This window comes from Lepidochelys kempii, chromosome 27 (assembly GCF_965140265.1).
Source record: "Lepidochelys kempii isolate rLepKem1 chromosome 27, rLepKem1.hap2, whole genome shotgun sequence".
In the NCBI taxonomy this organism is placed as follows: Eukaryota; Metazoa; Chordata; order Testudines; family Cheloniidae; genus Lepidochelys; species Lepidochelys kempii.
In genome coordinates, this window is record NC_133282.1 from 6,951,117 (window position 1) to 7,094,032 (window position 142,916).

A 142,916-nucleotide genomic window follows, 5' to 3' on the forward strand; every position below is an offset into this window, starting at 1 on the left:
TCTGTCAGCTCCCCTCCCCCACCACTGCAGACACCTACACAGCAGTGATGAGCTGCCAAAATCTTAAGAATGGGTTCCCTCCTCACCCCACGAAGGGGTGGCCCACTCCCGCCCCCCCCCCCCGGGACTCCTGCCCCATCAAATCCCCTGCGTTCCTTGATGCCCCCCTCCACCGGGACCCCTGCCCCATCCACCCCCCTCCCCTGTCCCCTAAATGCCCCCAGAACCGGGCAGGAGGGTCTTGTGGGCCACTGTAGTGGGTGCCCATCCCGCCCCTAAGAGCCAGAGGGACCTGCCAGGGGGCAAGGTGGGGATTCCTGGCGGTTCTTACCTGGAGCAGCTCCCAGGAAGGATCTGGCAGGTCCCTCTGGCTCCTAGGGGCGGGGGAGCGTAGCTGGGGGAGAGCGGCCGCTCCCACCACTGATCACATCAAAAGTGGTGCCTTAGACACCGACTCCCTGGGTGCTCTGGGGCTGGAGCCCCCATGGGGAAAATTTTGTGGGTGCAGAGCACCCACCGCCAGCTCCCTGCCCCGCGCCCGGACCCAGCTCACCTCACCTCCGCCTCCTCCCCTGAACGCGCCGCCCTGCTCTTCTTGTCCACCCCCCGGCCCCGGCTTCCCGCGAATCAGCTGTTCGCACAGGAAGCCTGGGAGGGCTGAGAAGCAGGGGGCGGCTTCCCGCTCAGGCCCAGGGAGGTGGAGGTGAGCAGGGGTGGGGCGCAGTTCCCCTGTGCGCCCCCCCCCGGGTTACCTGCTGCGGCACGGGCGGCCCTCCTCACGCCCCCCCCACCCCAGCTCACCTCCGCTCCACCTCCCTGGGCCTGAGCCCAAAGCCGCCGTCTGCTTCTCAGCCCTCCCCGGCTTCCTGCACGAACAGCTGATTTGCGGGAAGCTGGGGGGGGGGGGGGGGGGCTTCAGGGGAGGAGGCGGAGCAGAGGTGAGCTGGGGCCAGGCACAGGGTGGGGAGCTGCCGGTGGGTGCTCTGCACCCACCAGATTTTCCCCGTGGGTGCCCTAGCCCCGGAGCACCCACGGAGTCGGCGCCTAAGGCGCCACTTTTGGCCAGTTGTTAAATTTAGAAGCCCTTTTAGAACCAGTTGTCCCTCGCAGGACACCCAGTTCTAAAAGGGCTTCTAAATTTAACAACCCGCTCCAGTGAACCGGTGTGAACCGGCTCCAGCTCACCACTGCTACACAGTGAGGCTGCTGCCTGCTTGCGCTGGCTCTCTGCCAGCTCCAGCGATGCAGAGATCTGGCCCCAGGTCACTGCCCCTTGGTTTATCCTCAAATATTTACCTGACCCCTGGGATGGTTGAAAAGTCACCTGGATTTCAGTCCCACCAGGCAAACAGGGCCCTTTGGGGCTGGTGAAGCTGGGGGTGGGGTGGGGTGGGAGGCCACTGTCCAGGGGAGAGTGATTCAGGAAGCAGGTGAGCATCAGGCATCAGGCCTGGGGTCCGTATCCCTTATATTGGCGTCCATGGAATGGCTCAGATCTCGGTCATGGCCAGTCCTGGCATCACAGAGCCCAATTCTGCCCTCGGTCACAGCTGGGCATCCCGAGACAGCCCCTGGGGGGGAGCCACAGTTGGTGCAGAGGGTCCCCATAAAGGGAAAGCAGAGCTGGTGGGACCTAAGCCCACGCGGGCTGCGCAGGGACCCACTTCTCTCTTGCGCTGTCTCCATTTGATCTGCTCTGCGGTTTTCAGCTGCATCTCCAAGGCTCCGGTTGTGCTGAGCCAGCCCTGGGTCTGAGACATTCACAACTGAATTCAGTCTCCAGGCTTCACACCGCAGGGCTTCCCACACTGCTTGGGCATCTAATATTTGCTAAGCATGCACCTCCCTCTGTGTGTTTGAGCCTTCAGCCCGGGCTGCTACTACTTGAGCCACAGCATTCTGTTCACTTGCAGCAGGACCAGGTTGTTGTCCTGGATGGGTGATGGGCTGTTCGGCTCTGTGGGTTGGGTGGGATGGAGGTCCTGCTCCATGTGATCGCCCAGAGGTGCCAGGGGCCACTAGAGCCATGTTCTGTGCCCAGTGAGAGAAGCCCACCCCTCTTGCTAGAGCAGCTCCCACTTGTTCCCAGGACAGGAGCTGGCGCTGCTGCTTTGGTGGGGGCAGCAGGAGGCGGCTCTGTGGAAGGTCGAGATCAGTGATATTCTGGCAGAAGCACAAGTGCTGGAGGGGAAATGGGGATTGTTCTGAACAGTTTATGTCAGTGGTTCTCCAGCTGTGGCCCAAGGACAAACGGGGGTTGGCAAACTATGTTTAAGGAGTTCGCGAAAGGCCGTCATTCCCACAGAACAGTGGTTTTCAGCCTGTGGTCTGCAGCCCCCTGGGAGTCCGCAAACTCTAAGATTTCCAAGGAGGTCAGCACCTCCACTGGAAATGTTTTAGGGGTCCACAAATGAAAAAAAGGTAGAAACCTTGGGGTTCCTATCTAAGCAATATCTGAATGGAATCTGATGGCACAAAGAAAAGCCAATTCTCCAGCCTGAGGGCTGAATATCAAAGACCCACAGCAAACAATGACGGGGTGAGAGCATCTCAAAGAGAAAGACTATTTTATCATGAAAAGAAAAGGAGTACTTGTGGCACCTTAGAGACTAACCAATTTATTTGAGCATGAGCTTTCGTGAGCTACAGCTCACTTCATCGGATGCATACCGTGGAAACTGCAGAAGACATTATATACACACAGAGACCATGAAACAATACCTCCACTGTCCTGGGTGGGAGGAGGTATTGTTTCATGGTCTCTGTGTGTATATAATGTCTTCTGCAGTTTCCACGGTATGCATCCGATGAAGTGAGCTGTAGCTCACGAAAGCTCATGCTCAAATAAATTGGTTAGTCTCTAAGGTGCCACAAGCATTCCTTTTCTTTTTGCGAAGACAGACTAACACGGCTGTTACTCTGAAACCTATTTTATCATGGCAGCCTAAATAGAGGGGCTGCTACGAGCTCCCCCTACAAACGTCACAGGCAGCAGGAATTAAATACCACCAGCTCTGTTAGTGTAACCTTATCCTTACAGAAGCCAGGCCCAGGCAAAGAGAAGGAGAAATGCCTTTTTGTGACTGCCCCCTGCCTGTACACAGGACAATACCGTATTTCAATATGGGAGCACATCCTATTCCCCAAATATTAAAGTCCAGTTCTCTTTCCCCCTTAGACAGGCACATGCAGCCCTCTGGGATATATTTGTGTCATCCTTTCCAATTGAGACTGAGCTCGTGATCGTGACTCTTTGGTGAATCTTTCACACTCTGGCCCTGGGGAAAGCCCCTGCAGCTATAAACTGAATCAGGTGCCTTTAATATCTGCACAAAAGAAAATGAGTTTCCCGCTTTTAAAGGGGACCCACAAAGAGTTCTTGATTCTTTACGATGGCTAGGGAGGGTCTGCGCGGTCTATGTATTTATTTTTCTTGCGTCTTATTTACCCTGTAAGTATCAGGAATGTCAAGTCTGGTCTGCCCTGGGGTCTCTGGAGGACTGGCTGGGTATCTCAGAGCATGTATACTAGGCTCTCACACCTAGCTTGACTGGGGATAGACTTTCACAGAGATCGCCTTTCCCCACAATGTTCCTTAGTCCCTGGAATTAAACAGATGGTAACAAAACAAGCAAGAGTAGTAAGGCATCAGACATGCTATTCCTCCCTCTCTTAGGCCTGGCCTTTTAAAACCAATTTAGTTCAACCCATGCAAGCTGGTAGAGGTGCTTCTGTCAGTCTGAGAGAAGAGTTGATTCTGGTTTAACTTCAATTCCTAATTGATTGAACCTAAACTAAAATAACCCTCCTTCACACCATAATAAATGCATCCACACTGAGGTTTTCACTGGTGTAAGTAAACTGATTTAAAAACTAACTTCAGTTGAATTGGTTCATTTTCATGTAGATGTGTGTAACAAGAGCAGCTCTGCGAGCCAGGGCTGGAACCCGGGGGGGGGCTGTCACTGACGCTGCCCTCCCCAGGGTTAAAGCCAAACCCCACAGCAATGACCGAAGGGCTGGGGAAGGGGACAGAGCCACGGTCCCAGGATCTGGCTGCTCTGAGGATGCACAGGAGCCGTGCGAGGAGCAGCAGCAGCAGGGCAGGCACAAAGCGACAAAACAGCCTCACGAAGAGGTGGGTTTTTGTATTTTGTTTTACACTGAACCTGCTGCTCCAGGTAGGATGGGCAGCAAACCCCAGGGGTCCCCACTGCAGCCACTGGTCCCTGCGTGTGACAGACAGCTGGGATCACACGGGCTGGTTTGGAGGCCGAGAGATGGGATAGCAAGTGGGAAGTTTGCAGAGCGAAGCGGGACGCTAAGAAGGATAGGGCAGCTGGTACGGGGAAGAGCAGCAGATGAGATGAGGCCTGTCCGTGCTGCCCTGATCCTGAGGTGTCTGGTTGCTGGCGCGGCGCTCTCGGGATGGATGGGAGGGGGCTGCCCAGCAGGGGCGGGGACTTCAGCGGGAATTTTCCATCTTGTCGACATCAGGGGCTTTAAACAAACACAAACATTCCCTGAGACAGGATCAAAATCAGCCCCCCCCCACACACACACACCTGGCAGACACCTGTAGACATGGACCTCCCAGAACTCTCCCAACCCCCACAAAGACTCTCCCCTCAGAGTCACCCCCTGCCCTCAAGAGAGATTCCCTTGTGCCCCACATAGACCCTTCTCCCCAGATGTCTCTCCCCCCACACACATGGTCCTGGTGGGTTCCATGCTCCCATCTCCCCATCCTTTGCCATCTACAACACACACAGACCTCTCCCGCCCATTGACTCCCCCCACCCATAAAGCTGTAGGGACTGGAGTTGTGTGTGGGTACATCACACCTACCTGAGCCGCAGGGGGCGCTGTACTCAGCCTCTGTGTGTTCACCTGGAACAGCAAGGGATGTAAGGAATGGAGGAGAGACCCAGTGGGGGGATATGAACCGCTCCCCCTAATCCCACACAGGCAGAGTCTGTTACCCCAGCGCCAGGGGATCCCTCCTGCAGGTCTGACCCCAAGAAGGGAGTGGGAGGTCGCCCCCCACTGTCTGAGTGGGGCTGTGAACTCCAGGCACTCATGGAAACCATCCTGCCACCTCCTGGCCCAGCACAAAGGATTCTGGGGGATTCTGAGGAGCTGCATTGCAGGGTAAATGTGTGGGGCCCTGGAGAGGAGTGACACACCTGCTCCGGCCATTCCTGCTGGGAGAGCTCCAGTTACACCAGCCTCATGCGCCCCACGAGCCCGAAGAGCACACGGCTCCCATGTCCCTCCCGGTGAGCCGACGCCACAGATCGAACCCAGGAACATGCCTCCAGCAGGTGTCTCCAGCTTGACCCCCGCAGGCCCCACGGCTGGTCATCTGCCAGCATCTGCCCAAGTGCTGCGCTCAGGCCCGAGCAGGGGGAGATCAGCTATGGACACGGGTCACAGGGAGCAGGGGGGATTCCAATGGCACCACCCTCTAACCAGGCACTGGTTGTGACACAGAGCCCGCAGGAGTGGCTGTAATTGGGGCGGAGCCAGGACAGGACACCCGCTCTGCAGCCACAGACTGCAGCATGGGGCCCGCGGGAGCAGCCCTACCAGGGCGGGACTCACCCGTCTCGTAGTAATCGTACAGTCTCACTGGGGCTGCTCTGAGATTCTTCACAGGGAAATCCTGCTCCAGGGAGAAGGTGAAACTCGCCGCCTCCTTCGTCAGCTACCGAGAGAGCGACAGAGCGAGCCCCTGAGCTGAATGTCTGCACTGGCAGCTCTAACCCCCTCCTCCCCGAGGCTCGGACTGGCCCAACCCACTTCCCTCTGCCCCTGCGGCCTGGAGCAGTGAGAAAAGGCTCCCCCTGAATCCCTGTTCACCCCCCTGCAAAATGTGACCCCTTTCATCACACTCAGGGCCCAGCTCCAGCCTCCACAACCCTGAGCTCCCCATCGCTCGGTTCACGGCCCTCCCTGGGGTTGGCTGAGTCTGGTCCCGTATCCCCGTCCTTTATGGAAACAGGTCACTTGAAGCAGGGGAGATTTCAGTGACCCCACGCCGTGCGTGTGACACAGAGCCCACGAGAGCAACTGTAATGGGGGTGGAGCCAGGGCAGGACACGCCCTCCCCATTCACACCAGGCCCCCCTGGAGCCCTGAGCCGCCCACACTCACCTGGTCCAGATAGAGCGTCACCTGGTCGTTCTGCACCTCCAGCCTCTTCACCAAACGCTGCTTCTCCAGCTAGGAGCAGAGGGAGGAAACGGCTGAGCCAGGAACAGAGGGGCTGGGGCAGGAGTGTCTGCTCTGATGGGGGCTGGGACATGGGGCACCAAATGCCCCCGTTGCCGAGGGCCCTGGCTGCCACCCTCCACGTCAGTCACAGCTGCGCACTGGGTGTCTGCTGGGGGAGGGGCGAGAGTCTAGACATGGGCGTCCTCTTCTGGGGGAGCTAAGCAGGGTCAGGACCTGCTCAGTGACTGGATGGGAGACCCCAGGGCTGCACAGTGACCAGCTGCAGGGGGCAGGGCTCTGCAGGGAGAGCTCCCCCTGGGGGTCAGAGCTGCAATCTGTGTTCTCCTGGGGGTCTGGGCTCTCCCCCATGGATCAGCCCCTGGTTTCACGCTGTGACTGGCCCGGCGTGTTCTCCTCCCTGGGAAGCTCACCTGCCTCACGGAGCTCTTGACGGGGGTGTAGCCGGACGGCAGCTTGGCCTCGATGATGGCCATGTTGGTGGCTGAGCGCTCTCCGCTGTACCTGCAACAGGAGCCGTGCGCTGAGGTTGGGGTTTGCTCTGGATACAGACCCCAGGGGGATGGACAGGGAGGGGAGGCCTCCTGTCTTCTCAGACCTGCCAGCATCTCTAATGCCCTCTGCCTGCTCTGGGTTGTGAGCCCAGAGCATCTGGGAGCTGTTAACTATCTCATAGCATCCCCCACGTCAAACCTAAAGCCTAAAGTGTATCATGTTAATTCTGTAAAGCCCTTTTATTCCAGAGAATTAAAGGTTTGTCAGTTTGCAGCCCAGGGAGGAGATGATGTTGAGTGGCTTGAAGGTGTCTACTACGAAGGGAAAAGTGACGGTGGCGTGGAAGAGGTGAACCTCTCCATGACCCTTGGGCATATGCAGCGACAGCAGATCAAGGAGCTGTGCACTAGCTTCGCACCAATGTTCTCAGCCACCCCAGAACAGACCGAACGGGCATACCACTCCATTGACACAGGTAATGCTTGCCCAATTAGAGCCCAACCTTACCGGGTGGCTCCTCAAGCCAAAATTGCTATAGAACGGGAGATCCAGGATATGTTACAGGTGGGTGTAATCTGCCCCTCTGGCAGTGCATGGGCATCTCCAGTGGTTCTAGTTCCCAAACCGGATGGGGAAATAAGCTTTTGCTTGGACTACCGTAAGCTAAATGCTGTAACTCGCCCAGACAACTATCCAATGCCACGCACAGATGAGCTATTGGAGAAACTGGGACGGGCCCAGTTCATCTCTACCTTGGACTTAACCAAGGGGTACTGGCAGGTACCACTAGATGAATCCGCCAAGGAAAGGTCAGCCTTCACCACACATCGGGCTGTATGAATTTAATATGCTCCCTTTCGGGCTGCGGAATGCACCTGCCACCTTCCAAAGACTTGTAGATGGTCTCCTAGCGGGATTGGGAGAGTCTGCAGTCGCCTACCTTGACAATGTGGCTATATTTTGTGATTCCTGGGCAGAACACCTGGAGCATTTCCAGAAGGTCTTCGAGCGCATAAGGGAGGCAGGACTAACTGTTAAGGCTAAAAAGTGTCAAATAGGCTTAAACAGAGTGACTTACCTTGGACATCAGGTGGGTCAAGGAACTATCAACCCCCTGCAGGCCAAAGTGGATGTTATCCAAAAGTGGCCTGTCCCAAAGTCAAAGAAACAGGTCCAATCCTTCTTAGGCTTGGCTGGATATTATAGGCGATTTGTACCGCACTACAGCCAAATCGCCACCCCACTGACAGACGTAACCAAAAAGAAACAGCCAAATGCCGTTCAGTTTTGTTCAGTATCTTCATAAATGATCTGGAGGATGGTGTGGATTGCACCTTCAGCAAGTTTGCAGATGACACTAAACTGGGAGGAGAGGTAGATACGCTGGAGGGTAGGGATAGGATACAGAGGGACCTAGACAAATTGAAGGATTGGGCCAAAAGAAATCTGATGAGGTTCAACAAGGACAAGTGCAGAGTCCTGCACTTAGGATGGAAGAATCCAATGCACCGCTACAGTCTAGGGACCGAATGGCTAGGCAGCAGTTCTGCAGAAAAGAACCTAGGGGTTAGAGTGGACGAGAAGCTGGATATGAGTCAACAGTCTGCCCTTGTTGCCAAGAAAGCTAACGGCATTTGGGGCTGTATAAGTAGGGGCATTGCCAGTAGATGGAGGGACGTGATCATTCCCCTCTATTCGACACTGGTGAGGCCTCATCTGGAGTACTGTGTCCAGTTTTGGGCCCCACACTACAAGAAGGATGTGGAAAAATTGGAAAGTGTCCAGTGGAGGGCAACAAAAATGATTAGGGGACTGAAACACATGAGTTATGAGGAGAGGCTGAGGGAACTGGGGATGTTTAGTCTGTGGAAGAGAAGAATGAGGGGGGATTTGATAGCTGCTTTCAAGTACCTGAAAGGGGGTTCCAAAAAGGATGGCTCTAGACTGTTCTCAGTGGTAGCAGATGACAGAACAAGGAGTAATGGTCTCAAGTTGCAGTGGGGGAGATTTAAGTTGCATATTAGGAAAAACTTTTTCACTAGGAAGGTGGTGAAACACTGGAATGCGTTACCTAGGGAGGTGGTGGAATCTCCTTCCTTAGAAGTTTTTAAGGTCAGGCTTGACAAAGCCCCGGCTGGGATGATTTAATTGGGGATCGGACATGCTTCGAGCAGGGGGTTGGACTAGATGACCTCCTGAGGTCCTTTCCAACCCTGATATTCTATGATTCTATGATAGTGGACTAAAGAGTGTCAGAAGGCCTTTAACCAGCTTAAAGTGACAGTTATGTCTGACCCTATGCTCAGGGCCCCAGACTTTGACAAACCTTTCCTAGTAACCACGGATGCATCTGAGCATGGTGTGGGAGCAGTTTTAATGCAGAAATCAAGAATTGCATCCTGTCGTGATTCTCAGCAAAAAAAGTGTCTGAAAGGGAAAGCCACTGGTCAATCACCGAAAAGGAATGTTACGCTATTGTGTATGCTCTGGAAAAGCTACACTGATATGTTTGGGGAAGGTGTTTTGACTTGCAAACCAAGCATGCTGTGTTGAAGTGGCTTCATACCATCAAGGAAAAGAACAAAAAACTTCTTCAGTGGAGTTTAGCTCTCCAAGACTTTGATTTTGAAATATAACACATTCCAGGAACTTCTAACAAAGTGGCTGATGCACTGTCCCGTAAAAGTTTCCCAGAATCAACTGGTTAAAATTGTTCTTGAAATGTGGGACATTTTGTTAGTTTTTATATAATCAGGAAGAAATCACAGCCAGTGTGGAACAGGCTGTCCAGCACCATCTGTGATTTGGGGGGCATGTCATAACCATATAGCTGAGGGTAGCGTAAAATTCCTCTGTTACCTGTAAGGGGTTAAGAAGCTCAAATAACCTGGTTGGCACTTGACCAAAACAAGCAATGGGGAAAGAAGATACTTTAAAATCTTGAGGGTAAGGGGGGAAGGCTTGGTTTGTGCTCTTTGTTTATGTGTTTTCTCAGGAGGCAGAGAGGCACCAGATCAGACAGAAATCCATCTCCTTCTCAGCAAGCTGCCTCTCTCTTTCCTTCTTCTCCAACTCCAAGCACCTAAAGGCCATCTGTCTTTCATGTTCTTTCTGTCTCTCTTCAGCTTCCAATCTGGCTAATTCTAACTTTTTTTGGACCTCACTTTCCGTCATCCTAGCCTTCATGTGCTTAGCTTAGCCTAACCCAAGAGCTAGAAAGAAAAAAAAAACCCACTTAGGAATTCCCTTGCAGGAAGTTAACTACCCTGCCCTTAGGCAGAGAAAGAAAAACTCCAGCTGCTCTCAGCTTAAAAAAAAAAAGGTGTCCTTTAAAAAAAAACCTCCTTGTTTTCCAAGCAGCCAAAAGGAAAAAAGAAATTGTCCTTTTAAAATCCTAAGCTCTGTGCTTTTGGTTCAAAATGATCCCTCCACGCTGCCAACATGTCAGGGTTCCCTCCCCATTCTGAACTCTGGGGTACAGATTTGGGGACCCTCATGAAAGACCCCCTAAGCTTATTTCTACCAGCTTAAGTTAAAAACTTCCCCAAGGCACAAATTCCTTCCTTGCCCTTGGTATCGCTGCCACCACCAAGTGATTTAAACAAACATTCAGGGAGGGCCACTTGAAGCCCTATCTTCCCAAAAATATCCCCCCAAGCCCCTACACCCGCTTTCCTGGGGAGGCTTGAGAATAATATCCTAACCAATTGGTTAGAAAGTGAGCACAGACCCAAACCCCTGGGTCTTAAGGACACTGACAATCATTTCAGGTTCTTAAAAGAAGAATTTTATTAAGAAAAAAAAAGGTAAAAGCATCACCTCTGTAAAATCAGGATGGAAGGTAACTTTACAGGGTAACAAAAGATTTACAACACAGAGGAATTCCCTCTAGGCAACTTCAAAGTTACAAAAACAGGAATACACCTCTCTCTAGCAAAGGGAAAATTCACAAGCTAAAACAAAAGATAACTTAATGCGCCTTACCTTGGTTACTTACACTTTTTGTAAGATTAGAGACTCGTTTCAGGATTGTTTGGAGGAGATGGATTTCTGCCTGACCTGGTGCTTCTCTGCCTCCCAAGAAAACACACAAACAAAGAGCACAAACCAAGCCTCCCTCCCACAAAGTTTTAAATTATCTTCTTTCTCCACTGGTCCTTTTGGTCAGGTGCCAACCATATTATTTGAGCTTCTTAACCCCTTACAGGTAATGGAGGAATTTTAGGCTACCCTTAGCTGTATGGTTATGACAGCCCCACTAGCCCCCAGCCAGCCTTGAGCTCCCCAGACAAGGGGCCCTGGCCCCAGGAGTGTCTTGGGAGCCGACTGTCTGTTCTAGATCAGCCCCGGGACCAGCTCTTTAGTCCCTGGCACATTCCAAGGGGGCCCCTGCCTCTGCCCCGAGCCCTGGGGGTGGATGGCTCCCACAGCGATTCCAGCCATGCCCCGGCCCTGCAGTGGGGCGGCTCTGCCCCGGCCATTTCCCTACTGCCTGGGGCCTGTCCCTGCCCCCGGGAGCTCAGACCCAGATGGGTGGGGGGCTGGGGCTCATACCGGGCGTGCAGGACGAGGCCGAAGTGGGATCTGGCGCTCTCGGTGCACTCCTTCGGCTCTGTCTCCACCCGCAGGTCAAAGGTCACGGCGCTCTTTGGGGGTGGCACGTTGTAGCGCAGAGTCAGCTGGGAGAAAAGCAGGAGGGCTGAGGAAGAGCCTGCTGCGTCCTGCCACAGCAGATCAGAGCCTGGGCCCAGAGCCAGGTGCCGTGGGGCAGTGCCAGGTCACAGCCAGTCACCGCTGGGCCGGCTGGTCCCCAGGGGCCCCTGCACTCACCTGCACAAAGACACAGCCCTCGCCGCTGGCCCGCACCGTGTACTGCCCGGGGATCTCCTGCAGGGCCGCTTGCTGCAGCACCAGCCGGTTGGCGTTCTCCACGTGGAATTGCTGCCGGGCCCCGGCCTGGGAGCTCACTGTCACCGACACAGCCCCGCTCGTGCTGTACGTCAGGGCTGCGTATTTGGCCAGGGCCTGCAGGGCCACCACCGTGTCCTGGGGAAAGAGAGTCACCGAGCTGCTGTCACGCTCTGGGGAGAGGAGCCCGGCTCAGACTCACTGCGGCAGCATCGGGACCTGCTGGGGCGCTGACATCGAGACCCCGGCTCCCGGCCCCTGAGGGCAGGGGGCTCGGCACCCAGGACTCCCTCTCCCAGGAAGGGCCTGGCTCAGCTGTGGAGATGCAGCTCCTGGCCCCTTCCTGCACCAGGGCCCCCGCGCTCATTTGCCCTGAGGGCAGGGGTATTACCTGTGTGGAAGCAAAGCCCCCGTAGGGGTTCTGCTGCTTGCTGAGCCAGCGGACGATCTGGGTGGCGGTCGCCATGTCGGCAGCAGACACATTGGGCAGGGAGAGATAGGCCAGGAGCACGTAAGCCGTCATCTCCACCTCCGCTGACGGGGCCTTGTTCCCGTAGGGGCTGGGCAGGGCCTTCACCTTCCTCTGCCAGTGGAGCTGTCCCCCTTGGAGAGGAGCCGAGGGAAGGGCAGCCCCATGGCTGCAGTTACAATACAGTGGGTCACCTGTTTGCTTTCCAAAGGGGCCCCAGGGGCTTCCCAGGCCAGAGGGACGCCTGCCCCGCACTGAATGCAGTGTCCTCTGGGGCAGGACACGGCAGCTGATTCAGAGCGCACAGCAGGGCTACACAAATGTAACATGATGCCACTGGGTGGGTCATCAGCAGGGATTGAACCCTGGACCTCTGGCTCTAAACCCCTGAGCTTCTGCTGAGCTCGAAACCCCTGAACCTCTGGTGCCTGAGCTAAAAGCTGAGGCCAGGTGGGTCACTGGCTCCAGGCGACCCCTAAACCTCTGGTGCGCAGCCACTAGAGGGGGCAGAGATCCCCTGTGTTAGTTTGGGCCCCTGCCCAGAGCCTGACCCAGCCAAAGGGCATGGGGCAGAGCTGATGCCGGGTTAACACCCCCCTCCTGAGTGATCCCTGGGGCCTTGAAGATGGGACCCTCACCCAAGGGCTGTTTCTGTCCAGTGTCCAATGGGCCCTCAGTGCGCCCCTAGGAGCACAGCTCAGTCTGAGCTCAAATGGAGCCGGTGAGAAACCCTGATGGGGCGTAGGGTGCAGACAGCATCGCACCCAGAGGCCTCCTCCCTGCCCCACCCCTACGCACAGAGCTGGCAGGGCTGTGAACTGCTTGGGCCCTAAGCAATTGCTTTGTCTGCTTATGCCTCGTGCTGCCACTGTTAGAGGGGGGCAGAGAGCCCCTGAGTTAATGTGGGCCCCCTGAGGCTGGAGCGGGAGCTGGACCCAGCTGAAGGGCAGCGGTGGACCAGACACTGGGTTATCACCAGACCCCACGGGGTGTTAGGGACCTCACAGATGTGTCCTGTTACCCAAGGGCTGTTTTACCACAGTGCCTGGTGGCCCCTTGGTGCCCCCAGCAGCAGAGCACCCACCTCTCCCTTCCCTGGGGCAGGAGCCATGTGCTACTCCCAGAAATTCTTATTCACCTCGGGGCAGGGCAGGAGGCGACACACACAACTTGTGGGCACAGACCATCTCCAGCTGCTGTGCCAGGGCTTGCAGAGAAGGGACTTTTCATCTGAGCTATGACACAACCAAGCCGCGTAGACCACGCAGCCGGCTCCTCTCTGTGGGGGGATATCTCTCCAGGGCCCGGCAGGAACCGAGCGCACCAGGCCTCAGCTCCCAGCACGGCTCAGTCTGAGCTCAAATGGAGCCGAGGAGATGCACAGAGATCACGGGGCCTGTTCATGATGAGTGTGAGGGACCCAACCTGGCACTCCCAGCGCCTCCTGGCCTCATGACGAGGGCTCCTTCAGCTCAGCACTGAAGGAGCACCACCTCCTGTGTCCCCAGCCATGCTCCCAGTGGGCTTCATGCTTCTCATGGGACCTCCCACCCTATGGGGAGCTGACCCCAGGCTGCATAGCTCACACTGGGGGCTGGGCTGGGAGTGGCACAAGGCCATTTGTGCAGGGAAAGGCTAGGGGAACTGGAGCTGGGGGACGGGCAACTGCCCAGCAGGAACGTGGGGGGCACATGATGCAGACAGAAACCTCCTCCTCTGCCCAGCTCCCACATACAGAGACAGCAGGGCCTAGCCGGCCCTGGCCCAATGCAGTCTGTTCCCCTCCCAGTATTAGCTGGGCCAAGCAGAGACTCGGGCAGGGACTCCCCAGCTGGGATGTCCCCAACACAGGATGGGTGCTGGGATCCTGCGGCATCTCTCCAGGGCTCGGTTACGGCCCGTTCCCCTTGGGAGCTGCCTACGCAAAGCCCTGTCCCACGGGCTCTGAGCCCACTGGATCCCATCACGCTCCTGGCCCCGGGTGCTTTAGAGGGCTGGGTGGGACATGGGGCTTTGCCCCTGTAGGTTCTCAGCTCCGATACCCCCAGCCTGGAAGCGACCCAGACTTGTCCCCCTTCACTCCATGTGCTGGGCTCTGGGAAATGGCGGGCCGATCTCACTCCAGGTCTGAGGGGACAAGTGTCCCCATGACAGAGCCCAGCGCGTCGGCCCCTCACTGGCAGCCTCAGCAGAGACCACGGACTGACTGGGCCACAGAAACCCAGCTCCCCTGCCAGGCTGAGAAGGCCCCAGGGCAGGGATGACACCTGGGTGGGCAGAGCCGTGGGGGGCAGCTGGCCCTGCCATGTCGAGAGGCCGGCAGCGAGGAGAGCACTAGAGCGAGGGGCTGCCGGTACCCGAGCTGATGCTGTGCTGGGCCAGGCTCTGCAGAAGGGCGCCCCGCAGCTCTGTGCTCCCCGCCAGCCCGAAGGCGTAGGCCAGCAGCGCCTGCGTGTAGAGGTCACTGGTGCTCGATTCCTGGAGGCACCGGAGGGCCCTGGTCATCATGGGGTCCTGGGACGGGGGAGACACCGAACAGACTCCCCGTCAGGCTGAGCCGGCCAGAGGAGACACCCTGCGCCTGGGGCCTGCGCACGTCCCCCGGCAACCACCCCATGGGGCCTTAACAATGCTCCACCAGGCAGGCATCTGTCATCTCCCCTGACCCATCCCTCCCCACCGCCACCTTTGCCATGGGCCCATCTATAAACAGCCCGCCCAAGCCACGCCCAGAGCCAGAGCTGGAGCTGGACCCAGAAACTGACCGAGCTGCTGCATCTTTCTGATGCCCTGACTCCACTGTCCCCATCCCAGTCTCTCCCTCACCCGCTTCCCAGTACCAACCCCTCTCCCCACGGCTCCCAACAGCACCCCAAATCCCTCCCTGGTACCAACCCCCCAGGACTCCCCCGTCTCAACCCAAACCCTTCCCTGGTACCAACCCCCCAGGACTCCCCCGTCTCACCCCAAACCCTTCCCTGGTACCAACCACCCACGGCTCCCATGTCTCACCCCAAACCCTTCCCTGGCACTGACTCCCCCCTCACTGTCACCAACAATCTCCATTCCCCCTGACTGTTGGCCCCTCCCCTGGGACAGCAGGGCTTGGCCTCACCGTGAGCGGCTGCCCCAGCTCCAGCAGCCCTGCCGTGATGTAAGCCGAGAGAGAGAGCTCGTCCACCACGCCGCCCTGAGGGGGATGGAGACACCGGGAGCCGGCTCAGACCGAGTTGTGGGCCACCTTGCCAGGAACAGGTGAGCCGCTGCCCAGCACAAGCCCATTGGGCCAGAACAGAACCGGCGCCAGCGCTCCAAGTGGCTGGGTTTGGGTCCTGCCTCCTGCTGCGACCTGTCAGGCCCTCTGGGTCCCGAGCAGCGGCCCCCAGTCATAGCAGCCAGGGAGGCCACACTGTGGCAGTGAGTTCCACAGCTTTGTTATAGGGAGAGGCAGTGCCCGTAGCTGCTCCATTGTCAGGGCTGTATAAAATTTCAGTATAAAATCATGTCTGAGGCCACCTGGAACCAGAGGCTGTTAAGTTGGTTTGAACTGACATTTGCCAGATTTCCTGTGAAGACCAGGGGCTGTTTCTGCAGAGGCTGAGGGATTTGTCCCTTGCTGGGCAAATTCCTGCTTATTAAATAGTCCCCCCATGCGTTTGATTAAAATTTGTCTCCTTCTAGCTCCCAAACAGCTGGGTACAGCCCCGGCCCCTTCCATACAGTCCCGGATCCCTGCAAACTCCAGGGCAGTGGCAGGAATTAGGTTGTGACTCGAGCTGGGTGGGAATTTCCTGCTGAAATGATTTCTCCACAGACGATGCAGTTTCCACAAAACCAAAACTTTGAGAGAAAATGTTATTTTTGCTGAAACATTTTGATTTCTGTTGGGAAAATGGAAACGCAACATTCTGCTGTGGGTCGGTGGGGCCCAAATCGCAGCCTCTTGGGTTGGCAACCTGAACCGAAACCTTCCACTGCAAACCTGTTCAACATTCAGCTGCACCAGCCTTGTGCCCCCGTTCCCCTATAGACTTGGGCTCCTTTGGACTACATCTCCCATGATGCACTGCAGCTGCCCTTCTGACTGAGCCACATGGGGAGTTGTGGGAGTTGCATGACTTCAGGGCTGGGCTGGGTCCTGCCCATCAGGTTCTCCATGCCATGCAATGAGTGCGGGGTTTGCTCAGTGCCTGCAGGGAGACCGGGCTGTACAGGAGCCAGGGGTGGCTGGACCAGGGCTGCTCCCTTGTTCGGTGCAATAACCTGCTGCCTCGGCCGTTCAACCCATTCAGCCGTTGCTAAAAACCCAGGGAAATCCCCCAGACCAAACCGGGTAACAACAACCAGCTGCCATGAGGGGCCCCCATCCCCTTCCCCAGCTTGTCTCCTCTTCCCCCATCCCATCAGCCCATCCCCCCAGCCTCCCACCTGCAGGGCATTGTTGAACAGCTTCCCCACACTACGGAAGCAGCCGCTCTCCAGCTGGTGGCGCTGCAGCCATTTTAGGGCGTCCTCTAGGTGCTTCTCGTCAATGGAGATGTAGGGTCTGGCCTGGCCAAAGGACTTGAGAACGAAGGCCGTCAGCCTGGGCGGGGAGAGACGCGTTAGAGGGACACTCTGCTGGTGATGCTGCGGGCCAGGAGGGAGGCGTGTGGGGGACGGGGATGGGGGTCAGCATTGTGGGGCTGAGCAGAGCTGTCAGGGGAGCCCAGGACAGGAATGGGGGGGATTTGGAGTGAGTACGTGGGGCAGACCTGTGTGGGGAGCAGGACTGGGATAGCAGAGGGGCTGGGGGTCAGGCTGCAGCCCGATAGGCCCTGCCCACCCAGAGCCCTGACTTGCCCGTGCCATGCGGCCCCTCACCAGGTGTTGCCCACGGCGTCGCTCTCCCCAAAGGCGCTGTAAGAGCCGTCGTTGTGCTTATAGAGCAGCTCGCGCTGGTAGCCTGCGGGGACAGGAGGGAGACAGTGAGTCCTGGATCCGCTCACCCCCAGGGGCTAGAATCCACCCCCAGCCTAAGCCCCGTGGGGCCCGCTAGCCCTCCCCTCCCCCACGACCTTGAGACTCAGAGATTCCGGGGTAGGTTTGAATAGGGGAATGGAGTTAAGGCTGAATAGTGCCCTGATTCCCTGAAACCCACCAGTGCCCGAACTGGGGCTAGATCCCAACCAGCGCCCCCTAGAGGGAAAAGGGCTCCTCTCCCATTCCCTGAATCCTGAGTCAAACAGTCCTTATGACCTAGGGCTTGGAATTGGTGCCCCAGATATGAAAGGCCACGGATCACATTCCCTGGCCCCCAGAGCCAGCCAGGGCGCTGATCTGGGGCTGGATTGGAATCCGGGCCCTGGAGGTGGCATGGACACGGCCCTAACATGGTCCCGCCATGCTCTGGGAGCGCAGGGGCAGGAGGACACTCACCGCTCTGGAGGAATCCCTGGGCCTTGTGTCTGATCTCCGGGCTCAGCTGCCCGCTCTTCTCCAGGTACTGCTGGATGTAGATGTTGGGAGCAAATCGGACCATGTTCTGCTCTCCGCAGCCGTAGGGCATGGCCAGCAGGCGATCTATGTTCTGCAGAGCCGTGCCCATTATGTCTCCTGGCACCAAAGGAGTCGGGGGAGCAGAGAATTACCAGGCTGCACAACAGGTGCCCCGTCCCTAACACCATGTCTGTGAAGCCCTGGCTCACGGGGGCCCAGAGCCCCCAGTTGGATTCAGGCCTGGTGGGGTTACGCAGATACGTGGTGCTGAATAGCCAAGACGCCAATGCCCTGGCACAGCTTCATGGCATCACCGTGGGAGTCTATTGCCCCTTGCTGGGGACGAGGCCCTGGAGCACAGACTGCAGGGACCAGTCCTGCCCTGGCCCCAGGCACCCACTAGACCTCATTGGTCTTTTCCATCCATGATACCCCAGCCTCTCTGATCAGAGCGCTGGGCCACAGACGGGCTGGCTGGCGAAGGGCACCGTGCCCTGACAGGGAGGGGGCACGGGAATTCCTTACCCAGGACAGTCACGTGGGCCCGCTCGGACCCTGCCAGGACGTTCGCAGGCAGCTGCAAGGAGATTTCTTCGGATGCTGCGTAACATGAAGGCGAAGACACACCGTTAAAGGTCTGCTGGGAATCTGCCCCTGCCTCCAGCCAATTGGATCCCTCCATTCCTCACCGTTTGGGTCTCTCGCCCAATCACAGCCCCTCTCTCAATCCCAAGCTCCCCCCACTGAATCATAGAATCATAGAATATCAGGGTTGGAAGGGACCCCTGAAGGTCATCTAGTCCAACCCCCTGCTCGAAGCAGGACCAATTCCCAGTTAAATCATCCCAGCCAGGGCTTTGTCAAGCCTGACCTTAAAAACCTCTAAGGAAGGAGATTCTACCACCTCCCTAGGTAACGCATTCCAGTGTTTCACCACCCTCTTAGTGAAAAAGTTTTTCCTAATATCCAATCTAAACCTCCCACACTGCAAGTTGAGACCATTACTCCTCGTTCTGTCATCTGCTACCATTGAGAACAGTCTAGAGCCATCCTCTTTGGAACCCCCTTTCAGGTAGTTGAAAGCAGCTATCAAATCCCCCCTCATTCTTCTCTTCTGCAGGCTAAACAATCCCAGCTCCCTCAGCCTCTCCTCATAACTCATGTGTTCCAGTCCCCTAATCATTTTTGTTGCCCTTCGCTGGACTCTCTCCAATTTATCCACATCCTTCTTGAAGTGTGGGGCCCAAAACTGGACACAGTACTCCAGATGAGGCCTCACCAATGTCGAATAGAGGGGAACGATCACGTCCCTCGATCTGCTCGCTATGCCCCTACTTATACATCCCAAAATGCCATTGGCCTTCTTGGCAACAAGGGCACACTGCTGACTCATATCCATCTTCTCGTCCACTGTCACCCCTAGGTCCTTTTCCGCAGAACTGCTGCCTAGCCATTCGGTCCCTAGTCTGTAGCGGTGCATTGGATTCTTCCATCCTAAGTGCAGGACCCTGCACTTATCCTTATTGAACCTCATCAGATTTCTTTTGGCCCAATCCTCCAATTTGTCTAGGTCCCTCTGTATCCTATCCCTCCCCTCCAGCGTATCTACCACTCCTCCCAGTTTAGTATCATCCGCAAATTTGCTGAGAGTGCAATCCACACCATCCTCCAGATCATTTATGAAGATATTGAACAAAACCGGCCCCAGGACCGACCCTTGGGGCACTCCACTTGATACCGGCTGCCAACTAGACATGGAGCCATTGATCACTACCCGTTGAGCCTGACAATCTAGCCACTGTGGCACATACGTGCCCTTGAGGGTGAGGGCTGGGGGTTCACAGTGTGGGGTCCTGCCTGTGGGACTCGGTCCCTCTCCTGGCCCCAGAGAGCCAGTGTGACGAGCTCTGCAGGGAGCATCATACACACAGGGGCCAGGCTGAAGGGGAGAGGAGCTGGCGCAACAGGGGTCCAGTGACACTCGGGAGCAGGAGCCAGATGTACTCGAGCCTTCGGCCTGTGGCAGACGGCTCCATAACTGCCCACTAGGGAGTGCATCTTCCCTGGGCAGCTGGGCCTGGACCCTGTCCCAGGCCGGACATTGGTCTGGATGCCCCCTGGTCCAGTCTGGCCGCTCCTGTGCCCCTAGCTGAGCCATCCAGCGGCCCAGCCATCACTGACGTGCTGCAGCCAAGTGACGGCTCGGGCGTCTCCCCGCGTTAGTGACACCCACTGAGCCCCGCACAGGTGCTGGGATCCTACCTTCCTGGCAGAGCAGGGAGCTGTGCGCCTTCTCCTCCAGGATCCCCCCCGGCTGTTGGGAAGGAGCATCAGACAGAAGGTCAGGACGAGGGACTGTGCACGTCACAGCCTGACAGGGCCTGCTAGGTCAGCCAGTGCCCTTAGCCAGGGCAGGATCATTCCCTACAGCCCGTGCTGTGGGGCTCAGGCACATCCAGCTCTCAGTGCTCCAGCGATGGGGCTCCCGTCCCTTCCTCGGGGAGACGGTTCCCAGCCCAGCAGATCTTGCCATTTCTTCCTCTTCAGCACAGAGTTTCCCGCTGCTAATTCCCTCCGCCCCCTCGAGCCCTCCCGTGTGTCACACTCAGCCACCCCCCTTGGGGTTAACCCCCATCTCTGTCTGCCCCAGGACTCTCCTGCCAGCTCCCTGATCTCGCTGTGATGGGGCCGTGTGACGTGGCCAGTGCAGGTCGGGGTCTGGGATGCCGACTGTGCGGAGCTGGGACATTATTTTCTGTGGTAGGACAAAGAACAGTCACAAGTGCAGACTCGGCCCACGGCTACCAGGGGGTGAGACCCAGGCACCAGATCTTGCTCTGCTCTCCCCAGAGGCCCCGACCAGACACTGACCTGGACCAGCAGGGGCTTTATCACAGTGTCCATTCGCCCCTGAGCCGGCACCACGGCCAGTTCATTGCCGCACAGCTCCTCGGTGTGCAGAGCCTCAGTGCTGACGGTGAAGTTCACCTCTCCTGCCGAGCAAGGTGGGAGACGCCCCCGTTAGACCAACGCCCCTGCCCAAGGGAGACAGAACCCCGGGTTGAGGCAGAGAGAACCCCGGGGCTGAGGGCGGGAGGATACTTGAAGGGGTAGGGTGGTGAAGAAGGGAGAGAAAAGTAGAAAAAGAAAGAAAATGGAGAGAGAGAGAATGGAGGAGAGAAGGCCAGAGGGGAAGGAAAGGACACAGGGAAGTGGGGACTGTGGGAAATTGCAAGCAGGCTGTAAAGGGTTTCACTGTTGGGGCGTCCTCTCAGCCCCTTCAACCCAGCAGCTCTTCTCATCCCCTCCCCTTGCACCATGCTCTCAGTGACCCTGTCCTGCGCCCTCCTTCTCACTCCGAGACCAGAGCCTCCAATGCTCCTTACCCATCTGTCCCCCCATGGAGAGCCTCCAAAGACCCCTCCCTGCCTCCCTTGTGTGAAGGCTCCAACACCCCCCTGTGAAGGCTCTCTGCCCCCCCACTGTGCAGAGCCCCTCTCCCCTTCCCTGCCCCTCCCCTCCGGCACAGAGCCCCCAGTGCCCCTTACCCAGGCTGCTCGCTGTCACCTCCCACTGGAAGGTTTTCCCTTCATCTGCACAGAGGCAACTGGTGTAGGCGCCGTCCTCACTTGCCTGCACCTGGAACTGTGCAGACTCCACCAGCGTCAGCCGCACCTGTGGGGCCCAACACGAGAGCCCCCTTAGGGCTGTGGGGGACGCGCCAGCTCCAGCCCAAGAGGTGGCCCCTCTGGGGATCAGGCCAGGCCCCACTCACTGTGATGTGTTTACCTCAGTGGTCACAGGGTTACTGTGGGGCATCCAGGTCACAGCCAGTGACTGCCAGTGCCACTTGTCAGCCTGCGCCACTGCCCAGCTCCCCAGCCCCAGGTCACCAGCCCCAGCAGCTCAGCCCCAGGCGGCGCTCACCTTGATGCACTGCTGCAGGTAGTTGAAGACGGTGGCCTTTAGGGCGAAGGCCTCTCCCCGGATTACGGAGTACGGCAAGGCCAGCTCCACAAAGAAGGGTTTGAAGGCCATGAAGGTGGCTGTGGGGGAGAGCCCAAAGCCCACCTCTGCCGTGCAAAACATCCCAGCCTTCCACTCCGTGATGGTGTCGGGCACCGAGACTGGGATGTCCTTGGAGCCCCCCTCGCTGGGCCGGGACAGACACAAAGCAATTTTAGACAAACGTGCAACTCAGGTTTTCTCTGTCTGTCATCCCACCTCAGCCTCTGGATGGCAGCTGTATGTTGCACAATAATATCGAATCCCAGGGAGTGTCCCTTGTGTACAATGGTGTCTCCAAATTAAAAGAATTTACGCACATGCATCCTCCAAATTCATGTCCCAGTCCCAGAGAATTGTGACCTTGATGTGGTGGAGCGGCATGAGTGTTCCCATGATCCTGAGAGCGATGCTGTCAGGAGTCTCATCCTCCTGGCAGAGTCACCCAAGGCGGCAAGGTTAAAGGTGAGGTTCCAGACGAACAGCCGTCTAATCCCCGCCCCCCAACTCCTTAACAGCAGGGCAGGCGGATGAGGGAGAATAACTGAACACTAGGAGGGGGACTGGGAATCACTTATTGGACCAACTGAGCTGCTGGGACTGATTGGTAACTCCCCGCTAGCAGGGGATAGAGGTTGCAACCAAGCCGAAGAGAAAGCAGGGAGGTCGGAAGCAGATGTAACTGATAGAAGACGGGTCAGGTATGCTAGGAAGAGACAAGTGAGGCACTCCATGCCTCTTTCCCTTGTGCACTGGGCCAGGATCTGGTGAAAAGGGAGGGCCTGGTCCCACGACCTTCCCCTCCGCCCATCCATCTGGGGAACAATGAACCACTGTTGGACGGCTTGGCACCATCAGAGAGGCCCATCCCAGGACTTTCGGGGTAGGAAAAACTGTTGAGCCATGACCTGTCCACTAGGCCTGCTGGCCTCTGAGTGAAAGTCACTACCAATGTCTATTGTCATTAAATAATTGCTGTCTGGCCTGCCCTGTTGTCTGACCTCCCATCATTTTCTGCAAATGTGAAAATTCAAATAGATAAAGATAAAATAAAATCATTGCTTAACGCCCATAATTCTGTGCAACTGTGAATATTTAAATTGATAAAAATTGAAAAAAAAAACCCTTAAAAATAAACAGCAATATTATCTGTCAAAATTATAATTATAAAAATTAAATTTGAATTCTGCCAAGCTTAGACACTGGACTCAGTTCTGCCCTTGATAAGGTTACTACAGAAACACAGAGGGCTTAAAGCAGCCCTAAGCCAGCATGGAAGTGTGTTTGCTGGCTAGCCCAGAGGTATCTCTCTTCTAAGCGGGGGGCTGAATCTACCTTCAGCGTGCCCTAGGAATGTGGAGGCCAGAAATGAGATGCAATGCCATGGCTGCCCACCTTCCTTAGGTGCGCCAGTCTTTGTAGTCCCACTGCTCCTTCCCTGTCCCTGTTGTCTGGAGCCTTTATCTGGGGTTGGCTCAGGATATTTGGATTCAGCACAGAAGCAGCAAGGGAAGTGTTTAGAGCAGAGGTACCAAAACTGTGGGGCCCACCCCCCTAAGGGGGCATGGAGGAATGTTGGGGGAGGGGGAGCGTGGCTGGCCCAGGCCAGCCCCCATGGGGGTGGGGGAGCGCCACCAGCCCTGCCCTACACCCAGCTCTGTTCCAGCCCCACCCCCAGCCTCGGCACGGCTCTGCACCCGGCTGAGGGACCTGGCTGCCAGCCCCCAGCCACGGACCCCAGCCCCATCCTCAGCCTTGGCCCCTGGCCACCACTTCGTTCCCAGCCCGGGGTGGAGGGTGGGTGCAGGGGTGAGGCCAGGAGCAGAGTCGCACCTGGCTGCAGGCCTGGTTGCTGGCCCCCATCGCAGCCTGGCTGCGGCTCTGCGCCTGCCTCCGCCCCCAGCCTCAGCCCCTAGCCATGGCTCTGTCCCTGGCCCTGCTCCTGGCCCCAGCCCCACCCCCAGCTGCAGCCTCAGCCTCAGCTCCCTTACCCCAGTTTGCAGCTCCCACGCCCTGGAGCCGCGGCCCCACTCCTGATCCCAGCTCCAGAGTGGGGGCAAGGGGTGGGGGCAAGGGGAAGAGGGGGCATAACCTTCAAAAGTTTGGGGACCACTGCTTTAGAGGGCCAGGCATGGAGGTTGCTCCATAGGGAAGGTCTGCAGGAGCTCCTCACTCACCCCACGGGGACCAGGTCCCACAGCCACGTCTCTGGGAAGTAGGCACGTGGTGCTGGCTCCGGCTCGGTGCTGGGCTCTGGCTCAGGCAGGGCGTTACCTAATCCACCACGCCCTACGAGTAGGTCCTCCCTCGAAATCCCGGCTTTATATGAAGAGTCTAGAAAAGTGTGACAGGGAAGAGCAAGGCTTGTCACTGCACACAGGCAGCTTCAGGCACATCCAGGCCCTTCCCCCCATGCATCTCTAGGGGCACAGAGGCCTTTCCCCCACACCAACCCTCCTACCTGCAACAATGCCCCTCCCCCTCACAAAAACACCACTAGGTACACTACCCCCTCCACATTCACCCACACCAACACCCCTCTCCCCCACGGCGTTAGACACGGCAACGCCCTCCCCTCACACACACCAACACCCCGCCCCCCCACGGCGTGAGACACGGCAACGCCCTCCCCTCACACACACCAACACCCCGCCCCCCCACGGCGTGAGACACGGCGACGCCCTCCCCTCACACACACCAACACCCCGCCCCCCCACGGCGTGAGACACGGCGACGCCCTCCCCTCACACACACCAACACCCCGCCCCCCCACGGCGTGAGACACGGCGACGCCCTCCCCTCACACACACCAACACCCCGCCCCCCCACGGCGTTAGACACGGCAACGCCCGCCCCTCACACACACCAACACCCCGCCCCCCCCACGGCGCTAGACATGGCGACGCCCGCCCCTCACACACACCAACACCCCGCCCCCCACGGCGTTAGACACGGCGACGCCCTCCCCTCACACACACCAACACCCCGCCCCCCCACGGCGTGAGACACGGCGACGCCCTCCCCTCACACACACCAACACCCCGCCCCCCCACGGCGTGAGACACGGCGACGCCCTCCCCTCACACACACCAACACCCCGCCCCCCCACGGCGTGAGACACGGCGACGCCCTCCCCTCACACACACCAACACCCCGCCCCCCCACGGCGTTAGACACGGCAACGCCCGCCCCTCACACACACCAACACCCCGCCCCCCCCACGGCGCTAGACATGGCGACGCCCGCCCCTCACACACACCAACACCCCGCCCCCCCATGGCGTTAGACACGGCGACGCCCGCCCCTCACACACACCAACACCCCGCCCCCCACGGCGTTAGACACGACGACGCCCTCCCCTCACACACACCAACACCCCGCCCCCCACGGCGTTAGACACGGCAACGCCCGCCCCTCACACACACCAACACCCCGCCCCCCCCACGGCGCTAGACATGGCGACGCCCGCCCCTCACACACCCGAACACCCCGCCCCCCACGGCGTTAGACACGGCAACGCCCGCCCCTCACACACACCAACACCCCGCCCCCCCCCACGGCGCTAGACATGGCGACGCCCGCCCCTCACACACACCAACACCCCGCCCCCCCATGGTGTTAGACACGCCCCTCACACACACCAACACCCCGCCCCCCCATGGTGTTAGACACGCCCCTCACACACACCAACACCCCGTCCCCCATGGTGTTAGACACGCCCCTCACACACCCCAACACCCCGCCCCCCCAGGCGTTAGACACGGCAACGGCCGCCCCTCACACACCCCAACACCCCGCCCCCCTACGGCATGAGACACGGCAACGCCCGCCCCTCACACACATCAATACCGCTCCCCCTCACAGCGTTAGACACAGTAACGCCCCCCCCCACACCAACACCCCTCCCCCTCACAGTGTTAGACACAACAATACTCTCCCCTCCCCCACATAGCGTTAGACATTTTCCTAAGTGGCAATAAAGCAGGTATAATGTAGAAGGACGTCCCCACTGGCTGCTGCCTCTTGGATTAGACATACCCCAGGATTCCCCAGATTGAATCAAAACACTGACCACCTACTCCAGGATCCTGGCTGTGGTTAATGTCAGAGGAAGAAAAAATACTCAGAATGCACTAGCTGTCCAGGACAGAGCAGGCGGGAATCCCTTCGAGAGTGCGGAAGGTGGCTGTCTGCTTGCTTGGGGGTGCTCTGTGGAAGGGGCTCCAGAGACAGCACGGGCCTCCAGTTCATTTCTGGTTGTCATTCGAAGTATTTGTTCGAATCTATAAAATTCTCTGTGGTTTGGGATCTAGGTATCCGAGATCCTGCCCCTCTCTGATGGGCTGGGAGTAGGGATTGTAACTTGGGTTTAGGTGGAGTGGGAATGCCCTGGCAGTGGCTCTGACATTAGGTGGGTCAGATTATTGTGCAGTTTATAAAGTTTACATCTGGTCCCGGCTGTTGGTCCAAGCTGGGAACAGATCAAAATAAACAAACCAGTCATGAGCCCTTCCTGACCCCTGCAGTGATTAGCTGATGTCCTGAAGGAAGAGATTTGATAGCCTTGCACAGCTCCAGCTCTCTGAGTATATTTCCGTGGCTGCCTTGTGTCAGCTGACTCAGGCTTGCAGGGCTCGGGCTCCAGGGCTGTTTAACTGAGGTGTAGACATTCAGGTGCAGGCTGCAGCCTGGACTCTGAGGCCCTGTGTGGGGGAGGGTCCCGGAGCCCAGACTCCAGCCTGAGCCTGAATGTCTACACTGCAATTAAACAACCCCATAGTTTGAGCCCCGTGAGTCAGCTGACATAAGCCAGCCACAGGTGTTTACTAGCAGTGGAGACAGGCCCTCTGTGGCCACAGTATCTGACTCCACAACTCCTGAAGCTTCAGTGAATCCCCCAGAATTAATTTCTATTTGTTCTAAATCTCCCAGCTGTCTGTTCATTCAAGCAAATGTCCCCTGGGTCTCATATTGTGGGGCAGGATCCAAAGCAGGGACTGAGCTCTTTCCTCTAAATCCATCAGAACCTGAAACATCTCAGCAAAGTCCCCTCCTTCTCTTCTTTTTTTCTAGACTAAACAACCTTCGTTCTGCCATGAAATCCCCCAACTGTATTGCCCTTCTCTAGGCCTTCCTCAGCTCAGGAGCAACAACCAAAACTGAGTTCAGGGCTCCGCATGAAGGTGGTCAGTGCTCTCTCTAACGCCATTGAGACACATTCTCTGTAACCCACCACCAACATGGGCTGGCTTTTCTGAGTGCTGCTTCACTCCGGGCAGACGGTTTCATAGAGCTCTCTCCCCAGCGACTCTGAGGGCTTTCCCCAGCCTGACCAATCCCATTTCTGGGTCTTCAGGGAGAATTTCAGAAACAAGAAGGATGGGAGCTCACCCATTGGCCTTCCTGGCGGGCCGTGCTTAAAGTTGGGTTGACTGCTGAATCTGAAGATCGGAATATCAGGGCAGATAAAAGGTTTCTTGGTGTTGGCATTGGTGAGAATTTTCAAAGCCGCATCCTGGGAAAAAGGAAAGAAGGGAAAACAATACAACCAGCAAAAAACTGCACAAGAGGCAGTAAGGGGCTGTATTTTGCTGGCCATTAAAGGGGAAAGTAACTATGAAGCAATAAAGCTGAAATACTAGCAGTCCCAAGAGTGTGGTTCTATATCTGTGAGTTTGCTTGGATGAGAGGAGGCAAGTCTTCTAAAGTCCAGATGCTCTCATAACAGCAACTCATGACACAAACAACCCTCCCCGCCGCACGGCTCAACCTGGACAATGCAATGAACAAAATAGCAATTCAATTCGACAAAATACCCCACTCACTATCATGCCACTCTGCCCTCCCCAAACCCATCCCCAAGTGCCGGAGAAACAGATGGGCCTTGCAGCATCTATTGACCTCGAAGGTCAACATGTTCTGGTGACTCAGGTTTCTGGTGCATTAGTAGGAGCATTGCCAGGAGATCGAGGGAAGTGATTATTCTCCTCTGTTTGGCACTGGTGAGGCCACATCTGGAGTATTGCATCCAGTTTTGGGCCCCCCACTACAGAAAGGATGTGGACAAATTGGAGAGAGTCCAGCGGATGGCAATGAAAATGATTAGGGGGCTGGGGCACATGACTTACGAGGAGAGGTTGAGGGAACTGGGCTTATTTTATCTGCAGAAGAGAAGAGTGAGGGGGGATTTGATAGCAGCCTTCAACTATCTTCCAAAGAGGATGGAGCTCAGCTGTTCTCAGTGGTGGCAGATGACAGAACAAGGAGCAATGGTCTCAAGTTGCAGTGGGGGAGGTCTGTGCTGGATATTAGGAAACACTATTTCACTAGGAGGGTGGTGAAGCACTGGAATGCGTTACCTAGGGAGGTGGTGGAATCTCCATCCTTAGAGGTCTTAAGGCCGGCTTGACAAAGCCCTGGCTGGGATGATTAGTTGGGGTTGGTCCTGCTTTGAGCAGGGGGTTGGACTAGATGACCTCCTGAGGTCTCTTCCAACCTTAATCCTCTATGATTCCCCAACTAGACTGAGGGCCTTCTGCAGAGAACACCCCACAGCCAGTTTCCCCCTCCTTTTTAACACAGGGGGCTTCAACTCCAGCAGCTCTGCTGATCACCACTGTGGCACTCTCCCTGTGTCCCTGCAGCCCAGAGAGGGAGGAAGCACGAGGGTGGCTGGCTGCTGGCTGAACTCCTCTCCCGCCACTTGGGGCTGCTGCACCTTCCCTGCTCCTGGAGTCACATTTTGCCTCTGCCTCCACTCCCTGACTCACCTGGGCAGATGGTCTGCAAGGCAGGCAGCAGCGCTGGGACTCCAGCATCAGAGAAGGTGCAGCAGCCCCATGTGTGGGGGAAGAGCTCAGTCAGCAGCCAGCCACATTGCTACTTCCTCCCTCCCCTTGGCTGCAGGGACATAGGGAGAGTGCTGCTGTCCTCGCTACTGGGCGTCCCCACCAGAGGCGTAGGGTGACCAGGTGTCCAGTTTTTGACTGGAACACCCGGTCAAAAAGGGATTTTGGCGTCTCCGGACAGCACCACTAGCCTCCATGCTGCGTGGCTCCCAGGAAGCAGCCGGCACGTCCCCCTCTGACTCCTACATGCTGGCTCCTCTGCTGTCGCTGCCCCTGCCCTAAGCACTGCCCCCGGGAACCATGGCCAGTGGGAGCTGCAGGGGCAGTGCCGGCAGACGGGGCAGTGTGCAAAGGCACCTGGCCGAGCCTCCGTGTAGGAGCCGGAGGGGCGGAAGGGGGAAATGACACTGCTTCTGGGAGCTGCTTGCGGTGAATGTCTCCCGGACCCTGCACCCCTGACCCTCTCCACAACCCCCTGCCCCAGCCCTGATCCCCCTCCCGCCCTCCAAACCCCTCAATCCCAGCCTGGAGAACCCTCCTGCTCCCCAAACTCCTCATTCCTAGACCCATCCGAGTCCAGACCCCCAGCCAGAGCCCTCACTCCCCCCCATGCCCCAACCCAACCCTGATCCCCCTTCTGCTATCACCAGCAGGAGAGTGAATTTGTGGGGGGGGGGTGGAGGGTGAGAAAACCTGGATTTGTGCTAGAAATGGCCCACCTGATGATCACTTTAGATAAGCTATTACCAACAGGACAGTGGGGTGGGAGGAGGTATTGTTTCATATTCTCTGTGTATATATAAAGTCTGCTGCAGTTTCCACGGTATGCATCCGATGAAGTGAGCTGTAGCTCACGAAAGCTCATGCTCAAATAAATTGGTTAGTCTCTAAGGTGCCACAAGTACTCCTTTTCTTTTTGCGAATACAGACTAACACGGCTGTTACTCTGAAACTTCTGCCCTCTGAACCCCTCAGTCCCAGCTCAGAGACCCCTCCCGCACCCTGAACCCCTAATTTCTGACCCCACTCTGGAACCTGCACCCCCAGCCCAGAGCCTGTACCTCCTCCCACACCCCAACCCCCTGCCTCAGCCCAGAGCCCCCTCCCATACTCCAAACTCCTTGGCTGCACCCTCTAGCCCGGAGCCCTCTCCTGTACTCCAAACCCCTCAACTGAAACCCTCACCTGCTCTCGCATCTCAACCCACTGCCTCAGCCTGGAGCCCTCTCCCGCACTCTAAACTCCTTCTGGCCCCAACACGAGCGACAGAGGGAGGGGGGTATGGAGTGAGTGGGGGCAGAACCTCAGAGGAGGGGCGGGGCATTAAAAACTGCTCACTTAAACTTCAAGTTTACTTGGTTTTGCTTCTCAGATATTGTAGAACATAGATTTTAACTTTTTAGGGGCAAGAGTAACATCTTTGCTATATTATACAGCACTAAGTAACACTCAGGAATAACCTTAAAGCTTATTTCCAGCAAACGCAGAGAGTGATTTAGCAGGTCTGAATGAATTGCTTGTGGCTTCCTCACTCCATGCACTGCACAGACACACCGAGAGTGCTGCTGCGTCCCCACCACAGGCATCCTGAGGAGTCTGGGGGGCAAGTGACCCCCCCAGAATCTTTCATTTGTGCCCCCCCACTAGCCACAGCTACAGAGTTCTGCACCAGCCCAAGTCTCTGAATGGATTGATGGTGCATTCCCTGTGGAGCACAATGCAGTAACCCAAGTCTTGAGGTGACAAAGGCCTGGATAATGGTAGCAAGGTCCACGCCACACTGAAAAGGTTGCAACAGTTTGGTCAGACTTATATGGAGAAATGCCGTCCTGGCTACTGCTGCTATCTGATCAACTCAAAGCAGCTACAGAGTCATTGTGACCTGCACATTGCAAACTTGTGGGTGACCTCCCTGTGGGAGGGGCTGATACAATTTCTGCCATTTCTTCTGGTTGTTTTCCCCAATCTAATCTCAGCCTTACCTGAACAGCCGGATAGCTCTGCTATGCCCCAGCCTCAACTGGACCCTGGGTAAGCACTCAACTGAACCTTTGTGGCTTAGTGTGGTGGACACAAAGAGCTGCAAGTCGGCAGCAGACAGAAGGCATTGCAAGCTATGCCCCTCCCTCACCCTCCTGGCACTGCACAGACACACTGGATAGGAGTGGGAGACAAGGCAGGACCTTGAAACGCACTCAGGAGCGATAGCCCAGCACCAACCTCTGGGATCTCTACCGAAGGGACAAGACTACCTGAGGGCGAGTTTCTCAGCTCTCTCTAGGGTCCACAGGTGAGTCAACAGCTGCTCATGATCAGTGGTATTTCAGGCAAGCTAGCACTACCATGTCCCTCTCGTTATCGGCCAGACCTCAGCATAATCGGTGTCATTTCATTGACTCCAATGGTGCTGTGCCAATTTACACCAGCTGGGGATCTGGCCCCAATACCTACGTATATTTCTCTCTCTGATTCTGAGGCTCCAGTTCAGCAACTGTGGCCTCATCACGCTCTGGCCTATGCATTTACTTTACCTTAAATAAATGGTAGGAGTCACTGTCAGAAAACTGGCCAGGCCAGGGCCTGCTGTGATGCTGCCACCAGGGATGCATGTATCCAGAGTACTCAGGGAAATATGGACAATTGCCTGACTCGTGCTCTCGAGCCCCAGCGGGATAGTCTCCTTGGGGAAAACGGGGGAGCAAGTTATAGACCTAAAAATAAACAGACAACATGAGGTGTGTGAGCTAAGCCAGGGCCCAATTCTAGTACCTTCTCTCACTGACGCATCACCCCACAAACCTCCCCAATTGCCCTGGCCAATCTCCAGCACAGATGCCTCCCTCCATCCAGCCCTAGCACTCAACTCCATCTCCTGCAGGGGCGTCTGTTGCTGCAGCTCCCCCAGATCCATTCCTTACTATCACTTGGGCAGGGGCAACTCCTGCTACCGCAGAGGAAGGTAGAGCCTCCCATAGTGCAGCTGGCCAGTTGTCCCCTGCTGTACATGGGGGGCAGGGAATTCTCCTGCCCCTGCCCCTGGGGACCAGCTCTGCCCTGGAGAGCGAGCTCCGGTTACCCCGGCCATTATCTCAGCTCCGAGCTCCATGTTCCCAGCCAGAGCTGGGGGGTGGGGGTGCCGGGAGCGGGGCACTGCATGGGCTGATGAGAGAACAGGCAAGGCAAGCGGGGACCCCCCAGAGTTAGGGGCTGTCAAATGCCATGGGAGAAGCCCTCAGACGGGGAGAGGTGTCCTCGAGGTCCCCCAGCAGCCGTGCATCGCCCCTCCCTGCATGGGGGGAGGACTCGAGCGGGAGGTGGCCGGGCGAGCGGCTGAGCTGCTCTGGACTCACGGTGTCGACGCTGAGCTCAGCCTGAGGCTTCATGAGCAGCACGCTCTGATCCACGGCGTGGACGGCGCACAGGGACCCGGGGGCAGCCTGCACCTGCAGCTGGAGCTCTGAGCCCGGCAGGGCCCGGTCCTGCGAGAAGGCCAGCTTCACCTGGGGAGGCACAGCGTGTCAGAGGGGAGGGGGAGACAGACCCCCAGGGGCAGGAGGAGACAGGCCAGGGCAGGGGCGAGGGCAGGCACCGAGGGTCACTCTGGCCCCAGACCCCACTGGATGAAGGGCTGGGGCTTTGGGAGTCGGTGCTGGGGGTCGGGGGTTGAGGCAGCCCAAGCTCATTCAGCGCCCCCATGGGACGGCTCATGGAGCAGCAGTTATTCATAGACACCCCGGGGGAGGGGAATGGGGGTGCAACGACCCTGGCGCTGCTGTAAGGCCAGCGAAGGGAGGAGCCGAGGGCACCCAGTGATGCCCCTGCTCAGGGCTCCTGTTATGTGGCAGGGAGCAATTCCCTCACCCCAAAGGCTCCTCCGCCCCGAGCCCCAGGCTCACCTTGTTCGGGAGGCACTTGGCCATGCGCAGCAGGGTGCTGTCGGCAGCCATCTCACCATCGGGCAGCACAGTGTAACCCAGCACCTTGGCAGTGGGTGCCAGCTCAGCACCGATGGGCAGCTCCACAGAGAAGGAGCCCTTCAGCCCTAGGGATGGTGGGAAACACCCAGGGGAAGTCAGGCCCAGCAGGCAGAGCCCCCTCCCCCAGCCTGGCCCCTGCTCAGGGACTCAATCCCCAGTTGCTCCTGGGAGCAGGGGCCTCCCTGCAGTGACCCCTCCCCTGCCACTTACCAGCCCCCTCCCTGAGGTCCAGCCCCTTGTGGAGGATCCTGGTGATGGCTCCCTTGGCCACGACCTGCGGAGGAGGAGACGGGAGTCACTGAGCAGATGCTATATTGGGGGCTGACAAAATCCCTGATGTGGGGATGGCTACACAGGCTGGAGTCAGGGCAGGGTGCGGCCTCTCCACTTCATGGACTGAGCCATGGCAGGGGAGCAAGAAAGCATATTCAGGCAGGTATCCTATTTCCCAGCCCCCCAGGTCAGCCAGCCCCCACTTTGAGGCCAGACTGTAACCAGAGCCCCGAGTGGGAAAAGGAGAAAAGCCCTGCCTTGATCTAGCCCCACCCTTGTAATTGAAAGGAACTGTTCTATTGCCCACTGGCCTGTTGTGGGGTCACAGGACTGATAGCGCATCTCATGCTCACACACACGCATGCACACACACACACCTTGTGCTCACACACACACACACACTTTAGTCTCCCAGGATGGGGCTCACCAGGAAGATGAAATCCAGGCTCCTGGACACGTTCCCCAGGGCCTCCCTAGCAATGATGTAATCCACCTGGAGCTGCTGGGCCTGGTCGCAGGGCAGCACCCCACCCAGCGAGCGGATCTTCAGGAAACTCTGGCTCTTGGAGTAGAAGGGCTCCAGGTGACGATAGGCATCCGGGTAACTGGGAGAGACTCTCCCATACACATAACTGCGATCCACCTGCTTGAACTGCCCCTGGGGGATAGAGAGAGCGATGGGGATCATCAGGGATGCAGAGTGCCCAGCATGGACAGGAATGCTGCCGGGGCAGGGCAGGTTTTGCTAACTGATTTCTTCATCAAGACCCCTTGCCCTGTGTCCATAAGAGTTAGAGTAGAAAGAGAGAGAATCTGGAGCACTGGGCCTGGTGTAAGATCTGAGGCCTGAACCACAGTCAGCATAGCCAGGCCATGCTATGAGCAAAACTCAGGCCCTGTCATAAAGCAGACGCCTGCTTACAAGTCCACTGTCTGGTACAAGAACTTGGCAAAGATATGACTAGCATTGCTAAAACATGGGCTTTCCTAAGAAGTAGTACGTGTTCATGTAAACACATTCCAGAAGGCTAGCACAGGTACACCCTAACCTAGAGTTCTCAAGTAACGGCATAAACACAATCCTTGGAGATGGTACAGAAACATGCCGACCTGAAGTAAGATAAGAATGGGATGACAGAGTAATGAATGGGGATGTTTTGTTTGAACCAGCAGGTACAAGGTGTAGGGTGGGTAACTAACCATGTCAGGAGTTTCATACGTAACTTGTTTGCATCAATGTAAAAAAGGGGAAGTCATAGGAAGGGCACCTTTGTCCAGCCGAGGGAGCAGCAGACAGTCCCGCTGCTGACTGAGCTGGTCCATTATCATGAGCATACATACATTAGTGTACCTGTAACCACGGAGCCAAGGCGCTAGGACTGTGCTTCACTGACAATAAACCTAGCCAAGTGCCTTTGCCACTGAACCATGCCTGTGGTCTCTCGGCACTCTCTGCTAGTGCTGCTAACACCGGAGCTCCAAGAACAGAAGCACTGAGCTGCTGTAACAGTTTAGCAGCCTAGACAGCGTAATCGCAGCAAAAACAACATTTCTCAGCACTTAACACGAGTGACATGGAAAACCCCCGTGGTTCAAATGAAGCAGCCCGACAGAAGCAATGCAGCAACCCCTGAGTTGCTGGGCCCAGTGCTGGGTGCCCTTGTACATCAAGTGCGGGTGTCCAGTCCAGCCCAAAAGAGATGATCAGAGGCTGGAGTGCAGGGTCCCCACAAGTGTTGGGATGCCCATCACTTACCTTCAGAGTGACCCTCCCAGTCCAGCCGGAGGTGTCCAGCTCGAAGGAGGCTCTGCCAGACTCGTCTGTCAGGAAGGTCTGGTCCTGCCTCACGTCTCCGTAGCTAACAAAGAGTTGCAGCTTCTCATTCTTCAGTGCAGAGCCATCTGCTGTCTTCAGGAGCATCTGAGCCGGGAGAGAAAGGGGGAGATTCACAACTCAAGGGAGCAGACTTCTGGGAGAGTGTTGCCCACTAGGGGCTGAAGAGCTGGATGGGAGCAGAAAGGGACAATGCAATCCAACACTGAGAGGCAAAAGGAGAGCTGGGATAGGGTGTTGGGGCTGAGGACTGAGGGGCATTAGCAGATCTGGGAAGAAGTTGGGGCAGGACTGGAATAGCTGGGGGTGCTGGGGTGAGCACTGAGGGGTAACAGGTTGTCTGACCCCTTGACTGAGCCCTCCCTTGGGATGTGAGACTCTGCAGTCCAACTGCTCTCAGACCCTGAAACCAGGGCCTCAGACCTCCTCACCCCACCGAGTTGCTTTGCTTGCACACATTCTCTCAGAGTCTCACCTGAGCTGTGGCCACTCTGGGATTCAAGATTAACCCCTTAGGGACAACGTGGTAGAAAAGCAAAGAACTTGGGGTTAACAAAGGAATTTCTAAACCACAGTCACTTTACTGTTAGATGGCTCAAGAGTTACAGATCTTTGCCAAAGAGCAAACGTCCTGATGAGCACCCTTCTCTATTCTGATCTCATCCTGCCTCTGACTCTGGGGTTTGTCAACAGTTGAGGATGGGCAGAATTCCTCCCGCCTTGTCTGTCCCCAGCCAGTCCTTCTGGCATGTGGCAATGGTCGGCATGGCTGCACAGAGCAGCGCCTCTTCTTAAGTAGAGCCTCTCTGGACCCTTCTGCCATGTGCTCAGCTGGAAAACTCCTTCCCCCTCCCCCAGACGTGCTGACCCCGCCTGCGGGCCCTTTTGTAGAAATAACATTGTTTTGTGGGGGTGGGTCAGTAGTTGAGAGACAATCAATATTGATGGTGCTAGATTGCCATCTTGAGATCTTCTCCATGATAGTCCTTCAACAAAGTGTCACACACTTTTCCTAGGCTAGGCACCTGTCGAGAATGCAATAAAATAATCTGCCTTGGGTAAATTTATGTGTGTGTACAGCACATAATACAAAGGGAAGGTACTTACCTGTTAGTAACTGGAATTCTTTGAGATGTGGTGCCTACATGTGCTCCACTTCTGGTGCGTATCTGCCCCATGTGATGCAGATCTGAATGCTTTAGCCTCCAGTGGCCATTGGTTGTGCCTGCGCCCTGCATACCTCCTTTGGGCACACCCTTACCAAGGGCATAAAGGGGGAGGAGCAACCAAACAACCCTCATAGAATCATAGAATATCAGGGTTGGAAGGGACCTCAGGAGGTCATCTAGTCCAACCCCCTGCTCAAAGCAGGACCAATCCCCAACTAAATCATCCCAGCCAGGGCTTTGTCAAGCCTGACCTTAAAAATATCAAAGGAAGAAGATTCCACCACCTCCCTAGGTAACCCATTCCAGTGCTTCATCACCCTCCTAGTGAAAAAGATTTTCCTAATATCCAACCTAAACCTCCCCCACTAAACCTCCTCCCCTCAGCTCCACCCCAACTGTCAAGACCATAACAATAGACTTGTCAGTAACGGGGGTGGATTGTGCAGCATATTTAAACAACACATCTCAAAAACTCCAGTTATTAGCAGGTACGTAACTTCCTTTTCTCCATCAAGTGCTTGTCTATATTTGCTCCACTTCTGGTGACTCACAGTGTATCATAAAGGTGGAGAGGAGTGAGTCTACTGAAACATTCTATCATGCATCTCTATCGAACCAAGCATCAGAAGGAGATGCTTTCACAAGCGAGTACTGTCTGGTAAATGCATCCGATGAAATGCGCTGTAGCTCACGAAAGCTTATGCTCAAATAAATTTGTTAGTCTCTAAGGTGCCACAGGTACTCTTTTTCTTTTTGGTAAAAGTATGTACGCTACCCCATGTAGCAGCTACATACATCAGTTAAAGAAACACCCTACAAGGAAGCAGTGGAAGCTGCCTGATGGAATGTAATTTAACCTGTCATGATTGTTCTAAATTCTGTCTCATAAGCTAGTTTAATGCAACTGGACACCCACTTGGAAATCCTCTGAATCAAAATTCCTTGACCCTTTGACATCTCAGCTATAGAAATAAATAGCCTAGGAGATACCCTGAAAGGCTTTGTCCTATTCATAAGAATGGCCATATTGGGTCAGACCATTGGTCCATCTAGCCCAGTATCCTGTCTTCCGACAGTGGCCAAATGCCAGGTGCTTCAGAGGGAATGAACAGAACAGGTAATCATCAAGTGACCTGTTGTCCACTCCCAGCTTCTGGTGAACAGAGATTAGGGACACTCGGAGCATGGTTTTGCATCCCAGCCCATCCTGGCTAATACCCATCACTAGACCTATCTTCCATGAAGTTATCTAGTTCTTTTTTGAACACTGTTTTGACCTTCACAACATCCCTTGGCAAAGAGTTCTACAAGTTGACTGTGCATTGTGTGAAGAAGAACTTCCTTTTGTTTGTGTTAAACTGTTGCCTATTCATTTCATTGGTTGACCCCTAGTTCTCGCATTATGTGACAGAGTAAATAACAATTCCTTATTTACTTTCTCCACACCAGTCAAGATTTTATAGACCTCTATCTTATCACCCGCTTAGGCGTCTCTTTTCCAAACTGAAAAGTCACAGTCTTTTTAATTTCTCCTCATACGGAAGCTATTCCGTGCCCCTAATCATTTTAGTTGCCCTTTCTTAACCCTTTCCAATTCCAGTGTATCTTTTTTGAGATGGGGCAACCAGATCTGTACACAGTATTTAAGATGGGGACATACTATGGATTTACATAGATGTATTTGGATACTTTCTGTCTTGTTATCTATCCCTACCCCTTCAAGCTCTGTCTTCCAGATAGAAGGACAGGGCTTGAAGGACATCTAACATGTAAGGCCACTTCACCTCTCAAGGAACGGGGCTTAGGAAAGAATACAGATAAAGGTATGAAATGGTTTAAATGATCGCCTGAAACCGCTTCTGAGAGAAATTTAGGATGTGGTTTAAATGCCACATTATCTTTATGAAAGACAGTCTATGATGACCTTGTAATCTGCCAACCCTATGAGGTGATGTAAATGTTATGAGGAATGAAGTCTTCATAGACCAATGTAGACCAGCTCAAACAGATGGTCCATCAGACAGATAAGCACCATATTAAGGTCCTATGATGGAGGAAGCTGTTGCTCCAGGAGAAAGACTCTGATAAGTCCCCTTAAAATCTTGCTTACTAGACGATGAGAGAAAACTGTATAATGTTTTGCTGGTGGATGATGCACCAAGTTCACCACCAGATGAACCCATATTGAGCTCACAGATGGGCCAGATGTTTTCAAGGACAACAAATATTGAAGTATATCAGGAATTGATGGCCCTGTTGGGGGCAGATTGTGTTGAGATGACCATGCAGAGAGGTGTGTCCACATCGCAGCCTAGGTACACCTACTGGACTGTTTCTACTCTGAACTAGGATATTTTGTACATCTGCAAAACAAGTTTTTTCTACGTCCAGTAACCAGGCAGTTTCCATGCTATCAGATACAGGGATATCAGGTCTGGGTGAAGAACAGAGGTAGTGCAACTGGAGGGGTCAGTGACAGAGATTTGAGTTCTGGATGCCAGTATTGTCTGGCCAAGCTGGGGCTGCCAGTATGACCAAGGCTTTGTCCTGTTTGATTTTCTGAGCTGCTCAAGGTAAGCGGCTCTGAGCTGGAGCCTGCACCCCAACCCCCTGCCCTGAGCCCCCTCGTACACCCCGCACCCCTCCTGCACCCCAACCCCCTGCCCTGAGCCCCCTCGTACATCCCGCACCCCTCCTGCACCCCACCCCCCTACTCTGAGCCTCCTTCTGCACTCCGCATCCCTCCCTGCACCCCAGCCCCCTGCCCTGAGCCCTCTCGTACACCCTGGACCCCTCCTGTGCCCCAACCCTTTGCCCTGAGCCCCTTCCTGCACATGCACCTCCTCCCATACCCTGCTCTCCCTCCCGCACCCCAACCCCCTACCCCAGCCCTACATTCATGGCCCTGCATGCAATTTCCCCACGCAGATGTGGCCCTCGGGCCAAAAAGTTTGCCCCTCCGGTCTAGTGCTATCATACCTATATCTACCCTTATTACTAAAGGCTTTCTCTAATACATAAGGGCCAAAAAAGGGTATCCTAGCAGAACAGAATAGTGAGCCCCCTTCACTACCCTCACAAGAAGAAGAGGAGGCTGAAAACTCTTCTTCTAATGGATGGGCTGATCTTAAGGGTGTCTGAGGAACATCATGGAATCACAGAAATGTAGGGCTGGAAGGAACATTGAGAGGTTCCTAGTCCATCTAGTCCAGCCCCCTGCACTGAGGCAGGATCAAGTAAACCAAGACAAGACCATCCCTGACAGATGTTTGCCCAACCTGTTCTTAAACACCTCCAGTGATGGGGTTTCCACAACCATGCTTGGAAGTGTGTTCCAGAGTTTAAGTGAATTTATAGTTAGAAAGTTTTTCCTCATAACTAACCCTAAATCTCCCTTGCAGCAGATTAAGTCCATTACTCCTTGTCTGACCTTCAGTGGAGATGGAAACAATTGATCTCCATCCTCTTTATAACAGCCCTTAACATATTTGAAGACTGTCATCAGGTCCCCCATCAGCCTTCTTTTCTTCAGATTAAATATGCCCAGTTTTTTAACCTTTCCTCATATGGCAGGACATTTGCCTTTGATCATTTTTGTTGTTCTCCTCTGGACTGTCTCCAATTTATCCATATCTTTCTTAAAGCGTGGCACCCAGAACTGGACACAGTATTGCAGCTGAGGTCTCACCAGTGCCGAGTGGAGTGGGACAGTTACCTCCCGTGCTATACATTCAGCACTCCTGTCAGTACACCTCAGAATTATATTAGCCTTTTTTGTAACTGCATCACACTGTTGACTTGTATTCAGTTTGTGATTGACTGTAACTCACACATCCTTTCCAGCAGTATTATCATCTAGCCAGGTATTCCTCATTTTGTAGTTGTTCATTTGATTTCAGCTCCCTAAGTGTTGTACATTGCACTTGTCTTTAATTAATTACATCTTATTGATTTCAGACCCATTCTCTAATTTGTCAGAGTTGTTTAGAATTTTAATCCTGTCCTCCAAAGTGCTTGCAACCCCTCCCAGCTTGGTGTCATCAGCAAATTTTATAAGCACACTCTCCATTCCATTATCCAAGTCATTAAATTGAGGGACCCCATTAGACACCAAGTCCTGTCTGCAGTGCCAAGGGATCAGTCACCAGAGGAACTAAGGACTCAGGACTCCTTCTCTTTGGGCGCCAGAGGGAACAGGGATTGGCCTCGAGCTGCCCTTCTTAAGTCACAAAGAAAGAGGTGACTTAGCAGGCACCTAAGGAGGAGATCTACTCCCATGCCCTTGGCAGGATGGTGTCTGTCATAAATATAAAGGGAAGGGTAACCACCTTTCTGTATAAAGTGCTATAAAATCCCTCATGGCCAGAGACAACATCCTGTTACCTGTAAAGGGTTAAGAAGCTCAGCTAACCTGGCTGGCACCTGACTCAAAGGACTAATAAGGGGACAAGATACTTTCAACTCGGGGCGGGGGGGGGTGGCTTTTGTTTGTTCTCTTTGCTTACGTGGTTGTTCTCTCTTGCGACTGAGAGAGGCCAGACAGAATCCATCTTCTCCAACCCATCCTAATCCAAGTCTCCAATATTGCAACCAGTATAGGTAAGCCAGGCAAGGCGGATTAGTTTATCTGTTGTTTTATGTGAATTTTCCCTGTGTTAAGAGGGAGGTTTATTCCTGTTTTCTGTAACTGTAAGATTTTGCCCAGAGAGGGATCCTCTGTGTTTTGAATCTGAATACCCTGTAAAGTATTTTCCATTCTGATTTTATAGTGATGCTTTTTACCTTTCTTTTTTTTTTTAAATAAAATCCTTCTTTTAAGAACCTGACTGATTTTTCCATTGTTCCAAGATCCAGGGGTTTGCGTCTTTGACGATTTTGTAACCAATTGGTTAAGATATTATTCTCAAGCCTCCCCAGGAAAGGGGGTATAGGGTTTGGGGGCATATTTTGGGGGAAGACGTCTCCAAGTGGTCTCTTTCCCTGTTCTTTGTTTAAACGCTTGGTGGTGGCAGCATACTGTTCAAGGCCAAGGCAAAGTTTGTACCTTGGGGAAGTTTTTAACCTAAGCTGGTAAGAATAAGTTTAGGGGGTCTTTCATGCGGGTCCCCACATCTGTACCCTAGAGTTCAGAGTGGGGAAGAAACCCTGACAGTGTCCATCACACTCGAGGTTGCTGACTGGGGCAGGCACAGCCCTAGAGGCTGAAGAGATGGCTACCAGGGTACTTTTTACTCAAGGGTGACCAGTCCTGGGAGGATCTTGCATCTCTTTAGGGACGGAGCCTGGACTCCTAGACTTCTCCAGGAGAAATACTTTCAGTCTAGTCTCCCTGGATTTCACAGCCCGTTTTGGGAGGCCTCTGAAGTCCCTGCACAGCTTTCTAATGTGTGTCTGTGTACCCAAACAATACAGACACTTAGAGTGTCTGTTGTTCCCAGCATGGCAGACCCACGTAAGGGACATAATTTAAATCCTGGGGACTAAACCCCCCTGTACCTGGAGAAGACAGCAACTGCTCATCTCAGAGCCCTACCCCCCCATACCAGGATTCATGGATTCCAAGGCCAGAAGGGATCATTGTGATCATCCAGTCTGATCTCCTGCATAGCACAGGCCAGCGAACTGCCCCAAAATAATTCCCAGAGCCCATCTGTTAGAACAACATCCCGTCTTCATTTACAAATTGTCAGGGATGGAGAATCCACCACAAACCTCAGTAAATTGTTAGTTAATTACCCTCACTATAAAAAATGTACACCTGATTTCCAGTTCGAATTTGTCTAGCTTCAACTTCCAGATTGTGTTAGACCTTTCTCTGCTAGATTGAAGAACCCATTATTGAATATTTGTTCCCGATGTTGATACTTACAAATTGTAATCAAGTCACCGCTTAACCTTCTCTTTGTTAAGATAAATAGATGCAGCTCTTTGAGTCTCTCACTATAATGTATGATTTCTAATATTTCAGCCATTCTTGGGGCTCTTCTCTGAACCCTCTTCAATTTATCATTATCCTTGTTGAATTGTGGGAACCAGAACTGGACACAGTATTCCAGCAGTGGACACACAAGTGAAAAATATAAAGGTAACAGAACCTGTCTATTCCTACTCGAGAGTCTCCTGTTTATACATCCCAGGATTGCATTAGCTCTTTTGGCCCCGTTGGCACACTGGGAGTTTGTCTTCGATCCCCAAGTGTTTTTCAGAGTCCCTGCGTCCCAGCTAGAGTCCCCCACCCTGTAAGCATGGCTGACATTCTTTGCTCCGAGGAGAGGGCGTCCAAGACTCAAATCCTTCCTAAAACAGGAGAGTTCAGCTAAACTAACTAAACCACTATCTCCAGTAAAAATTGTTAACTATCAAAAATTACTATTTACAAAACATAAAGAGAAAAATTTCAGCGGAGCAGGAGACCAGACACTGCTGCTGGCTTGGTCTCACAGCCAGAGGCCCTGAGAAGGAACTGAGGGTTGACTGGTTGCTTAACCCCCATTGTGCCCTCGGTAAGAGGGGGCTTGAGGACATGGAGAGCACAGCTAAAGCATTCTGATCTCCAGTGCATGGGGAACATGTGCACCAGAAGTGCAGCACATCTGGCGAACAGTCAGTGTAAATGGAGGTTACAGTTTGGTTCAGACATATTCCACTCTGTCACACTAGTACTCCTGTTACCTTGCCAGTGTAGGGGATTCCAGCCTTGTAGGTAGTGTCAGCGTCGTCAAAGGTCACGGTAGCGATTTCAGATGTGATCTTGCAGCTCTTGGTCGCGTTGAGCTCCACCCCTAGCAGGAGAAGGAGGGACGATAGGAAGAAGGTGCTGGGAGCGACACCAGAGTTCAGGCTACGTCCCAGATTTCTCTCCATAACAATACGTGCAGCCGTTCTACCTCCTCTCGCTATGGGCTGGAGGATGTGATCTTGGTGGAGAATTTGGAAAGTTTGGCTGGGGTCGGAGAAGGATTTTCCTGGGGAATCTGGAAACTAGAAAATTTAGATCCACCTTCCCATGGGGCTTAATCCCAAACCAGCCACTTGACATTTGCCAGCAGGCTCTCCTGCGCTGCGGCCCTTTCCCCAGCAGAGAGCTCTTAACTGAACGGCCCCAGAGCTGACCCCGCACACAGGCCTCTCGGCATAGTGCCTGCCCCCAGAAAGGGCCGTCTTCAGAAGTGCCCAGTGACCCGTTGCCATTCTGGAGCCGCTCTCCTCCAGCCACTTCGCCATCACTGATGTCAGCACCCAAGGGTAACACTGTAGCCACCCCACAGTTACAGTTTTCAGCCAAATGGGTGTCAACCGCTCTGGAAATCAGGATTCTTCTGGGTTAAATATGGAGTTATCTGGGGTCATTAATAAGCAATTAGCACTTGCAGTTTTGAACGCTAAGCGCTGAGGTCACTGAGGCCATGACTCAGGACCCAGCGACACAGGCTGGGCCATCACTCCACTCTGCCAGCTCAGTCCAAAGCCAGAGGCCTCTCGCGGGAGGCTGTTTAGTCTTTGCATGAATGTACCCAGGTCTGAACTCCTCATGAGGGATCAATCCAGAGATGGGCTGACCCAGAACCCCAGATCCAACCCGCAAACACTACCTCCTGGGCTCATCTCTAAAGCAGCTGGGGTACAAACGACATTACCACATGTGCAAGTGAGACCCCTCTGTCTCTGGGTGTTTACTGCTGGGGGCTGCCTGGGGGCGTGCATGTGTGCTTGATTTCAGTCCCACCTGTCCCCTCCTCCATGAGAGAGGCCTTGGCCTGGAGGCTCCTCTTGTAGCCAGAGTGGGTCAGGTTGAAGGGAGCCGTCTCCACCTCTCTGGAAAAGCAGCCGTTGCTCTCAGTCTGGAGGGAGAGAATCACGGCCCATTAGCAGCAGCTCTGCAGCAGGCCCTGCAGGTGTCAGCTCAGCAGGTCTCTAATCGGGCTTGGCCTGGTGAGCGCTTGGGAGACACTCAAAGAAAACCTGGGTACTGAAGTCAGCAGCAGGGGGCGCTCACACCTTGGAGTTGGCCCTGACACCGGTATCCCAGCGCGGCGCTAGGGGGCGCTGTGCAGCTGGAGCTGCTGTGGATGGATGAGACGTAAAACAGAGGCCCTGGTCACTTGTGACCATCCCCTGGTGCTTGTCCCCCATCGTCGTGTTAATGCTGGATAATTCCAATTGGTCCCCCAACCCCGCAGGACTGAGAGCATTTGGGGAGATCTGTGTCTTTACAGTGCCCCCGCCTAACGAGAGCTGCTGATGAGGAAGGGAGGCCCCGTAACCTAGGACACTGGCCTAGGTCTGGAGAGACCTGGGGGCAAGTCCCTGCTCTGCCACAGACTGCCTGCAAGTCCCTCTGAGTACGGCTCCAGCAGAAACACCCTGCGGCACCGAGTCTCAGAGCCCAGCTGCGGGGCTAAAACCAGCAGGTTGATGTTCAGGTCCAGGCTCTAGACCCGGGGAGGGCGGAGGGTCTCAGAGCTCAGGCTGCAGCCGAGCATCTACACTGTTACTTTAGCACTACGGCGCAAGCCCCAGGCAGCAGAGCTGTGCTCGGAGATGCTGCCGCAGGGTTTTTGCTGCGCAGACGGACCCTGAGCATCTCCATGCCTCAGTTCCCCATCTGTACAATGCGGATAGGAGCCTGCCCTGCCTCCCAGGAGTTAGGAGGTCAGTGAGGCCCTGAGATATTATGGTGAAGAGGGGGTGGTGTATAAGGCCCTAAGCCCTGCTCAACAGCTGCCAGTTGTCTGTAGTGTGATTGAAATATACTGTGTGGTCTGGTCTGTTTGTTTGTGCTGACCATGTGTGTGCTGAGCCTAGCGGGCTGCTAGGCAAGGCTGAGAGCTGCTTAAGGAGGCTGTGATCCCTAAGCCATTTAGCCCCCATCAACCTTTAACCAGGGGGCGGGACTATTCAGGAGGACCCGGGCTTTAAAACGCCTGCTCGTAAGCAACCAGAGGAGCTAGCGAATAGGAGCAGCTAACAGGGGAGTTTTAAGAGGGAGTTTAGAGCAGGGAGTGTGAGCTGCGGGGCTAAATACACTTAACATTCTTTAAATTTAAAGCCCAAACCACCTCCTGATAAAACAAAGCAACAACAAAGGAACGAGCTTCAGGAGTAAAAAGAGAATGCAGGCAGAGGTCCAGCAACAGGGTGGGGGCTATCGAGTTTATTGTACCCAATGCAGCATGTATGATTACCTGCCCTACGGCAGATGTCATATGTGTGCATTCAGTGCAAGGAGCTCCTGGCCCTCAGAGACCGTGTACGGGCTTTGGAGACCAGAGTGGCTGAGCTGGAGGAGCTAAGGGAGACAGACAGGTACATAGATGAGACTTTCCGGGACACAGTAGAACAGTTCCACCCCCTGTCTGACAGCCTCTGTGCTGTTGAGGAGGATGAAAGTCTCAGAGAAGGAGAACATCCAACTGGAGCAGAGGGAAAGGATCCCATAGTTGGGACTCTCCTTCCAGATGATGTCGTGGTGTCCTCTCGCCCTGGGGATACCTCTCTGTGGGAGGGAACTCCCGATATTAGGAAGAGACAGGTAATAGTTATGGGGGATTCGATCACTAGAAACATAGAGAGCTGGGTTTGCGATGACTGGGAGAACCGCATGGTGACTTGCCTGCCTGGTGCAAAGGCTGCAGATCTCTCGAGGCATCTAGATAGACTTATGTGTAGTGCTGGGGAGGAGCCGGTGGTTGTGGTACAGGCAGTGATGAGCTGGAGCCGGTTCTCACCGGTTCACACGAACCAGTTGTAAATTTTGAACCAGTTTTAGAGCCGGTTGTTAACCTGCTTCGCTGCAGGGGGGCGCTGTGGCTTTGATGGGCTCTGGCCGGGAAGTGATGTAATTCCTCCTCTGGCCGCCGGGGGCGCTGCGCTGCAGGAGCCAAGTGGGCTGCCAACTGGCCCTGGGCACGAGCCCTGGTGCTGCTGCTGCTCCCCTGGCCCTGGGGCTCCCGCTGCTGCCTGGTGAGTCCCCGGCTGCTCTGCTGGGCCTGGGCGGTGTCCTGCTGCTCTCCCCGTGAGCCCCCCCACCCTGCCCGCAGCCACCCCCGCACCCCCTGCCCTGCCTCCAGCCAGCCCCTGCCTGCAGCCAGCCCCCGTCTCCAGCCACCCCTGCCCTGCCTCCAGCCAGCCCTGCACCCCCTGCCTGCAGCCAGCTCCTGCCGCACCCCCTGCCCTGTATCCAGCCAATGCCTGCCACACACACCTCCTGCCCTGCCCGCAGCCAGCCCTTGTCTCCAGCCAGCCCTGCACCCCCCCTGCCCTGCCTGTAGCCAGCCCCTACCTCTAGTCAGCCTCTGCCGTACCCCCTGCCTGCAGCCAGCCCCTGTCTCCAGCCACCCCCACACCCCCTGCCCTGCCCGCAGCCAGACCCTGCCACATGCACTCCCTGCCCTGCCCGCAGCCAGCCCCTGCCCACAGCCAGCCGCTGCCGCACGATTCCCTGCCCTGTCTGCAGCCGGCCCTGCACCCCCTGCCTTGTATCCAGCCAACCCCTGCTGCATGCACCCCCTGCCCTGCCCTCAGCCTGCCCCTGTCTCCAGCCAGCCCCACACCCCCTTGGCTCCAGCCAATCCTGCATCCTCCTGTCTCCAGCCAGCTCCGCACCCCCTGCCCTGCCCGCAGCCAGCCCTGCACCCCCTGCCTCCAGCTAGCCCTGCCCCACGCCCCTGTCTGCAGCTGGCCCCACGTCCACTGGTGCCCTGCAGTTCCCAGGGCAGTAACCCTGCACACCTGCTTCAATGAGGGGTGAAGGGAGCAGCTGGGACCCACACATGTGCACACCCTAGGGTGACCAGACAGCAAGTGTGAAGAATCAGGACAGGGGGTGGGGGGTAATAGGAGCCTATCTAAGAAAAAGACCCCAAAATCGGGACTGTCCCTATAAAATCGGGACATCTGGTCCCCCAGCACACCCCCAGGGAGTGGCAGGGACCCACACCTGTGAAACGGAGCTCATTTCTAGTTCAGGCCCATCTTTTTAGGCAGGGTTAACACACATCCGTATTTTCCCAGACAGGTCAGGTTTTTTGGTTCTTAAATCGCCATTTGGGAGGAATTTTTAAATTTTAAAATTAAAATTTTAAAAATTCCTCCTGGGAAAATATGGACATATGGTAACCCTGTTGGTGCAAAAAATACATACTGGGGCACATTCCTTAAATCAGAACTTTTTATAGGGAACCGGTTGTTAAGATTTTGGCAGCTCATCACTGGGTACATGTAGATACCAACGACACAGGAAATGATAGGAGAGAGGTCCTGGAGGCCAAATTTAGGCTGCTAGGTAAGAGATTGAAGTCCAGGACCTCCCTGGTGACATTCTCTGAAATGCTCCCAGTTCCACTTACAGGACCAGTTAGACAGGCAGAACTGCAGGGTCTCAATGCGTGGATGAGATGATGGTGTAGGGAGGAGGGGTTTAGATTTATGAGGAACTGGGGAAACTTTTGGGAAAGGGGGAGCCTATACAGGAAGGATGGGCTCCACCTAAACCAAAATGGAACCAGACTGCTGGTACTTAAAAGGTCATAGAGCAGTTTTTAAACTAAAGCCTGGGGGAAAGCCAACAGGTGCGGAGGAGCACATGGTTCAGACAGTGACATCCCTTAGGGGAGGATCTATTAATGGAGATTTTCTATGTCCTAGTAGAACAGAGGAGGAGAGGATGGAAGATGATAAAATGCAGGTAGGATCTGATGAGAAACAGTCAAATGAAAAAGAGTCCCATTCAATTACACCATGTAATGGCAGACAGCTAAAAAGTGACAAGTTTTTAAAGTGCTTATATACCAATGCTAGGAGTCTAAATAATAAGATGGATGAACTAGAGTGCCTGGTATTAAATGAGGATATTGATATAACAGGCATCACAGAAGCTTGGTGGAATGAGGATAATCAATGGGACACAGTAATACCAGGCTACAAAATATATCAGAAGGACAGAACAGGTCGTGCTGGTGAGGGAGTGGCACTATATGTGAAAGAAAGCATAGAATCAAATGAAGTAAAAATTGTAAATGAATCAAACTGTGCCACAGAATCTCTATGGATAGAAATTCCATGCTCTAATAATAGGACTATAGTAGTAGGGAGATATTACTGACCACCTGACCAGGATGGTGATAGTGACTGTGAAATGCTCAGGGAGATTAGAGAGGCTATAAAAATAAAAAACTAATAATAATGGTGGATTTCAACTATCCCAATGCTGACTGGGTATGTGTCACCTCTGGATGGGATGTAGAGATAAAATTTCTGGATACCATTAATGACCACTTCTTGGAGCGGCTAGTCCTGGAACCCACAAGAGGGGAGGCAATTCTTGATTTAGTTCTAAGTAGAGCACAGGATCTGGTCCAAGAGGTGAATATAACTGGACTGCTTGGTAATAGTGACCACAATATAATTAAATTTAACACCACAGCAGCCCTACACGGTGGCATTTAATTTCAGAAAGAGGAACTACACAAAAATGAGGAGGTTTGTTAAACAGAAATTAAAAGGTACAGCGCCAAAAGTGAAAACCCTGCAAGCTGCAAGGAAGCTTTTTAAAAACACCATATTAGAGCCTCAGCTTAAATTATCCCCTATATTAAAAAACATAGTAAGAGAACCAGAAAAGTTCCACCGTGGCTAAACAACAAAGTAAAAGAAGCAGTGAAAGGTAAAAAGGCATCCTTTAAAAAGTTGGAAGTAAAATCCTAGTGAGGAAAATAGAAAGGAGCATAAACTCTGGCAAATGAAGTGTAAAAATATAATTAGAAAGGCCAAAAAAGAATTTGAAGAACAGCTAGCCAAAGACTCAAAAAGTAATAGCAAAAATTTCTTTAAGTACATCAGAAGCAGGAAGCCTGCTAAACAACCAGTGGGGGCCACTGGACAATCGAGATGCTGAAGGAGCACTCAAAGACGATAAGGCCATTGCAGAGAAATTAAATGAATTCTTTGCATTGGTCTTCACAGTTGAGGATCTGAGGGAGATTCCCAAACCTGAGCCTTTCTTTTTAGGTGACAAATCTGAGGAACTGTCCCAGATTGAGGTGTCATTAGAGGAGGTTATAGAACAAATTAATAAACTAAACCATAATAAGTCACCAGGACCAGATGGTATTCACCAAGAGTTCTGAAGGAATTCAAATGTGAAATTGCAGGACTACTAACTGTAGTCTGTAACCTATCATTTAAATCAGCTTCTGTACCAAATGATTGGAGGATAGCTAATGTGATGCCAATTTTTAAAAAATTGGTGATCCGAGCAAATACAGGCTGGTAAGTCTGACTTCAGTACTGGGCAAACTGGTTGAAACTATAGTAAAGAACAAAATTGTCAGACACATAGATGAACATAATTTGTTGGGGAAGAGCCAACATGGTTTTTGTAAAGGGAAATCATGCCTCACCAATCTACCAGAATTCCTTGGGGGGAATTAAAAGCATGTGGACAAGGGGGATCCAGTGGATATAGTGTACCTAGATTTTCGGAAAGCCTTTGACAAGGTTCCTCACCAAAGGCTGTTAAGCAATGTAAGCTGTCATGGGTAAGAGGAAAGGTTCTCTCATGGATTGGTAACTGATTAAAAGTTAAGAAACAAAGGGTAGGAATAAATGGTCAGTTTTCAGAATGAAGAGAGGGTAAATAGTGGTGTCCCACAGGGGTCTGTACGGGGACCAGTCCTATTCAATATATTCTTAAATGATCTGGAAAAAGGGTTAAACAGTGAGGTGGCAAAATTTGCAGATGATACAAAACTACTCAAGATAGTTAAATCCCAGGCAGACTGCAAAGAGCTACAAAAGGATCTCACAAAACTGAGTGACTGGGCAACAAAATTGCAGATGAAATTCAATGTTGATAAATGCAAAGTAAGGCACATTGGAAAACATAATTCCAGCCAATGTTCCCACTAATTTTTTCCATCCATGTGCGGAATACATTTTGTTATGTGTACCGAGGTACGTGCCTATGTGTACCACCAGTAGAAACAAAAAACCTAGATATAATATATTGTGGCAAAATACCTTGTTCGCCTCCGTAGGCTCCATCATTTTTAGCCTTGGAGACTCAGGTTTGGGGCAAGGCACAGGGTGGCACAGGGTCCTGCTACTCCTCTCCTCAGTCAATCCCTTGTGCTTATTTTCCTTCTCTCCTGGGGAGCGAGTGCAGCCTCCCTACTGGGAAGGTTTGGTGTCTTGCTGCAAACAGCCTACTGGCCCCTTCCCTGCTCCTCTCACTCCTTCACTCTCCCCCCCACCCAGTGGAGGGTTTAAAAAGGTCCCAAGTAGTTGGAGTCAGCTGAACCTAATTGGTTCCCTAGCAACCCCTTTTCCCGCTGAACCTTATTGCCCCATGGTTCTCTCTCCTCAGTGGATAGGGAGGGGCCGTTTAAACCCCTGGGACTAATTGCTACCCCCCTTTTGTAGCTGTTTGTCCTGGGTTTACCACATATTCCCCCGTACCTGCTCAACACTACGGGGTTAGGCTACTTGGGTCGGCAAACAGTGCACTCTCGACAGGCCATCCGCATTGCCATGTTGGATTCCAGACCTGTTGTACTCTGAAGTGGAAGGGTTGAAGCGACAGAAACCATCTCGTCACTCTGGCATTTTTGTCTTTATTTTGGTGCATACACTGCAGAGGGGCATGGTCCGTGACAAGGGTAAACCTCCGTCCCAGTAGATAGTAGCAGAGGCTTTCTACGGCCCATTTTACTGCCAGGCATTCTTTTTCAACAACGGCGTATTTCCGTTCCCTAGGTAGGAGCTTCCTACTGAGGAAGAGGACGGGGTGTTTGTCATCCCCGACCATTTGTGAAAGTACCGCCCCCAACCCTACATCAGAGGCATCAGTTTGTAGGATAAACTCCTTCCCCCAGTCTATCCTGAAAAATGATCCCTCACTATCACAGATCTTGGGAGACAGACCAGTCCTCACTTACAGACAGCCTCCCAACCTGAAGCAAATACTCTCCAGCAACCACACACCACACAACAAAAACACTAACCCAGGAACCTATCCTTGCAACAAAGCCCAATGCCAACTCTGTCCGCATATTTATTCAAGTGACACCATCATAGGACCCAATCACATTAGCCACGCCATCAGGGGCTCTTTCACCTGCACATCTACCACTGTGATATATGCCATCATGTGCCAGCAATGCCCCTCTGCCATGTACATTGGCCAAACCGGACATTCTCTACGCAATAGAATAAATGGACACAAATCTGACATCAGGAATCATAACATTCAAAAACCAGTAGGAGAACACTTCAACCTCGCTGGCCACTCAGTAAAAGACTTAAGGGTGGCAATTCTGCAACAGAAAAGCTTCAGAAACTGACTCCAGCGAGAAACTGCTGAGCTTGAATGAATATGCAAACTAGATCCCATTAACTTGGGTTTGAATAGAGACTGGGAGTGGCTGGGTCATTACACATATTGAATCTATTTCCACATGTTAAGTATCCTCACACCTTCTTGTCAACTGTCTAAATGGGCCATCTTGATTATTACTCAAAAGTTTTTTTTCTCCTGCTGCTAATAGCTCATCTTAATTAATTAGCCTCTCACAGTTTGTATGGCAACTTCCACCTTCTCTGTATGCATATATATATCTTCTTCCTATCTGTTCCATTCTATGCATCCGATGAAGTGAGCTGTAGCCCACGAAAGCTTATGCTCTAATAAATTTGTTAGTCTCTAAGGTGCCACAAGTCCTCCTGTTTTTTTAGAGAATATATGTGCATTACAGGAAGTACTAAGAAGTACTAACAACAATAATACAAGTATGTGCTGGGAGGTGAGTGCGACAGAGACAGAGTGTGTGTGTGTGTGTGACACAGAGATTGTGTGTATGACACAGAGACAGTGTGTGTGCGGGCTGCTGGGGAAAGCCGTGTGCTGTCTCTTTAAGACACTCACTAAACGCTCTCCTGCTCTGTCCTAAGCCCTTTTGTCTCCCCTCCCCAGCTCTGAGGAGATGGGGTACCTGGGGAGGGGGAGGGGAAGAGAGACAGAGACTCTGTGAGCTGGCTGCTGGGGAAATCTCAGAAACAGTGCACTCATTGTCTCTTTAAGAAAGGCACTCAGCCACTCACCATTCAGAGGGCAGCAGCTCCCAGTCCTCCTGAGCCAGGCTGTCCCTGCTACCCTGCTCTGTGGAGATGGGGTACATGGGAGGGGGACCTGACCACATGCTTAGGGCTACGTCTGCTCTGCTAATTAGCTGGGTGGCACTTAAATCTCATCTCTCGCAGCTTACAGGGAACACAGATCCCAACTATACATATAAAATGATGGGGTCTAAATTGGCTGTTACCACTCAAGAAAGAGATCTTGGAGTCATTGTGGATAGTTCTCTGAAAACATCCACTCAATGTGCAGCGGCCATCAAAAAAGCGAACAGAATGTTGGGAATCATCAAGAAAGGGATAGATAATAAGACAGAAAATATCATATCGTCTCTATATAAATCCCTGGTAAGCCCACATCTTGAATACTGTGTGTAGATGTGGTCATCTCATCTCAAAAAAGATATGTTGGAATTGGAAAAGGTTCAGAAAAGGGCAACAAAAATGATTAGGGGTATGGAACAGCTGTCATATGAGGAGAAATTAATAAGATTGGGAATTTCACCTTGGAAAAGAGACGACTAAGGGAGGATAGGACAGAGGTCTATAAACACTGGTGCGGAGAAAGTGAATAAAGAGGTGTTATTTACTCCTTCTCATAACACAAGAACCAGGGGTCACCACATGAAATTAATAGGCAGCAAGTTTAAAACAAACAAAAGGAAGTATTTTTTCACACAACGCACAGTCAACCTGTGGAACTCCTTGCCAGAGGATGTTGTGAAGGTCAAGACTCTAACAGGGTTCAAAAAAGAACTAGATAAGTTCATGGAGGATAGGTCCATCAATGGCTATTAGCCAGGATGGGCAGGGATGGTGTCCCAAGCCTCTGTTTGGCAGAGGCTGGGAATGGGCGACAAGGGATGGATCACTCGATGATTACCTGTTCTGTTCATTCTCTCTGGGGCACCTGGCACTGGCCACTGTCAGAAGACAGGACACTGGGCTAGATGGACCTTTGGTCTGACCAGTATGGCCGTTCTTATGTCCCCACCCCCCAGCCTGCCAGATGGGGGACCCTGATGGATCCAGGGCCTGATTCGCCTGCACTTACACCAATGTCACCAACATCATCAAGGCAGATCACAGCGCCCCCTCTGGCCAGTGTAAGAAAAGCATGGAGAGGAGTCTCCCGCAGCAGCATGCCATGTACCTCCCCTCCCCCCGCCCCCAGTCACACTCACCTGGCCAGAAAGCTCCATGCACAGAGCCCTGGTTAGCTCGGCATCAAGACGGTACCAGAGATATGATGGTTGTTTCTCCCGACACAGGCTGGCCTGGATCCTCCCCAGGACGGGCTTCCCGTAGGTGTATCTGTTTAGCAGAGGGGAGGAAGATGGTAAGTGGGAGGGGAGGAGGCCAATGCCCCTGCCCATGGGGGGTCCCTGCTGGGGTGGGGCTGGCCATGTGGATGGGAGTGAGAGCCCCAGGGAGCCCTGGCCATGAGCATGGGGCAGAGCAGGGGGCAGGCAGGGAAGTGGCAGGTCAGATCCTGGCCTGGGGGGGCACGGGTGGGGAGGCAGGTCCAGGGCGGTACCAGCCTTCCTTTTATTGGCCTGGCAGGGCTGCTTTCAGACTCACCGGCCGCACACTCGCAGCAGGATCGTCTCATCCAGCACCGTCACCACGGGGGGCAGCTCAAGGATCACTTCGAACTTGGGCAGCACTGGGGGGAGCAGAGAGAGACGGGGTGAAACTGACCTGCAGCCCCAGCTCGGGGGTTTCATTGTGATCCTCGGCCTTGGAGCTTCTCCCCGGGTCTTGCAGCCCCCTCACCAACCTGCCGGCAGGGCTGGGAAGGGGAAGGGCCTGGAAATGCAGTAGGGCTGGGAAGAGGCTTTAGGCTGTAGCAGTAGGGTTGCCAGCTGTCCAGTTTTCAAGTGGAACACCCTGTCAAAAAGGGATCCTGGCAGCTCCGGTTGGCACCACAGATTGGGCCATTAAAAGTCCGGTTGGCGGGGCAGCAGGGCTAAGGCAGGCTCCCTGTGTGCCATGGCTACGTGCTGCTCCTGGAAGCATCGGCATGTCCTCTCTTCGGCTCCTACCTGTATGGGCAGCCAGGGGGCTCTGCATGCTAATCCCGGCCCAAGCACCGCCCCCCCCCACAGCTCCCATTGGCTGGAAACCGTGGCTGGGAGCCAGAGGGCGGGACATGCCGCTGCTTCCAGGAGCTGCTTGAGACAAGCAATGCCTGCAGCCTGCATCCCTCACCCCCTCCCACGCCCCAACCCCCACCCCAGCCCCAGCCCTGATCCCTCTCCGAACTCCTCGATCCCAGCCCAGAGCACCCTCCTGCACCCCAAACCCCTCATCCCCGGCCCCACACCAGAGCTCACACCTCCAGCCGGAGCCCTCACCCCACCACACCCCAACCCTCTGCCCCAGCCCTGAACCCCATTCCGCACTCCAAACCCCTCGGCCCCAACCCCACATACTAGATGGGGTGATCATATTTCCCAAAGGCTGGGGATGGTGTCACTGTTTGCTCACGCCCTGCCTGCCCCCTGCAAGAGCCCTGCCTCCCCCATGCTTGGGGCTGGCATTGCCGCTCGCCCCCCCCCACATGTTCCTCTACCCCCCACAGATCAAGTTGGCAAGAGAAAATAGGACAAATGCCCACTTTTGCCAAAAATACTTGGGACAGTGGGACAGAGCTTAAAAAAAAGGACTGTCCTGGCCAAACCAGAATGTATCGTCAGCCTAGCTCAAGACCTGGGGTTTGGACCAGGGGCAACGTGGGCCTGAGAGCGGGGCATGCCAGGGACCATGTGGGGCTGAGAGCGGGACCAGGGCCAGGGACCACGTGGGCCCAGTGGACGAGGGCGTTTCTCCTGGCTGCTGAGGTCCCGGCTGTTCCCCTCCAGGAGCTGGTGTTCGGCTGGGACCTCGCCCCCTGCCAGGCCCCACCAGGCAGCCTGGACAGACAAGGCCAAATTCACACCTGGGCTCAGCCCAGAGGAGCCGGGGGGCTGCTCCATGGCACTTTGTCCCTCAGGGTCTGAGCCGTCCTGGGGCACTGACAAGAGCTGGCTGTACGGCTCCGAGGCCCACAAGTCCCAGGAGAGGAGCGTGTATGGGGGCTGGGTGAATGTGCAGCGCTGGGATGGGGCACTGGGTGGGGTGGGAAGTTGTGGGGTGCCTGCTTTTTCCCTCCTGCTTACGGAATGGGGGGTTGGCCAGCAGGGGAAAGGTGGGAGCATTGGGGAAGTGGGGCTCACAGGCAGAGTGTGTGGGGAAGTGAGGGGTGGGAGGCAGTGGGGAGGGAGTCGGGGCAAGTGCCTGGGGTGAGGGTAGGGGTAGGTGCCAGCTGTTTCAAGGGAAACCTCAGAGCTCATCTGTCCCCCTCCCCTGCAGTAGCCAGAGAAGGGTTTTTTGGGGGGGGGAATGGAGAGGGAGCCGCTGACATTTCCTTCCCCCTCCCAGCAACACCCGCTCTGGGAAGGGTGAGTACGTGTGAAGAGCCCCTTGTGCTCCAGGAGGTGCACAGATGGAGTTGGGAGACTCATGCCGGACCCGTGGCCTCGGTCGCTGCCCTGGGCCCCGCTGCCCACCGTATTCCTCCACGCTGAACGAGTGCCTCGTCCCCTGTGCCTCAATGGCGTACGTCCCCAGGGCTGGCTCTGCAGACAGTGGGAGGGACAGATCCACGATGCCCTGCTGCGGAGTCACATCTCGCCACTGGGCGATGCGGTTCCCGCTGGGATCCTGGCACACAGACATGCCCTGCTCAGCAGCTGCCCCCACACATGGCTCGTCCCCGGCAGCCCCCGAGTGCCTCGTGCTGCCGACGGGGCTGGATCGATGGCCGGGGGCTCAAATCCTTCTCCTTAGCCTGGAGCGGGCACCTCCGGGCAGCCGCTGGGCAAGGGGGCCCTGCCAGCGCCCCTCAGCCCTGACCTGAGGGCACCACCTGTGGGTCTCAAGGAACGCCCCATCTCGAGCCTGGATGAAGCCCAGGGAACACGCCGTAGGGACCATTTCCATCTCTGTGCTAGGCCTCTGTGGGTATGTTCCCTGTTCCCCTCCCCCCACACAGCACCTCCAAACCTCCACTCCTCCCCACTGCCCCTGCAGCTCCCAGAAACCCTCACTCTTCCCCCATCCAGGCTCCCACGGGAGCTCCCCGCTGAGTTCCCCACTGGCCTGATCAAGTCGCCGCCTGACCCAGAGTTCGGGGGCTGGGAACATTCGAGGTGAGCGACTCAGGCAGGGATCCCAGCCAGCCCCAAACCCACCTGCCTCCCGGACAGGCAGCCCCAGACGCTGCAATGGGGGGGGGTGAGGAGGACGTAACCCGATGGCACAAATGTCCCCTCCCTGCCCCCCATGTGGTCCAGCCCAGAAACACCCTGTGGTCTCGGACTCTTTGCACCCCCACAGCAGGCTGGATTGCTGGACACTGTGGTCACAGCCCAGACTCCTCTGGGATCCCCACGACTGAACACCCCCGGGTGCCCTCAGATGAGCCAGACAGGAAGAGGAGGAGGCTGGAGACTGACCTGCAGAGTCACCAGGGGCAGCTGCAAAGCAAATAGACAGGAGATGGCTGGTTAGAAGGACAGGAAACACCCCTGTGGAAGTATAACATTGTATAAGTATAACGTTGTATAGGGGACATGCTGGATACATTGTATATGAGAGGGCATGCCAAAACATGTTACAAAGTATCTGAGGGAGCACACGTAGGGACAGTTAGCTTTTGAATGGAGAAGCAATTAAGATAGAGCCAGCACGTCTAAGAAGCAGGGATCAGAATGGAAGGTGTGAAGGGCAATTAGTTAAGTTAACTGGAAGCTGTTAAAGGAGATTGTTAAGGGTGGCAGGTAATTGAAGATATGTGACTGGTCTCAGGGATCTCGAAGGGTGGTGACTAAAATCTTTTTCTTCTTTTGTCTGTAACTTCTCTGTAACTTGTTCTCCAAAAAACTGTATAAATTAAAAGACACAAGCCCCACTCGGGGGGCTCACTTCTAAATGTATTAGCAGAGCAGCTTTGCTAATAAAACAGAGTGGTCTGATAAATTGTGAGTCTGAGTCAAACTTTGACACCCCCTACTGCCCAGGGCTCTGCCTGTGACCTCCCCAGGGCCGGGGTGTCTCTGAGGCCAGGGGGGATCATGCAGACAGCAGCGGGGGTGACCGAGAGAGCAGGGACCGGAAGGGGAGCCCACAGCCCTGCCCACACTGGAACCATGAGGCTGGCGCCTCACACCTCCTCTCCCTGCAGTGGCGGATGCAGGGCAATGGGTGGCTGGTCTGTGCATGGCAGGGCGAGAGGCTGGGGTCTCTGCCAAGGGGCAGTCGAAGGGCTGGGGGTCTGTGTTGCAGCCAGTGGCCGGGCGAGATGGCTGGGAGGGGAGCTGTCAATCTGTATTTCCACACTGGGCCCGATTCTGCCACCTCACTCAGAGCGCCCAGCGCGGTTAGGCTGAAAGGTGCTAATGACTGTCATCCTGGGGGTGGGGGGCTGGCATCCACAGCCAATCACAGACTTCACTAAAGCCAGGGGGTGGCCAGTGCCCTCATTCAGGCTCCATGCCATGTGCAATCACCCCTCTCTGCGTAGTAAAGAGACTGCAAACAACAGAGGCGACTGCCCAAGGCACTAGGCCCCAAGGGGCGGGTCCACACTGCTGTTTTCAGCCGGCCAGCACAAGCCCTGCTATTGCAAGTCTGTTAACCTGCCCTGGGAGACTCGCCCCCAGCAGCAGTGAAGACCGGGGTGGCGGCTGAGGCGTTCCCAGGATACCGGAGATCCCGGTGTTTCCAGAAATGGCGAGGGCCCTCCCCGCTGGTGTGACCTCCCACACGCGGTGTGTGTGAGTTCACGCGAGCAGGGGCGGAGCAGTGTGCTCTTCCAAAGGGCGCCCGCCATCCAATACCAGACATAAGCATGTCCTGGACGGGGCAAACCACCCCGGAAGAGGACTGTCTGATTTCAAACTGGATGAATGGCCTGCCTGGTGTAAACATACCTAAGATGTTCAGTGCACCAGGGCCCTGTTACCCTGCCCCCCGGCCCCTGCCCCCCGCTCTCACCTTCCTGGGACTGGGAATGAAGTCTTTGTCCAAACTGACGATTCGAAACTTCACTGGAAAGGAGCAGAGGCAGAGGTGGGATCAGCCCTGGCTTGGTTTGTCTGAGTGAATTCCCAGCTGGGGAAGGTGCCAGCCGGACGCCCGGGCACTGACGGCCTCTGTGAACCCACAGAATGGGCACAGCCCGGGCAGTGCAGCGCCAGCTTCCCCACGCTGCCCTCTGCCAATGACCACGGCCCTGCTCTGCGCGGCTGGAGGCTGCCGGGGGGCCGATCAGTGCCCCTGCCGCGTCTGTGCCATCACCAAGGACGGGCTGAGACCCCCACTTGGTTCCATACAGGCCCCCAAACAGGCCTCAGGCTTTGGGCCTGTCGCCCCCTGGGACCGGGTGCAGACAGGCCTAGAAGTGAGAGACCCGTGTCCCTCGCGAGGCCCCCAGCCCGACCCCAGGGCCCAGGAGTCCGTCCCAAGGGGCTGGGGCCCCAGGACTCTCCCTCCAGCAGCTCCTGCCCTCTCACCTGTCTGTCCCGGCTTGTAGACGGCCTTGTCCGTCTGCACCAAGGTCCCGGACTCCAGTGCCTGCAGCAGCACTTTCTTCCGCTCAGAGAAGTGCAGGGCGTCTCCCCGGATCGAGACGTGCAGCTCCGCCGCTTCCTGCCGCCCCCCGGATGGGGCTGGCACCTGCACACGGGGAACCCCAGCAAGGCCACAGCGGCTGGTAACGGGCCGGTCGTGGTGCAGACCCGCTATCGCGTGGGCAGGGGGGCCGTGGTGTTTGGGAGTCCCTGTTCCAGCCCCCCAAAACACAGGAACCCCCTCCCCAGCCTGGGGCCCTGAACGGGAGGGAGCATGAACCTGGGGCGCTCGATGGAGTTGGAAGCCAGGGCGCTCTGTACCCCCCACCCCATCCCCGCTCCCTCCTGCCTGTCGCTGCTGAGGGATGGTCTCGAGTCCTGCGGCTACAGCTGCCCAGTGAGTGACCAGCTCCGTGCCCAGGGCCAGTCCCCGAGCCCTGCTGTGCCCGGGCCCTGAGGCTGGGCGGGGGCTGCAGACCCGGGGCTGACGGGCTCCGTGCCCAGGGCCAGTCCCCGAGCCCTGCTGTGCCCGGGCCCTGAGGCTGGGCGGGGGCTGCAGACCCGGGGCTGACGGGCTCCGTGCCCAGGGCCAGTCCCCGAGCCCTGCTGTGCCCGGGCCCTGAGGCTGGGCGGGGGCTGCAGACCCGGGGCTGACGGGCTCCGTGCCCATGGCCAGTGCCCGGGGCCGTGCCCATGGCTGCGGGCGGGGGCTCACCTGGAAGCGCACGTTCTCGTGCAGACGGGGCTCCTGGACCTCTCTCTCCAGCAGGGGGATAGCGCTGGGCCCATCCCCCCTCTCCAGCCGGACGCTCACCCGGACGGTCTCGTTGAGGTCGCTGAGATGAACTGACACCGTCCCCGAGTGCGGGTGGTAGAGCACGGCTGGGCTCACCACCACATAGCGCCTGGGGAGGGGAACGCACCATGGGCAGTGCGGGAGGGGACAGCCCAGAGCCTCCCCCAGGGCCGGGCGTGACTCCCGATTCCTGAGTGTCCCTCCTGCTGGGGACAGGCCTGGGTCGACGGGGCTGGAGCTGGTTCGTTTCTCTAACCACAGGGCAGGGGCAGGGCAAGGCCCCCCGCTGCATCCCCTGCCCCAGCCTGCCTCCCGCGGAGCTGGAGGGGCCTCAGGGGCACAGAGAGGGGCTCAGTTCCCGTCCATCCCCGTCCTCTCGGCTGCTCGGTCTCCCCAGAAGGGGGCGGCTAGTGGTGCTGAGAGTGAGCAGAGACCCCTGTGCATGGCGTGGGCGGTGGGGGGGGCTGATTAGTCTGGGGCTGGACTGAGCACCTGAGCCCTTTGCAGCCAGTAACCGGCTTAGACACAACGCCACCCCAGACCACTCTGCACCCCGGGGCCTCCGCCCGCTCTCACAGGGACCCTTTGGCGTTTGCACTTTCGGGGCACTCCCAGGTTCTGGCTGAGATGTTCGTTTAACACACTGCGTTTGTCGGTAATTAGTTTTCTATTTCACTGGGGCCTAGAGACCCATCCCAGCCTGGCTCCCTGCACTGGGGCTGGACAGACCCGCAGGCAGAGACAGAGACAGGCCGTGGCCCGAGGAGGTGACAGGCTGACAGAGCAGGCAGCCACAGAGGATTATCATCCCATGGTACAGAGCCTAGCTGAGGCTCAGAGGGTTGGGGTCGGGCTGGGGGCGCACAGGGCGTCTGTAGCAGAGCCGGGCACTGAACCCAGCTCTCGTGCGCCCCAAGACTCTGTCTTAACCAGAGCCAACGTCCCCCGGCGCTGGGAGGCGCAGGACCAGGGGTCCCAGGAGGGACCCAGTATCGGGGTCTGAATTCCCAGGGGAGAACGGAACTGTCCTGTCAGTTTCGGATCGAGCAGCCCCCTCATCGGTGCCCTCAGCTGCTTCCAACCCCCCCACACTGCCCACCACGCAGACAGACAGACAGACATGGACAGGGCTTACGGCTCTGCAGATGTCCCAGCTGTGAGGTGCAGGAGAAGCAGCAGGCAGGCAGGGGTTACTGGGGCCCCCATTCCTGGGGTGCAGGCAGATGGGCAGTAGCAAGGGGACACATACACGTTACCCCCCTCTGGGTCTTTCTTCCTCCCTCTCTCCCCTGCTCTGTGCTGGAGACCAGCCTGCTCTGCCCTGGTACAGACTCTGGAGTCAGAGTTTCGCTTTGATCCAGGGTAAACAAGGGTCGTGTCAGGTCTCTGGCTGGAGCTGGGGGATGCAACCAGGACAATATTTACCCACCACCCCCAGCTGCTGGATTCGAGGCTCTGACAGGGTGTTGCAACTTGAGTCAGAGGATGCTGCCTGGCAAAGTCTCAGGTGGGCCAGGAGGCCCCTTGCATTGGTTACACAGCCTGGGGTGGGGCCCCTCTGGGGGTCAGTGGTGGTGCAGGAGCCAGGATGCTGGGAAAGCCCTGGCGGGAGCGGGGGGAAAGGAGGAGCTTGCTGAGAAATGACTTCATTAAAGTGGGGTTCTGGCAGCGACCCCACTACTGCAATGCAAATGAGAGGAACATTGGGGTTGCTGAGCATGTCTCATGAAAACCCCATTCACGATCGCTGCTAACTTTCCCAAACTGGGACAGCCGGGGAGGAACTTTCCATGCTCAGTCTCTGCCTTGGGTTGAATGTTTCTGGTAAACTTTCAGCAAAAACTAATCACACCATTTCTTAGAGCACGGTCAGCATTAACACAGGCAGGTTTTTCCAGGGCGGTCCATTTTTCTGAGTATTTCTTTGAGGAGTTATAGCACCTCCATGCCTCGAAGCCTGGAATTGAAATTTGGCAGGGGGATTGTGCTAGGGGAAGAGAAGGGTTTTTCCTGATGCCATGAAAATCCATGTCGACCTGGCTAGATTATAAAGTACAGAACATTGCCGTGTGCACAAAGTCAGTAGGGAGTCTCAAACTTGTTTCTGAGTCGCTGACAACTTCAGAGAAAATGATCTTGAATGGTTATGGATCACTGTCCTAACCGATACAGCACAAGATGGAGGGTTCGCTGGTGTCTGGGGCAGATCACCAAATCACGCTAAGGAACAGGATGAGAAGCTCCTTATGCAGCTCTTTATAGAGTGTAGGAAAAAAAGCTGCGTAATCATGGGGGATTTCAGTGTGAGTGACGTGTTGGCAGTGTGATGCTGCTAATACCAAAATCATCTTGGAATTTCATCATATTAAAGACGACAATTTCCTAACTCAAAAAGTGTTGCATCCAGCATGGGAGTATTCTACATTAGCCCTCGTCTTGAGAGATAAAGAGGAACTGATCACAGAACTAAAAATGAACGATACTTAGGTACAAGTGATCCTGACAATCACATTTATAATGCACCAACAGAATAAAGTCCAAACCAGAAATATTTGTACTTGGTGCTGTGAAAGGGCCAATTTCACAAAGCTGAAAACAATTATGAGCCAAACCAGCTGGGAGGAAGAATTTAATCAGAAAAGTGGGACTGATAATTGGAAATTGTTTAAGAACACTTTATTAGATGCTCCAAAAGCCACAATCAAGGAAGGAAGCCATACTGGTTAAAAAACTGACCTGGCTTAGAAGGCACATGAAAGCAACGATAACATATTTTTAAAAATGATGTATATCAAAGGGAAGAAGGGAGAAGTTGACAGTAATAAGTATAAATCAGAAGCTAAGAACTGTAGAAAATTGATAAGGAAAGCAAAGGGATACAAGAAGAAATATATGGCCAGCAGAAATTAAGGACAATAATATACTTTAAAAACTGGTTCTTAAGAACAATTTGAATTCTAACAATGGTATTGGTCAATTACTAGATGAAATGGTAAAATTATCAATAAACATGCAGACAAGGGCACTGGAATGGGGGTGCCAAGGGGCCATGGCCCCATCACTTTTAAAAGTGGCAGGGCTATGCCCTCCCACTTTTTACTATCTGTAAGGGCAAGTAATGGGTTCAAGGGGGCGGAGAGGAGGGAATGGGGGGGGTGAGGTCTTGGGGGAAAGAGGTGACATGGGGATGTGGCCTCGGGTGGAGTGGGCAATGCAAAGGTGGGGCCATTGCTTGGTCGCCAGTGGCTCCCCACTTTTCGGGAGCTTCTGCTGCTCCTGAATGCTGAGAAGGCAGAAGCGTTCAATAAATATTTCTGTTCTGCATTTGGGAAAAAACAGATAAAGTTGTCATATCATATTAAAGGGAGAACACTCATTCCCTTCCACTAGTATCTGGGGAGAATGTTAAATAGCAGCTACCAAAAGTGAGACTTTTAAAATCAGCAGCTCCAGATAACTTATATCCAAGAGTTTTAAAAGGGCTGACTGGCTGGCTGGCTGGACCATTAATGATGATTCTCAGTAAGTCTTGAACACTGGGGAAGTTCCAGACAACGGGGAGAAAGCTAATGTTGTGCTAATACTTGAAATAGTAAATGGGATGACCTGGGTAATGAGAGGCCTGTCAGTATGACATGGATCCCTGGCACAATAATAGAGTGGCTGATATAGGACTTGGTTAATAAAGAATTAGAAGAGAGTCATATGATTAATACCAATTAGCATGGGCTTATGGAAAACAGATCCTGTCAAACTAATTTGATATCTTTTTTTGATGAGATTATAAGTTTGGTAGACAAAGGTAATAGTGTTGATGTACTATACTGAGATTTCTGCAAGGTGTTTGACTTGATACGACACAACATTTTGATTAAAAAACTGGAACATTATATAAAATTAACATGGCACGCATTAAATGGATTAAAAACTGGCTAACTGATAGGTCTCAAAATGTAATTGTAAATGGGGAACCATGATTGATCAGGGGAGTTTCCAGGGAGTCGTGTAAGGATCATTTTTTTGTCCTATGATATTTAACATTTTTATCAATGACCTGGAAGAAAACCTAAAATCATCAGTGATGAAGCCTGCAGACAACACAAAAACTGAGGGAGTGGTAAACAACGAAGAGGACAGTTTACTGGTATATTTGGTAAACTGGGCACAAGCAAACAATATGAGTTTCAGTGTGGCTAACTGTAAATTTACGCATGTGGGAACAAAGACTGTAGGCCATACTTACAGGATGTGTGATCCTGAAAAAGATTTCGGGGCAGTGATGGACAATCAGCTGAACATGACCTTCCTGTGTGATGCTGTGTCCGAAAGGGTTAATAAGATCCTTGGATGCATAAACAGGGGAATCTGGAGTAGGAGCAGAGAGGTGATCTTATCTCTGTACAGTACCTGGCACTGGTGCGACCGCAGCTGGAATCCTGTGTCCAGTTCCAGTGTCCGTCATTCAAGAAGGATTTGATAAATTGGAGAGGGTTCAGAGAAGAGCCATGAGAATGACTAACGGATTAGAAACATGCCTTATAGTGGTATCCTCAAGAGCTGAACTTATTTACCTTACCACAGAGATTGCCAAGGGGTGATTTGATTACAGTCTGTAAGAACCTACACAGGGAACAAATATTGGATAACAGACTGTTCAATTTAGCAGAGAAAGGCATAATATGATCCAATGGGTGGAAGTTGAACCTGGAAAAATTTTGAGCCTGGAAATATGGTGTATATTTTTAACATGTTTCAGAGTAACAGCCGAGTTAGTCTGTATTCGCAAAAAGAAAAGGAGGACTTGTGGCACCTTAGAGACTAACCAATTTATTTGAGCATAAGCTTTCGTGAGCTACAGCTCACTTCATCGGATGCATACTATGGAAAGTGTAGAAGATCTTTTTATATACACACAAAGCATGAAAAAATACCTCCTCCCACCCCACTCTCCTGCTGGTAATAGCTTATCTAAAGTGATCACTCTCCTTACAATGTGTATGATAATCAAGTTGGGCCATTTCCAGCACAAATCCAGGTTTTCTCACCCCCCCCCCCACACAAACCCACTCTCCTGCTGGTAATAGCTTATCTAAAGTGACCACTCTCCTTACAATGTGTATGATAATCAAGGTGGGCCATTTCCAGCACAAATCCAGGGTTTAAGAAGAACGTCTGGGGGGGGAGGGGTAGGAAAAAACAAGGGGAAATAGGTTACCTTGCACAATGACTTAGCCACTCCCAGTCTCTATTCAAGCCTAAGTTAATTGTATCAAATTTGCAAATGAATTCCAATTCAACAGTTTCTCGCTGGAGTCTGGATTTGAAGTTTTTTTGTTGTAATATCACAACTTTCATGTTTGTAATCGCGTGACCAGAGAGATTGAAGTGTTCTCCGACTGGTTTATGAATGTTATAATTCTTGACGTCTGATTTGTGTCCATTTATTCTTTTACATAGAGACTGTCCGGTTTGACCAATGTACATGGCAGAGGGGCATTGCTGGCACATGATGGCATATATCACATTGGTGGATGTGCAGGTGAACGAGCCTCTGATAGTGTGGCTGTGGCCTTATTAGGCCCTGTGATGGTGTCCCCTGAATAGATATGTGGGCACAGTTGGCAATGGGGTTTGTTGCAAGGATAGGTTCATGGGTTAGTGGTTCTGTTGTGTGGTGTGTGGTTGCTGGTGAGTATTTGCTTCAGGTTGGGGGGCTGTCTGTAGGCAAGGACTGGCCTGTCTCCCAAGATTTGTGAGAGTGTTGGGTCATCCTTCAGGATAGGTTGTAGATCCTTACTAATGCATTGGAGGGGTTTTTGTTGGGGGCTGAAGGTGACGGCTAGTGGCGTTCTGTTATTTTCTTTGTTAGGCCTGTCCTGTAGTAGGAGACTTCTGGGAACTCTTCTGGCTCTATCAATCTGTTTCTTCACTTCCGCAGGTGGGTACTGTAGTTGTAAGAATGCTTGATAGAGATCTTATAGGTGTTTGTCTCTGTCTGAGGGGTTAGAGCAAAGCGGCTGTATCGCAGAGCTTGGCTGTAGACGATGGATCGTGTGGTGGGATCAGGGTGAAAACTGGAGGCATGTAGTTAGGAATAGCGGTCAGTAGGTTTCCGGTATAGGGTGGTGTTTATGTGACCATTGTTTATTAGCACTGTAGTGTCCAGGAAGTGGATCTCTTGTGTGGACTGGACCAGGCTGAAGTTGATGGTGGGATGGAAATTGTTGAAATCATGGTGGAATTCCTCAAGAGCTTCTTTTCCATGGGTCCAGATGATGAAGATGTCATCAATATAGCGCAAGTAGAGTAGGGGTGTTAGGGGACGAGAGCTGAGGAAGCGTTGTTCTAAGTCAGCCATAAAAATGTTGGCATACTGTGGTGCCATGCAGGTACCCATAGCAGTGCCGCTGATCTGAAGGTATACATTGTCCCCAAATGTAAAATAGTTATGGGTAAGGACAAAGTCACAAAGTTCAGCCACCATGATTTGTGCTGGAAATGGCCCACCTTGATTATCATACACATTGTAAGGAGGGTGGTCACTTTAGATAAGCTATTACCAGCAGGAGAGTGGGTTTGTGTGTGTGTGGGGGGTGTATGTCTGTGAGAAAACCTGGATTTGTGCTGGAAATGGCCCAACTTGATTATCATACACATTGTAAGGAGAGTGATCACTTTAGATAAGCTATTACCAGCAGGAGAGTGGGGTGAGAGGAGGTATTTTTTCATGCTTTGTGTGTATATAAAAAGATCTTCTACACTTTCTATAGTATGCATCCGATGAAGTGAGCTGTAGCTCACTAAAGCTCATGCTCAAATAAATTGGTTAGTCTCTAAGGTGCCACAAGTACTCCTTTTTATTTTTAACATGGAGAGTAATTAACCAGTGGAACAATTTCCGAAGCATGGTGATGAATTCTCCATCACTGGCAATTTTTAAATCAGGGTTGGATGTTTTCCTATAAGCTTCTGCTCCAGGAATTATTTTGGGGGAATTCCCTGGCCTGGGTTATACAGGAGGTGAGACTAGATGAACAATGGTCTGCTCTGGCCTTGGAATCTATAAATGTTTGCTGCTAAAGTCTCTGTATATTGCACCTGCGCTGAGCACACTCCAGCCATAGGCACCGACTCTGACTTCAGCTGTGGTGCACCCATGGAAAAAAATTAGGCCCAGCTGATCAACTCTTCCCCCTCCCTCCCAGCGCTTCCCACCCTCCATAATCAGCTGTTCCACAGTGTGCAGGAGGAGCTGGAGGGAGCGGGAGGAGTGGGGACAGGATGCGCTGGGGGAGGGGTGGAACTGGGTGGGAAGGGGCAGGGTGGGGGCTTGGGGCAGAGCAGCGGGTTGAGCACCCCCAGGGTCCAGAGGAAGCCAGAGCCTGTGGCTCCAGCCCTGGTCTCTTCCTTCCACACTGAACATGTTGTACAGACCCACTGCCGCTGAGCCTGTTCCTAGCCCCACAGAGCCATGTGCACTCACCCTGCTCTTCTACCGCATGGAGCCAGCCCCACGGACCCCCTGGATGGGTCAGGGCACAGACAAAATAGATCATCCTAGGGGTTCCCATCGAAATACACCTTGGCCTAGGGGAAGGAGCATTGTGCTTGGAGCCAACTTTAATTTTTCCACTGGCTCTTATTTATGAGTTTGGATGGAGAGAACAACAAAGGACATCTTCAAATCCAGACTGGATGCCTTTCGGGAGGACGGGCTTCAATCAAACACAAGCAATGGACTCAGTGCAGGGATAGCTTATGAAACTCTCTGGCCTGTGTTATGCAGGAGGTCAGTCTCGATCACTGGTTCCCAAATTGGGGGTTGTGACCCCTCAGGGGGTTGCACAGTTATTATGTTGGGGTCACAAGCTGGCAGCCTCCACCCTCAAACCCCACTTCACCTCCAGCATTTATAATAGTATTAAATATAAAAAAAGGACTTGTAATTTATAAGGGGGGGTCGCACACACAGGCTTGCTGAGCGAAAGGGGTCGCCAATACAAAAGTTTGAGAACCACTGGTCTAGATGATCTAATGGTCCCTCCTGGCTTTACACTCCATGGCCCTGGGCTGTAGTGGTGGGGTCTTTACAGGGGCATTTCAGAAAATGTTTGTTTTTCTATAACCCCTACCCCCAGCACGAGAAATTAAACACAAAAACTCCATCCCAGGAGCATTAAGGTTGCAAAGTCTAGAAGTGAAAAGTTCAGCAATGCCAGAAGGCAGATTGCCCGTGTCATCCTTCATTCGGCCCCCTCGTGCGAGCACATCGCAGTCCAGTGTGTTCTGACACAAGCACGTCCTGTTCGTTCCTTGAGTGGGGCATTTCCTAACGTTCCAGCCCTCAGCTTCGCCACGTGAATCAGGTTCTTTTAAGGTAGGTTTATGGTATGAAATAATTACCTGGGGTGCAAAAATCTACCAGCTGGCTGAGCGCTCTCACTCACACATGGGCACACACGCGCCAGCAGAGCCCCAGCTGGGCTGGGAGGAGAATTCAGTTTCCATGTTTGCCCTCGCTCCAGGGGAGGAAGAGAACTGGGTTTCCTTGTGTAATGGGGAAATCGGCTGGGTAACCGAAATACCCACTGCCCCCAAGCAGGGCCAGATTAACCTTTTGTGGGCCCAGCGCCAAACATATATGTTGGCTTCCATGGGGACAATGAAGTATAGCGTGGGGGGGGGCAGTCCCCAGAGTAAGGGGCTGGCCAGGGGTATGGTATGGCAGGGGTGGCCCCGCTCTTCCCAGCCCAGTGCAAGGGCACTATTTACAAACCGGCAGTTGCCAGACACACAGTAACCTGCCTGGCCCTTTGCTGCCAGCATGCCCCTTTCCCTCGGGGGTGGGCCATCCCGCATCACACATCTCTCCCACCCAACACCAGAACACCCCCTCCCCCCATTCCCTATGGCTAGAGCCCCCTCGGACCTGCTATGCCCAGCGCCCGCCCCAGACCCTGCCACAAATGCACAGTGCCCTGCACACCACCACCCGGTCCAGTGACCCCCTGCCCACAGCCCCACCACAACTTCCCAGCATCCCACACAGAGCCCCCACTCCCTAGTGCCCCATCACACAGATCTTCTCAGCCCCCTCACAGCCCAAGACCCCCCCAGGTCCCCCAGAGACCCACTCCCCCATGTCCTGCCTCCTGGCCGCACTCATCGGCCCTGCTGGGAGGCGACTGTGTCTGCCAGGCTGAGCTGCCAGTGCAGCCAGGGCTGGTCTCAGGGTGGAGAATCATTCTGGCCCCTCAAGAGTGGCACGATCAGCCCGGCCAGGGCCTGCTCCAACCAGTCTCCCTCAGGACCCACTTGCCTGGAGGGGCCCCAGCCAAGCTCCTGTGATGAAGCGGGACTGTTCTTAATGTTTCCTCTGAATATTGTGGGGGTGCCTCAGTTTCCCCTATGCAGTTCTTAAGTATCTAGGTGGGGGGATAAGGGTGTATGATCATTGCAGAGCCCTAGAGGGCAGGTGTGTGCAGGGCTCTGGACACAGAGAATGGCCAACACCCTGTTTCCTGGCAACTGATGGCCTGGGCCCTTCCCCCCTGCAAGGTGAGAGCTAAAGGGTTGGAGAACAAAGGAATCAAGTGACCTCCTGGCCCGGGAAAGGGACAAAGCCCAGAGGAGGAGGGGCTGGAGGGGGAGTCAGTTTGGGGCTGGCTGGGGACATGGAGTGAAGGGCAGACGTGGTTGTCTGGCTCACTGCCACCCCCCAAAATGGACCCAGCTGAGGGGTCCTGTTCTCTCTACCTGCGAGCTCTGTTTTAGGCCATGTTTCTGTCGTCTAATAAACCTTCTGTTTTACTGGCTGGCTGAAAGTCATGTCTGACTGCGGAGTTGTGGTGCAGGACCCTCTGGCTTCCCCAGGACCCCGCCTGGGAGGACTCGCTGTGGGAAGCGCACGGAGGGGCAGAGGATGCTGAATGCTCTGAGGTCAGACCCAGGAAGGTGGAAGCTGTGTGAGCTGTGTGTCCTGAAGACAGTCTGCTCAGAGAGAGAAGACTTCCCCAGAGTCCTGACTGGCTTCATAGGGAGCAGTTCCAGAGCATCGCCCGGGGACTCCGTGACAGCTCCCCACCCTGCCCCCCATCAACTGGCTGAGACTGGCCAGGCTTCTGCACCAGTCCCACGCAGCTCAGCTCCAGGGAGACAGGTGGGGCTACACAGGTGGTGGAAAGCAGAGACGGCCCGGAGCCAGAGGTGCACTGGCAGAGAGGCAGGGGGCAGAGAGAATCATAGAATACCAGGGTTGGGAGAGACCTCAGGAAGTCATCTAGTCCAACCCCTTGCTCAAAGCAGGACCAACCCCAACTAAATCATCCCAGACAGGGCTTTGTCAACAAGGTCTTAAAAACCTGTAAGGATGGAGATCCCACCACCTCCCTAGGTAACCCATTCCAGTGCTTCACCACCCTCCTCGTGAAACAGTGTTTCCTAATATCCAACCTAGACCTCCCTCACTGCAACTTGAGACCGTTGCTGCTTCTTCTGTCATCTGCCACCACTGAGAACAGCTGAGCTCCATCCTCTTTGGACCCCCCTGTGACATTGCACTTTATATGATTTTATGAAAATATGCTAATGAGTGTGAATATAATGTAACTTTAATATGCTTCATGCAAAAGGTCTCTTGTAAGGTATTATCACAAAGCTTATAATCTACTGAGGGTAGTCATCCAATTTGTATGAATGTATCGTTCTTGTATCTGAAGCTAGAAATATGAAATATAACTCTGAGTTCCTATTGTAATTATGCAAAGTGTGGGCCATTAATGGTGGTTTGGAATCTTGATGGCTCCCATTAACCAGGACAATTAACTCTAGATGGCTCTGTTTACTTGTAAGTCTTCCTGTATACCTGTGGGCTGGCAAGTGGGTAATGAAGTCTTACAGTGACATGTGACCATGTCACCTGAACTGGAATCCATCTTTAACCTGATGCTTTTCCATTTAGAAGGAGGGGTGGGGACCCAGAAAGGGACAAAGGATTCTAGCCTTGTGCCAAAAATATATAAGGGGGTGGAACAGAACAAAGGGGGCTGCAGTCATGAGAAATCCCCTAGCTACCACCTGAGCTGGAACAAAGATCGTACCGGGGAAAGGATTGGGCCCTGACTAGGAAGGCATCCAATCTGTGAAAGAAGCTTATTGAAACATCTCTGAGGGTGAGATTTTATCTCTATTCAGTTTTCTACCTTATTAGGCTTAGACTTTCATGTTTTATTTTATTTTGCTCTGTAATTCACTTTGTTCGGCCTGTTATTACTTGGAACCTTAAATCCTGCTTTTTGTATTTAATAAAATCACTTTTTACTTATTAATTAAGCCAGAGTAAGTATTAATACTCGGGGTGGGGGGGTGGGAATAGCTGTGCATATCTCTCTATCAGTGTTATGGAGGACGAACAATCTTTATACAGGGTAAAATGGATTTATTTGGGGTTTGGATCCCATTGGGAGTTGGGATCTGGGTGCTGGAGACAAGAGCACTTCTTAAGCTGTTTTCAGTTAAGCCTGCAGCTTTTGGGGGACGTGGTTCAGACCTGGGTCTGTGGTTGTAGCAGGCTGGCATGTCTGGCACAACAAGGCAGGGCACTGAAGTCCCAAGCTGCCAGGGAAAACAGGCTCAGAGGTAGTCTCAGCACATCAGGTGGCAGCTCCCAAGGGGGTTTCTGTGACCCAACCCGTCACACCCCACTTCCGGTAGTTGAAGGCTGATATTAAATCCCCCCTCACTTTTCTCTTCTGCAGACTAAACAAGCCCAGTTCCCTCAGCATCTCCTCATAAGCCATGTGCTCCAGCCCCCTAATCATTTTTGTTGCTCTCTCTCTTTCCAATTTGTCCACATCCTTTCTGTAGCGGGGGGCCCAAAATTGGACGCAATGCTCCAGATGTAGCCTCACCAATGCCGAGTAGAGGGGAATAATCACTTTCCTTGATCTGCTGGCAATGCTCCTACTAATGCAGCCCAATGTGCCGTTGGCCTTCTTGGCAACAAAGGCACACTGCTGACTCATATCCAGCTTCTCATCCACTGTAATCCCCAGGTCCTTTTCTGCAGAACTGCTGCTTAGCCAGTCAGTCCCGAGCCTGTAGCAGTGCATGGGATTCTTCCATCCTAAGTGCAGGACTCTGCACTTGTCCTTGTTGAACCTCATCAGATTTCTTTTGGCCCAATCCTCCAATTTGTCTAGGTGACTCTGGACCCTATCCCTACCCTCCAGCATATCTACCTCTCGCCCCAGCTTAGTGTCATCCGCGAACTTGCTGAGGGTGCAATCCATCCCATCATCCAGATCATTAATGAAGATGTTGAGCAAAACTGACCCCACAACCTAAATTCCCTGTAAACTGTGTGGCCATGCAGCAGCCTATTTAGCACCACTCAGGTGCTCAGGGAATCTGCCTGGGGACCTGCCATGACCTGGAACCGGCTGAGGGAGATGAGCCCCTCCCCCGGCCCCAACATACCCAGGCCCCCAACCTGCCATGGCCAGGTCTCCCAGCCCTGCTGAGGCAGCCTGGAGCAGCCCAAGCTGCAGCCTGGACCCAGGAGCGGCCTGGACCAGCCTGGATCCAGGTGCATCTCGAGCAGCCGGGCCCGGACCCAGGCACGGCTTGGGGTGGTGCAAACCCAGGAGTGGCCTGGCCCAAACCCAAGCATGGACAGAGAGGCCTGGCCCGGCAGCATGGACCCAGGCCCGGCCGGAGTGGCCCAGCCTGGACCCAGGAGCACCCAGGGTGGTGTGGCCCAGCCCAGCCCGGCCCCAGACGTGGACAGGGCAGCGTGGCCCAGCCCCAGTCACGGCCCGGGAGGCACGGCATGGACCCAGGTGCAGCTGGGGCGCCCCTCCCCTGGCCCAATCCCAGCCCCGGCCTGGACCTGCTGGGGCGGGGGAGGGGCACCTATCCTGCAGCCCCAGCCCCGGAGCTGCCGTGGTGGGGAGAGGTGTCTCTCCCTCACAGCCCAGGTGTTGCTGTGGGGAGAGATAGCTGGGGGGAGTCCTCTCTCCCCACCATAGCCCCGTAGCCCCCTCCCACACCCCAAACCCCTCATCCCCAGCCCCACCCCAGAGCTCGCACCCCCAGCTGGGGCCCTCACACCCCTGCACCCCAACCCTCACATATCACCTTCATATTGGTGCAAATAACAAAATTAATTTTGCACATAGGTGGGAAAAATTAGTGGGAACACTCCCCAGGACCGACCAGTTGGGCACTCCGCTTGATACCGGCTGCCAACTAGACATGGAGCCATTGATCACTACCCGTTGAGCCTGACAATCTAGCCAGCTTTCTATCCACCTTATAGTCCATTCATCCAGCCCATACTTCTTTAACTCACTGACAAGAAGCCGGTGGGTGGGGCCAGAGGGCGGAGAGGAGTCCTCGGCCAGCTGGTGGACAGGCCACGAGAAGCAAGTGGTGTGTGGGGTTGAGTGTGGGGGCTGGCAGGGTTTCAGGGTACAGTGTAAGCAGAGCAGGCCAGGGCCCCTTCTGAGCATGGGCCATGGAGTCACTGGCACCATAGTAAACCCGGCACTGCCCCGGAGTCCCCTATACCCAGTCCATTCTGAATCCCTGCAGTGGGGGTGGGGGTGCATTGTGTCTCATGAATGTCCCGTCCAGTGCAGGGAGGCGGGAGAGGGATGTATGATCCATTGGGACTGGCTGGGTCCTGCGGAGAGAGACTCAGAAGAAAACACAAGGTAGTGAGTTGGGATTGGGAAGAGGGGAAAGGGAGAGGGCTGGTCTGTCACCTCCCCTCCCCCACCACTGCAGACACCTCCACAGTAAGGCAGCAGGCTGCTTGCCCTGGCTCGCTGTCAGCTCCAGGGATGCAGAGATCTGGCCCCAGGTCACTGCCCCTTGCTGGTTTACCCTCAAATATTTACTTGTCCTCAGGGACCGTTCAAACAGGCAGACAGGGCCCTTTGGAGCTGGTGAAGCTGGTGGTGACATGGGAGGCCCTTGCCCTGGGGGCAGCGATTCAGGAAGGGGGTGAGTATCAGGCATGAGGCCTGGGGCCGTATCCCTTAGATTGGCATCCATGGAACGGCTCAGGTCTCAGTCCTGGCATCACAGAGCCCAATTATGCCCTCAGTCAGAGCTGGGCATCCCGAGACAGCCCCAGCCAACGACCCAAACAGGCTACACAGCCCCAGTGTGGTCTGGGCACAGCTGCGGGAGCGTCTCCGAGGGCAGCATTTACCCCCCGGAAATCAGAGCTGGGACCGAGCGACTGGGGACAGCTTGCCCTGCCCCTCCCGACCTGTCCCTGTCCCCGGGCAGTGCAGGGCTTTCCCAGGGCTGGATTGAAATGACTCAGGGGATGGGTCTGCAGCGCCCCCTGCTGACCAGGCTAATGGCTCTCATGCTGAGGAAACGCCTGGCGGTGCCCAGCGTGAGCCCATCCGTGCTTTGCTGGGGGCAGCAGGAGGCGGCTCTGTGGAAGGTTCGAGTTCAGTGCGATTCTGGCAGGAGCACAAGTGCTGGAGGGGAAATGGGGATTGTTCTGAACAGTTTATGTCAGTGGTTCTCCAGCTGTGGCCCGAGGACAAACGGGGGCTGGCAAACTACGTCTAAGGAGTCTGCGAAAGGCCGTCGTTCCCACAGAACAGTGCACAGGCGCCGACTTTGACAGTTCCCTGGGGCTGCTCAACCCCTCCCCCCCAGGTCCCGCCCCCAGTCCACCCCTTCCCCCAAACCCCCACCCGCCTCCCTTCTTCATGCCCCCCACTCTGCCCCCCCCACCTCTTCCTGTCCCCTGCAGAGCCTCCTGCACGCCTCTGAACAGCTGATCCTTGCTGGGCGGGAGGCTCAGGGAGGGAGGGGGAGGAGCTGCTGGGCAGGGTCCTCCGGCAGGTGGGAGGCCCTGGGTGGGGGAGGGAGAGGAGCTGACCCACAGGGCTGCCTGTGGGTTTTGAGCACCCCCTATTTTTTTCTGTGGGTGCTCCAGCCTCAGAGCACCCTGCACTCGGTACCGATGGAACAGTGGTTTACAACCTGTGGTCCACGGCCCCCTGTGACTCCACAGACATGTCTAAAAATTCTGATTCTAATAGCCATTGATGGATCTGTCCTCCATGAATTTATCTAGGTCTTTTTTGAACACAGTTATAGTCTTGGCCTTCACAACATCCTCTGCCAAAGAGTTCCACAGGTTGACTGTGCGTTGTGTGAAGAAAGACTTCCTTTGGTTTGTTTTAAACCTGCTGCCTATTAATGTCATGTGGTGACCCCTAGTTCTTGTGTTATGTGATGGAATAAATAACAATTCCTTATTCGCTTTCTCTGCACCAGTCAAGATTTTATAAACCTCTATTTTATCCCCCCTTAGATTTCTCTTTTCCAAGCTGAAAAGTTCCAGTCTTATTAATCTCTCCTCATACGGAAGCTGTTCCATACCCGTAATCATTTTTGTTGCCCTTTTCTGTCCCTTTTCCAAGTCAAATATATCTTTTTTGAGATGGGGCGACCAGACCTGCACACAGTATTCAAGCTGTGAGCATACTATGGATGTGTATAGAGGCAATAGGTTATTTTCTGTCTTATCCATCCCTTTCTTAATGATGCCCAACATTCTGTTTGCTTTTTGACTGCTGCTGCACATTGAGTGGATATTTTCAGAGAACTATCCAAAGTGACTCCAAGATCTCTTTCTTGAGTGGTAACTGCTAATTTAGACCCCATCATTGTATATGTATAGCTGGGCTATGTTTTCCAATGTGCATTACTTTGCACTTATCAACATTGAATTTCATCTGCCATTTTGTTGCCCAGTCACCCAGTTTTGTGAGATCCTTTAGTAGCTCTTCGCAGTCTGCCTGGGACTTAACTATCTTGAGTAGTTTTGTATCATCTGCAAATTTTGCCACCTCACTGCTTACTACTTTTCCCAGATCGTTTATGAATATGTGAAATAGGACTGGGCCCAGTACAGACCCCTGGGGGACACCACTATTTACCTCTCTCCATTCCATAGGCACCAACTTCTCATGGTGCCGGTGGGTGCTTGCGCCCCACCCCCAGCCCCACCCCCATTCCAACCCCTTCCTCCAAAGTCCCCTACCCAACTCTGCCCCCTCCCTGCCCCTATTGAACCCCCTCCCTCCCAGCTGCTTCGCGGCAGCAAGCGCTGGGAGGGAGGGGGAAAGCGGGCACACGGCGTGCTTGCGGAGGATGCAGAGGCGCAGGTGAGCTGGGGCGGGGAGCTGCCGGTGGGCGCAGAGCACCCACCAATTTTTCCGCGAGGGTGCTCCAGCCCCAGAGCACCCACGGAGTCGGCGCCTGTGCTCCATTCTGAAAACTCCATTTATTCCTACTCTTTATTTCCTATCTTTTAACCAGTTACCAGTCCATGAGAGGACCTTCCCTCTTATCCCATGACAGTTTACTTTGCTTAAGAGCCTTTGGTGAGAGACCTTGTCAAAGGCTTTCTGAAAATCTAACTACACTATATCCACTGGATGCCCCTTGTCCACGTGCTTTTTGACCCCCTCAAAGAATTCTAGTAGATTGGTGAGGCATGATTTCCCTTTACAAAAACCATATTGACTGTTCCCCAACAAATTATGTTCATCTGTGTGTCTGACAATTTTGTTCTTTACTATAGTTTCATCCAGTTTGCCCGGTACTGAAGTCAGGCTTACTGACCTGTAATTGCCAGGATCACCTCTAGAGCCCTTTTTAAAAATTGGTGTCACATTAGCTATTCTCCAGTCAGCTTCCCTCCCCTCGTTACCACATTCTCCATAAATTATTCTCAACTTTCCATCAGGACAGGAATTCACAAACTCCCTCTGTGATCGCTTGTTGGGAAGTAATGCCTTCTGCAGGTGGATCACTGAATCATAGAATATCAGGGTTGGAAGGGACCTCAGGAGGTCATCTAATCCAACCCCCTGCTCAAAGCAGAACCAATTCCCAACTAAATCATCCCAGGCAGAGCTTTATCAAGCCTGACCTTAAAAGCTTCAAAGGAAGGAGATTCCACCACCTCCCTAGGTAACGCATTCCAGTGCTTCACCACCCTCCTAGTGAAAAAGTTTTTCCTAATATCCAACTTAAACCTCCCCCGCTGCAACATGAGGCCATTACTTCTCATACTGTCATCTGCTACCACTGAAAACAGTCTAGATCCATCCTCTTTGGAACCCCCTTTCAGGTACTTGAAAGCAGCTATCAAATCCCCCCTCATTCTTCTCTTCTGCAGACTAAACAATCCCAGTTCCCTCAGCCACTTCTCATAAGCCATGTGCTTCAGCCCCTAATCATTTTTGTTGCCCTCTGCTGGACTCTTTCCAATTTTTCCACATCCTTCTTGTAGTGTGGGGCCCAAAACTGGACACAGGACTCCAGATGAGGCCTCACCAATGCCGAATAGAGGGGAATGGTCACGTCCCTCGATCTGCTGGCAATGCCCCTACTTATACAGCCCCAAATGCCATTAGCTTTCTTGGCAACAAGGGCAGACTGTTGACTCATATCCAGCTTCTCATCCACTGTAACCCCTAGGTCCTTCTCTGCAGAACCTGCCTAGCCACTCGGTCCCTAGTCTATAGCGGTGCATGGGATTCTTCCATCCTAAATGCAGGACTCTGCACTTGTCCTTGTTGAACCTCATCAGATTTCTTTTGGCCCAATCCTCTCATTTGTCTAGGTCTCTCTGTATCCTATCCCTACTTTCCAGCATATTTACCACTCCTCCCAGTTTAGTGTCATCTTCAAACTTGCTGAGGGTGCAATCCATGCCATCCTCTAGATCATTAATGAAGATATTGAACAAAACCAGCCACAGGACCGACCACTTGATACCAGCTGCCAACTATACATGGAGCCATTGATCACTACTTGTTGAGCCCAACGATCTAGCAAGCTTTCTATCCAACTTATAGTCCATTCATCCAGCCCATACTTCTTTAACTTGCTGACTAGAATACTGTAGGAGACCATATCAAAAGCTTTGCTAAAATCAAGGAATAACACGTCCACTGCTTTCCCCTCATCCGCAGAGCCAGTTATCTCGTCATAGAAGGCAATTAGATTAGTCAGGCATGACTTGCCCTTGGTGAATCCATGCTGACTGTTCCTGATCACTTTGCTCTTCTCTAAGTGCTTCAGAATTGATTCCTTGAGGACCTGCTCCATGATTTTTCAAGGGACTGGGGTGAGGCTGACTGGCCCGTAGTTCTCCCTTTTTTAAAGATGGGCACTACATTAGCCTTTTTCTAGTTGCCCGGGACCTCCCCTGATCACCATGAGTTTTTAAAGATAATGGCCAATGGCTCTGCAATCACATCCGCCAACTTCTTTAGGACTCCCGGATGCAGCGCATCCGGACCCATGGACTTGTGCCTGTCCAGCTTTTCTAAATAGTCTTGAACCACTTCTTTCTCCACAGAGGGCTGGTCACCTCCTCCCCATGCTGTTCTGCCCAGTGCAGTAGTCTGGGAGCTGACCTTGTTCGTGAAGACAGAGCCAAAAAAAGCATTGAGTACATTAGCTTTTTCCACATTCTCTGTCACTAGGTTGCCTCCCTCATTTAGGAAGGCGCTCACACTTTCCTTGACTTTCTTCTTGTTGCTAACATACCTGAAGAAACCCTTCTTGTTACTCTTAACATCCCCTGCTAGCTATGACTCCAAGTGTGATTTGGCTTTCCTGATTTCACTCCTGCATGCCTGAGCAATATTTTTATACTCCTCCCTGGTCATTTGTCCAATCTTCCACTTCTTGTAAGCTTTTTTTGTGTGTTTAAGATCAGCAAGGATTTCACTGTTAAGCCAAGCTGGTCGCCTGCCATATTTACTATTCTTTCTACACATCGGGATGGTTTGTCCCTGTAACCTCACTAAGGATTTTTTATAATACAGCCAGCTCTCCTGGACTCCTTTCACCCTCATACTATTCTCCCAGGAGATCCTGCCCATCAGTTCCCTGAGGAAGTCAAAGTCTGTTTTTCTGAAGTCCAGGGTCTGTATTCGGCTGCTCTCCTTTCTTCCTTGTGTCAGGATCCTGAACTTGACCATCGCATGGTCACTGCCTCTCAGGTTCCCATCCACTTTTACTTCCCCTACTAATTCTTCCTTGTTTGTGAGCAGTCATTTCAGTACAGAAGCTGATTTAAATGATAGTTTGTAGATTACAGTTAGTAGTTCTGCAATTTCACATTTGAGTTCCTTCAGATCTCTTGGGGGATACCATCTGGTCCTGGTAACTTATGACTGTTTAGTTTATCAATTTGTTCCAAAACCTCCTCTAACAGCGCAATCTGGGACAGTTTTCCTCAGATTTGTCTCAAAGAAAAGATTGCAAGACTATTTTATCATGGAAACGGTCAAGCAGCCTAAATATACGGGTTGCTATGAGCTCCCCCTATAAACATCACCAGCAACAGGAATTAAATACTACCAGGTGTGTTAGTGTAACATTATTGTTACAGAAGCCAGGCCCAGGCAAAGAGAAAAAGAAAAGTCGTTTTGTAACTGCCCTCTGGCTGTACACAGGACAATACCGTCTTTCAATATGGGAGCACATCCTATTCCCCAAATATTAAAGTCCAGTTCTCTTTCCCTCTTAGATCTCTCTGGGATGTATTTGTGCCATCCTTTCCAAGTGCGACTGAGCTCGTGATCGTGACTCTTTGGTGAATCTTTCACACTCTGGCCCTGGGGAAAGCCCCTGCAGCCACAAACTGCAGCAGGTGCCTTTAACATCTGCACAAAGGAAAATGAGCTTCCCGCTTTTAAAGGGGACCCACAAAGAGTTCTTGATTCTTTACGATGGATAGGGAGGGTCTGCACGGTCTATGAATTTATTTTTCTTGCTTCCTATTTACCCTGTAAGTATCAGGAATGTCAAGTCTGGTCTGCCCTGGGGTCTCTGGAGGACTGGCTGGGTATCTCAGAGCATGTATACTAGGCTCTCACACCTAGCTTGTCTGGGGATAGACCTTTCACAGAGATCGCCTTTCCCCACAATGTTCCTTAGTCCCTGGAATTAAACAGATGGTAACAAAACACAAACAAAACAAGGAAGAGTTGTAAGGCATCTGACAAACTATTCCTCTTTCTCTTGGGCCTTGGCTTTTAAAATCAATTTAGTTCAACCCATGCAAGCTGGTAGAGGTGCTTCTGTCAGTCTGAGAGAAGAGTAGATTCTGGGTTAGCTTCAATTCCTAATTGATTGAACCTAAAGTAAAATAACCCTCCTTCACACTACAATAAGTGCATCCACACTGGGGTTTTCACTGGTGTAAGTAAACTGGTTTTAAAACTAATTTCAGTTCAACTGGTTCCATTTTCATGTAGACGTGTGTAATGAGAGCAGCTCTGCCAAGCGGAGCTGGAACCCGGGGGGTTGTCGCTGACTCTGCCCTCCCCAGGGTTAAAGCCAAACTCTACAGCAATGACCAAAGGGCTGGGGAAGGGGACAGAGCCACGGTCCCAGGATCTGGCTGCTCTCAGGATCCACAGGAGCCGTGCGAGGAGCAGCAGCAGGGCAGGCACAAAGTGACAAAACAGCCTCACAAAGAGGTGGGGTTTTGTATTTTGTTATACACTGAACCTGCCGCCCCAGGCAGGACGGGCAGCAAACCCCAGGGTCTCCACTGCAGCCACTGGTCCCTGCGTGTGACAGACAGCTGGAGTTTACTGTGTCCTTCATATTGCAGACATATATTGATGTTCTGTAAGCTAAAGTCATGGCTCTGAGAAAGCTGCAGTCTCTGGCAAATACAAACCCTTAGCTTTTGTGAGTTTGATCCTTCACAGCATCACACTAGAGCTACACACTGCTGCATGTGTGTGCATCTCCAGTTATTTAGCTAGAGACAGTGAACCAATATTTTGAGCTCCTCTACCGACATCTTTCCCAGGAGTGTCAAAAAAAATAAAATAAAAATCATTAGCTTTGTCAGAAGCCCTCTGATAGTTTTGACATTTTTCATTATCCCACTAGGTGTCAGATCATTAGCATAGGGTCAAAGTACACCAGGTATCTCATTAAAGAGCTTTTTCTGTGGCAGCTAGGAATAAAGATAATTATCATGGTTTCTTTTTCCATCACGTGACATAGGCTGACATCTGATTAGCAACCCCACCTTCTCCCATCTACGGAGATGCCTTGTATGTTTCCAAGGAGCGGATACATTCTCATCTGTTTACACAGACACCAGGGAACTTCCACTAGGGAAATAAAGTTAAAACAGCATCTTTTGCATATTTCTCAATTAAGACTCCCTTTCTCCAGAGTCAAAACAGTCCCATGATAGGGTCTCAATTAACATATAAATTGCAAATCTCTGCTGGTGGCCAATTTGTGCTTCAGGGAGGGGAGTGGGGTGAGAGATCCTGGAATAGCTTTTTGGGTAACCTGGGGAAAGAGACACACAAGGTCAGACAGAAATGAACAGTCACAGATATGCATGAAAGCATCAGCTGAGACTATTATTTCTCAGGTGAGCTAGGTGGTGTCACAGAGATCACAAAGCTCCCAGGGCCCAAGCAACAGCAGAAACACATAGAAAGTATATGAAAGTTCATAAAATGTCACCATAACCTATAATAATAAATCTTGATGGCAAAAGGGATGAAAGGGAGATCAATGGAATTAGTCTAACCAAAAAGGCCTCCTGCTAGAACTCAAGGATCGTGCTGAAACCATGCTTGGTAAAAACAGAAGTTGTGGAACTGGAATTTAATGAACCAAAATCGGTATGGCAGATATTAGGCCCAACTGGTGAACAAAATAATGAGGGGAGGGGCAATTCTACCCACCACTCTCTTCTGGGGTCCTTAAAGAAAGAGACTTTTGGGGGAATAGACAGAAGAACAGATGGAGGCTTCTGGAGCAAGCTTCACCATTTTGGCTATCCCCCACCCCAACTCTCTCCTGGGGTCCCGGACTGTCTTCTTTCTAATCCTGAGTGATGTCCTGACCAGACCAGGGCAGAGAGAGGGACCCAGGTAACATCGCCACCCCTACCAGCTCCAGCTGAACCCCAGATGTAATGGGATCAGACCCTAACAACCACAGCTCTAGCCCATCTCAAGTAACTTCTTCTCTTCCCCTGCATCCCCAAGGACAGTTATTAGCATCTTTGTTACCTTCTAAGAGACTGTCAAACAGGAGGGTTTTCCTTCCAAGAGTTCCCTCCTGTTAGAGGGAAGGGGAACAAGACAGGTTGTTACAACAAAATCCTCACTCAACTCTTTTCCTCTCTTCTCTGCATCTTTAATAACAGGTTCAGAGGACTTTTAATGGGGTGTTCACCATGGTATGAAGCAGGCTGAGGTCTTTGTTTACCAAACCCCTGACCTTGTTTAACACTGTCTAATGTTGGACAGTCACTGGGTTATGTTAACGCCTTTGTCCCATATATTCCATCTAAATTAACACAACACCCCCTGCGCTGTGTCTTTGAGGTAGCTCCCCATCTGGAATCTCCTATTCCCCAGGGCCCAGTTCCCTCCTTGCCAAATCTACCCTCTGACCCCCATCTCTCTCCCTCCACGAGGTGCTCTGTCTGAAATCACCCTCACTCTCCCTCGGCTTCCTCTTTGCCCCTTTCTCTGTGTCCCACTGGGGGAGTCTAGCCCTTAAGTGGGGAAGAGTGGTGGGGTGTTTGAGGCACTCTGCCAGCCCCTTCGATGCAGATCTAGGCATCTGGATAGAGATTTTCTTGAGGGAGATCAGATGTTCCACTGAACAAGGGGCTATTGGAGAGGGAGGAGAAGACGGAGCCAGGAAGGTTGAGGGAGGACCTGATTCCAAGGAGAGGAGCGTGTCTGACAGTGTCAAAGGTGGCTGAGGTGCCGAGGAGGATGAGGCTGGAAAGCTGATTCTGGGATTTGGCCAGGAAGAGGTCATTAGAGACTTTGGGGAGAGGCGTTTGAGTGGAGCACAGGGGGTAGAAGCTCGAGTGGAGATGGGCTAGGATGGAGCTGAAGGAGAGGCAAGCTCCAGTGCTTGCAGACAGCATGGCCAGCAAAGGGCTGGAGGGAGAGAGATTCATAGTTGCACACATCTGGGACCACTGTGGCCATCTAGTCTGGTTTGCATAGCACAGGGCAGAGAACGTCAGCCAGGAATTCTGGAGGGTGCTCACCACTGCTGGCTGAGCTGGAGTGTATCTTTGAGACAGACACCCAGTCCTGCTGTAGGGCGGTAGCCAGAGAAGCAGGTGAGGTCAGGAACACGTTGAAGGAGGGATGAGCTAAAGTGTCTTGGGAGGGAGTGAATGAGGGGAGTGAGAGAGGTGCGGGGGGAGGAGAGTGGGAGCAAGAGAAATCAGGAGGCAGGATGGAAGGGGGCCAAGGGGGGTTTAGAGGTGGAGAGGGGACAAGTGAGCTCAGTTTCAGTGACGGGGGAAGTGGGGATGGAGGAAGAAAAGGAGGGTGCCCAGTCAGATCGGGTGACTCTTTGAAGAAGTCAGCAGGATCCTGCAGGGACAGATGTACGGTGAGCGTCGCAAACAATGTCACTTTCCCAGCAGCATTAGGGGAAAGAAGATTTTTCTCTTGCTGGTGTGTGTCTAAAAATGCTGCTCCAGCCGCTGAACAGGTGCAAGTCCTGCCCTAACTCAGCCAGAGAAGGCAGGTGCACGCAGCCCGTCCCGCTAGAACTCCACAGCTTGGAGACAGTCAAACACCATGGATTTCATCTGCAGTGGAGATGGAAAAGTCTTTGCAGCAACAAATACTTGGCTCCATATACTAGGGGGACAACCTGGCACCAGCAGGCTGCCCAGATTCTGCTGGCCTCAGCTTTGCAGCTGCATTGGTGAAGGAAATTGTCTTAGCCTCCACCACAGTCTAGACAAGGCTGACAAATCATTTGCTTCCGACAATCTTGGAGATGTGCAGCTGGATGGAAGCCACTGTCACTCAAGCCCCCTTCCCAAATTCTCTCTCAGCCACAGGTCAGCTGGACACAAGGTGACCATGTGTGGTTCTAGGAGATACCGTACTGAGGGCCCAGGGCAGAAGAAACTCAGCACTGAGGACTCAGATGGCAGCTCTGCTGGGAAAGCAGCTTTGTGACTCTAGAACAGTGGTTTTCAACCTTTTTTCATTTGCGGACCACTAAAAAATTTCAAATGGAGGTACGGACCCCCTTGGAAATCTTACACTTAGTCTGAGGACCCCCAGGGGCCCACGGGCTATGGGCTGAAAACCACTGCTCTAGAACAGGGGTCCCCAAGAAAGATTGTGCTATTCCCACAAGAAAGTTGGGGACCACTGCTCTAGAAGAAAGGAAGAGCTTCTGCAGTGAGGCTCACAGACTTGATGAGCAAAAACATCTCATGGTTATTGTCTGTCTGTGCACTTAGTGTGTGTAATTAGCTTCACAACCCCCCATAAGACAGGACACAACTATTATCCCCATTGTACAGGTAGATAACAGAGGTGCAGAGAGACTAACTAACTCACCCAGCATCTGTGGTGGAGTGTGACTTGAACACAGGTCTTTCTGAGGCCAAATCAAGCCAGAGCCCTAGACACTCAGCCAGGCCAGGTGAGGCCTGCCCCTCACTTTTCTTACCTTTCAGCTTCCCTCCTCCTTCAGAGGTGGCCTGGAGGTTGGCAGGGGATGGGAGGAGCAGGCAATATCAGTGGCTGGTGGTCAACCCTACGGTGGCTCATTGTAATAAATGAAATGAGTCACTAACATCATAAACTCCCTGTAATCTCCCTGGGTGAATGTACCAGGGAGTCATGTCACAGCAACATCTCGCCTCCCAAAATGCAGAGAACGGAATGGAGCCATGTCCCTCAGAGTTACTCTCCGTGAGAATCACACGAAATGACATCACTGTGGCTGGAAGGATGGCCTAGTGCAGTAGCTCTCAAACTGTGGATTGGGACCCCAAATTGGGTCCTGACCCCATTTTAATGGGGTTTCCAGGGCAGTCTTAGACTTGCTGGGGCTCAGGGCCAAAGCCTGAGCCCCACCATCCTTGGCCAAACCCAAAGCCCGAGGGCATCTGCCCTGTATGCTGGGGCTCATGTTACAGGCCCCCTCATAGAATCATAGAATATCAGGGTTGGAAGGGACCCCAGAAGGTCATCTAGTCCAACCCCCTGCTCAAAGCAGGACCAATTCCCAGTTAAATCATCCCAGCCAGGGCTTTGTCAAGCCTGACCTTAAAAACCTCTAAGGAAGGAGATTCTACCACCTCCCTAGGTAACGCATTCCAGTGTTTCACCACCCTCTTAGTGAAAAAGTTTTTCCTAATATCCAACCTAAACCTCCCCCACTGCAACTTGAGACCATTACTCCTTGTCCTGTCCTCTTCTACCACTGAGAATAGTCTAGAACCATCCTCTCTGGAACCACCTCTCAGGTAGTTGAAAGCAGCTATCAAATCCCCCCTCATTCTTCTCTTCTGCAGACTAAACAATCCCAGTTCCCTCAGCCTCTCCTCATAAGTCATGTGTTCCAGACCCCTAATCATTTTTGTTGCCCTTCGCTGGACTCTCTCCAATTTATCCACATCCTTCTTGTAGTGTGAGGCCCAAAACTGGACACAGTACTCCAGATGAGGCCTCACCAATGTCGAATAGAGGGGAACGATCACGTCCCTCGATCTGCTGGCAATGCCCCTACTTATACATCCCAAAATGCCATTGGCCTTCTTGGCAACAAGGGCACACTGCTGACTCATATCCAGCTTCTCGTCCACTGTCACCCCTAGGTCCTTTTCCGCAGAACTGCTGCCTAGCCATTCGGTCCCTAGTCTGTAGCTGTGCATTGGGTTCTTCCATCCTAAGTGCAGGACCCTGCACTTATCCTTATTGAACCTCATCAGATTTCTTTTGGCCCAATCCTCCAATTTGTCTAGGTCCCTCTGTATCCTATCCCTGCAGCGTATCTACCACTCCTCCCAGTTTAGTATCATCCGCAAATTTGCTGAGAGTGCAATCCACACCATCCTCCAGATCATTTATGAAGATATTGAACAAAACCGGCCCCAGGACCGATCCCTGGGGCACTCCACTTGACACCAGCTGCCAACTAGACATGGAGCCATTGATCACTACCCGTTGAGCCCGACAATCTAGCCAACTTTCTACCCACCTTATAGTGCATTCATCCAGCCCATACTTCTTTAACTTGCTGACAAGAATACTGTGGGAGACCGTGTCAAAAGCTTTGCTAAAGTCAAGAAACAATACATCCACTGCTTTCCCTTCATCCACAGAACCAGTAATCTCATCATAGAAGGTGATTAGATTAGTCAGGCATGACCTTCCCTTGGTGAATCCATGCTGACTGTTCCTGATCACTTTCCTCTCATGTAAGTGCTTCAGGATTGATTGCTTGAGGACCTGCTCCATGATTTTTCCGGGGACTGAAGTGAGGCTGACTGGCCTGTAGTTCCCAGGATCCTCCTTCTTCCCTTTTTTAAAGATTGGCACTACGTTAGCCTTTTTCCAGTCATCTGGGACTTCCCCGTTTGCCACGAGTTTTCAAAGATAATGGCCAATGGCTCTGCAATCACAGCCGCCAATTCCTTTAGCACTCTCGGATGCAACTCGTCCGGCCCCATGGACTTATGCACGTCCAGCTTTTCTAAATAGTCCCTAACCACCTCTTTCTCCACAGAGGGCTGGCCATCTACTCCCCATGTTGTGATGCCCAGCGCAGCAGTCTGGGAGCTGACCTTGTTAGTGAAGACAGAGGCAAAAAAAGCATTGAGCACATTAGCTTTTTCCACATCCTCTGTCACTAGGTTGCCTCCCTCATTCAGGAAGGGGCCCACACTTTGCCAACATACCTGAAGAAACCCTTCTTGTTACTCTTGACATCTCTTGCTAGCTGCAGCTCCAGGTGTGATTTGGCCCTCCTGATTTCATTCCTACATGCCCAAGAAATATTTTTATACTCTTCCCTGGTCATATGTCCAATCTTCCACTTCTTGTAAGCTTCTTTTTTATGTTTAAGATCCGCTAGGATTTCACTGTTAAGCCAAGCTGGTCGCCTGACATATTTACTATTCTTTCGACTCATCGGGATGGTTTGTCCCTGTAACCTCAACAGGGATTCCTTGAAATACAGCCAGCTCTCCTGGACTTCTTTCCCCTTCATGTTTGTCCCCCAGGAGGTCCTACCCATCCGTTCCCTGAGGGAGTCGAAGTCTGCTTTCCTGAAGTCCAGGGTCCGTATCCTGCTGCTTACCTTTCTTCCCTGTGTCAGGATCCTGAACTCAACCAACTCATGGTCACTGCCTCCCAGATTCATGTCCACTTTTGCTTCCCCCACTAATTCTTCCCTGTTTGTGAGCAGCAGGTCAAGAAAAGCTCCCCCCTTAGTTGGCTCGTCTAGCACTTGCACCAGGAAATTGTCCCCTACGCTTTCCAAAAACTTCCTGGATTGTCTATGCACCGCTGTTGATAGGGAAAAAAACCCAGAAAACGACCCTATAATCATGTAAAGCTACGCTGCTGTCTTTTTTCTATGCTTATCTGTCCTTTCTACTTTGTTTATGGATAGAAAGAATGCGAACTGTGTGTAACCTGCACTCCCTGCTTTTGGGGAGAGAATTCCTTATACAGATAAGCCTCCATGCTCGTACCTACCCCAGAACTTCAAACAGACTGGGTTAACCGGTTCGAACTGGAAGAGATATCACAATGTATGTTGAACCAAGCTATAAAAGCTCATCCCTGTTCTTTGTTCGGGGCTTCACCATTTTCCTCTGAAAAGGAATTGGTGAGCCCTTCAGCTGTCGTATTTGCTAGCAATAAAGTGCCTCACTTTATCAAAGAGCCAAGACTCTGTGTTTTGTTTGGCTAATACAGAAGTCCAGGGAAGGCTACCCTCCTAACCCTAGACGGGAGGGGAACCCTTTTTCCCTAACAATTTGGGGGCTCGTCCGGGATCGCCTCTTCTCCGGACCGGTGGACGGTCGGGACTCTGAATCCTTCTTGCCGGCACCCGGGTTGCTTTAACCCTGAAGGCTTCCCGTCTTGCTTCCACCCGCCGCTTCGGCAAAATAAGGCATCCCGAAGGCACTAGGGTCCGGACCTATTGGTGAACACCGGCCGGTGGGAACTTGGTGAGTTCTGAATTTTTCCTTTGTGATTGTCTAGACAACAGCCGGGGGTCCCGTCTTTGGGAAAAGATGGGGGGGGGTCCAGTAGAACTGTTGATCCTTCTACGCCTCTGGGCTATATGTTAAAACATTATGATAGGGATATCAAGGCCTTACAATCGGATGGCAACAAAGCTTTGTATAAGTTTATATTTTTGTGTCAAGGTCCCTGGGTGGGAATGACGCAAGACGACCCGGAACCAGGAAATCGCTGGCCGGGGGAAGGAACATTTGAGTTACATAACATTGTTCAATTACGAAAAGTATTGTATGATTTACAACCGCGGCAACTTAAGTATTCTGATGTATGGATAAGGGAGGCCGAACGGCGCAAAAGTGCCAGTGTAACTACTAGTTTACGTGCTGAGGTAGAAAAACTTAAAGCCATGCGGCCCCCACCATACAATCCAGAATCTAGTCATGCTGACCAGAAGCTAAAAACGTCAAGGTCTATTTATCCCCAACTCCCATTGAAAGAAGCGGGGGATCCTATACCATTGGAAGAATGTAGCTGGCTATGGGGTGGGGTACCGCAGCCTGACCCTGATGCACCCACTCCCCCAACCGGGGAAAGGAGCGGTCCCACTCTCCCACTAGCCACCGATACCCCCACAATTAACGCAGAGCGGGGGGGGGCGATCCGGAGGCTGGCACCTCTACCAGGGGGTTGACACGTCCTGATCCGCGACACCCCAGTGATGCAACCCCTGCAAAGACCCGGTCTCACGGTTCTCTAGGCACCCCTAAGGCAAAAGTTCTTGGAGCTGCAATAGCTAGTGCAGTCCAAATGCCTATGCGACAACTGCCGAGCGGTAGGGGGGGGACACAGATGGTGTATGTCCCTTTTACCAGCACGGATCTAATGAATTGGTCATCTACTTTTCCCTCATTTCGACAGTGTCCGGAAGAATTTATTAAAAAGTTAAAGGGTATTTTCACAATGTATAATTGTAATTATGACGATGTGGAAATGATTTTAAATCAAGTGCTAAGCGAGGGTGAGAAGGAAACGGTGTATAAGAAAGCTAGAGAGACGGTGCAAGGCAGGGCGGCTTATCCGCAAGAGAAACCTGAAATGGACTGGGATGTTCCAGAGACCGTTCAAGAGTGGGATAAAATGAGAAAGCGAATCTTAGAAGCATTAGAGGATATGTCTAAGCCTGTGTATGATTGGGGAAAGGTAGATGCATGTGTTCAAAAGCACGATGAGCACCCAGGGGAATTCTTCCACCGCCTTTGTAAGGTTTTGAAAAACCATGGCGGCTTAGACCCAACCTCCCCTGTAGCGAAAACACAAGTGATCGGCCAGTATGTAAAAAATTTATTACCATTCGCTCGGAAGTATGTGTGTAGTCAACCAGCTTATGAAAACAAAACGCTGGAGGAGGTGGTGGGGTTAGCAGCCCATGCCTGGAGGAATAGGAAGGAATTAGACACTAGGAGGTCCGAAAAGCTCCTTAATCTGCAGTTGCAAGGTTTCCAAGACGGCTCTCGGGGACGGGATGCAAGCCGCAGGAGGGGAGGCTTTCGGGGACGAGGCGGAAGAGGAGGCAGCTCTACCCAGGGATGGGGACCACAAGGTCAGAACTTCCAGCCACGGCCCGGGAGGGCAGGGCCAGATGAGTGCCGGCGGTGCCGACAAAAAGGACACTGGGCTGCCCAGTGCCCAAATTACCCCCTCCAGCCAGCTGACCCTCTTATGCAAGCCTACCAGAGGGTACAGGAAAGGGGGGGAGAAAAAGGAAGTACTGATTGAAAGCTAGCCGCCCACAATGCTTCGTCCCCCTCGCCAGGAACCCCCTCCGCTTCTTGGACAGTGCAGTTGGATGCAAACCACCCGGAGCTTCCAGTTGTGGTGGGAGGAAAAACTTATTCAATGTTAATCGACACCGGGGCAGATAGAAGTACTCTGCAGGACCCCACCCTTCCTACCACTTCTGCAACCGTAAAAGCTATAGGCGTTGGTGGCACCGTGTGCGCCCTTCCTCTAACTGCGGAGCAAGCGGTCCAGCTTGGCCCGTTATCAGAGGATCATAGCTTTTTAATTGCAACTTCCTGTCCTGCAAATTTATTAGGTAGAGATCTGTTATGTAAACTACGAGCAACTATAACTTGCAGCCCGGAGGGTCTATATCTCTCAGTCCCTACTTCGGTCCCTGAAGCTACGGTAATGGCATTGTTAGCCACTACACCCACCGCCCCCTTTGTCCCTGCTGAGTTATCTGATATTCCTGAAGCATTGTGGGCCTCGGCGTCCACTGAAACTGGACTTTTAAAGTCAGCAGAACCGGTGTATATCAATTACCGTACAGATATCCCTCTGCCCCGAAAAATGCAATATCCATTGCCTAAAGAGGCCATAGAGGGCATTCGGCCAGTCCTACAACAGCTTTTAACTCAAGGAATCATTAAGGAGGCTACCAGCCCTTGCAATACACCTATTCTTCCTGTTAAGAAACCCAAGCCTGGCCCCGATGGCAAACCGGTTTACCGTTTCGTGCATGACCTCCGACTGATTAATGCTATTGTGATCCCGAGAGCTCCGGTTGTTCCCAATCCAGCAACTATTTTAACTGCTATTCCCCCAGGGGCTACTTACTTTACTGTGATTGATCTGTCTTCAGCATTTTTCAGCATCCCTGTGCACCCAGACTCACAGTTCCTATTTGCCTTTACCTTTGACGGATGTCAATACGTATGGACCCGCCTCCCTCAGGGCTACAGGGAGAGCCCTACCATCTTCAGCCAGTATTTAAAGCGAGATCTGGACTCTATTTCGTTGACTATGGGTTCTACTTTGATTCAATACGTTGATGATCTGTTATTGTGCTCTACAGCCAAGGCTCCCTGTGTACAGGACACTCGAATCCTTCTTTTTGCATTGGCCGAAAAAGGTCACAAGGTGGCACTCTCCAAGCTACAGTTTGCCCAACCCGAGGTGGAATATTTGGGGCATCGTATTTCATATGCTTCTACTGCACTTACTCAGGACAGGATTGAAAGCGTTCTGAGTATGCCAAGGCCTACCACTAAAAAGCAACTCCGCCCGTTACTGGGAGCAAGTGGCTATTGTAGAGCCTGGATTCCGGCTTATGCGGAGTTAGTGCACCCCCTCACCGATTTGCTGCTGGATTCCGTTCCCGAACCCTTACCATGGACGACTCTACACAACAACGCCCTTACCGCCCTCAAACAAGCATTAACTTCTGCACCAGCCCTGGGCAGACCGGATTACGCAAAGCCTTTCACCTTATTTTGCCATGAACAATCTGGCCTCTGGTGTGCTAACTCAGCCCTTTGGGCCTGGCCAGCGACCGGTGGCTTATTTTTCGGTCCTTCTTGACCCAGTGGCTCAGGGTCTTCCGCCCTGTCTCCGCGCTGTTGCGGCTGCCGCTGTGTTGGTCGAGAAAGCTTCGGGGCTTACCTTGGGCCACCCTCTTCTAGTTCAAGTGCCTCATGCCGTTGCAGCACTTCTTAATCGTGGATCCACTCAGCACCTCACAGCAGCCAGACTGACCAGGTACGAATTGGCCTTGCTCGCCAATCAGGCTGTTACCCTACGCCGCTGCGAAGTCCTGAATCCTGCAACCCTTATGCCTCTGCCTGAGGATGGGGAACCTCATAATTGCCTCCACGTGGTGGATTTGATCTCCACGCCTCGTCCTGACCTCTCTGATATTCCATTGCAGAATCCTGACCTCCAATTATTTTGTGATGGTTCCGCCTGTCGGGACGAGTTTGGGGCCTTACGAGTTGGCTATGCAATTGTTACCCTGATGGCAACGCTTGAAGCGCATGCCTTACCTACACAAAAGTCAGCGCAAGCAGCAGAACTCGTGGCGCTTGTTAGGACCTGTCAATTAGCTGAAAATAAAACTGTGGCCATCTATACTGACTCCAAATATGCCTTTTCGGTATGCCACTCTACTGGACAACTTTGGAAGCATCGTGGGTTCCTTACCTCCAGTGGCTCTCAGATCTCCCATGTTGCCTTGATTTCTGCCTTGTTAGAGGCTATTCAACTTCCTGCAGCTGTTTCGGTTACACACTGTAAGGGCCACTCCCGCGCCTCGGACGAGGTTTCCAAGGAAAATGCTGCAGCCGATTCGGCGGCCCGTCATGCTGCCCTCTGTGGGGCTCCAGCCCCTTTTCCTTTTTTGGCACCCCTGCTACTGCAACCAGTGACGCCAGCCGTTTTGCTCTCTGCCCAGCAGACGATGCCCCCGGCCGAAGTTAGCCGTTGGAAATCCATTGGATGCCACCTAAATGAGGACAACCTCTACGTCAGCCCGGACGGTCGTCCGGTTCTCCCAAGACAACTCCTCCCTCAGGTTTCCCAGGCACTCCACCTGGCCTCGCACCTGGGAAAGGGGGGATTAGTGGCTCAAATGGAGAAGTTGTTTTTTGCTCCGGGGGTCCATGCAGCTGCAAAGACCGTCACTGCACAGTGTGAATTGTGTCAACGGTACAATCACCAAGGAGCAGTCAAACCACAAGCTATGGGACATTGCAAACTGCCTGAGTACCCATTTGCTGTGGTCCAGATGGACTTCATGGACTTACCACCAGTGACAGGACTAAAACACTTGCTTGTCCTGGTTGATCTTTTTTCAGGGTGGGTTGAGGCTTTCCCCACTCGAAGGGCAGATGCAGTATCCGTAGCGAAGTGTCTCCTCAAGGAGATAGTGCCCCGCTTCGGGATAATGACTCGTTTGGAAAGTGACCAAGGCCCCCATTTCACTTCCCAAATTATTCAACACTTAGCAAAGGCCCTCGGCATAAAACAAGCCTTGCATACCCCCTATCATCCACAAAGTTCAGGAAAAGTAGAAAGGGTGAATGGGCTGATAAAAACCCAATTGGCAAAGCTATGCGAGCAGACTGGATTAAAGTGGCCTGAAGTGTTACCCATAGTGTTAACCAATCTTCGTAATACACCCCATAGGAAGCATTTGTTGACACCGTTCGAAATTCTATTTGGCCGACCCTTGCCGATTCCTCTAACCAGTGTAGACGGGTTTGCCCCAGCAAAAACTTCATTAATGGCTGGGCAAGATAAGTTGGCGGGTTATTGTCGCATGTTGCAAGATGCCTTGAGTGATGCATGGGCCAGAGTAAAAGATGCCCAACCTTTACCGCTTGATACTTGTGCGCACTCTCTTTTTCCAGGAGACTTTGTCTGTGTTAAAATCCATCAAAGGAAGCATTGCCTGGAACCAAGGTGGTCGGCCCCGGCCCAAGTCCTTCTGACTACTCCAACTGCAGTGAAGGTCGAGGGCATCGATAGATGGGTGCACTGCAGCCACTGTAAAAAGGTTCCTGCTCCAACATCCCCAACAACTCCCATCACGACCGCCGCTTCTAAATGAACTGGGTACCGGTCAATCAGCGGAATCAGAAGCAGTTACAGAACTCTGGAGTATTAGTATACTGCTACAAATATTGTATTAATATTATTTTTTTAGAGTTGTTAGTAGCTGGTAGTGTTTATAATGTATGTATGGCTATGGGCGTTAACCTGGACCTCTGCCCTGGGGGGTTGGGATAAAAATACGTTTCTACAATTAGCCCAAAATTTAACCAACGCATGGAATGTTAGTGACTGTTGGGTGTGTTCCCACTTCTCTTCCCATTCACTGCAAGGGTTCCCCATTTTGCCGGTTCCAGCGCTCCTCAATTCTTGGCAAAATGGTTTGGCGTGGTACGGCCAAAAGGGAAAAAGGGGAAGGGGACCCATAGATTTTAGGACCTGGATCCCGAACCATCGCCCAGACTTGCTCGTTAAGGCCCCCTTGTGCGTAGAAAAAAGGTCGCTACGCACCCGAGGCAAAACTACTCTGGGAAAATACCCGAAAACCCACTGTGAGAAAATTCTAATTTTGGGAAACAATGCAAGTACTACTCTTTTGCTGTATCCCAATGGTACTGAGGTAGCCAACTATGCCCGTGCTGGAGGCTATGTGGGGTACATTCTCAGAGAAAATGCGACTCAATTTGCCGGCCTTACATTATGGAAATGGGGGGGAATAGGACCCAATCCTGATGATGCTGCATCCCTGGTGGGACGATTGCAGGAAGTATCTCAGAACTCAGGGGGCAATAAAGGCAACTATAGCATAGTATTAGGAGATCATCACTTATGGTGGGTATGTGGCACTTGGGCAGGAAAGACCTTGCCCCCAAGGTGGTTGGGAAGATGCACGGTGGCCTTTGCCTGGCCAGGAGGGATGCATCGTAGAGACTTAATAGAAATCAGAGACACAACCCGACGAACCCGTCGAGATACCAGTTATAATCCTATTGTCGAGGAAGGCAGTACAGGCATGCGCGCCTTCCGTATTCTTTTTCCGTGGGTGGGGGTGGGCCAACTTGAATACGCGCTAAAAAATATGTCAGCCGAAATGGAAATATTTACTAACGCCACTCGAGATGCAATCCAAGCTTTGCAAGAAGAAATAAGCTCACTAGCTCGCTACAGTATGCAAAACAGGTTGGCCCTGGATCAGCTTTTAAGTGCACAGGGAGGGGTGTGCACGTTTCTCAATGCCACATGCTGCCTTTATGTAAATCAAAGCGGACGCATAGTCACAGATACTAACATAATTGCAAACGTGTCAGCCTTCTTTCATAAGCAGGCCTCTATTTCTCCCAGTGTGGGCTTTGACTTGTGGGGCTGGCTCACCAGCTGGTTGCCTAACTTTGGATGGCTAAAAACCTTGTTTGTGTATGGAGTGGGATTCCTTATGATTGTGGGTCTGCTGTTCTGCTGTGCGTCCAGTTGTTGTGCCCTCTTCCACCGGGTATGTACCAAAACCATGAGCCCAGCAAAGATACTATATGTAAAGAAGGGTGGTGTTAACCAAGATGAGAAACATATGAACATGTTAAACAATGAATAATGAGGCATGTAAGATAATTATCTTCAGGCTCAAAGGGGGGAACTGATAGGGAAAAAAAACCAGAAAACGACCCTATAATCATGTAAAGCTACGCTGCTGTCTTTTTTCTATGCTTATCTGTCCTTTCTACTTTGTTTATGGATAGAAAGAATGCGAACTGTGTGTAACCTGCACTCCCTGCTTTTGGGGAGAGAATTCCTTATACAGATAAGCCTCCATGCTCGTACCTACCCCAGAACTTCAAACAGACTGGGTTAACCGGTTCGAACTGGAAGAGATATCACAATGTATGTTGAACCAAGCTATAAAAGCTCATCCCTGTTCTTTGTTCGGGGCTTCACCATTTTCCTCTGAAAAGGAATTGGTGAGCCCTTCAGCTGTCGTATTTGCTAGCAATAAAGTGCCTCACTTTATCAAAGAGCCAAGACTCTGTGTTTTGTTTGGCTAATACAGAAGTCCAGGGAAGGCTACCCTCCTAACCCTAGACGGGAGGGGAACCCTTTTTCCCTAACACTGTATTGCTCTCCCAGCAGATATCAGGAAAATTAAAGTCACCCATGAGAACCAGGGCCTGCGAGCTAGTAACTTCCGTGAGTTGCCAGAAGAAAGCCTCGTCCACCTCATCCCCCTGGTCTGGAGGTCTATAGCAGACTCCCACCATGACATCACCCTTGTTGCTCACACTTCTAAACTTAATCCAGAGACAACCAGGGTTTTTCTGCAGTTTCATACTTGAGCTCTGAGCAGTCATACTGCTCCCTTACATACAGTGCTACTCCCCCACCTTTTCTGCCCTGCCTGTCCTTCCTGAACAGTTTATAACCATCCATGACAGTACTCCAGTCATGTGAGTTATCCCACCAAGTCTCTGTTATTCCAATCATGTCATAATTCCTTGACATCACCAGGACCTCCAGAATCCTATCTGCATTCCATTGTTTTACGTGGATGAGAAGAGTCTCCTCCCAACAAACAGAGGTAGCCTTGTTATCTGCTTTTCATTCCCCCTGCAGGATGAGGTGGGGGGAGGGGAGCCATGCACAGCAGTGGGTTTACGGACACAGGGATGTCCCTTATATCCTCCTGAGAGATCTCGCTGACAACATCCATGGAGGTACTCTGCAAGCCTCCCCAGAAGGTTTCTAGGGATGGCAGCCTTATTTCTTCCTTCCCAGTAGGATACTTTCCCACGCCATGAGTTCGGCTGGCACCATTGCTGCACACAGGCTACCGGTACATGGACCCAGGCAGCTTCGGGACGCCAGCAATAGCTGGGCTCTCTGTGCCTTTGTTACCCTTAGGAGTGAGATCTCAGCTATGGTCACCACTGCCTGTGGAAAAACAGCACCATTATTCAGGGCCACTGCCTTGCACGCATACCTGTGGAAGTAGGGGTCACACTTTTTTTTGTTTTACACAACTGAAAAATTCCCTCCCATTCCTCTCCACCGCCGTTGGGTCCTGGCCGGCCACCCTTATCAGGTTGTGGCTGGAGAGCCGGGCCCTGCAGAGCTGAAGAGTCCATAAGGTGTCTTATTTAAAACTTGTTTGGGAATAAGGGAAGGGAGTTTTGAAACATCTCTTTCCCTTCCGAGTGTGAGTGTGAATCCAGTGATCCCCCTCCACACCCACAGAACACCTGACCCTGATGAAAGAAGTGAGATTTTGCAAGTCAGCACTGCAGTGGGCCTTGAGCAAAGGGCCCGGAGGGTGAATCTCTTCAGCAGCCTGGAGAAGGAAAAAGCAGGCAGGAGAAAGGCCCAGGGGGTCCCAGCCGGACCAGGAGAGGGAGATGCCCCTACAGGTCCAACAATCACAAGCTCGCCTCCCTTTGCAATGGAAAACTGCATTTCATCGGCTCCCCATACCCCATATTCATGGCCCCACCCCTCCATGGCCCCACCCCTCCACCCTGCCCTTCCCTCCCAAGACCCTGCCCTCCACTCACTTTTCTCCACCCCCCCTGCACTCGGCCTTACAACCAGAAAAAAGTGTAGTGAACCCACTTTTAAAAGTGATGGGCCCCACTGGCCCCTGACCCTGCCTGTTCTGATGCCCCTGACAGTAAAGGACAACCACAGCTTCACATACTGACCTGTGAGAGCCACGGTTGGTGTATGTTTGGCAGAACTGGAGAGGAACTTTTACTACCGTCCTGTTTTTAAAGTTCTGTTCCATTAATTTATTTTATAAGTTTGTACAGACTTGGTTTTTAATTGCACATTATTCTAAGTGCTGTTGTTGTTGTTACGCAACACATTTTTATTTTTTGGAAATCAGTTCCTCTTTATTACTTCACAAAAAGTGCACAGCGGAATGCCTCATGCTCCTCAAAGCATGCACTGCTTGTAAAGAAACTCAGAGGTTCAGTGACAAACAGTGTAATAATTATAAATGTATAGTAAGCACCACGTAATTCATAGCTTCATTAAAAGACAGGGTGATAAATATACACCAAGCCACACACAATTCCTAACACCCCCTGAAACTTCAGGGACAGGTAAAGCCCTGCCTGGCATACCCCATTATTGTGGTTGACTGTTGAAGTGCTTTTTCAAGGCCTCCATCAGCTGCATAGATCCGTGCTGAGCTTTTCCAGTAGCCCTTGTGTCTGGCTGTTCAAACTCAGCAGACAGCTGCTCCACTTCCCCCCACGCAGCAACTCTGCCTCGCAGATGTCACCCGGAACACAACAGGCAGCTACCACCATTGGATCTCCGTGAGAAAAGCCCCCCCATGTAGTGAGTACATGCTGCCAGCTTCCTTCCAGCTACCCACAAGCACATTCAACCATCATTCTGCACCAGCTGAGCCAGTAGCTGAATCTTTCCTTGGTGCTGTCAAGGAGGCTGATGTACAGCTTCCTGAGCCAGGCAGCAAGGGGTAGACTGGGTCCCCCAGGATCATTCTTGGCATTTCAGCGTCGCCAATGGGAATCTGCCGGTCGTGAAAAAAATGTCCCTGCTTGCAGCTTCCTGAACAGTCCTGTGCTCTTAAAGAGGCGAGCAGCTTCCCTGACCAGCCAACACTGATGTCGGTGAAGTGTCCCCTGAGATCCACCAACGCCTGCAATGCCACAGGAAAGCAAGCCTCTCGGTTGATGTACTCTGGGGGCTGGTGCCAAAACCAGGATGTGTGTGCTATTGTTCCACAACCGTTCAGGAACCCCATTGCTGCAGATCCATCCAGGATGCCTTGCAAATTGCCAGAGTCACAGTCCTGTGTAACAGATGATTAATGGCTCTGCAGACTTAGCCACGCCCTGCAGCTCCAAAATGATTTCCCTCTGACCAGGAACAATCCGGTGTTGCAAGCTTCCACCGTGTGATTGCCACTTACTTCTCCACTGCCAGTGCAGCTCTCATTTGGGTGTCCCTGCCCTGGAGGGCTGAGGTGAGCTCCGCACACAGATCCAGGAATGTGGCTTTGCACATCTGAAAGTTCTGCAGTCCCTGCTCATTGTCCCAAACTTGCATTACATTGCGATCCCACCAGTCAGTGCTCATTTCTCCGGCCCAGACGCGGTGCTTCATTGTCCCCAGCTGCCCTGTGAATGCCACCAACAACCTTGACTTGTTTTTGGCTCTGTTCCTTGGCAAACTGTCCTCCGAGAAATCATCCAGTTCCCCATTGTAGTGGTGGATCCTGTGATCTGCAACAGGATACTTGCATGCTGTGTTTGCAACATCTATGAGAATAGTGCAGAGCTGTGCGGGCTCCATGCTTCTGTCACAGCCGGTGAATGGCCCTGTCAAGGTTCCTTCCCCACTCTGAACTCTAGGGTTCAGATGTGGGGACCTGCAAGAAAGACCCCCTAAGCTTATTCTTACCAGCTTAGGTTAAAAACTTCCCCAAGGTACAAACTTTGTCTTGGCCTTGAACCCTATGCTGCCACCACCAAGCATTTAAACAAAGAACAGGGAAAGAGCCCACTTGGAGACGTCTTCCCCTCCAAAATATCCCCCCTTTCCTGGGGAGGGCTTGATGAGAATCCTCACCAATTTGTACAGGTGAACACAGACCCAAACCCTTGGATCTTAAGAACAATGAAAAATCAATCAGGTTCTTAAAAGAAGAATTTTAATTAAAGAAAAGGTAAAAGAATCACCTCTGTAAAATCAGGATGGTAAATGCCTTACAGGGTATTCAGATTTAAAAAACAGAGAATCCCTCTAGGCAAAACCTTAAGTTACAAAAAGACACAAAAACAGGAATATACATTCCATCCAGCAGAGCTTATTTTACCAGCCATTAAACAAAAGGAAATCTAACGCATTTCTAGGTAGATTACTTACTAACTTAACAGGAGTTGTGAGGCTGCATTCCTGATCTGTTCCTGTCAAAAACATCACACAGACAGACCAAACCCTTTGTTCCCCCCCTCCAGATTTGAAAGAATTTGTCCCCTTTGGCCATTTGGGGTCAGGTGCCAGCTAGGTTACCTTAGCTTCTTAACCCTTTACAGGTGAAAGGATTTTGCCTCTGGCCAGGAGGGATTTTATAGCACTGTATACAGAAAGGTGGTTACCTTTCCCTTTATATTTATGACAGGCCCCATGTGGGTTTATGGGATTTTCAAAAAGAGGTGGGAAAGATATAGGATATGGGTGGCATTATGGGATGGAGAAAGTTGCATGATGGGAACTTGTCCCCTTGCTCCCAGTCCACCTTGCATGACTCGTTTCTGCACCACGATATGGTGTGACGTTTCCCCAAACTGCATTGTGCCGGGAGGTGTGTGGGGCGTGGGGCACACTGGGTACTTACCCACAGCGTACTGCACTTTGCATTGACACAAGCACTCCTGGTAAATACGTGCAGTGCCTACACAAGCAGCCAAGTACACATGAGCCTGAGTGACATACTGCCCATGGCGATGTACCAACAACGTCTGTAGCATAGACATGGCCCTAGAAGTTCCTTTAGCTCAGCTGGACTCTTCTCCACTCACCCTCCCCAGTAACTTACCCCTTTGCACAAAGGCGGAGGCCAGGTGATGGGGGGTGCTGGGTTTTAGGATCATTGCCCACGTAGACTGCAGCAGGTCGGCTTTTGCTTCACAAATAAAATCCATCCCTTTTCATGCTTCCGAACAGCACCAGTGCACTGCGGCTCTGCCCCCGCCGTGACTCCAGCCAATAGCAGCAGCCGCCGCCGAGGTGCGATTGCGCACTTGGCTATACAAACAACGGCACAGAATCCATTTAGTGTTGGCATGTCTGAGCCATCCGTCACTTCCCCAGCTCAGCCTCCAAGCCCAGCATGTGGCAAGCATTTAAAATAATCAGGGGCTCTCTGCCCACGACGTGGAGAGATGATTGGGCTGTGTAGGGACAGGAAGGCAGGCCAGTAAAACAGCACACTGCTATCTTTTAATTAGGGATTAAATTGGCCTATTTTATTGCATTAACAAAATAGCCACAATTATTCCATCAGTGTCAGGCAGGGTTCTGACAGCCTGCTGAGAGCAGTTCCTGAATAGCTCCCGGGTGATGGGAGAAGGGAATCAAGCCTTAGCAGCCAGTGTTGCTTCACTGTTCTCTCGCCTGGCAGGTACGGGCAAACAGAAAAGCTAGGGATCTGAGTTTTCATAACTATGCAGACATTTGTGGCCACATCGCCTGACTGCCCTGCTTGCACCCCCTCCGTGCATTCATTCCAGCCAGCCCAGGGCACCTGCTTTCTCGCCATCCCTTCTTTGCACTCACACATGCACTATGAAACTTAATCCCCAGACGCAATGTACTCCCCCCCGCTTCCTTTCACTCCATGTTCACCCAACCTGCCCACACCCTGAATACATACAGCTGCTCATTTGGTGCACCCCTACCCACAGGGCGCACCCCACCCATGCTGCATGCTTCCCATACCTGCCCCACACTGCCACGTGTTTTCCACCCAGCCATTCCACACACATCTCCCCACTCATTATGCATCCCCCCTTCCTACCCACCCATTCTGCACAAACATCCCATTCCCCCTGCTGTGGGCAGCAGTCGCCCCCTCCAACCCACCTCAAGCTACCTCAAGAGGCTGGATACAGGTGAGGCCCAGGGGACGGATTGGGGGTTTCCATGTGTTCGGTGGAAGTCCCGTCCCTCCCACTAAGCACTCAGGCCTCCTCACTTTTCCCCCTGCCTCCTCAAGAAACTGCCATAGCTGTCGTCCCCCTGAATCCAGCTCAGCACAATATCTGCGCTCCCAGTTTTAATGCCTGCCTCCCCTTTCACTGGCTAGAAATCTCCCCTCACCCAGAGCCCCAACTTCCCACTTCCAATCCAGGGGTCAGCTGAGTCTTGTTCCCCCCAAAACTCCAGCACTCACATCCTGACCCCACCCCAACTCTTCAGGCAGCAGCTCCCTGCTCCGATCCCACTGGGCAGCCCTGGACATTGCTAATGAGGCAGCCTTGATGTGCCAGGAGCAGTTTTCCCTAGTGCCATGTGGGACGGCTGGTTCAGCAATGACTCCCCAACCCCACTGTCTGCAGCCTCCCAACTTTCCTCAATGGGCTCCCCTCCGGGTCCTGAGCAGCCTCAACCTTGCATTCATCGTGAAATCTCAGGAGCCCATTGCCCCAGGGCACAGCGACAGGCCCCAGGGTGGATGGCATCTGAGCCCAGGGGATGTCACCAGGCACTAGACACAAAGAAAGCACCCATGGAGAGAGACACTCTCATGGTTTCAGAGTAGCAGCCGTGTTAGTCTGTATTCATAAAAAGAAAAGGAGGACTTGTGGCACCTTAGAGACCAACACATTTATTTGAGCATAAGCTTTCATGAGCTACAGCTCACTTCATCGGATGCATGCAGTGGAAAATACAGTGGGGAGATTTATATACATAGAGAACATGAAATAATGGGTGTTACCATACACACTGTAATGAGAGTGATCAGGTAAGGTGAGCTATTACCAGCAGGAGAGCGGGGGGATGGGATGGGGGAATCTTTTGTAGTGATAATCAAGGTGGGCCATTTCCAGCAGTTGACAAGAATGTCTGAGGAACAGTGGGAGGTGGGGAATAAACATGGGGAAATAGTTTTACTTTGTGTAATGACCCATCCACTCCCAGTCTCTATTCAAGCCTAAGTTAATTGTATCCAGTTTGCAAATTAATTCCAATTCAGCAGTCTCTCATTGGAGTGTGTTTTTGAAGTTTTTTTGTTGAAGAATTGCAACTGTTAGGTCTGTAATCGAGTGACCAAAGAGATTGAAGTGTTCTCCATCTGGTTTTTGAATGTTGTAATTCTTGACATCTGATTTATGTCCATTTATTCTTTTACGTAGAGACTGTCCAGTTTGACCAATGTATATGGCAGAGGGGCATTGCTGACACATGATGGCATAGATCACATTGGTAGATGTGCCAGTGAACGAGCCTCTGATAGTGTGGTTGATGTGATTAGGCCCTATGATGGTGTCCCCTGAATAGATGTGTGGACACAGTTCGCAATGGGCTTTGTTGCAAGGATAGGTTCCTGGGTTAGTGGGCGCAGGTGTCAGCTATCCATCAATCCTTAGTGGACCCCAACTTAATCAACCCAGAAGCCCAAGTGATGATTCAACCCTTCAAGTCCAACTCTTTCAATTTGCCTACAGCCAAGTTGCTGGTCCAGTACAAGGGCTGGTCAGGAACATGGACTTTTGCAGCCTATGATGATTATCCCATTCCCATGCTGCTGGGGGAAGACTTGGCCAACCAGGTAAAGCTGGCCAAGAGGGTGGGAATGGTCATCTGCAGCCAGACTAAGCAAGCTTCCACACCTATCCCTGTTCCTGAGCCTTCCACTAGAGCCCCGTCCGTGTTACTAGAGACCCAGATGGAGGTGGTGGAACCGGGTCCCCTGCCAACAACTGCAACGGCTGTAGTGGATCCAGTCCCAGAAACTCAGCCAAAGCCAGTCCCCGAACCGAAACTGGAGAAGCGAACAACACCAGAACCATTGCCAGTACTGAGTCCAGTGCTTGCAACCCCATCTACAGCTCTAACACCAGAGGGCACCACCGAGCCTGCACTGGCAGCAGCAGCAGATGACCCTACATAAGAGGCTCAGCCAGAGCCTGAAATACCCCATAGTGCACCAGTGGAGAGTGGTTCACCATCAATGGAAAAGGCCCCATCACCTGCATCGCTTCCAGAGGGACCAAGCCCAGGTCCACAATCCAGTGAGGAACTGATGTCTCCAGCATCAAGGGAACAGTTCCAGGCCGCACAGGAAGCAGATGAAAGCCTCCAGAGAGCTTGGACAGAAGCATGGAGCAACCCACCACCTCTCAACTCTTCTAATCGATCCTGGTTTGTTGTAGAAAGAGGACTTTTATACAAGGAAACTCTTTCTGATTAGCACCACGAAAACTGGCATCCTCAGAGACAGATGGTAGTTCCAAATAGGTACCAGGAAAAGCTCTTGAGCTTAACCCATGATCATCCTAGTGGCCATGCTGGGGTGAACAGGACCAAAGACCGTTTGGGGAGGTCATTCCACTGGGAGGGAATGGGCAAGGATGTTTCTGGCTATGTCTGACCTTGTGAGGTATGCCAGAGAGTGAGAAAACCCCAAGACCAGGTCAAAGCCCCTCTCCAGCCACTCCCCATCATTGAGGTTCCATTTCAGTGAGTAGCTGTGGATATTCTGGGTCCTTTTCTGAAAAAGACACCTAGAGGAAAGCAGTACATACTGACTTTCATGGATTTTGCCACCCGATGGCTGGAAGCAGTAGCTCTAAGCAACACCAGGGCTAAAAGTGTGTGCCAGGCACTAGCAGACATTTTTGCCAGGGTAGGTTGGCCCTCTGACATCCTTACAGATGCAGGAACTAATTTCCTGGCAGGAATGATGGAAAGCCTTTTGGAAGCTCATGGGGTAAATCACTTGGTTGCCACCCCTTGCCACCATCAAACAAATGGCATGGTGGAGAAGTTTAATGGAACTTTGGGGGCCATGATATGTAAATTCATAAATGAGCACTCCAATGATTGGGACCTAGTGTTGCAGCAGTTGCTTTTTGCCTACAGAGCTGTACCCCATCCCAGTTTAGGGTTTTCACCATTTGAACTTGTATATGGCCACGAAGTTAACGGGCCATTACAGCTGGTGAAGCAGCAATGGGAGGGGTTTACACCTTCTCCAGGAACTAATATTCTTGACTTTGTAACCAACCTACAAAACACTCTCCGAACCTCTTCAGCCCTTGCTATAGAAAACTTACAGGATGCTCAAAAAGAGCAAAAAGCCTGGTATGATGAACATGCCAGAGAGTGTTCCTTCAAAGTTGGGGACCAGGTCATGGTTTTAAAGGCGCTCCAGGCCCATAAAATGGAAGAGTCGTGGGAAGGGCCATTCACGGTCCAAGAGTGCCTGGGAGCTGTTAATTATCTCATAGCATTCCCCACCTCCAACCGAAAGCCTAAGGTATACCATATTAATTCTCTAAAGCCCTTTTATTCCAGAGAATTAAAGGTTTGTCAGTTTACAGCCCAGGGAGGAGATGATGCTGAATGGCCTTAAGGTGTCTACTATGAAGGGAAAAGTGCTGGTGGTGTGGAAGAGGTGAACCTCTCCATGACCCTTGGGCGTATGCAGTGACAGCAGATCCAGGAGCTGTGCACTAGCTATGTGCCGACGTTCTCAGCCACCCCAGGACTGACTGAACAGGCATACCACTCCATTGACACAGATGGAGCCCAACCTTACCGGGTGTCTTCTCAAGCTAAAACTGCTATAGAACGGGAGATCCAGGATATGTTACAGATGGGTGTAATCCATCCCTCCCACAGTGCATGGGCATCTCCAGTGGTTCTAGTTCCCAAACCAGATGGGGAGATACGTTTTTGCATGGACTACCGTAAGCTAAATGCTGTAACTCACCCAGACAACTATCCAATGCCACGCACAGATGAACTATTGTAGAAATTGGGACGGGCCCAGTTCATCTCTACCTTGGACTTAACCAAGGGGTACTGGCAGGTGCCGCTAGATGAATCCGCCAAGGAAAGGTCAGCCTTCATCACATGTGTTGGGCTGCATGAATTTAATGTACTCCCTTTCAGGCTGCGGAATGCACCCGCCACCTTCCAAAAACTTGTAGATGGTCTCCTAGCCGGATTGGGAGAATATGTGGTCGCCTACCTTGAGGTCCAAGTACAGTACTTAAGATGTGGGAAATATTGTTAGTCTTCATAGAATCATAGAATATCAGGGTTGGAAGGGACCTCAGGAGGTCATCTAGTCCAATCCCCTACTCAAAAGTAGGACCCATCCCCAATTAAATCATCCCAGCCAGGGCTTTGTCAAGCCTGACCTTAAAAACTTCTAAGGAAGGAGATTCCACCACCTCCCTAGGCAACGTATTCCAGTGTTTCACCACCCTCCTAGTGAAAAAGTTTTACCTAATATCCAACTTAAACCTCCCCCACTGCAACTTGAGACCATTACTCCTTGTCCTGTCCTCTTCCACCACTGAGAATAGTCTAGAACCATCCTCTCTGGAACTACCTCTCAGGTAGTTGAAAGCAGCTATCAAATCCCCCCTCATTCTTCTCTTCTGCAGACTAAACAATCCCAGTTCCCTCAGCCTCTCCTCATAAGTCATGTGTTCCAGACCCCTAATCATTTTTGTTGCCCTTCGCTGGACTCTCTCCAATTTATCCACATCCTTCTTGTAGTGTGGGGCCCAAAACTGGACACAGTACTCCAGATGAGGCCTCACCAATGTCGAATAGAGGGGGACGATCACGTCCCTCGATCTGCTCGCTATGCCCCTACTTATACATCCCAAAATGCCATTGGCCTTCTTGGCAACAAGGGCACACTGCTGACTCATATCCAGCTTCTCGTCCACTGTCACCCCTAGGTCCTTTTCTGCAGAACTGCTGCCTAGCCATTCGGTCCCTAGTCTGTAGCTGTGCATTGGGTTCTTCCATCCTAAGTGCAGGACCCTGCACTTATCCTTATTGAACCTCATCAGATTTCTTTTGGCCCAATCCTCCAATTTGTCTAGGTCCCTCTGTATCCTATCCCTCCCCTCCAGCGTATCTACCACTCCTCCCAGTTTAGTATCATCCGCAAATTTGCTGAGAGTGCAATCCACACCATCCTCCAGATCACTTATGAAGATATTGAACAAAACCGGCCCCAGGACCGACCCCTGGGGCACTCCACTTGATACTGGCTGCCAACTAGACATGGAGCCATTGATCACTACCCGTTGAGCCCGACAATCTAGCCAACTTTCTACCCACCTTATAGTCTTTATACAGTTAGTAGTATATTTAGAGATACATGTGTCTTATTAACTCTGTTTTCTCCTAGAGCTCCAGGAAGAAATCACAGCCAGTGTTTCACCCTATCTGTGATTTGGGGGGTGTGTCATAAATATAAAGGGAAGGGTAACCACCTTTCTGTATACAGTGCTATAAAATCCCTCATGGCCAGAGGCAACATCCTGTTACCTGTAAAGGGTTAAGAAGCTCAGCTAACCTGGCTGGCACCTGACCCAAAGGACCAATAAGGGGACAAGATACTTTCAAATCTTGGGGCGGGGAAAGGCTTTTGTTTGTGCTTTTTGTTTACGTGGTTGTTCTCTCTTGGGACTGAGAGAGGTCAGACAGAATCCATCTTTTCTAACCCATCCTAATCCAAGTCTCCAATATTGCAACCAGTATAGGTAAGCCAGGCAAGGCGGATTAGTTTATCTGTTCTTTTATGTGAATTTTCCCTGTGTTAAGAGGAGGTTTATTCCTGTTTTCTGTAACTTTAAGGTTTTGCCCAGAGGGGGATCCTCTGTGTTTTGAATCTGAATACCCTGTAAAGTATTTTCCATCCTGATATTACAGAGGTGATTCTTTTCCCTTTTCTTTAATTAAAATTCTTCTTTTAAGAACCTGATTGATTTTTCATTGTTCTTAAGAGCCAAGGGTTTGGGTCTGTGTTCACCTGTACAATTTGGTGAGGATTATTATTAAGCCTTCCCCTGGAAAGGGGGTGTAAGGCTTGGGGGGATATTTTGGGGGAAGACATCTCCAAGTGGTCTCTTTCCCTGTTCTTTGTTTAAAACGCTTGGTGGTGGCAGCATAGGGATCAAGGCCAAGGCAAAGTTTGTACCTTGGGGAAGTTTTTAACCTAAGCTGGTAAGAATAAGTTTAGGGGGTCTTTCATGCAGGTCCCCACAACTGTACCCTAGAGTTAAGAGTGGGGAAGGAACCCTGACACCCAGCAACATAGTTATACCGATATATGTCTGTAATGCAGACATGGCCCATGTGCTATTGAGATTTATCTCATGCCGCAGCTTGGTGCAAAGCACAATCCCTCTCCAGCCGCACAGCCCCCACTGCTCCTCCATTTCCAAGGCAGCTCGAGCTTCTGATGCCATTCTGCCTGGCAGCTTACATAATGCACCACTAGACTTGGAGTTACCGCCAGCCTGAAAACCTGGTTCTAAATTATTCACCTGTTCAGGGGAAGCTGCCCTGTCAGGAGAAATTAATCTTACACTGGGAAGATGGTTCATGTTTGGCCTTCTTCTTCGGGCTGTAAAGAGATTGAGTTTGGTGTTTCCCTGTTCAGTCGTCCTTGGCTGGATGGGAGTTTTGAGGCTGTGTCTGGAGCCTGTCAAATTCCATTCAACCAACCAAGGTTATTGCTGTGGGGCTGGGTTGTGTTGTCTGGGGAAAAGCCGCTCAGTCCCCACCGTGTAAGCTCAGTGAGCTGCAAATTGGTGGCAGATGATTTTTTCTGCTGAATCTTGCACACCGTGGCTGGGCATTTAGCAATGTGTGGCTGGGATCACTAGGTGCATGGGTGATGGCTACCATCTCGGCTGACACAATGCATGCTGGGTAATAACAGGAGAGGATTCCATGTTTTTAAATCTGAACTTATTAATAGAACTATTTACAGAAATGCTGGGACTGTGGTTGACATTCCTGCCATGTGCATGCAGACTGACTTCCAGGTGCCTCCTCCAAACTCTTCCCTCTTGCACCCTGTGCTCCTCCCTCCAAGTCCCGTGCAGGCTGCTATAGATTTTATACCAGAAGAACTTTTACTCAGTTACCTTCAGTGCTTTAACAGGAGAAAATGCCTTCAGTGGGCCGGGCCCTGCTTTCAGTCAGGTACAGGTTACTCCTGATGGGCACTGGAGTAACTTTCCTAGCACCACTGGGGGTGGGCCTGTACCTTCCTAGCACCAAGAGCTCATGGGGCTGTCATCCCCACTTCCCCTTCCCATAGTGCCCTTTCAAGCCAGTGTTCTTCACCTTGTTGTTGTGTCATCCCCAAGCTCCCAACCCCCTTGGGTGGGAGGTGGGGGAGGGAGTAAGAGCTGGAGCTCCTGCTGGGCAGGAAGCAAGGGGGTCAGTCTCTCCCCAGGAGCCTACCCAGCCCCATGCCTGCCATGCTGGCCCCCTGCTCTGTACTCCCAGCCTGGTGTGGGGGATCAGGCAGGGGGCAGCGAAGGCTCCAGACTGAAGCACCACACCTAACCAGCAGGGGGACAGAGTGTGCCCTAGTGGCTTTAGGCTGCAACTGCAGTTGCTGCCTCCCTGGCCAGTCCAACAGCTGATCGCCAGCCAGGGGTTGGGGTGGGGTGCTGAGCAGCGGCAGACTGTCCCGCCTCTGTGGGTGGGGGCTGAAAGTTGTGCCAGGGGCAGAGAAATGCCTTGATGTTCCCTCAAACTGAGGTTATGGCTACAGTGGGGTGCAGACTCTACTACTTGACCGTGCACATGCTCCCACCTGTTCGCCATACCTACGCCGAGAGGCCACGTCCGCCATGCTGGACACGAGTATCATGCGTCGTGCCCACGTCCACCCTGCCTCTGTCATTACCCAACATTAGCACAATCCTCAGCTGAGACCTTTCTAAACCCACCCACATGTGGCCCCTGGACCAATGGCTGGCTGTGTGCTGGGCAAAAAGTACAGGCACAGAGGCATGACGATGGTTCGTTAATAATCTATTGCACAGCTTCTGCCAAATGCATAACAGTGGCTGATTGGAAATCAATAAACTCATTGATTTATGGCTGCGTCATGCTCGGGGTAGAGCAGAGAGCAGGCTGGGCTTCAAATCAGGAACGTAGCATCAGAGCAAGAGGGATGCTGGGGGGCAGGGTAGGGTCTGTTGTAACTTACCAACGTTGGGTTCTGGTTCCTGCCAGGGCTTGGGGTCCTCGTCGGTTTCATCCGGGGGCAGGGGTTTCTTCAACTGGCTCCTCCTGGCAGAGGTGCTGAATCACATGCTCCTCACCTTCTGGGACTTCTGGGGTATCCATGGTCATAGAATCATATGGCGAACAGGTGGGAGCATGTACACAGTCAAGTAGTGGAGTCTGCGCCCCACTGTAGCTTTTTCCACATCCTCTGTCACTAGGTTGCATCCCTCATTCAGTAAGGGGCCCACACTTTCCTTGACTTTCTTCTTGTTGCTAACCTACCTGAAGAAACCCTTCTTGTTACTCTTAACATCTCTTGCTAGCTACAACTCCAAGTGTGATTTGGCCTTCCTGATTTCACTCCTGATTGCCTGAGCAAAAATTTTATACTCCTCCCTGGTCATTTGTCCAAGCTTCCACTTCTTGTAAGCTTCTTGTAAGCTTCTTTTTTGTGTTTAAGATCAGCAAGGATTTCACTGTTAAGCCAAGCTGGTCACCTGCTGGTCCCTGCTGCCTCCTCACCCTGGCCTCATTGGCATCCTGTCGGACAAGAAGGAGGGGTCATGAGCCACTCCAGGCTCTGTACTGGAAGCCCTCAACACCACTGGGTCCAGCTTGTTGTAAAAGAAACCTGTAAGACCTGCCCTCCTGGAGTGACTGTTTGAGCTGCAGGGGCTTGGTGCGTTCCCAGCACAGGGCCAGAGTCTGGTCAATGCCTCCCTGCTCCAGCCTCTGTGAGAGTCCCCGGTACAGGTGAATGTTCTGTTGCGCGGGGCGAGGCCGTGGAGGAGTGTGCACTCCACCTACCCCCACTGATCAGCACTCGGGTGTGGTGGACTGGCCGGCTGCTCTCGGAGCAGGATCCACGCTCACCAGGACTGATCGGTAAAGAGGGCAGTGGAAGCTGTTCTGACGTGGTCAGCACAGCTCGGAACTACCAGCGACAATGCAGGGACAGGGACTGTAAGAGACTGGATAAGAGTCAGGCAGAAAAGGGTTCAGCGCAAGGTGGGAGACGACTGAAGCTTGAGACCTTGTACCTGCCCCTTAGCCTGTCCACACTGCCCACGGATATGGGGTCATGCCACAGCCCAAGGCTCACACATGTACTTAACCACACCTCTCAGGCATGCTAGCTTACATGCCCTCTGTTCGCCTTCAGACACCTGCTGAAAGCACAGTGTGCGAGATGGCCCCTGGCCAAGCTCCTCTCCAGGGCACCGCAAGCAATGTCTAATGAGGCTTTGGGGAGCCGCAGGAGTGAGGTGTCTTCTAGTAGCTGGCCCACAAGAGGACAAACCCACTGCCAGCGGAGTGAAATCCCCGTTAGCTCCAGTAGTAAAGCCCCTGTTCTTACCCCTGGAGGAGGGTGGCTCCAGTCCCAGCTCTCGGGAACGTGTGCTGTGTGTAACAAAGGTGCCGGTGCTCTGCCGTCACTTTCAATAACCCTCTGGGAGAGAGACCTCAGTAGGGCTTTGCCAGGCAGTCAACCACTGTACCATTGCTAGATGGCATCTGGATTCCTGCACAAAAGTCTTTCCGAGTGCAGCCAGCAGGGGGCAGGGGATACCTGTGACAGGTGAATGCTTGGGCCCCAGCATCAGTCACACTGGTGTGTGCTGCTCCTCCCCTCGCTCCCTATGGGTGGCACTGCACAGCGATTTCCCTGGCTGTGCCCACCGCCTGTGGGGCGCTCGGGGGGAGGTGGGAGGAGTTGGAACGGTGCCAGACTGGGGCAGCGCTGGGGAGTTGGGCCCCAGGAAGTGCTCGGGGGGGCGGGTGTTGCAGGAGCGTTCAGGAGATGGGGGGCTTGTCCATTTTGCTGTTGCTCAGGTGTAGATTTCGAGTGCTTTGTGTGGGACTGCATCTCTGGCTGCCCAGGGCTGTAAGGGTTACGGAGACGCCCTGCCTGGATTCATTCTCCTGACTAGTCGGTTCCCCTTCAGTCTCCATATTCATGAGCTGCCCCTCTGTGCTGTGGTCTCCTGCAGGGCCGGGGGCGGGCGTGGGAGCTCCAGGTATGTGCTGCAGTTACTGTTCGTCCAGATCATAGGAGGATTGTGCCCTCCCAGTGAGGTTTCTCCATCTTTGTTCACTGCCCATTCCCACTTCTGCAGCGTGCACCATGTAGAAAGGAAGGGCCGCCTCACCCTGCCACGTTTAATGGTTTGATCACAGTGGAAAATCTCAGGCCCTCCCCAAGGTGTTCTGTACCCTCGCTTCCTTGTCTTAGTGACTCTGGTGTCAGTGGAAAGGATTATGGGAAGTGGTGGAGGAGGTTTGGCTGGCTCTATGTGGCCCGGTTGTGTAACCGAGAACCTTTGTCCGGATGGACTGCATGGGGAGGGAGCCTCTCCCACAGTCCCACGAGATCAAGGGACCCATTTCGTTTCTCAGAGCGAAGTCCTGGCTGTGCTGGACTGGAAGGTGAGTAGCACCTTGGCTGGCCTCTCTCTGCGTTAGGGGGCATTGAGTTTGCGGGTGTGCACAGGTAGCCAGCACACTCAGCTGCGGTTCTCTGCCAGGCAGGGTTTTGTCGGTAATTCTCAGCACTGAAGTTGCTTGCCTTCTGCCAGGCTGGAGAAAAATAAGAATATAAAACAACTCTTCAGCACAAGGGGGCAGTGAGACACCACCATGATTAGTGGCTGTACAAATGTGCTCCAAGAGAACCAGCTGAGACATGCTGCATGAGCAGTAGGAGGCCGTGGCAATATGACCTGGACATTAGTTCATTCCTGTTCCCACACCACCGCGGCTGCCAGCTGACCCCTAGGGTGGCACATTCTCAAAAATATGCCTCTGGCAAGGTGTCCAAATCACACAGCTGTGTGAGAGCATGTGCAAGCCTGAGCAAGTGTGTGCATCAGTACGTGCGTACGAGGAAGCGTGCAGAGTGCAAGCGAGTGTGTGCAAGCGTTTGTGTGCACAGGAACGACTCTGTGCGTGCATGAAGGAGTGCACTCGGCACCCTTTGGGAAATGACATTTTCAGAGCATTGGACTCGTGAGCAAAGCCCCAGCACCAGAGACCCAATGAAAGCAGCTGGGCCTAGTGCCTCTGGTTAAGTGCGAAGGTGCCTTGCCCACACAGATGGCGTGCTCCGTTGGCATGATGCACAGTGGGTGACTGGATCAAAGTCACATTACCCATGGGTGGCGCATGAACACCCCCTTCGGGGAGACTAGGACCTCCCCGGCCCTGCCCCTTCTGCCTGAGGCCCCACCCCTACCCTGTCCCTTCTGTCCCCCCTTGCTCACCAGAGCCCTGAGCCCTCCCTGCACCCGACCGCAGCCAGAGGAGCTCCAGCCAAACTGCTCTGACCGCCGGCTGCCTTCCAACCCGAGCGCCAGGCTGGCCCCCAGGCAGCCTTCCATGCTCCTGAAGTGGTAAGCCAAGCCCCAGCTCCAGGTCGCTGGCCAAGCTGAGCCTCTGCCAGCTTTGGGGGAGAGGGGGAGTCAGGGCAAGGCCTTGGGCCGAGCCGTTGGTGGGGCTATGAGCCGGGTTAGGGGAGGCTTAGCCTCCCTTGGCCTGTGACACCCGCTGCCCATGATGTCACTGAGGGCTGTGCAGCCCTTCGATTACCCGGACACCTTGCAAAACCGAGACGTTACTTCCCGTGCCAGGCCCGTCAGTGACTGGGGCCGATGTCGTCCGTGACGGACACAGTGAGCGGAGTGGGGATTGCTTTCCTCTCTCCACTCCTGGGGTAATCGTGGTCCTCAGAGCAGCTTTTCAAGCACCATCTGTGAGCAGGAGAAACATGAAACTGGCTGAGGGCCTGCAAAGCAACACACAGAATGAGTCTGACGCAGCCAGGTACCCAGCATCGGCCTGGAGCAACAGGGTCAGTTCAGGCACTTCCCATTGCAATGGAGGCGGCGCAACCCTGGGCCCAGGGCAACACAGGGGCTGGGTTTTAGCTAGAAGGGCGGATCAGGAGGCAGCGGAGAGGGAGAGGCTGGAGGAAGGTCTTTTCTTTTGGGATCTCCGGGGCACTTCATTTGTTACCTGATATAACCAATAATCACCCCTCCCCCATCCAGAGCACTGTCCATCAGAGGGGCCTCACAGTGTTTTACAAATAGCAATTTATCCGCCTCACACTGGCAGGAAGATCAGGGAGGTGTAGGTGTATTTTCAACCAGGGCTGAAAGGCAGCCACCTCTGGGGTAGAAAACAACTGCTGTTTAAGGAGCAGACCCTGCCCTCGGGTTCTGGCAGACACCAAGACAAGCCATGAGAACACAGACACGGAGGCTACGCAGCACTTGAGGGCTGGAAGCGTGGAAGTTGACAGGTTGTGGAGGCAAGGGCTGGGACTGCAAACCATGCGTTGCGCTGCTGTGCCTTCCCGCAGGGAGTCAGAAACGGAATTACAGCTCCACCGCGCATTCAGGGGGTACAATATTGATTAGGGACCATGTTTCTGTTCCGCGTGTGCACAGCCCCTCACACCAGAGGGGCCTGATCCATGACTAGCGTTCCGAGGCACTACCATAATACACCTAATAGACAACGTACAGCCCCTAGCACAGTGGGGGCCTGGTCCCTGGCTGGGATGCCTAGGTGTTACCATTATACACCTAGCAGACAATGTAGAGTGTGTAGCATGACTAGGGCTCCTAGGCACGAGCACAACCTGAATCACTGAAATTCCTTCCCCCTCCATACTGGGAACACAGTAGCCTTCGCCAAGCCGCCCCAGAGCCTGATTTATCATTAGAATTGATGACACAGTCCAGCCGTTTCCTTTATCTGGTGGCCAGGGGCTCGGTTTCAATGGCTCAGTAAAAGACAGCCCTTGGGCAGTGCAGCACCCCGGGGGCACCTTCGTGGGGCTTTGGCTCAGGACAGCAGCTTGCCTAGGTGGTGAGCAGTGGGGTGTGGGGTGGGGAGGGAGTTCACTGGCATCCCCACCCCACAAGATCTTTTCCTGTGTCTAAATGCCCCCTATCCTCCAAGCCAGGAAAACCTCTGCATTCCCAGCCAGGAGGTTCCTTCAGAAATCTCTGGTGTGTGTGGGGTGCTCCTGCCCAAGGGCCATCGCTGCGGGATCTGATGAGATGACCGGCACCTCTCTCGGCTGCTGCCCAGAGCTCCCTTCCCTGCCCTGCCTGCCCCTGGAGAGGAGCTTCAGACAGATCAACATCCACCACCCTGTCTCCTGCCTCACAATCACCCATCAGAGGCTGAATCGGGAGGGACGGCCTAAAGGTAAAGGATGGCGGCTTCAGCATCCCCTTGCCTGGGGTTTGGTGTACAGGGAAGCTCCAGCAAACGATGTGGCCGTTTTGTATTATCTCGGCTAGGAGCGACAACAGACCCTCTCTTCATTCCGTGTCTTTGACACCTGGCCTCTGACTGTGAATACAAGTAGCACCACTGCTAGGGTTAGGGATGTTAGAACCTACCCCCTGCCAAAAAAAAGAGTGCATCACAAATGTCACCTCACTGAGTTGCTATTAATCTAATCAATCCAAACCACATTAGCTGTCCTGGAAACATCACTCCTTGATCAACAGGAGTGCCGAGTATTCTATATAAATCCAATTTACCACCCTAGAAACATCAGTACATTGCATAGACATCATAGTCACCCTCATAAAAGCATCAACTGCTCACTGGCTTCATTAGTGGAAATAAATTACAGAACTTTATCTCTCTGCCATGATTATGGATAAAACCACATAAAAACCGACACTTGAGAGATGTTTTGCTTTAGACTGGTATAAAAACAGCAGAGGATGTTCAGCTTTCTTCAAGCCATTATGTCTTTCATGTCATAATTCCTGTGTTTGAAAATCCTTCAGCTATTAACAAAACATCCCTTCTGAAAGCACAAAAGCCCCACTCCTGCAAACACGTCCACGAGTAACCTTATGCATATCAGTAGCGTAAAGTAGCCCCATGGAATGTGATAAATTGGCGAGGGGGCAGAAAGAGCCATCCCAATGACTGGAGAACATCCTCACAGGGAGAAACGTACAGAGCTCAGGCTCTTTAGTTTGTCGTAAAGAAGACTCGATTGCTGTGTAAATACCTTCCTGGGAAGAAAACCCTGAATCCTAAAGGGCTCTTTCATCTAGTGGAGAAGAGCAAAGTAGAACGAATGGCTGGAAACTGAAGCCAGACAAATTGAAATTAGGTGCAATGTTTTAGCTGTGAAGGTGATTAGCCAGTAGTGGGACAAACCCCCAAGGGTTTCTCCATCTCTTGAAGTCTTCAGACCAGGCCAGGAGGCCTTTCTGGAAGATACTGGAGCCAAACATGAGTTATTGGGCTCAATACAGGGGTGATGGGGTGAGTTTAATGGCCTGTGTTACATGGGAGGCCAAACTAGGTGATCTAAGAGTCCCTTCTAGTCTCAAACTCTAACAGCAATGTCCTTGTTGGTAGGATTGGGTCTTTCTAAACTCACGCGTGTGATGTTAGTAACTTTATCCAGGGGTTAGGGCACTAGCCTAGAGCTTGAGGGATCCCTGCTCCCCCACAGGCTTCCAGAGTGACCTTAGGCAAGTCGCTTAGCCTCTCTGTGCCTCTGTTCCCCACCTGTACCATGGGGACGATAGCACAGGAGTGCTGGAAGGAGAACTACATTAAAGATCATGAAGTGCTTTCAAGATCTACTTATGAAAAATACTAGCTAAGAGCTGGGTAGGATGATGATGATACAGGCGGGTAGCAGAGTCACCCCATTAAGCTTGACAGGTGGGGAGCTCCTAGCACACATCTTCACAGGGACTGGCCACAGTCTTAGGTTGCAAGGAGTAATTCCTCATCTCCCCAAGCAGAGGTGCTGACTCCCTGGGTGCTTAAGCATCCATGCAAAAAAACAGTGGGTGCACAGCACCCACCAGCCACATCTATTGGGTGCTGTCGGTGGGGGAGGCACTTGGGAGCGGCAGACGGGGCCTCGGGGGTGGACCGGGGTGGGAAGAGGCTGGAAGAGAGGGCTTGGGCCTTGGGGGACGGGGCACAGCAGGTGTGGGAAGAGGTGGAATAAGGGTGGAGCCTGGCAGGAGGGGGCAGAGTGAGGGTGGGACCTTGGGGGAGAGCGAGGGTGGAGCACCCCTGGGGAAAAATAAAACTTAGCGCCTATGTCCCCAAGCACTGGTAAACAACCGTGCTGAGTGCACTGCCATGCCCAGCCCAACCTGATCCCCTGGAATTTATTCCCTTGCAGCAAGTTAGCAGCTTCCCTCCCCTCGTTACCACATTCTCCATAAATTATTCTCAACTTTCCATCAGGACAGGAATTCACAAACTCCCTCTGTGATCGCTTGTTGGGAAGTAATGCCTTCTGCAGGTGGATCACTGAATCATAGAATCATAGAATATCAGGGTTGGAAGGGACCTCAGGAGGTCATCTAGTCCAACCCCCTGCTCAAAGCAGGACCGATCCCCAATTAAATCAGCCAGGGCTTTGTCAAGCCTGACCTTAAAAACTTCTAAGGAAGGAGATTCCACCACCTCCCTAGGTAATGCATTCCAGTGTTTCACCACCCTCCTAGTAAAATAGTTTTTCCTAATATCCAACCTAAACCTCCCCCACTGCAACTTGAGACCATTATTCCTCGTTCTGTCATCTGCTACCACTGAGAACAGTCTAGAGCCGTCCTTTTTGGAACCCCCTTTCAGGTAGGTTGAAAGCAGCTATCAAATCCCCCCTCATTCTTCTCTTCCGTAGACTAAACATGCCCAGTTCCCTCAGCCTCTCCTCATAACTCATGTGTTCCAGTCCCCTAATCATTTTTGTTGCCCTCTGCTGGACTCTTTCCAATTGCAAAGTTTCCATTTTACTCGAAAATTGTCTCACTTTATTCACATGGATACTGTGGGTCAAATCCACCGCTGGTACAAAATGGCATATATCAGTAGGTTTAGGGGAGCTGCACTCCTTTATGAGAGCAATGAATCAGACCCAGCATCTCAGCAGCCTATACTTCTTGCTCCTTCTGTGTATCTACGTGCCAAAGGTAGACTTTGATTTTTTATCTGTTTCTAGAATACAACCTAAAATGTTATTCAATAAAAGTGTATGAGGGATTGCAGGGCACACAGGCAAGGAAGAGGGTTATATATGGAGAAAGCTAGGCGTCTTGGCTTTTTATTATTAATTATTATTATTACTTAAAGGTAATCTATGCAGGAGAGAATTTTCCGACCCCTCCGCCTTTGTCTGTCCACAATTGCTAGAGTTGCAGTTAATTGAACTGTGAAAACATAATTGTTGATAGATTGCAGAGTTTTTCATAATACCAACTCTGAGAGCCCACCTCAAAGAGCTTTAGCCTTGCATCATTCCTGGGTAAGAGGGAAAAACCAGCCCCTGAGCGATGTAAAAAAGCCAGACCCCCTGAGCTATACCCAGATGTGACCTCCCCGGTCACTGACAGGAGGGGATTCCATTTACCTTCTCTGACCCGTTCTGTCCCTCTCCATCCCCTCCCTAGCTAGACAGGACAAACAGCTGCCCCCACACATCCTCCCTCCAAGTTCTCCACACTCTCTTGTCTCCCACCTGCCCCATATTGCCCTCCCTTTCCCCTCACAACCTCCTACCAATCGTAGAGTCTAACTCGCCCACAGTTCTTTGCCTTCAGTTTGCCTGGGCTTGGACTTGCTGCCCAAAATCAGTTTGGTGGGAGGCTGAAACGGACTCCTTTGTCTTGTAACAATCCCCCACTCCAAGTGTTTGGGGGGGAAAGATGCATGGGAAGTCGTCTCTCCAGTCATTGCTTTGCCTTCCTGTTTGTTTCCCAAGAGCCCTGTTGATTTTACCCAGTACAGTCAGTCTGTAACTATCCCTTACAATGACCAGACAGACATTATCAGAGCAAAGCCCCACGTCCCTCCTGGGGAGCAGGATCTCAGCTGAACCCGACTGCTTCTCCCTTCTGTCCCATCTTCTACATTTGGTCTCCCGCATTTCTATCTAATCACGCTAAGACATTGAGCAGAGCCCACGCCCACCTGGCAAGAGCTGGAATGAGACATTCCCCATCTTCCTGCTAAACTCTGCTCATTTTATTACTCCCACCCTACTGGTCTGGCTCAGGTACCTGTCTGGCTCCTGTTACCATAGCAATCTATCGCTGTATCATAATCTTTCATGTACTTATGCTCACAACACCCCTATGAAGCAGGGAAGGGCTATACTCCTCACATGGCAGATAGCGAGAGAAGACAGAGAGCTTCCAAAGTCCAGCTCCTGAAATACAAGTACATTAGAAGGGCCATTCTGGGTCAGACCAATGGTCCCCCCAGCCCAGTAGCCTGTCAGTGGCCAGTGCCAGATGCTTCAGAGAGAGTGAACAGAACAGGGCAATTATCGAGTGATCCATCCCCTGTTGTCCAGTCCAGCTGAAGGTTTAGGGACACCCAGAGCATGGGGTTGCATCCCTGACCATCTTGGAGAATAGCCATTCATCCTCCGTGAACTTATCTAGTTCCTTTTTGAACCCAGTTATGTTTTTGGCTTTCACAACATCCCCTAGCTGGCCATGCGTTGTGTGAAGTTGCCTTATGCTTGTTTTAATCCTGTTGCTTATTAATTGCATAGAGTGACCTCTCATGCTTGTGTTGCATGGAGGAGTAAATAACACTTCCCTGTTTGTATTCTCCAGACCTTTCATGATTTTATAGACCTCTCTCCAGAGGCAGAGTCGGGGTCTGTGGGGCCCTGGGGCCCCCCGCACTCCCCCCACACTTCTGCCAAGGAGCAGGGTTGGGGACTTGCCAGGCAGGCCTGCTGGGTGGATCAGGGCCTCCCATTTTCCATAGCCCCCCAGGCACAGGCCCAGCGGCTAATCTGCCACGGTGCCACCAGTCGTCTCTTTTCCAAGCTGACCAGTCCCAGCCTGTTTAATCTCTCCTCCCACAGAAGCTGTTCCATCCTGCTCTCGGCACGTTTTCCGATTCCAGACCCAGCTTGCTCCTGAATTTCGGTCGATTCCACTGGCAGTTCGGCAACTAAATTCACCTCTCAGGATCTGGCTGTGAGCAACTTGACCAAGGTCACAGACGGAGTCCGATAGAGGAGGACTTGAACCTGGGTCTCTAGCACACCAGTCTAATCCCGGGCCATCCTTCTCCCCACTTTTTGGGCCAGGGCCTCTTCCTTGTTATTCTTCATCTGGTGCTTAATACAACAGGGCCCCGATCCTTGATTTTTATGGGCTACCATAATACTAATAATGGATTAGAAGGCACTTATTACTTTGCCCTCTCTTGTATCCCTTTGCCGCTGGCATTCAGGATGATAAATAGATATCAGCTCCCTCGCCGTTCCTACCAATGCATATTGTACTCGGCAATGAAAAATTTAAGAGCCCCCTATTAATTCAAGTTCATTCTTTGCTTCAATCCAAGGCTGCTTATAGAACACTAAAATGGCTCTCACGTGTGATTATTGCCTAGTATGGCTCCCTGGGGATACTTCCCTTGGCCGAGAATCCTTCTGCCTGTTAATAATGGCCTTGGGGCCCAACTGAGTGCCAGCTCCCAGGGAGGCCCCTTCTTCCAGGAGTCTCCCAGGACCAGGCCCTTTCAGGGGACAGGAACACTTCCTCTGACTGCAGCAGGCTCTCTCTGAATCAAGGGTAAAAGTGCAGCTGAGTTTGGCGGATATCCTTCAAGAAGGACTTTCCTGTGGGGTTGAGGGTGGGGTCTGCTCTCCAGCAGAGGCAAGGTCTGGCAGAAAGCCAACTCTTCTTATTGGGCTGAAGAGTTTTTCTTGCCACACAACTTAATTATTGATGGTATTTGTGAGTTCCAGGCTCCTTCCCAGCCCCAGATGGTCCTGCTGGGGCTTGCAGTAAAGTCTTCATGCTGAATTGGCCATTTGGCAAGAGAAGCACAGGGACTCGGTCTGAAGCACTGGGACCAGGTGATGCACTGGAAAGACAGCAAAGGGTATTAAGGATTGAGGAGCAACAGGCCCCCAGCTCCTGGAGTCATGGGGGAGGGTGGAATCTCAGTTTCCATTCAGAATAAAGTATCGTTGCAAAGAGAAGCTCAAAAATGAGACACTAGTACGACTGATGAAGTGATGTCTGCCTGAGTTTACTGAGAGCCTGAGTCAATAGCTCTTAGACAGGGGAACTGCCTCATGAGTCTCAATGGGATGTTAGCCTCCAACTCTACAGCTCTTGGGGGTCTTGTCAACCCTGCCCCAGCAGAGGACACAGTGTGTGGCAGGAGGGGGAGCTTGCAGCAGGATCAGCCTCCCTGCCCATGCAGATGCAACCCACTTGGCAGGGTGAGTAACTGGGGGAAGTGGGTCTGCTCATTCCCTATCAATAAGATTGACTACTGATTACACAATGGGAGTAAAGGAAGCACAGTTGGGCCCTGACCTATTTAGATACTGGCCAACACTGTATCTGGGCACTTTACAAAATATAGAAAGCAATAATTATGTTTCACAGCATACACATAGAAGAATTAAATAAAAACAAAATCCTCTTGAAGGAGTGTTGCATCATAACATGACTATTTCTCAGAATCCAGAATAACACCACGTAAGAATTAAAAAAAACAAACCAACCCCGGACACACAAAGCAGGTCACTCCCTACAACAGAGAGGAACACTCAACTCCCCTGGCTCTATGTTGGCTGGCTGCAGCTTGACCTCCACTTGCATGTTCTCTCAGAACCTGCAAGCAGGACCAGGACATCAGTGGGTTACCCAGAAGTGAGTGAGGATTTAATGTGGTCTTGCAATCAGTTCAGAACAGATTCTAGTTCCTTGTCCATTAGCTGGCCTGGCTCTGCAGGGCTAGTGGGAATAAAGAACCATGCAACAGATTGTAGTTGCTAAAGACAGCAGCTCTGACTCGGATGCAGGCAGGGAGCAGATCTGCAGAAGCCATATTTATGTGGTCCCTTTCAGAGCAGAGACCCACTTTAAGGGCACCATATTCCATCAGCAAGATCTGAGGTGATTTGTTGGGTCACCAGGGCAGCTGGTTATTTATTTTTTCTATTGCTGTAGCACCAAGGAGCCACAGTCATGAACCATGGCGCTAGGTGCCGTAAAAACACAGAACAAAAAGAGGGTCCCTGCCTCAAAAAGCTCATAGTGTAAGGGCTTGTCTACGCTGAAAAGTTACAACCACAGAGCTATGTCTCTCAGGGTGTGACATAGTTATGCCGACATAACTTGCAGTGTGGACACTGACTGGAAGAATTCTTCCCTTGACCTAGCTACTGCCTGTCAGGGAGGTGGATTACCTACGTCAATGGGACAACCCCTCCAGTCGCTGTAGTAAGTGTCTACACTGAAGCACCACGGCTGTAGCGTTTCAAGTGTAGCCATAGCCGGAGTCCCTCATCCCTGCACCAAGGAGCTGTGTGCTATGGGGCACCATGGGAGCACTGTGGTGCAGAGACAAGGGGCTCAGGCTCCCCTTTGCTGCCTGTGAGGTGTAGCCCAGTGCGGCAGGAGCGACCACCTCCCTGCTCCTGTGCAGAGTCCCCCTGCTTGCCACCCCATGTGGTTTACCAGCCCAGCTCCTAGTCCTGCCTTCGCGCTCTGTGAGCCAGCAGGCTCCCCCACCCCTGGGACCATCCCCAGTCTGGACCATTCCTCCTTCCATGGCAGCCTGAATGAAAGCGATGCGGCTCAGTGGAAGGCGAGCGTGGCATCACGGCCAGCCCATGGGAGCTGGAAGTTGCCAGCCTCTTCTGGGTTGGGAGGGGAAGGGAGCTGAAACTGCAGGGGAAATAGATGAGTAACTCAGGGGGTTCCTGAACCCATACCCCTGCTCCCAGGGGCCTCTCCCTCTGCCCCCCAGGTCCTAGTTCTCAGGACCCCCCCATTCACTCTAGGTCTTCAAGGTTCCCTTCTCCCATGCCACACATTGACCCCCCAGTTCCCTGTGCTCCCCAGATCTCAGAGGTTCCCCCTTTTTCTTGCTCATCCCAAAGGGAGGTGTTAGTGCAGGGTGTTGGGGATATTTCAGGAGCAAATCTTTCACCATCACCACCCACCCCAGCTACCTCCACTGCACTGGGGCATTTGCATTTTAACCTCCCTGCCCCCCAATAATGCACCTTCCCTGGGAAGGGGCACTTGAATATTGGGAATGCTCACTACTGGGAGAGATCTGCCCTTCTGGAGCCCCCATGTCACCGCCCCCCCCCCCGCATCCCCAAGCCAGTGGGGCTCCATTTGTATGCCTCTGGTTCGCTTCCCCCTTTCTGGGGCTCTCTGGTCACCATGCTCCCCTGCCACCACAGCCCTCTGGTGCCCTCCTGTCACTGCACCTCCCCTTGGGCTGCTGACCCATTGTGGGAGGCTCAGGGAGGCAGCAGCGGCCAGGGGCACCAAAATACCAGGTCACCCAGGGTGCTATTTTCCCTAAGGCTGACCCTGGCTGTAATTTCCACAGCCCCAGCACCATTTTGCAGGAAGCACTGTCAGAAGTAAGTGACAGTAGTTTAGGACAGAGGCTGGGGGCCCATGGGAAGCTCTGTGCTGCAGAGGAAAGGCACACATGCCACAGACCCAGAGAACGGACAAGCCGTTCAGCAACACTGCCACCACAAACAAGGCCTTTGGGACTGAGAGAGAGAGGTGCCCAGAGCAACCTCTTCTCAGGACCCTAACAAGGGCAGAGCTGGGTCAAACCCAAGGCTAGGAGTAGCAGAAGAGTTCGTGGCCAGGTTCCAGGCTGGGGTAGATAGCAAGGACCAGAGTCCAAGTCAGGTTTCAGGGTCTGGATTAGAAGGCAAAGTCCAAATCAAGCCAAGGTTGAAGCCAAGAGTTCAGGGGTAGAAATGGTCACAGCTGCTACAAAAGAACCACACTATTTCCTGGTCACTTCCTGGGCCATTCCTTGGGTTTATATAGGGTGGGGAACCAATCAGGAGGCTGCTGCCTGTCAGATCCCTTGAGGCGGGACTTCTGCCGATGGTCTGTGTCCATAGTGGGTTGTGTGAAGTGGAGGGCAAGCTCTATGTAGCTGCTGCTGGGTGGTGTCTGCTATTTAGTACTTTTGTATGCTGGGGTTTGAGACCTGCTAGGTCCAGTCAAGCCAGGCTTCTCCAAGAGACTTTCCTCCCCCTTTCAGGGCACAGTAAGCGTCTGCAGTAACACCAGGCAGCCTGTTCAGAAAGACCTAAGGATCTGTTAGCCACCTGGCATACCAAATCTGACTGTTTTTGGGGTAGCATGAGCGAGGCAGGCTTGGCATACAGTTCCCATTAGTGGGAGTTACTCCCCATAGGGCTATCCCTGCTCTCTCTGTCCCTCCAGTCCCAGGAGTGCTCCCCTGCATCTGTGCACGCTGCTCTTTTTATCACAGACACCTCGTGGGCTCCGTTCTCTGGGCTCCGCCCTTCAGCTGCCTCTGCAGCGAGGTGTTCATCTTCAGTCCTTGAGGTCCCTATCGCTCCTCTAGGGTCTTCCATTCATCTGGGTTGATTCCAGCCCTGCGCTGGGGGGCGTGCTAATGCCAGATGGCTGCGTGACCCTCATGCCTCCTGCTCTGATCCAGAGGAAACATCTTAACCCTGCAGCATCCCAGGGGTGACAATGCAAAGCCCAACGGGGAGAGTCATGTTGTTCATAACAGAATTACAGAACGCTAATTACAGAACGCTCCCCCATTCGTCACCGCATGGTCCAGACACCGGGGACTTGGGAGACCTGTGTTCTAGTCGCAACTCCGCTGTTGTCCTGCTGGGTGATCTTGGGCAAGTCCCTTCCTGTCTCTGTGCCTCAGTTTCTCCTCCCACTCTTTGTCTGCCTTGTCTAGACTGTAAACTCTACCGACAGGGACTGTCTCTTCATATGTGTATGCACAGTGCCTAGCACAGTGGGGCCTTGATTTCTGTGACAGCCTCAGGGTGCTGGTATAATATTATCATGCGGCAATCACACAGGTGGGGTGCTGGGCTGGCAGTTGTCGAGCCCAAGCCAGGTGAGCAACCATCAGGGTGATTCCTAGGAGGCAGGGGGCCAGGGCTGGTCTGTACCACGGCTTGACCCTCCTGCAAATGTCACTCTGCTGGGGGCTATTTTTAGACTCATGTCAGCTCGAATTGACTAATGGCAGATCTCTGCAAATTACCCTCTTAATGATAGTTACAACTACAGTGCGTGGAAATTACCCTGCTAATGACACTCAGGAATGCATTAAATGGCTTTGCTTTTTCATACGACCATGCTGGAAATAATTGGAAGCTGAAAGGTCAAAAGTGGGTGGGAGGGGTGGGGACTTCATCTCCTCGGCAGCTCTATGGCAACCGGGACTCACGGGGATGCTTCTCAGGGGTGCTGTCCCTTGGGCCCTGACCCTTGTTGCGAAGGTCCTGCTGTTTCAATGGGGCTTTGCCGTCTCTTGTTCCTGGTCCCTCTGCCTCTCTGTTGCATTCACTTGCTGAACGGCTCCTCCATGCCAGCTGCTCTGTGGATGATGCGACTACATTCCCGCCGCCTGCATTCAGGTGGCAATTGTAAATGTGGATTGTCAGCCATCCTGCCTTGGTGCCGAGACAAATTCAGCCTGGAAATAAGGTGCACATCTTTAACAGTGAGGGTAATTAACCATCGGAACAACTGGACTGTGATGAATCTCCAGCACGGGCAACATGCACTGAAGAGCTGCCGAGTGAGTCTGCTGAATTCCACTGAGTAGATCTGATTTCATGGAATTAGAAGCATTTCCTTGTTTTGCAATGTTTCTTTAGGGCCCTGTAAGCCTGTGCGGCCATCCCTCCTGGTCTATTTCTGAGGGAGGCCATGCCTCCTTGCTATCGAGCCCTTAGTATTGCAATCAATTAGTGGGGAATTCGCAGTCTTTAGAGCTCAATCCGCTTGATCCGGGCTGGGCAATAGCGAGTCTATGAACTCTGGCCCTCAGGCAAGGCAGGGCATAGATCGGGGCTCTGGCCTGCAGTCAGGGCAGAGTAACACAGTCTATAAACCCAGGCCCTTACGGCAGGTAACAAACAGTTAGGGGCTCTGGCCTGCAGTCTATGTGACAAATGTAATGGTAACACTATCAAGTTTTTTCTATCTTTGTTGCGATATTCACAGATTATTTTTGTCATAATTGCTAGAGTCCACTAGTCCACACTTCCTGCTGGTCCCAGTGAGCTGCTGGGCTGTGTCTGTGTCTGAGGGCTGCCTGGAAACCCATGGACTAGTTGAGTGCTGTGTAATGAAAAGTTTCCTTTTATCAGTTTTAATCAGCTCTCTCCATAGCTTGCACTAGGGAAGGCTCTTAGGCAGAAGACCGTGGGCTTTCTTACCCATGTCTAAAGAAAGGAATGGTGAGAAAAACGTTGGCAGGTGTCAGGAAGTCATCTTCAGGGTGGCACCAAGCTCTCTCTTCGTTCATCGACACACAGTAGGTTGAGCCTCGGCTACATAGTGACACAATTTTAATGCGTTTGTTAAAGACAAACAGTGTTCAGTGAGATTTATCATTTCTTAGCTGGTAATTACCTGTCAGCACAAAAACGATGGCCTTTTAGATTAACAGTGGTTTTCTCCTAATTAATTAGGTGTGCAGTGTGCCATGCAAAATCAAGGGCAACAGAAGAGGCAAGACTGGAGTGACACTTTTGGGGGTTACATGAGGTGTCCAGGATGAATCACTACCACCTGCTTACCACAAGAAGGACCTTGTCTGTGCCCAGGAGGAGAGACCCATCCTGACTACCAGCTGCTGGCAACCCAAGCACTCTGCTCCATGCTCATGGTCTCCCAATGCAGACTAGCAATTTACACCTCCCACTTTGTTACACTTGAGTGCCTAGTCCCTGTCTTCTGGACTCCCACAATGTACACCGAGCCACTGCCTCCACAGAAGCAGGGTCTCCCGGTTCACTGGTTCCATTTCAGTTCTACACTCTCTTTAGCACAAGGCACTAAGATGCGTCTAGAGTAAAACCAAATGGAAGTTTATTTAACAGAGCTTGAGCTGGAGATTCAAATAAAGCAAATAGAAGGGGTTGGAAACATAAGGTTACAGGTAAAAGAAAAACATAACACGCAAACTATAGCCTGTATTATTAACAAGTAACATTCCCGTCTAAGAAGGTATTTTTCACCCAATGGTCAGTCTTGACAGTGCTTGTCCAGGTCAGAAAGCTGAGATCCACCTTTCATGAGACACTGCCATGGGCAGAGCCTCTCATCTGTAGCATCCTGTGTCCTTTCTTCTTCTCATGTACTGTTACAGACCATTGTCTTTTACTCCAGGGGTTCCCTATTCAGAACCTGTTCTTGGGGTTCATTTGTCTTTATAAATCCTCTTTAGAGCATCCCCACCTGCATGTCTTGCTCCGTCTTTGCGTCCCGCCTACATCTGAGGTGAGCTACATGCAGCTTGTGCTTGTAGATTCTGGAGCCTCTAGCAATTTTAGGGATGCCAGGTTCACTAAGGCTAACCAGATTGCAGTAAAAATAAAGCTCATCCCAGACCTAGTAGAATCAATTGATGATAGTATGCTGTCCTCAGGTCCTGTCACTCATGAAAATGTACCCCTTTTGGGTTGAAATCCAAGGCCATCAAGAAACCCTGCAATTCAATTTAAATAGCTCAATCACACTTCCCAATCACACTTTGCATTTTCTGGCTCTCATTCCATGATCCAAATATCTCCTGGAAGATGCAAAAGGTAGGATTCTGTTCAAGATACAGCCAGAAATGGTTTCTAGTCAAGTCAGCAATCAAGGAAATGAGAAACAGCATGGAGAAGGCTGCCGCCTCCTGTGCCCAGCACACTCAAGGAATTGTCGGTTTACCAATCCCTGCAAAATATTGAGATTTTGCTGAAGTGTTTGAGAAAAGAAATTCTGAAGTCCTGAGACTGCCCCATCTATCTCCAGTCAGGGGCCAAAATTTTGATGCATCTATCCCCTGGCAGAACCAGAACTCAGGGCCCTACAGGACTACCACAATGAGAATATGGCAAAGAACTTTATCTGTCCATCTACATCCCCCACTGGGACCCTGATTCTCTTTTCCAAAAAGAAGGATGGCTCTTTGCGTCGTTGTGTAGACTATCCAGCCCTGAACAACATTACCATCAAGAATAAATACACCTTACCTTTTATCAATTAACAATTGGAGTGGGTTGACTCTGCTAAAATACTCACCAAGCTTGATCTTCATGGTGTTTACAATCTAATCCATATTCAAGAGAGTGACGAGTGGAAGACAGAGTTTTGCACCTGCTGTGGCCATTTTGAATACCTCGTCATGTCCTTTGGTCTTTCCAACACCCCAGTCACATCACAGAACTTTGTCAATGACATCTTTAAGAATGTTCTGGACCAGTTCATAATGATCTACTTATATGACATCTTCTCAAAAAGCCAAGCCCTTCATGATCAGCATACCCACTTGCACTCAAGTGTCTTCAAGCAAATGGCCTGAATGGGAAACCCGAGAAATGTGAGTTCCACTGCACCTCTGCTGACTTTTAAGGCTATATCATTTCCCCCTATGGGATACGCATGGATCCCCAAACAATATCTGCAACTGTGGACAGGGCAGCTCCAAGAAACAGCTCTGATGTTCAGTGCTTCCTTCAGTTTACAAACTTTTACCGGTGGTTCATCAAGGGTTTTTCAAAGGTGGTGAATCCAATTATCCAGATGCTCTGCAAGGACACAGCTGTTGTTTGGATGCAGGAGGCCAAATCTGCCTCTGATAAACTGAAAGAAGCATTTACATCAGCATCTGTCAGAGTTCACCCAGACCAGATGAAACCCTTCATTGTCAAAGCAGACACCTCTAACTGTGCAATTGGAGCACTGCTATCAGAGCAACACGGGTCCCCGAGTGTTCTTGACCCCTGAGCATTCTACTCCCGAAAGTTGATGCCTGTGGAACAAAATTACGAAGTCTGCAACAAGAAGCTGCTGGCCACCACAACCGCCCTTGAGGAATGGCGCCATCACTTGGAAGGTTTGTGTTTTCCAGTTCAGGTATTCACGGATCATAAAAACTTGGAGTACCTACGAACTGCAAAGGTACTCAATCAGTGCCAGATCTGTCAGTCCCCTTTTTCTCCCAATTTTGATTTCACCATTAAAATGATTGGGTGCCACTTCTTCCCCTTGCCAAGTTTGCATACAACAATTCAAATCACAAGTCAATCCACTGGAGTCCTTTTGATGCCAACTAGGGTTTACATCCTCAATTTCACCTGTCTTTACCGCCAGCGTCCCAGGTTCCTGTGGCGTCCAACATGGTTAAGACCTGCATCAGATCCATGAAGATCGAAAACTCACCTTGAATCAGCCAAGAAGGATTACAAATGATACTCCAACTCATCGGAAGAACATACCTCACCTGGTGGTCAGGGATAAGGTATGACTTTTGATACAAGACCTGGACGCTGCCTGGCTTTCAAGAAAGGATCAGGATCCTGACACAAGGAAGAAAGGAGAGCAGCAGAATATGGACACTGGACTTCAGAAAAGTAGACTTTGACTCCCTCAGGGAACTGATGGGCAGGATCCCCTGGGAGAATAACATGAGGGGGAAAGGAGTCCAGGAGAGCTGGCTGTATTTTAAGGAATCCTTATTGAGGTTGCAGGAACAAACCATCCTGATGTGTAGAAAGAATAGTAAATATGGCAGGCGACCAGCTTGGCTTAACAATGAAATTCTTGCTGATCTTAAACACAAAAAAGAAGCTTACAAGAAGTGGAAGATTGGACAAACGACCAGGGAGGAGTATAAAAATATTGCTCAGGCATGCAGGAGTGAAATCAGGAAGGCCAAATCACACATGGAGTTGCAGCTAGCAAGAGATGTTAAGAGTAACAAGAAGGGTTTTTACAGGTATGTTGCCAACAAAAAGAAGGTCAGGGAAAGTGTGGGCCCCTTACTGAATGAGGGAGGCAACCTAGTGACAGAGGATGTGGAAAAAGCTAATGTACTCAATGCTTTTTTTGCCTCTGTCTTCATGAACAAGGTCAGCTCCGAGACTGCTGCACTGGGCAGCACGGGGAGGAGGTGACCAGCTCTCTGTGGAGAAAGAAGTGGTTTGGGACTATTTAGAAAAGCTGGACGAGCACAAGTCCATGGGGCCGGACGCACTGAATCCGAGTGTGCTAAAGGAGTTGGTGGATGTGATTGCAGAGCCATTGGCCATTATCTTTGAAAACTCATGGCGATCGGGGGAGGTCCCGGACGACTGGAAAAAGGCTAATGTAGTGCCCACCTTTAAAAAAAGGAAGAAGGAGGATCCAGTCAGCCTCACCTTAGTCCCTGGAAAAATCCTCAAGCAGAATCCTTGAGGAGATCCTCAAGGAATCAATTTTGAAGCACTTAGAGGAGAGGAAAGTGATCAGAAACAGTCAGCATGGATTCACCAAAGGCAAGTCATGCCTGACTAATCTAATTGCCTTCTATGACAAGATAACTGGCTCTGGGGATGAGGAGAAAGCAGTGAACGTGTTTTTCTTTGACTTTAGCAAAGCTTTTGATACAGTCTCTGTCATAAATATAAAGGGAAGGGTAAACACCTTTAAAATCCCTTCTGGCCAGAGGAAAAACCCTTTCACCTGTAAAGGGTTAAGAAGCTAGGTTAACCTCACTGGCACCTGACCAAAATGACCAATGAGGAGATGTCAAGGTTCCTTCCCCACTCTGAACTCTAGGGTACAGAGGTGGGGACCTGCATGAAAACCTCCTAAGCTTACTTTTACCAGCTTAGGTTAAAACTTCCCCAAGGTACAAACTATTTTACCCTTTGCCCTTGGACTTCCATTGCCACCACCAAACGTTTATCTGGGTTTATTTATTAGGAAAGCGTTGTTTGGAAATGTCTTTCCCCCCAAAATCCTCCCAACCCTTGCACCCCACTTCCTGGGGAAGGTATGGTAAAAATCCTCACCAATTTGCATAGGTGACCACAGACCCAAACCCTTGGATCTTAAGAACAATGAAAAAGCATTCAGTTTCTAAAAAGAAGGATTTTAATAGAAGTAAAAAGTAAAAAAGAATCACCTCTGTAAAATCAGGATGGTAACTACCTTACAGGGTAATTAGATTCAAAACATAGAGAATCCCTCTAGGCAAAACCTTAAGTTACAAAAAGACACACATACAGGAATATCCATTCTATTCAGCACAGCTTAATTTCTCAGCCATTTAAAGAAATCATAATCTAACACATATATAGCTAGATTACTTACTAAATTCTAAGACTCCATTCCTGTTCTGTCCCTGGCAAAAGCATCACACAGACAAACTCTTTGTTTTTCCCTCCCCCCCTGCTTTTGAAAGTATCTTGTCTCCTCATTGGTCATTTTGGTCAGGTGCCAGCGAGGTTACCTTTAGCTTCTTAACCCTTTACAGGTGAAAGGGTTTTTCCTCTGGCCAAGAGGGATTTTAAAGGGTTTACCCTTCCCTTTATATTTATGACAGGAGACAAGATACTTTCAAAGCTGGAGATGGGGAGAAACAAAGGTTCTCTTTGTCTGTGTGATGCTTTTGCTGGGGACAGAACAGGAATGGAGTCTTAGAACTTAGTAAGTAATCTAGCTAGATATGCATTAGATTCTGTTTTGTTTAAAGAAAAGGAGTACTTGTGGCACCTTAGAGACTAACCAATTTATTAGAGCATAAGCTTTCGTGAGCTACAGCTCACTTCCTCAGATGCATATCGTGGAAACTGCAGCAGGCTTTATATATACACAGAGAATATTGTTTAAATGGCTGATAAAATAAGTTGTGCTGGATGGAATGTATATTCCTGTTTTTGTGTCTTTTTGTAACTTAAGGTTTTGCCTAGAGGGATTCTCTATGTTTTGAATCTAATTACCCTGTAAGGTATTTACCATCCTGATTTTACAGAGGTGATTCTTTTACTTTGTCTTCTATTAAAATTCTTCTTTTAAGAACCTGATTGCTTTTAGGTAAAAAAAAAAAAAAAAACTTGTTCAGGTCTGTGAAGACTTGTGAATTTCCCTGCAGGAGGTTAACTACCCTGCCTTGAGGTAGAGAAAACTCCAGCTCACAAAAGACAATTCCCTTTTGTCTCTGCTCTGGCCCCCAAGCAGAGACAAAAAAAACTCTAACTCCTTTCAGCTGAAAACCTGCTTTCCAGCAGCCCAAAGGAAAAAAAAATTCCTTTTTAAAATCTGTGCTTCTTGTTCAAAGAATCTCAAATTGATCTCAAAATGATTTCAAGTTAATCCCACCACTCTGCCACCATGGCAAGGTTCCTTCCCCACTCTGAACTCTAGGGTACAGATGTGGGGACCTGCATGAAAACCCCCTAAGCTTATTTTTACCAGCTTAGGTTAAAACTTTCCCAACTTACAAACTATTTTACCTTTTGCCCTTGGACATTATTGCTGCCACCACCAAGCTTGGCCCCCTCCCGCAAAGTTCCTCCACCCACTGTTCACACCTCTCTGCTCCCTCCCCTGAAGCTTCCCCCACCTGCCGCTCACTCCTCTCCACCCCGAGGTCCCCCCGCCCACCACTTGTGCCTCTTCATCCCTGGTGGGTGCAGGAGCCTTCAGGGGAGGGGGCGGAAAGGTGCAAGCAGCAGGCGGGGGGGCATCTGGGGGAGAGGCGGAGCAAGGGCAGGACCTCGTGGGCGGGGAGAAGAGGCAGAGCAGGGACAGGAAGAGAAGCAGTGTGGGCGGAGCCATGGGGGAAGGGGATGAGTTGGAGTGGGGCTGTGGGGCAGAGTGCAGGCCAGGCCATGGCTTGGGTGCCTTTTGGCGGTGGCGGTGCTCCAAAGGAACGTGCTCTGCATCTTGTTTGAAGAGGCTTTGCCTCCCCTAGCCTCTTATACCCATCACCTACGCCAGCTCCTACGCCAGCCTGCATCTGCTCCTCACCTGGAAACTCTGACACAAGGTCCTTTGACACTTCTGTGCCGAGAGCCCATCAGCCCTTTCACGCTGAGCAGGCCTGGGCAGTGTTGGGCTGGAGAGCTGGTCACAAAATGGGTTTTCCATCGAGCAAAGATGTTGAGATCTGGGAATTTTATTTAATCCCCAGCCTGGCCAAAACCCCAAAGTTCTGAGTTTTCCCCCTGTGGTCCCTGAAGAGGTTCTCATCCCCCAGTCCAGGTAGCCAGACTGTGTCCTGAAATGTGCAGTGGCCGGGAGCTTTGAATGAGGGGTGCACATTATTTGGAAGAATAACGGGGAAGAAACAACTGAACTGCAGAGAGTCCCCACCCAGCTGTGAGATTCAGAGCATTCACGCTACAACGAGGCCCCTTTGTGTAGGGACTCCCCCTATCGCAGGGGATCGGGAGCCGGGCAGTGGGTCTCTGCACGCTCTGACCACTGCAAATCATGTGCATGGGCATCCCAGCTACACTGAGAGCAGGGGAGGCTGGAACGGGGGGGCCAAGGGGGCCATGGCCCCGTCACTTTTAAAGGCATAGCCCTCCCACATTTTACCATCCACAAGGGCAAGTGACGGGGGGGAGGGAGCAGAGAGAAGCGAGCAGGGGGGCTCACACTGCACACCCTACAGGGAGTGTCTCTCCTCTTTGTCCACGCACAGGACAAACCTGATCCTGTGTCAGGAACACAGTGAATTTCAATCCAGGGGGCTGAGCAGCTCGGTAAACTTATTATAGGTGATAGGGCCCTGGCCCTAATTTGCCCCTTTCTTGGGAGTTTCAGCCAAGATGTCAGGGGCTGAATGTGTCCCGGAAGACGGACTGTAGGGCAGGGGTGAGGTCCATTGGGCCAGGTAGCGTGGGCGGCAGTTCAGGACTGAGGTGCCTTGGCAGGGCTTGTGGGGCCCCAAGGCTGGAGTGCAGGGGGCTGGGGTAGGCGAAGATTGAGGTGCCCTGCTGGTACTGTCTGAGGCCCCAGGGCGGAGCAGCGTGGCCTATGCTCCAGTTGAGGCCCACGGGCAGAACTGCCTGGGGGAAGTCGGCAGGGCTGCTGGTCACTCTAGGTTAGGCACAAGCCAATGGTCAGTGCCCCAAAAAGGGTATAACTCACTCTGGTTTGGCTCCTGCCAGGGTGAGTGAGCCCCTGCCAGATGCAGTGGAGCTAGCGAGCACCAGCTCTGGTGCACCCAGACCTGCCCAAGAGCCATATCTGTGCAGCCTGTGGCGTTTCCGCTCTTGGAGCGTGGTGTGGATACCCCACTCCCCAGGGCTGTGCTGCAGGGTGCCCATGGGTCCGGCAGCGTTGGACTGGCTGACGTGGGCACGTCCCTCCATAATGGTCTCTTCCGTCCCAATCCTAAGTAGCCAGCTCTTCCCAGAATGCACTGCAGCTGCCAAAGGGACGTGCCCCAGCAGGGCAGAATGTCAATTGCAGATTGTGGCACTTTCCAGTGTAAATGACCAAGCTCCCGGGTGATGGGAGAGAGGCCTCCGGCATGTGGGGGATGGGAACATAGACCGCCCATTGTGGGGTGTGTGTGAAAAGAGACTCTTAAGGTGTTATGGAGGCAAGGGGAACCCCTGTCTCCATCCCCTAAGGTTTGGGGAGGGGATCAGAGCCCTTTTTTGAAGCTGTTGGCTGCCTGGAGCTGGTAAATGGGCTGTCCATGCTTATTTTCCTCTGCTAACAGACTCTATTAGCATGAAATATTGCTTTCACCGACTGCGCCGATGAAAAATGTTAGCTTTCTCCCTGAGTGGTATCTACGGGGGCAGGACTATATTGCCCATAAATAACAGAGACAGGCTCTATTTCAGGCTCTTCATCAGTTCATGGGTCCCAAGGCCACAAGGAACTATTGTGATCATCCACTCTGATCTCGTGCATAGCACAGGCCAGAGAACTGCCCCAAAATAATTCCCAGAGATGATCTTTTAGAAAAACATCCCATCTTGATTTAAAATTTGCCAGTGATGGAGAGTCCAACACGCCCCTGGGTAAATTGTTGCACTGTTCTCATGGTAAAAAAATTACGCCTTATTTCCAGTCTGATATTGTCTAGCTTCAACTTCTAGCCATTGGATTGTGTTATATTTTTCTCTGCTAGCTTGAAGAGCCCATTATCCAACATTTGTTCCCCATGTAGGTACTTACAGACTGTGCTCAAGTCATGCCGTACTTACTCTTTCTTAAGCTAAACAAATAGACTCAACGAGCTCAGTCACGATCCTTTAATCATTCTCGTGGCTCTTCTCTGAACCCTCTCCAATTTATCCACATCTTTCTTGAACTGTGGACCCCAGAACCGGACACAGGATTCCACCAGTGGTTGCACCAGGGACAAATACAGAGGTAAAATATCCTCTCTGCTCCTACTCAAGATTCCCCTGTTTATGCATCCAAGGATCTCATTAGCTCTTTTGGCTACAGCATCACGCTGGGAGCTCATGTTCCAGGCCAGTCACTGGAGCACTTGTATAAACTGTAAACATCTCCTTTCCACTGTAAACATGGCATTAACTCTCCTAATCTGGCTGAGTATAAGGAAAGGCAGCTCCTGCCAGGAGAAGAGTGCGGCCCTGCTGGGACTGAATGTGCTTTGGGGCGAGTGCGTGAATGCAGTAAGACCCACTACAGAGGTGGCTGCCTTGTGTTCAGTGTGTCCTGGGGCAGCAGCTGCACGGAGAGCTCTGCTGCACATTCTGGCCTGTTCCAAAAGAGCCCACTGCATGCGCCACGACTCCTGCAGCATGTGATCCTCTGTGTCCTGAGCCCCGTGGGCACGTACAGACAGGCTGAAAATTGCACCAGACACAGACATGCCCAAGAGAGCCCAGGGATTTGAAATTGGTGACAGGGCTGGTTGGGAATTTTTGACAAAACGTTTTTGTGTTGGAAAATGCCTATTGGTGGAAACCGAAACCTTAGGTGGGAAAGGGTCAGCGGTGATGAATTTTTTTATGTGAACATTTTGTAGGAAAAAAAGTTTCAAAACTATCAAAATGTTTTATTTTGACATTTTCAAAGCAAAAATTCCAGGTTTCCAGTTCAAAACACCTTTTCCTTTTAAAAAAAAAAAGATGGTTGAAATCAAAACAAAATGTTGTGAAATTATCTCAGGAAACCATTTCCATTGGTCGGAACTGAACATATTTTCAGTTTGTGAACATTTTTGAGATTTCAATTTTTCATCCCAATTCGGGGCAGGAAATATTTCCAGTATCTCAAAAATGTTGATAGGACACGGAAACTGTTTCCCCTGCCCCCGGCTCTCCCAGGGTGCTTTGTCCCCTTGCTTCCTGTCCCTGTTCCTCTACAGCTCTCTTTCTGTCCTGCCCCTGGTCTTGTCAGGGCTGTGGGAAGTCAAGGCATTGCCTTTGGCTGGTCTCAGCTATACCCAGTTCCTTCCCTCTCCTTCCAGCAGGCTAGTGAGCAGTGGAGACATGAATCTTGGTTCTGCTAGAATAGGCTGTGATAAACTGGCTGGGCACCATGCACTGTCCCTCAATAACTCTTCAATACAATTTAAAATTGCAACAAAAGCAACACCTGGAACTCTCTTAGCCTCTGAAAAGTCATGACAGCAAAGGTCCAGTGTTTAGATACTGTCACATTTTCAAACTGCTACTGACAGGACTCTTCCTAAACCTCACACGTAGCAGGCTTTCTTGGCAGGCCCCTGCGCAGATGTCAGATCCAGCGTCTGTCACATGCTCAGATATTTTCAGAAAGGTCATTTCAAATTTTAAAGAGTTATGGGCATCCAATCAGGTTCAGAGACTTCAGAGTCTATCCAGTAAGAGCTGCATCCAGTCCACGAATAGAGACTATACCATCCCTCCAATAGGGAGCTGCTTTAAAGCGCTGGATCAGAGAAAAAGTCCCGCTCCTGGTTCTGTGCCTTGAGGTGTCTTTCAGGAGCTTATTACAATACCTAGTTGCTCTCATGTTTACTCACTTATTCCTAGCCTGAGCTTTTCCTTCCTCCTGTCCAGGGCCCAGGCCCTACCATCTGTTGAAGATGTGAATAGAGCTGGCTTCAAAATGGTATTTTATTGCTCAATATTTTGACCTTTCATCGAAAAACCAAACCCACCCCCCAAATCTGTTTTTTGTTGTTTTGTTTTTGCTTGAAATTTTTCATTTTTCTGGTTTTTCATTTTCTTTCCTGATAAAAAATCAGAAGTTTTTGAGGAGAGCTGCTATTGTCTGTGAGAATTGTCATTTAGTCAAAACCCCAATTTTCCATTGTAAAAAATTTTTGCTGGAAACTTTCCAATCAGTCCTGATCTGGAACAATGCCTGCCTTTGATTCATACTGTTCCCTTGAAGGGATTTATAGGGTGCGATCAGGTCCCAGCTAAGAGGGTTGGGGAAGCTGTCAATTTCATCTTCCCTAGCTGCGAGCTGTGACAGTAAAGGACACTCGTTTTAATGCACTGTGGAATTAATGATTTCTATAAACAAGAGACTTTTCCTCCATCAATAACTTTGATTTCTCCATGACCGTGTGGCTCATGGGGAGAGCGTGACCTTCCACTGGCTGCAGCGACATTGGAAAAGAATCAAGGAAACTCTTTCCTTGATCTCGTTTGGGAGAGGGGGTGAGGGATGCAAGGACACGCAGTGGGACAGCTTGTGGCTGTGAATTAATAACAAAGCCCAGGTGCACAGGGGCTTTTCTGCCCAAATGGAGAGCTTTTCTAGACGCAGCAAGGGAGATTTAGGTTGGAAATTAGGAAAAACTTTCTAACTATAAACATAGTTCAGCGCTCGATCAGGTTATGTAATCCTGTGGAATTGCCATCCTTGGAGGTGCTTAAGAACAGGTTGGACAAACACCTCTCAGGGATGGTCTAGGTTTACTTGGTCCTGCCCCCCATGCAGGGGCATGGACCTCCAGCCCTCCATTTCCGGGGTATCAGGAGGAAATCCCTCCACCCCTACAGCACCCCCACCTCCCTAGCCCTCTGTGCCATCCTAGTGCTCAACAGAAGGGTCTGCACCTTCCCACTTCCTGTCTGTCTCTTCCTGGCCTCTTCGTATGGACTGCTTGTGGGGAGGTTTAGATTGGATATTAGGAAAAACTTTTTCACTAAGAGGGTGGTGAAACACTGGAATGCGTTACCTAGGGAGGTGGTAGAATCTGCTTCCTTAGAGGTTTTTAAGGTCAGGCTTGACAAAGCCCTGGCTGGGATGATTTAACTGGGAATTGGTCCTGCTTTGAGCAGGGGGTTGGACTAGATGACCTTCAGGGGTCCCTTCCAACCCTGATATTCTATGATTCTATGATTCTATATTGCCCCCGCCCCAACCTGCCCCCTGCTGGATCCTTGTCTCAGCTCCCCTGGGAGGCAGATGATTGTTGCTAGCCCCATTTTACAGTGGAGCTGACTGAGGCACCCTAGGACACTTGCCCAAGGCCACAGCAAAAGACATGGTCAGGCCAGGGCTAGAATTCAGGAGCAGCCACGGCACAGCCCAGGAGAAGAGCCAGGCCTGTGCGCGGCTGTCCCACTGTGTTCAGTGCCAGACCTGGCACTCAACCGGGTACTGGGGGGGGGGGGTCCGTGAGCGGACTGAAATGCAGTGAGATCTATTGCTCTCCAGGTCACATCATTCCTGTACACATGCCACACAGGATGTTAGCCAGGCGCTGACTCTGCAAAGCTGCCACCAGTGTCCGCAGCCAGAGCTGCCCACAGGTGAAAGCAAGGCAGGCAGGCGAGGGAGCTTGCTTTGTTTTCTGGGGGCAACTTGGATTCAGGCAAATTGCAAACTTTAGCTGCTGTCAGCAGACCGGGTTTCTAAATTTTGGTTCAGGAAAGTAATATAATTCCTCTCTCTCTCCTGCTCCCTCCAAGAACCTCTTCCCTTGCTGTCCTAACGGTACACCGGCCTTCAGGGGCTGTGAATGGAAGGGCATATACATGCTGTAGCTTTCATCTTTATGGACCTACGCACACTACTGTCCTTTGGGAGAGAGATTTGGCTTAGTGTTCAGAGTTAGGAACAGCTAGGACTGGGCAAATGGTGTAAACAATCCCCATGAAGATGGGGTTGAATTCTCTTTGGCACTGTTCACACCCCTTTTGTGTTTGGTTTTGGCAAACATTTGGGTTTTACTAGTCCTAATGGCCCCTGAAGCCCGCACGCTGTAATGCTTGCAGAAAGTGAATTTAAATTGGCTTCCCATGAGCATCTGCAACAGAAGAACTGTGGTCATCCACTTAGAGAGAAGAAACAATAACAGATGATTTATCTGACTAATCGCAACTGAGCAATACAGCATGGATTTTGGATTTGGAATTTTGAACACATCAGATATGTGAAACATTGCCTGGAATAGTTCCAAAGGTTGGATAATAAATTTGAGAAACTCACAATTGATCCTGGATATTTGGGAACAAAGAAAGGGTGGAATTGATCAAATAACATGCCTTATGAATTAGAGTTTGAATCCTGCTCAGACACCATGTTTCTCCTTGGTCTTGGGCAAATCACCCAAACCTCTCTGATTCAATTTCTTTATCTGTACAAAGGGCAGCTTTAGAGCCAGCATGTGGGAGATTTAATTAGTCAGTGAATGATGCAAGCTTGGCATTGTTCCTGTTCTTTTTGTGTGTGCATTGATATTGTTTATTAATTTGAAAATATATACAACTTTAACGTGAATACAATGTCAAATCCTAGCAAATTAACTGAGTGAATATTAATGACTATAAACATCTAGAGGATAACAGAGCTGTGAGCAATACGCTGCTCAGGGTTATTAAGAGGAAATCATGCTAGACAAACTTAATTACATTTTGATAGAATTGCTAAATTGGTGGATGAAGGGAATGCAGCAGGCATTCATATCTCTTGATTTTAGTAAAACATTTAGCGTAGCCAAGTGCAATTCAAACTGACTCGCATTTACCTGCAAATTTAATTTAAATTGGCATGGATTAGAGCAATGTCACACACACGGACTGAAAAACGACTGCAGGACCTGTTCAATGAATGGGAAACGTGAGTCATGCGAATAGGTGAGAATCTCAACTTCTATTTAAATAATATAACCAAGCTCTTCTATAGTGCACTTTTGTCAGTAGATCTCAAAAGCAACTCCCAACGCAGCTGTGAGACAGGCAGTATTATTGGCCCTGTGTTATAGATAAGGAACTGAGGCTAAGGGTTTCGCCCAAGGACACAAAGGCAGTTGGTTGTGTAGTGGAGGGAGAGAGCCTGGAGCAAGATCTGAGGCTTGAACCAGAGGCTGTGACCCAAAGTCAGGCCATGTATTAAAGCAGATGTTTACAAATTCACTGTCCAGTACGTGACGTTGGCGAAGTTGTTGCCAGTGCTCTGGACTGGAACGTGGGGCAGTGGGCAGGCCTGGGTTCCCCATCAGGGCAGTGCCAGAGCAGACTACCAGAGACCACTGGAGCGGAAGGACTTTGCTGCTGTGGCAGGGAGAGCACGCTGAGTGAGCTGGCTGCAGGGCCGAGTCATGCCGAGGAGTCAGCGGCTCCTGGAACAAGAGAAGGGCCGCAGACAGTGAAAAGGACACCATGGCTGCTCCTTCCGAGTGCCCTGGTGACAGAAATCACCCAAAGGGATGGGGAGCAGCTGGGACTATGACCTTGCTCCAGCCACCACAGCTGATGGGGCAGAGAAGGGATCTAAGGGAGGGTGTATTTTGTGCATGCTCCGAGGGGACTGGCTGGCTCAGGGACTTGGTAACAAAGCGGGGGGCGGAACTTCTTGCTCTCAGATCCCTGGTTCCTGGGCAGTGGGGCTGGGAAGGCTGTTCAGTGCCTTGTATGAAATGACTTGCTGGGGCTCAGCCTGGTCCCTGGTGACACAGACTGGTAGAAAGGCCAAGGACTGAGTGGCCCATGGGGAGTGCAGCTCAGGACGGATGCTCAGTTGAAGCAGAGGTCTCTAAAGTCCAGCCTTCCCATTTCAGTGCCTTTCTCCAGCATGGAAAAAATAACAGAAAAAGATAAAGGAGCAGCAGGCATGGGAGAACTGAGCCCCTCTCTGTTGGACCAGGTCTTTGTGCAGCATCTCAGGCACTTGCCATACAAACAGCAACACTTCTGTGAATTCTCAGAAATGCCCCAGGGTGGTTTTCTCAAGTGACCGGTGCAGAGGGCTCTGTGCAATTCCCGGCCTCCCTTTGGAGCTGCTGTGTGCCAGCCCATCTACCCCCTGGAAATGGGTGGCTGAGCCTCAGGCCTACTCAAGTCCCTACTGGCATAGAAGAGCCAAGAAGACAGAAGTGCCAGCGGGCAGTTTGGAATGTCCAGTGGCTTTTTACTTCCCAGCTATATGTGCCAATGAACTGGCGGGGAGCTGGGCTACTGCACTGAGATTTGGGTCTGGCATAAGGGGCAGCTGTATACAATGTACATGCAACCCACTGGTGAGTGTTACAGGTCCCCCGTTTGTGCCCCATCTACCAAGGATCTGAGTCTGTTACAAACTCATGCAAAGAATTTTAGCTCTAGCTGTAGCTACTCCTGCTTTCAGCTCTGGAGTCCCTGTTCAATCCCTAGCGTACGAGGCAGAATGGTGGCTGCTGCACGTACCCGGTGACGTGTCTGGCCACTTCCGTGCTAACTTGACCATTCCCCTGCCCTGGAGCCCGGCCAGGGCGGGTTCTCTGAGTCCAGCTAGCAGTGCCAAGGCTGTCGGAGGGGGGCAGGACTTGTCATCGCAGGACACAGCCCCGGAGGGTGGGATCCTGCCGGGATGCTGGAGGAGACGAGGCTGTTGCCGCAGGTCTGGGAGCCCTGCCTGGATTTCGCGGTCCAGGGACGTGGTTTCCATGCCGCTGTCCAGCTTCTGATCTCGTGAGCAGTGGTCGTGCTGTTAATGCGGAGCAGAGCCGCCCCGGGCGCTGGGGACCTGGAAGATGGGCAGGGGCTGGTTTTGGCTGTGCAGAGGGGATGTGGGCCAGTTGCATTTCAGTGTCTGTGAAATGTGCTTATTAAAGGTGTCTTCCCGCAAGCAGCCATGTGACTTCGCTAAGCACTGATAACAAGACTCCGTGGTTCCCAAATGCAGGAGAGTCTGCCCCTCACCCATCCCAGCTCAGCAGGGATCTGACCTCCCCAGCTCCACACTCCAGACCCTGCCCCATCCCCCTCTCTCCAGTCCCCTGGGCATTAGCCCTGTGTTGTGCATGTTCCTCAAGTCCCATCTCGGCTCCCAGCTGACTGTCTAGAGACTGTTCTGGACGGATGTGAGGGCTCCAGCGGACCTGGCTTCTCCCCCGCCCCATCCCTTTCTGTGCTGAATGGCACAAGCTCTCCCAGCAAGGAGAGTTCGGGATGGGTTTTAAACCTTGAGGCCCTGAGGGTGCAGCTCTGAGGAAGGACGGGAGGCCATGGGATGGGGCCCCAGGATGGGCCTGGGGTCACTGATAGGAGGGAGGCCCAGACAGAGGGAAGCTGGGGGGGGTCAGGGAAGAGGTCCGGGCATTTCACAGACTCCCTTGTGCTACTCAGGCCCAGCCCTGCCAAAGGAGAGGAACTACACTTCCCATGGGATACAGGGGTGGGAGATCTTCTCCCACTGCTCCCTTCATGGCATCCAAAGCCTTCCCCCATGTGCCTTTGTGGGCTGGACCTGCTCTGCACACCACTGCCAAGGCAGGGCAGCCCCTGCTCCTGCCCTGCCCTCCCCCTCCGGGTCGAGGTGCCAGTCTCCCTAGAGCAGGGCTTTAACAGGAGCACCAGGGAGGGGAAGAGCCCAGCACTCACATGAAGGCCCATCACAGTCTTGTATGTTTAAAAAAAAAAACCCTCAAGATTTTGGGGTGTTTTTCTGGCAGCCCCAGTTCCTGGAGTCATGTGATCACTTGGGCCTCTTGGCTTTCATGAAACAAAAGTAAGTGTTTAGCCCTTGTGGTTGCAGAGAAAAGCTGGGGGAAAATGACCTCGAAAGGCTCAGACCCTGATGGCAAATTCACAGGGATTTTGAGGCAAATAAAAAAAAATAGGGGTGGGGGGGTTAGGTTTTGCCTGGTTTTCCATAACAACCCCCCAAATTTTGCAATAAAGATACCAACAAAAGTGAGGGAAATAGTTTTCACTGAATCTCTTGATTTTTATTTTATTTTCTGTCGGTGAGAGCCTGTGTGACCCACTGGTGTCGTGCACTGTCTCCCACTAGTGCTGGCTCAGTTATGGACAGCCTGGGCTAACAGAACGGAGTCTTTTCACTAAGGGACAAAAGTAGGGTTACCATATTTGAACATTCAAAAAAGAGGACATTCCACGGGGCGGGGGGGTGGGGGGTGGGATTGGCACCAGTATCTACCAACTAGCGTTGTATTAATCTGTTATTACACTGTTATATATGCTGTGCACTGCGTGTCGTCTATATTGAGTATCTATAAGAAAAAGTGATGTGGCCTCAAAAGTGAAGTTTAATTATTTAAAGTTTACTGTACTTCTTTATATGTAGTGAGTCCTTTCCTTTCACCAGTTCTTCAGTTTTCTTTCTCCTCATGTCCCCAAACGTAGTTCTCTGTAGATCACATTTTTCTCAGCAGTGGTTGATTGTTCTTTAAGACGGCATGAAAGTCTTTACAAGAAGTTTGTCTGAAGTTGTACTGTACAAGTAGAGGAGTACTTGTGGCACCTTAGAGACTAACAAATTTATTTGAGCATAAGCTAGAATATCTTTCAGCGACTCAACATTCAAGTTGTTCCTTTTCTTTGTCCACTGGCTTTGCATCAGTGAAAAAGTTCACTCTACATTTGCATTGTGAGAAGGAATAGCACAAAAGAACTGTGCAATCTTTAACAGTTCAGAATGACACTCAATGTTTTTGGATTTCTCAAAATATTTGGTCCACTTCTGGTGTGCTAGCAAATAAATACTGAACTCTTCATCACTGTTGCAACTTTCCCTAAACTTCTTCAGGTTGTTGACCTGATCAAAACACTTCACGTCATCAATTTGCATCCCCTTATCAATCAGGTACTTGATACAAGGTTCCACATCACTCCAATTCGGTGTATCACTCAGGGTAATCCACCTGAAACAAGAGAAGTCTTCTACAGGTCTAAGCCACTTCTCCAAATATTCTAAGCATCTGCAATACATATTATCTACTTCAGCACAGAATTTGTCACACTCTTCATCAATTCCTTCCATGCGCTTTTGTGCCAGTAGTCCCTTAACTTTCAGGGACATAAAGTTGTGAGTCTTGCGTTCAAGAAGTATAGTGTGAACCGAGTTCAAACTTTTCAGCACTTCCACGACAGAATTGCTTTCCCTTTTGATTTCTTGGATGTGTAAGCAGAGTCAGGATGAGCTCCACCCTGACATCTGGTGGTGAGGTGTGGCAAGTTGTGGAAAAGAACTTCGGGGGCTGATCTCATTTGCGTAGGCACACCCACCCCACCTAGAATGAGGCCATAGCTGCCCAAATGGTCACTTTGGCTGCTGTGGGATCCCCAATGTCTCTGTTATTGGGGCAGAAAGAATAAATTGTTATTACCCTGATTATGGGAACTATGCTTGGAACTGTACTTGGCCTTTTGTTATGATGGAGGGACTCGCCATCAACTAAGTAGCACTCGCTAGGCAAGGGTCATGGGTTCCAAAACTCTGTGAATGGAGAGAGGTTGGGAACAGGTATTAATACTTGGGGGCATGGGCTCCTTGGT

The 142,916-nt window shown here is 52.0% G+C and overlaps 1 protein-coding gene across 1 annotated transcript; it reads right to left on the bottom strand.

The window, feature by feature from the left end:
• Positions 1–4,160: 4,160 nt before the first annotated feature.
• LOC140903747 (alpha-2-macroglobulin-like protein 1) lies at positions 4,161–59,301 on the bottom strand. The gene is made up of 33 exons (XM_073325507.1): positions 59,151–59,301; positions 58,379–58,541; positions 56,321–56,341; positions 55,373–55,526; positions 53,403–53,487; positions 53,006–53,135; positions 43,417–43,531; positions 42,363–42,472; positions 34,444–34,608; positions 33,115–33,345; positions 32,625–32,688; positions 32,334–32,479; positions 31,788–31,937; positions 31,082–31,148; positions 23,767–23,923; positions 21,512–21,737; positions 21,133–21,259; positions 20,456–20,577; positions 19,842–19,898; positions 18,110–18,188; positions 17,525–17,701; positions 16,970–17,051; positions 16,535–16,691; positions 15,222–15,296; positions 14,464–14,620; positions 12,029–12,240; positions 11,560–11,775; positions 11,284–11,408; positions 6,648–6,738; positions 6,157–6,225; positions 5,605–5,707; positions 4,849–4,890; positions 4,161–4,500 (listed from the first exon to the last, which is right to left on the bottom strand). Exons 1-33 carry the CDS (start codon positions 59,222–59,224, stop codon positions 4,466–4,468), a joined length of 3,984 nt encoding a protein of 1,327 aa, XP_073181608.1. The 5' UTR covers positions 59,225–59,301; the 3' UTR covers positions 4,161–4,465.
• Between the last annotated feature and the right edge of the window lie 83,615 nt (positions 59,302–142,916).

Coding starts and splice junctions, on each gene's coding strand:
- LOC140903747 (XM_073325507.1), bottom strand. CDS start 59,224: ATGGGCCCAGCGCTATCCCCCTGCTGGAGAGAGAGGTCCAGGAGCCCC. Junction 11,409..11,559: donor AGGGCTGTGTCTTTGTGCAG/GTGAGTGCAGGG, acceptor CTTTTCTCCCAG/CTGACTCTGCGCTACAACGT. Junction 6,226..6,647: donor TCAAGAGCTCCGTGAGGCAG/GTGAGCTTCCCA, acceptor CTCTGCTCCTAG/CTGGAGAAGCAGCGTTTGGT.